The sequence below is a fragment of the Sander lucioperca genome, chromosome 16 (genome assembly GCF_008315115.2).
Source record: "Sander lucioperca isolate FBNREF2018 chromosome 16, SLUC_FBN_1.2, whole genome shotgun sequence".
In the NCBI taxonomy this organism is placed as follows: Eukaryota; Metazoa; Chordata; class Actinopteri; order Perciformes; family Percidae; genus Sander; species Sander lucioperca.
The window spans coordinates 27,471,422-27,615,600 of NC_050188.1; the positions used below are offsets into that span (position 1 = coordinate 27,471,422).

At 40.9% G+C, this 144,179-nt stretch overlaps 4 protein-coding genes across 6 annotated transcripts in view; 3 read left to right on the forward strand and 1 right to left on the reverse strand.

The window, feature by feature from the left end:
- Positions 1-3,400: 3,400 nt before the first annotated feature.
- On the forward strand, positions 3,401-47,299 carry col28a1a (collagen, type XXVIII, alpha 1a). Of its 2 annotated transcripts, none has more exons than XM_031279328.2 (35): positions 3,401-3,672; positions 5,968-6,115; positions 8,854-9,419; positions 11,015-11,035; positions 12,813-12,872; positions 16,858-16,911; positions 17,010-17,054; positions 18,883-18,909; positions 19,372-19,416; positions 19,508-19,552; positions 22,324-22,377; positions 22,457-22,525; positions 22,642-22,710; positions 24,224-24,292; positions 25,012-25,080; positions 25,182-25,250; positions 25,347-25,415; positions 28,052-28,120; positions 28,214-28,285; positions 29,246-29,314; positions 29,666-29,737; positions 30,137-30,205; positions 33,473-33,541; positions 33,730-33,798; positions 33,908-33,976; positions 35,393-35,461; positions 35,587-35,655; positions 36,997-37,065; positions 37,317-37,397; positions 38,870-38,905; positions 39,005-39,041; positions 40,345-40,899; positions 41,959-42,107; positions 44,571-44,820; positions 46,687-47,299. In XM_031279328.2, the coding sequence occupies exons 2-35, from the start codon at positions 5,989-5,991 to the stop codon at positions 46,857-46,859; spliced, it is 3,504 nt and encodes a 1,167-aa protein (XP_031135188.1). In that variant the 5' UTR covers positions 3,401-3,672; positions 5,968-5,988; the 3' UTR covers positions 46,860-47,299. The 2 variants fall into 2 exon arrangements, with proteins under 2 accessions (XP_031135188.1, XP_035848764.1); XM_035992871.1 differs by having other exon boundaries at positions 5,977-6,115.
- Positions 47,300-51,677: 4,378 nt separating this feature from the next.
- On the reverse strand, positions 51,678-59,309 carry si:dkey-202e17.1 (uncharacterized protein LOC555344 homolog). The gene is made up of 4 exons (XM_031279322.2): positions 59,205-59,309; positions 58,847-59,020; positions 55,802-56,466; positions 51,678-52,291 (listed from the first exon to the last, which is right to left on the reverse strand). The coding sequence occupies exons 2-4, from the start codon at positions 59,010-59,012 to the stop codon at positions 52,127-52,129; spliced, it is 996 nt and encodes a 331-aa protein (XP_031135182.1). The 5' UTR covers positions 59,013-59,020; positions 59,205-59,309; the 3' UTR covers positions 51,678-52,126.
- Positions 59,310-69,166: 9,857 nt separating this feature from the next.
- On the forward strand, positions 69,167-85,849 carry sdhaf3 (succinate dehydrogenase complex assembly factor 3). 2 transcript variants are annotated; one of them, XR_004895303.1, is made up of 3 exons: positions 69,168-69,520; positions 84,365-84,647; positions 84,713-85,849. XR_004895303.1 is itself a non-coding variant. In XM_031279325.2 (2 exons), the coding sequence occupies exons 1-2, from the start codon at positions 69,344-69,346 to the stop codon at positions 84,557-84,559; spliced, it is 372 nt and encodes a 123-aa protein (XP_031135185.1). In that variant the 5' UTR covers positions 69,167-69,343; the 3' UTR covers positions 84,560-85,849. The 2 variants fall into 2 exon arrangements, 1 of the variants encoding a protein (XP_031135185.1); XM_031279325.2 differs by having other exon boundaries at positions 69,167-69,520; positions 84,365-85,849.
- Positions 85,850-137,675: 51,826 nt separating this feature from the next.
- LOC116035926 overlaps positions 137,676-144,179 on the forward strand; it is a 7,930-nt gene continuing 1,426 nt past the window's right edge. The window contains exons 1-9 of the mRNA XM_031279320.2: positions 137,676-137,970; positions 140,533-140,581; positions 140,630-140,728; positions 140,841-141,002; positions 141,427-141,492; positions 143,111-143,132; positions 143,228-143,392; positions 143,486-143,692; positions 143,971-144,139. Coding sequence (XP_031135180.1) covers positions 137,874-137,970; positions 140,533-140,581; positions 140,630-140,728; positions 140,841-141,002; positions 141,427-141,492; positions 143,111-143,132; positions 143,228-143,392; positions 143,486-143,692; positions 143,971-144,139 — 1,036 coding nt within the window. The 5' untranslated portion in view covers positions 137,676-137,873. The remainder of the gene's footprint in view (positions 137,971-140,532; positions 140,582-140,629; positions 140,729-140,840; positions 141,003-141,426; positions 141,493-143,110; positions 143,133-143,227; positions 143,393-143,485; positions 143,693-143,970; positions 144,140-144,179) is intronic.

Here is a 144,179-nt window from a genome sequence, read left to right on the forward strand (position 1 = left end):
TGGCTTAACTTTGGAACCTTATTTTATATATCCTTATTTTACATATCCCTTTTATGGACAAGCATGACATGTATCAATGGATTCCTTAGATCGTCTAGTTTCATATGATACCAAATATATTCACTAGCTCGCTAGCATCGCTGTTCAAGCTGTACAAGAAGGTGAACGTTAGCACGCTCCAAAATGTAGCAAACTCACTGCCGCTATAACAACATAAAGCAAATTGTAAATGCACTGCAACATTGATGATGAAAACATAAATGTAATTTATTTGACGACAAAGCCCTAATAATATCAACTTATCCGGAGGAACGTCGAGTAGTTTCTGGTCTCTGAAACATTTGACAAGGCTTCTTCACCATCTTCATGTAGTTTAACAGCGGCTGGCATCCATAAGTGTTGCATTACCGCCATCTACTGGAGAGTGCTGGGATTGTCACTTGAGACACAAATTTTGTGACAATAACGGTGCAGAAAAAGTCTCAAAACGGTCTCAAAAGTACCCACACATATAGAAGGAGATTAACAAATATATTGACATTGAAAAATACTAAGTTTTACAAATGATGAAATAGGAGTTACAAATTAGACGCACGGACACAGATACGCATTTGCGGATACAAATCGCTCTGCATTCATTTCTGCATTGTGTTTCACAAGTCACAAATTAGAGGCGCAGATACAACACAGATTTACAAATACAAATCACTCTGTATTCATTTGTGAATTGTGTTTTACAAGTTGCAAATACTTATGAGACTGTTTTAGCACCATAATACTGCCCAGTAGTACTAGTCAAATGATGTTGTCTATCTAAGGTGCTGAAACGTGACTTTATGGATCTGCTGAACACAGTCAGCTCTCTGAATGCTGAGCTGTCTATCAGCAGCAGTCAGAAGAGGAGCTGAGAGATTCAGCAGACTGTTAGCACTGAACACATTCACGCTTTTCAACTGCATGTACTGTCCATTCAGTGTATTTTATTCAATTATTATAGACATTTTCAACTTCTTCTGGGACTGCAGACATCTTTTTATGACAGATGGACTTTTCCTTCAGTCAGGAACACAGCTGTTCACCAGTGGTGGAATGTAACTAAGTACATTTACTCAAGTACTGTACTGAAGTACGAATTTGAGCTACTTGTACTTTACTTGAGTCTTTTCTTTGCATGCCACTTTCTACTTCTACTCCGCTACATTTAACTGACAGCTTTAGTTACCGGTTACTTTAAAAATTAAGATTTTTGCACACAAAACACATGTAGTTTATAAGATATGAGGTTTCACTATAAATGAAACTAGCCAACAATATAAAGGCCAATAAGTCCAGCTGAAATGATAAGCCGATTAAACACACCCGCTTCCAGTGAGCATGAGTACTTATACTTTTGATACTTTAAGTACATTTTCCTGATGATACTTACACACTTTTACTGAAGTAACATTTTCAATGCAGGGCTTTTACTTGTGACAGAGTATGTTTATAGTGTGGTATTATTAGTACTTTTACTTAAGTTACTTGGATCTGAGTACTTCTGTTCACCTATAATTACAGATGACTTACTGCGTCACCTCTCTGTTCCCTCTGCCAACGACGTGAGACAGGAGGAATCTAAACAAGAGGAAGACAAAACAGCACTGCAGAGATCCCCCCCCCCCACCCAAGGACCATGGGAGACGTCAGAGCCGAGGCGAAGAATCTTAACCCCCCCCACTACCCTCCTCGCCAACACGCCTCTGGGGATCCATGTCCTTCACTGCCCCATACCTCATCCATGTCACGGTTCTCGTTCATTCACCTTTTCCCCCTCCATATCTTAGATAGACCTTAATGATTCCAAATTGGGAAATCTCAGTGCTACAGTAGCAAAATAGAAGACACAGAGCACACATACAGAATATACCAAAAAAATTAATAGTATAGAATACCAGAACAACTATTCAAAATAACAATCCAAAAAAATACAAAGAAAAGGATGTACAAACGTTTATACAAGTGGTGATTAAAAACGTACAACCTACTTAAATAGTATTTATAAAGATGTGAGTAAAACCTATGTTTGTGCAAGTTGCCGTTAGTGCAGTATTGTGATGTAGTGAAAAAAAGTCCCAGAAAACTGCAACTCTCAGTTCTTTTAAATTATAGGCTGAAGACTTTTCTGTTTGATGCTGCCTTCTATTAAATCAAGTAATTGTTCATTTCTTACACTACAGTGCACTGTAACTTTTAGACATGTCTTGTTCTATTTTAGCTTCTTCTATGCTCTTAAATGAAGCACTGTGAATTGCATGGTTGCTGAAATGTGCTGTATAAATTAAAGTCTTGCCTTGAGATGTTTTTCTCGGCAGTCGGTGGAGATCAAAACAGAGCTAATGTTGGATTTCCATTCATCAGGTGGTCAGAAACATGACTGGCTACTTATCTGCTGGATGTGTAATTAGGCAACTGTTTGCTAGCACTTGACTCACAACACAGTTCACCCAAAGTGCTTTACAGCACACACACACACACACGCACGCACGCACGCACGCACATGCACACACACACACACACACACACACGCAAAAGCACACGCACACGCAAAAGCACACGCACGCACATGCACACACACACACACACACACACGCAAAAGCACACGCACACACACGCACACGCACGCACGCACGCGCACACATACACGCGCACACACACATGCACACACACACGCGCGCGCGCGCGCGCACACACACACACACACACACACACACACACACACACACACACACACACACACACACACACACACAGAGGAAAACAGCAAAAGGAGACAATAAAAGACCATTTTACACTTTTTAGACAAACATCAGGTTTTGAATTCATTCTATAGCTAACAGGAAGCCAATGTAGCCACGTGGGAATGGGAGTAATATGATCTTTTTTTTTACCTTGCCTATAGAATATGATGTTTGACTTATTGTTGAGGACTAAAAGCTATAATTCCACCTTAAGAAGCTACAGCATTGTGTTGCTTGCACATCATTTGTTTCACAGATAATAATTTGAATAATAGCCTGTACGTTGTACAATAATAGAACACTCTGGAAAAAGGAATAGTACTTCTTTTTACTAACTCTTTTCTTCAACAGTTAGCTGATAGTTATTTTGTGAATTGTGATGCAAGGTGTATACTTATTGTTTTAATATTTTTTTTTATAAATTTCATATTCTTGCATTGGTGCTTTTTCATAAGTACAGGTTTCTGATATGTGTGGCGCATTAACAGTCACTCAATCAGAATCAGTAATAATGAAAAAATCGCTGCAGCTGCGTCAGTTTGCCAGAAGGAATTGCCTTCAAAATAAAAGCAATTGGCCCCATGCAGAGCTACAAATAGCATTTCGAAATATACTCCTAATTGCTTAGTAAAACGTGAAGTTAAATGTGAAATACAACTCCAAGTGTACAGTACTTAACAAAAATAACCATACGTTTCATTGTTTCTCAAGTCAAGTTTTATTGTGAAGGGAGCGACAGGAAGTCGTAGTTGTTGTAATGTGGGTGACTTGTCACCGGTGTGCTGGGGCCCGGGCCATCACAACTGCTGCAGGTTGGACTCAGAGCAGAGCAGAGCAGAGGCGAGGCCGCTCGCTCACTGACGGACTAACCTGGAGCTCTGATTCAAACACACAGGTACGTGTCTTGTGCTAGATAAACTTTAGACAAACTGCCATTGGCATGCTAATGTGGACACTAGTTGTTTGCCTTGTTTTAATGTATCTTCAAATACATTTTCATAATGTAGTTCAAATACTTCTTCCAAGACCGTTAGCTAAATACATCCTGAAACTAACTAGGCTAACAGTCAGTGTTGTAAGGTACTTAAGTAGAATTTTCATGTATCTGTACTTTGTTATTTATATTTCTGGAAACTTTCACTTTTACTCCACTACTTTCTTAAATAAAATGTATACTTTTACTTCACTACATTTCCCCTAAGCGTCTTCGTTACTCGTTACTTGCAAGAAATTACTCTTTGTTGATGTCAGACTTTGAATTTGATGTTTAAGAGGGTGTGGAAACTCCGAATATTACGCTTTTCTATTAGGAAGCCACAATAAAGATCATAATCAAGGTTTTTCTTTATTTTTACTTCTAAAAAATAAGTACATATAATATCAGACAATTTAAGGACAGTAAATGTCAGATACTTTAAGACTTTTACTCAAGAAATATTCTAAAAGGGGACTTTAACTTCTACCAAAGTCGTTTCTGGTAACATACTTCTTGTACTTTTACTCAAGTATTGCTTCCAAGTACTTTATACAAGACTGCTAACAGTTAATGTGGTTGCTTCAGTGTGTGAGTTAAATTATCAGGAACAATTATAGATAGCATTCACCATTGCAAGACCAGTCCATAATATAGTAGTAGTTGTAATGGTATTGGCAGTAGTAGTTTTTGTGGTAACAGTAGCAGCAGCAAAGCTGTGTGTGTGTTCTTGTTTAACTATATTCGTGGAGTCCAAAAACCAGGAGTCCAGTATACTTGTGGGGTCCCGACAGCTTTGTGGGGCCAAAATGCTGGACCCCACAAGGTTAAAGGTCTGTTTGAGGGTTAAGACTTGGTTTTAGGATTAGGGTTAGAATTAGGTTATGGTTAGGGTGAGGGTAAGGGTTAAGGTTAGTAGTGGTGATGGTTAAGGTTAGGGTAAGGGGCTAGGGAATGCATTATGTCAATGACAGGTCCCCACAAAGATAGTGCCACAAACCTGTGTGTGTGTGTGTGTGTGTGTGTGTGTGTGTGTGTGTGTGTGTGTGCGTGCATGTGTAGCACATTTCATACATAGGTTGGATTCAAAATGTAAGTACCCCTACTACACTGGTACAAGTAATCAAAGCAGGAGTAGTGGTAACGTTATGGTAATTAGAGCTGTGGTGGAAGTATTTCAATGGCTGCAGCAGAGCAGTAGTAGTATTACACCAGAGTTATTAATGATAATAGCTCTAGTAGCAGTCATTTTAATAGTAGCCCAATTGTAGTTATAGATGAGTAGGAGATATTGTAGTAATATTATCACTAGTAATTTCAGTAGCACTAGTGATTGAAGTAATAGGGGTGGGTGGTATGAATGAAATTATTTATCATGGTATATATATATAAATATATATATATATATATATATATATATATATATATATATATATATATAAATATATATATATATATATATATGTAGTTTGTTGTAATCACAAAATCAATGTACAGTATATTGTAGCATAAAATAGGGTTGTGCAATTAATTGAATATCGATTTGTCCTCGATCACAATATGTAATCGAGAAAAACGATTATTTTGCACATTACTTTTTGCAAAGTAAACTCTTATTTTGTCTGTGTGTTCTGAAGGGGAATTCAAAAAGTTTAACGGGAAAAGTATGAAGGCAAATTTCACAGTTCAAGGTGTTTTCACTGTTCGAGATCAGTATGCAACATCTTTCCAAAAGTCAATGAGCAATCGTGTTAAATAATCGTGATTTCAATATTGACCATACCCCCAGACCCCCCTAGATGACTTCTCTGGCCCGGGCTAAGCACCCAGTGTTTCCAGATCCTAACAACGCCTCTGCTTCATTACATCCATGTACAAATCCTATAGAATAGTGGTATAAATCAGTCAAACAGCAGCTGGGATTACACAGTGTGTGACCCCCCCACAGGGAGCAGATAGCTGAGTTGTGCTACCTGTAAGCCAGCTGAGGGATGGTTGCGGCTCCTGAAGGAACTCCGCTGTGAGCAGTCCTTGCAGTCCTGTCTCCCTCTTGTGTCCATGTGGAATCTCTTTGCTACTCGTGACCGAGTATGGGTTTAGGTGATGCTGCATGGCAGATGTCAAAGTGCTGATGCTGTGCATTGTTACGTCTCATACTGTAAAAGCATACTTTACCACTAATGCTTCTACTCTCTAATCTTCTCTCCATTTTCCCAGGCTGAGCAGCTGGATTGAACAATGACTATGCGGTGGCTCCTAAAGGTTTTGGTCCTCACGTTGGCCCTGTCGAGCCCGACCAGATGCCAAAACAGAAGGAGGAAAGGCCAGAGAGATGATAACCAGGTCATCATTAACGAGGCAAAAAGTACGTGTTTTAAACAGCCGGGAAATGTATCAATGCCGTATATCAGCTTGTTTAAAGATACAGCGCTAATGCATATTTTTACTCCTGGTTCACTGATTAAAACAAGTCAGATTATTGCAAGTCTTACATTATTGGAACTCAAAGCCTTATGTCTTACTGTAGGTACTAAGTGTGTTAAATGATTTAAAATGAGGGCTGCAACTTTGCAGATTATTTTCTAGGTTAATCGACTGATCGTTTGGTCTATAAAATGTCAGAATATAGTGAAAGAAATGTTCATCAAAGTTTCCCAAAGTCCAAGATGATGTGTTTAAACTAAAGCTATCAAGCGCTTAAAAATAAAAATCTAATTAATGACATGGTTTGTGATTAATTAATCGAAATTCAGCGCATTCGCATATATCAGTATTTGCCATGAGAAGCATTTAAAAATATTAAATTTCAGCTCAGTGTGACACACACACACACACACACACACACACACACACACACACACACAGACTCGGCTGCTAACTTGTTGCTCCTGCTACCACTATCAGCTGCTCTGTTTCAGCAGTGTTAGGCTGAATAAATGTGCGCTCTGGCGCGCCACTGGCTGGTGAGTCCTTCCTGAGTCATGCTCGGTGCAACGTTTTGGCATCTGCTTTTATCAATTTGACAGCTACTGCGGAGAGTTGAGCAATTACAACCCTGATACCATCAGCAGTCAGCTGTGTCTCTTTTGCCTATTTAAACTGGCTTTTGTGCATTAGCAGTTGAACAATGTAAACAAAATATTTCTATATTTGAATCCTTTGGGGAGCAAAATCCTCCAGCATTACGTTGTTGAAAATTGGAGCCCTTCCAATGCTGGCTTTTGGAGGCCAATACACGTATCGATATTTAAGAGTAAACTAAATCTAATAATCATACCTTGTATTAGGGCTGGGCAATATATCGATATTATATTGATATCGTGATATGAGAATAGATATTGTCTTAGATTTTGGATATAGTAATATGACATAAGTGTTGTCTTTTCCTGGTTTTAAAGGCTGCATTACAGTAGAGTGATGTCATTTTCTGAACTTACCAGACTGTTCTAGCTGTTCTATTATTTACCTTTTCCCCACTTAGTCATTATATTCACATTACTGATGATTATTTATCAAAAATGTAAGTGTGAAGATATTTTGTTAGAGCACCAATTGTCAACCCTAGAATATCGCCGCAATATTGATATCGAGGTATTTGGTCAAGAATATCGTGATACTTGATTTTCTCCATATCGCCCAGCCCTATGCAGTATATGATTTGTACTGCAAATTCTTGTGACTCATCTTAACTATATGAGGTGATAAGTAATGAGTTAATATAACCCGCTAAAATTAGCAGGGCCAATTTATAGGTTAGGTGCTGTTGAAAATCCACTCATTAGTTTTCAAGATGTCTTGTCTTTGACCAAGAGGGATTGTCCAGGAAAAAGTTCAACTCAATGGCAGCACAAGATGAAAGATCAGAGGTTTGGCAAAGATCCTCCTCTGTTCACCATGATCATTCATACCAAAACGCTCAGTAGTTGTCAAGATATCTGGTTCTGGACCAACGTGTCAGATGGGTGAAGTGAAGGGACCATTGCTGGTGGAACAATGGAGCCTACCGCTGTCTCAAATAAGGAGATACTCTGATAGAATACACTTCTACAAGTTTTAATATACCACTGCACCAAGTGCTTGAAACTAGTGCTGGGCAATATGGAGAAAATCAAATATGACAATATTTTTTGACTATTGGTGCTTTCACAAAATATTTACATAATGAGATTTGTGATAAATAATCATCAGTAATGTGGATATAATGACTTAGTGGGTAAAGGTAAATAATAGAACAGTTACAACAGTCTGGTAAGTTCAGAAAATGACATCACTTTACCGTAATAGAGCTTTTAGAACCAGGAAAAGACAACACTTATGCCATATTACGATATTCAAAATTTAAGACTATATCTATCCTCGTATATCGATATGGATATAATATTGATATATTACCCAGCTCTACTTGAAACCTCCCTAAATGTTTGCTGTTTGAATGTAAGGCTGGCTTCACACTGGCTGCGTGGCGTGAGCATGTCAGCTGCGTGGCGTGTCCGTTTTTATTTCGGCTACCATGTTAACATGTTAGAGCGTGGACACTGCCTGCGTGACACGCACGTCTCACGCACGGCTTGAGCCGCGCCGAAAACGCGTGCATGCTAGAAATAGAACCGAATCCTATCTTTAACGCGACACGCAAGCGTGTTGGAAGTGTTTCCAGGCAAAATAGAATAGGAAAAGATGTTTATATGTCATTTTGACACAAATACATTTAATAAATGACATTTTGATGTTTGAAAGTCTCTAGGTTTTGACATAAATGTAGATATAAATGTAATTTAAAAAAATAATTATCGATTTTCAAATATTGCACCTGTCAGTACAGAACAAAATATTCTGTAGCCTATTTTGCTGTCAATACTGCCGACGTTGTCTTTGCTGTAATCAGATCAGTACTGCTTGAGTGCAGTAAATCAATGGGAAACATCCATGTGTACAGACAAGGCTAGCAGCAGCAGCACTGCATCAGACATGTTTCTGGTGTGTAAAGACATAGAAAACGCCACGCAGCTGCCACGCAACTGATACGCAACAGAAACGCCACGCTCACGCCACCCAGCCAGTTTGAAACTGGCCTAAGTGTGCTGTGTTTTGGCTCCTGCCTAGCCCTGATCTGCCCGGTGGAGATCATGTTCATCGTGGACAGTACCGAGAAAGCCAAATCTCTGCAGTTTGAGCGCCAGAAGGACTTCATCCTGCGCTTCAGCACCAAGCTGATGCAGCTCCAGTCGGCCGGCTGGCGTCTGCGTCTGCGCCTGGCCGCTCTGCAGTACAGCAGCAGCGTGTCCGTGGAGCACAACTTCCGAGACTGGCAGGACGTGGACGTCTTCCAGAGCCGGGTGGCTGCCATGACATTCATCGGCCACGGCACCTACTCGGCCTACGCCATCTCCAACGCCACGCAGGTGTTCAACCGTGAGACGTCGCCCAGCAGCCTGAGGGTGGCGCTGCTGATGACGGATGGAACGGACCACCCGCGCAGCCCCAGCGCTGTGACGGCCGCAGCCGAGGCCAAGCAGCACAACATCAGGGTGTTCACCATCAGGCTGTCGGGCCTGCCGAGGGACGGCATCATGGGCGCAAGACTGAGATCCATCGCCAGTGCCCCCCCACAGCAGCATGTCCTCAGCCTCACCGACAGCCATCTGGATGACAGACTCTTCAAGGAACTGGTCAGTCATGTCTGTGTTCAGGGTTGCATCAGTGTTACTAGTCTTTAATAATGATGATGGTTTCGCACTCCCAAATCCAAAATCACATGTTTTATCACGATACGATATTATATTGATTCTTTGGACAACGATACAATATTTATTGATATCACAAAGTCTACGACGATACAATTTCGCTTCAATTCAGGGTCCTGCGACTGATACGAGACGATACGTAAGCCCATTTAACACAATCTGTTACATTTGTATTTATTCACTAAAAAGCAAATACAATATGATTAGACAATTTCATCACTAAGCTCTTCCAGTCATTTTAATTAAAAACAAACTACTCTTTTTAGTAAAAAGAATAAATATAAAGTGGGAATTTCAAAATAAAGGTGCATTTTAAAGATGACCGTATGTATCAATATTTTCACTTTGTATCGATAATATTGGATGGTTGAGGATTGAATCGATATATCGCCCCAGATCGATGTATCATTACACCCTTAACATCCACTAGCATTCATAAGGAGAGAACAGAATGTATCTATACTCAGACCATAAAACAAGCAATTAAAACAAATAAGATTTGGATACATAATGTAGGATTATATACACATACAGTATGCTGCTCACAGTGTACGTGTACCCCCGGGGGTACTTCTGCAGTTGCAATAACATGAAATATATGAAATAACAAAATTAGCTTTTTATATAATGAATAGTGTTATACATTTAGAACATACATTGGGAATCGATGAAGAGGAACATGAGTTCATCGGACAGGGCTGAGTGGGTAGCTCGGACCAAAAAGATTAGGAACCACTGACACAGGGGATGAAGAGAAGGAGATCAAGGTTAGGGGCATTCAAGTCTCACATTGCCAGACCTTCCTCCACAACGCTGCGGAGGAAGATCTGGCTAGTTCACACAACATTCCCGAATGGGAGATAAACATGCTCTGGTTTATTGGCATTTCTTTAAACCAATCACAATCGTCTTGGGTGGTGCTAAGCGCCAGACGGAGCCACGGTGCCTCTGCTAAATAGTCTCAGGAAGGAACTTGTTTTGGTGGAACATGTGTACGTTCAAAAGTAGTTTTAGTCGTGCAACAGAAAACTCCGATTGGACAGATAGTCTAGCTAGCTGTCTGGATTTACCCTGCAGAGATCTGAGGAGCAGTTAACCATAGTCCTCAGAAACCCACCAGAGTTTAACATTACAACATAAAGAAAGACGGACATCCGGACGAAAATTAGGGTCATCCGGCGGATCTTCTGGCGGCACCCGAACCATCCCATAAATGAATCGTCGTTGATATAGACTGGGCGCATTCAGACCATTAATAGCACTACAGCAACAACTCATTAATTTCAATGAGAGCACTACAGTATGTTGCCACTGAGGTAGAAGCTGTGGGAAAACATGCAAGGTAGTTCGAGTTCAAGTTTAAAAAACGTTTTTCTATACAGTGAAAACTCACGGTACCTGAGAATATAAATGACACATAAGTACCTCTAATGTTTGTTGTTATGTTGGTCCGAGTTTGTGATTTCTGCAGGACGGGACTATGAGTAACTGTCTAACTTCCTGTCTTTTTTTTCTTTCAGAACACAATTGTCAAAACTGGGGTAAGTACTATAAGGCAGAGATGCTCACAAGTCTTTGAACTAGGGGTCAAGTCTCAAGTCTCTGAGCTAGAGTCTGGATATATTTTGCATTAAGCACTTCATTTTTATAGGCGTTGTTGTATGAAGTTTTTAAAGCCAAAGCTTACAATGAATGGCATTGTAGCAGGTGCAGCAACATTTTTGTTGTCCTTTCTCATGTGTGGCTGCGCCGGCAGATACGTTATGTATTACGGGTTATGTAGGTAGGTTATGGGTTACGCAGGGAGGGGAATAACATTAATCAGACGTTTCCTAAACATAAAGATTGTTCACGAGTCCCGCATCTCGGGTCCGAGTCATGTCTGAAGTCACTGTGAGTGCGACTTAAATGCGACTCGAGTCCGAGTCTTGAACTCGAGTCCCCATCTCTGCTATTGGGTGTTTCAAGTCCCACTCCAGACACATTTAAAGTTTGTAAAAATACTCTGTTGTATGTAAAGATACTGTATTTTGTTTAACATGGTTTACCCACATAAAGAAAAGGGTGTGGAAGCACATCTACTTCTTGTTCCTCATTGAGAAATACTGGATCAGGCCTTGCCCACCACTGCTGCTTGGGCCAGGTTGAGACTCATTCAGTGACTGCAGACCGTTTGAAGAACAGCATGCTTTCAAGATGGCTAGAAACATCGGAGGGATTCAGACATGGCCTACATGTTTAAGCCTCACGCCGGGTTGACACAGGAGGCGGAAAGATGGCTGTCTCACGACTGCAATTATAGTTTCAGCGTCCTGTCTGAACCCGGCGTCTGCAGTGTTCCCAACTCTTTGCCAATGAAAGTAGCTAGTACTAGTTCCAAAGTGCAACTTAGTTGTTTAGTGGTTATATTGGCTGGAGAGGAGAGGGAGAGAGACCCTGTGCTGTTGGCTGAAGAGCCGTGGCCTGTGATTACTCTGAGCAGCATGCATGGAAATCACTTACAATATAATATATCTGGCTTTTGCCCTGATACTCTGAAGTTGCTAAATATGTTGCAAGTCGTCTTTAAAAAAATAATAGGTCGCAAAGAAGGTTTGAAAAGTCATTAAATCTAGGGAGAAAGTTGCCAAGTTGGCAACACTAGGCATCAGTCATACCCAGACTCAGATGAGGAGTCTGGTTTGCACTAAAATCGGCAAATAGCAGACGTATCTGAATGGTAAGTGGAGTTATCATTTTTTATTTGTGTGTGTGTTAGCTTGTATAGCTGGCAGTGGCTGACAGCTACGATGACAGTGTGTTTTCCCTCTCTGGTACTGCGCTCTGTGCTGGAGGTTTCAGGTGTCTTTGCTGGCTTAGTCAGCGATTGGTTTACGGATTAGTGACATACAGTACTAGTGCACAGACATCTCCCCCTTCAGGAGAAAAATATGAAAACACATCTCCAATGACAAACTTTGCACAGATACAAGTCAGTATAGTATATGGTCAGACATTTTAGGCGACATCAACATAAAAAAAATACATTTTTGAGCTAGTATTATACCATGTCATTATTTACTCACATGATTATTATTATTATTATTAATATTGTTATTATTATCATTTAAAACAGTGTTGTATTGTGATACTGTGTGCATTAAACACATTCAAAGTACAAAAACAGACCAAAACCCGACAAAATAATTTTGTTAACACAAAACAGAAGCCGTCATTTTTTCTTCTTACTATTTCACCTTCTTTCTTCTTGCTTTGTATCTAAAGCACATTGTTGATAGTTTTCTTTATGTATTTTTGTCTTTTCCCCCTTTATTACAGTGCCCCCAGCCAAAGAGCTGTCTGTGTGAGAGGGGGGAGAGGGGTCACCCTGGAAGCCCGGTGAGTGTATTATAGTATGCTCATTCATCTTTATGTACTAACATCTACTGTATAACACAAGCTGTGTGACAGACAGACAGACAGACAGACAGACAGACAGACAGAGACACAGACAGACAGAGACACAGACAGACAGACAGATGCAAATCTGATCATTTCTCTGCATGAGCGTGGAAATGTAATTCCTGACCTTGGAAACAGCAATTTGACAAACAATTCAAACTTTAGGTCCACCTATTAGCTTTCCCATGAGCTTTCACAACACAAAACTAGGGCTAGCTGATGCGATGTACAATTTACATCGTCACAGTTTTCAAAGCAATCCCAACTTGAGGTCCACTAACTAGCTCTTTCTGGAACTCAACCATATATAACATGGTCTTTCCTGAGTGAATGGAGATGGATCTGCTGAAATGTGAGCTTATTAGCTTTTATGACGTCATCCATAGCACTTTTAGGACTTCTCATCTACGATGGCTACTAGGGCTGCACAATGTATCGTTTTTTTTTTATCGGCATCGCAGTAAACACATCGCGAAAGGCTGTGAAATGTCGCGAAAGTCGCTCAGAGATTTTTTTTGTTATATGAAAGAAATGTCAGTAATAAACTGCACCTTAAAGGTCCCATGGCATGAAAATTTCACTTTATGAGGTTTTTTAACATTAATATGAGTTCCCCCAGCCTGCCTATGGTCCCCCAGTGGCTAGAAATGGTGATAGGTGTAAACCAAGCCCTGGGTATCCTGCTCTGCCTTTGAGAAAATGAAAGCTCAGATGGGCCGATCTGGAATCTTCCCTTTATGATGTCATAAGGGAAAAGGTTATCTCCCCTTTCTCTGCTTTACCCACCCAGAGAATTTGGCCCACCCATGAGAGAGAGACATCATGGCTTGAAAACAAGCAAAGCATGGCAGTTGGTCAAGGCCACACCCCCCCCCTCTCTCCTCCTCAATAGCATTTAAAGCTACAGACACAGAAATGGCACATCCTAAGGAAAGCTCATTGTGGGACTGGCTCTAGTGGCTGTAATTCTGCACCAAGGCTGAATTTCAGGAAAGAGACTTCAGATACAGTATTAGGGGACCACTAAGGCCTATATAAAAGAGACTTCAGATACAGTATTAGGGGACCACTAAGGTATATATAAAAGAGACTTCAGATACAGTATTAGGGGACCACTAAGGTCTATATAAAAGAGACTTCAGATACAGTATTAGGGGACCACTAAGGCCTATATAAAAGAGACTTCAGATACAGTATTAGGGGACCACTAAGGTCTATATAAAAGAGACTTCAGATACAGTATTAGGGGACCACTAAGGTCTATATAAAGAGACTTCAGATACAGTATTAGGGGACCACTAAGGTCTATATAAAAGAGACTTCAGATACAGTATTAGGGGACCACTAAGGTCTAGGGGACCACTAAGGTCTATATAAAAGAGACTTCAGATACAGTATTAGGGGACCACTGAGGCCTATACAAAAGACTTCAGATACAGTAATAGGGGACCACTAAGGTATATATAAAAGAGACTTCAGATACAGTATTAGGGGACCACTAAGGTCTATATAAAATAGACTTCAGATACAGTATTAGGGGACCACTAAGGTCTATATAAAAGAGAAATCAGATACAGTATTAGGGGACCACTAAGGTCTATATAAAAGAGACTTCAGATACAGTATTAGGGGACCACTAAGGTCTATATAAAAGAGACTTCAGATACAGTATTAGGGGACCACTGAGGCCTATATAAAAGACTTCAGATACAGTAATAGGGGACCACTAAGGTATATATAAAAGAGACTTCAGATACAGTATTAGGGGACCACTGAGGCCTATATAAAAGACTTCAGATACAGTAATAGGGGACCACTAGAGGTCTATATAAAAGAGACTTCAGATACAGTATTAGGGGACCACTAAGGTCTATATAAAGAGACTTCAGATACAGTATTAGGGGACCACTAAGGCCTATATAAAAGAGACTTCAGATACAGTATTAGGGGACCACTAAGGCCTATATAAAAGAGACTTCAGATACAGTATTAGGGGACCACTGAGGCCTATATAAAAGAGACTTCAGATACAGTATTAGGGGACCACTGAGGCCTATATAAAAGAGACTTCAGATACAGTATTAGGGGACCACTAAGGTCTATATAAAAGAGACTTCAGATACAGTATTAGGGGACCACTAAGGTCTATATAAAAGAGACTTCAGATACAGTATTAGGGGACCACTAAGGTCTATATAAAAGAGACTTCAGATACAGTATTAGGGGACCACTAAGGCCTATATAAAAGCATCCAAAAAGCAGCACGTCATTGGACCTTTAAGGGCGCTTTCACACCTGCCTCGTTTAGTTCGGTTGAATCACACTAGAGTTGGTTTGCCCTGCTGGTCCGGTTCGTTTGGGCAGGTGAGAACGCAGCAATCACACTCGGGTGGGCACCAAAAACGGACCAAACAAACGTAACGAGACATCCTTGATGAGGTGTTCTCGGTACGCTTTCAGTCCAAATCTGGAGCGGTTTGTTTATGGTGAGAACGTGATCAGACCTTGAATCGCACCAACTATATACGTACAGTATACTCCGCAGGTCTGAGCTAATGTGTCCTGTAGTCAGGTCTGCTTTGCAATCTGCCATGCAGCGGAGCAGCAAACTGTAGCAGCTTGCAGTGTTTATCTCACAGAAACAGACAGCAGTCAAGCTCGTTGTCACTCACATCTCCGTGGCAAACCAGCCGCCGCTAAAGTTGGAGACAGACGACCAGCAGGGCAGGTGTAGTAACGTCTCTCGCAAAACAACGTCTGATTATTTAAATGAAATGAGCTGGTTTGACCACGTAGATGAGAGAAATATGCACTAGTCCAGAACACAGGACCTTCTTCCTGTATTTACTTTCTTGCTCCCGCCCCCAGACACATCCGACCAATAAGAGGAGTGAATGTTGTGTTTGTAAGGACGCATTTTAGCACGCTTGGATTTTTCCAGGTGTGAAACCAAACCAAACCAAGGGGAAAGCGCTCCAAGTTTACAAGCTCATCATCTGATTCGGACCAGAGCCAACAAACTATAGGTGTGAAAACACCCTACAATGTAACTGTCATTCTTTTTTCAGTACTAAATGTGTTCAAAGCAGTCGAAATGCAGAACTGAGTACATTTTAATATCTGTTTATTTATCGCAAGAAATATAGTTATTGCGATATTCAGCAGCGCTATCACATATTTTCCTCATATCGTGCAGCACTATTAGCTACGCTCGAAATCAACCATATTGTGAAAAAGCTAGTAAGTGGACCTTGAGGTAGGATTGTTTAGTCGAACTGTGTGGACATAGATTTTGGTCATATTGTCCAGCCCTAGTATCATCTTCAATGGACCCTGAATATCTGTAGTAAATTTCATTGACGATCTTGCTAGCAGTTGCTTTGCATCAAAGTGTTAGACAGGTGGACAGAGCGATTGGCCCGTCTCACCATTACTGAGCCGTGCTGCTAGCTGCCGAGCTCACTTCCTCCGCCACACAGAGCCCAGTAAGCCTCACACAGTGGCTTGTTATCCCTGGATGGCGGGGGAGCAGCCGGGTCGGCCGCATCCGCCAGCAGGTGCATCTGGCCTGCATTCAAAGCACTGCCGGGGGAAAAAATGTGAAAGAGCAGGAAATGTTTCCCACAACGCAAGTGTAGCAGGTGGTGCAGGGGCCCGCTGAAAGGGCTGTTTTCACTGGTGTAGAGGCCCTCGGAAAGAAGCAAAGGTCAACGACGGAAGATTAAACACGGGCAAACACACGGGCTGAGAAGATCTGAGAACCTGCTGCACTGAGGTGGACCTTTATGTTGGACAGGGGTTACAGACAGGTCGCACCGAGAATGCCCCATCTCACCTTTGCCTAAAAACACACAGAGTCCAAACTGAACAAGGGGCCCAAATATTCTCATTGGGCATAATCTCTCGCTTTTCTTTCATGTAGGGGAAACCAGGCGAGCCGGGCTCTGACGGAGCTCCAGGTCCAAAGGGATCTCGTGTAAGTCTCTTATTGTCTTCATAATCCAGCGCTGGTTACAGAAAGAATCCATGAAGTGCCGTTTGATGTGTTGTTTTGTCTGGGCTCGGTCACTGTAGGGGGAGCCGGGCATTAACGGACGACCAGGAATGGAGGGCCTTGAGGTAATCATCAAATGTTTTTCCCAGCCTTCTCTTGCCTGGGTCAAGCTGTACATCGGAGTATGGTATTCTGTTTATATTCTCTATTATCTCCATGCTATTATCTAAGCATGGAGGGAGCTCCAAATGGATTCTATTGGCCCTTTCTTAACAGAGTTTGACCATTAAAACACTGTACTGTTAAATAGGGGTGTGAATCTTCACTGGTCTCACGTATTCAATTCGATTACGATTATCCTGTCAACGATTCGATACGATTCTATATCTCGATGCATCACGATGCGCCACTTTCTCAAATTTATTATATATTGCTACACATGGTTTTCATCAACAAATTCAAGCAGTCAGATATACAGTATATGAACTCCCCTTTTTATTGTATCTGCTCTTAAAAAAACACTTCCTGAATGTAGCGGAGTCTAAACACAGCAGACAACAGACAAAAGGCAGAAACTAAAAAAAGCAGCAAACGGAACATCAACAAGTAACAGGCAATAATCGATTATGGTCTGTTACTGCATTGATGCAGAATTGCCCACGTCCGCGTTGTGATGCATCGATGCAATGATTCATTTCAACACCCCTACTGTTAAATACTGCAGTCTAGAGGTGAGGTCAACAGAGAATCCATTTGCTGCGGAACATCAGCTCTTTTGGTGTGTGTGGATGGATCCTGTGGACTGTTCACCTGTCTTATATTGAGAGCTTGTTGATGTTTTCATTCATCTGTTGGTTTAACGGTTGATCTGTGAAGGACAGAAGCTGCCTGAATAATATCATTAAAGTCTGCTCCAAAATCATTGGAGCCCATCAGAGTGACTTAAACTCTTTCTGGGAAAAAAGCGTATTCTCCAAAAGGCGAAACGTGTTATTAATCATGACCATATTTTGTCCAGTGAGTTTACACTAATGCCTTCAGGACGGCGCTATCTGCCGCCTCCCAGAAACACTAACCAAATCGTTCAAGCTATCTGTATCTGTATCTGTATCTAGTAAGAAGCAATGGGCCAGTTTGCCAGAGTATTTAAGTTATTCAGACAGATTTCACCCCTCTTCATGTTTTAGGTTGTCTCTTTCAAACTTAGTGTAACATTTTGGGAAATACACTTATTCGCTTTCTTCCCAAGAACGAGATGAGAATATTAAGATTAATCTACAGGAGCCAGGAGGCAATTAGCCTAGCCTAGCTTAGCATAACGACTGGAAGCAGGGGGGAAAAGCTCGCTAGGTTTGGCCGTTCCAAAGTTCCAGAATACACCTAGCACACTCTTCTGTCCGATACACAGCAGGAATGTATGACACTATGTCTGTCTAGTCTGACATAGTGACTGTTGTTAAAGACAAAAAAAATGAGTAGTCTGATCCTGGCATAAAGTTTACTAATTATCACATTGCATCTCTTCTGTTTAAACAAGTATACACAGTAAATGTGTAAATGTGCTGGAACTATTTTGTGTACGAGGTTACAAGATTCAAGTGGGTGGTTGTTGTTCGGACAGACCTGCCCCCACTGTTAAAAGAAATCCTAAAGGAAGCACTGCAGTCTTTATGCTAAGCTAGGCTAATCCCGTCCTGATGACAGTAGACACAGACATGAGAGAGGAACGCATCTTTTTATCTATCTCTCTAGAACAATAAGTGAATTTTTGTAATATATAAAACTGTACTACAATTAGCAAAAATGTCCTTGACATCTATGAAATCTCCCATCCCATTAAGTAGAGTTGTGTTGGTTGGTTGACTTTCTTAAACAGAAGCATGATGGTTGGTGGACAGCCAACTGATACACTGAACTGATATCAAAGTTGAATTAATATGTCCCTTTCTCTAGGGTCGACCTGGCAGCAAAGGGGAAAAGGTATGTTTTATCATTATTTTTGATATAATACGTTTTGAAAATACAATTTCTATTCATGATGCTTCACCAAAGTAAAGAAAATATGTCTTAACTGTTTCTATGCATGCTTAGAGGGCTCTGTGATCCTACACACACAGACAGTTTGAATACTCCAAAGCGGGCAGAGTTTATGAGCAGTGTCAGACAGTCAGACTGGGCTCAGTGTCCAGATTAGAAAGATGTTGGCTCTGAGCTACACTCACCTGGACCTGTAAGAAGTGTTTATAGTGTACATATTACCGTTATTACTCTCTTCTTATTGTTTCTATTTCCTATTTTATTCTTTGTGTATTTTTCTATCCTATTTATATTTGATGTGTATTGTTGTTTTGTGCTGTGCTACATTGAGCTGCTGTGACAAGTTAATGTCCCCATTGTGGTATCAATTCAGTCTCTCTTATCTTATCTGGTTGTATTTTCTAGGGAGAACAGGGTGAATGTGGTGCCCCCGGTAAAAAGGGAGAACAGGTAGGTGTTATTATTTATTTATTTAATCAACATGTTTTTCTGTTGCTAAGAGCTGCTTGTAAATGTAGTGATGCTATGTTGATGTGTTTAGGGTGCAGAGGGAGCTCCTGGCCCCAGAGGACCCAGAGGAGAGCAGGTGAAGTTTTTTATTTTTTTTTATTTTGATCCCATTAACCAATAGTCTTTGTACATCATACACAGAGCCTCAGATAATTGTTTTACATTCGATTGGTCTTAGCTCAGATGTCTTCCCTCTCATCGGATGCTTTGTGATCATTGTGAACTCCAAACATAGTTTTCATATGTTGGTAACCAATCACATTAACACACAGTACTTCACAAATATGGATCCACAGTCACAGAGTATATGAGATAGATTGAAATCATAAATTCCAATTACTTATAATAGACAAGAAGTAAATCTTGATCATCTTATCCGAGTTATGACAGACGGTTGCATAGTTTTGGCACCTCAGCAGCCTGGCTGAGCTAACATTCACGTGGAGGGCATTAAAGGTAAGAATGGAAAGAGAACTGCAGTTCAGTCGTTTTGCACTGTAACCACCATGTTCTGTTTTTATTGTTACTTTTTATTGTCTATTTTATTTTATTTTGAACTTTGGACAGAGCCAGGCTAGCTGTATCCCCCTGCTTCCATTATTTATGCTAAGCTGGCATAACCACATCCTGGCTCCAGCTCTGGACTTTACACACAGACATGAGATTGATATGGATCTTCTCATCTCACTCTCAGAAAGAGTGAAAAAGGGCATTTGCCAAAATGTCATCTACCCTTTTAAGAAATGGCCAACAATGTGTGTCGTTCACATTCATTCAAAGTAGTAGACTATAATCTCAGGGTAATTTATTGTTTGAGTAGGTGTTAATGTAGGTGTTCATGTTTATGTTTGATATTACCATCATGCAGTACACCCATGGAACAGAGAAATGTTTTCATTTAAAAATTGAGGAGACTCTATGCGTATGAGTCTTCATACCTGAATGGGTGTGTGGTCAAATTGAAAGATTCCTGTGTCCCCCCACATCCGCGCTGAAACAATCAGCGCTGCAGTGAAAGCCACACACTCCGAGTCCATCTCCTGCTCTGCACTTGTGGAATGTGAGCTGTGGATTAGGTCTTATCCACCTCCTAATGTAGCCTTTCCAAAGCGGGGAATCCAAGCTCGAAATGTTTGGTTGTAGTCTTTGAGCAGACGTTGTCCCAGAGGATTAGGATTTGAGCACATGTTATCAATTCGCTCTCTTCTTAAATGCTTGTTGCCCCCTCTAGCATCGGTAGAACAACAGCGGCCATCGTCAGCGTGCCATTCGGTTTCACGTCCGTCTGTCTCCATATTCCCATGAAATGTAGCGTATTCACAAACCTGGAATACCAAAGTATACACCATCCCAGTCTCAGTATGAGACCACCGGACTCAGTGTAATTTAAATCTTATATAAGTTCACAACTTCAAATTATGAAATGATCTCAATTTAAAGAAACAGCTGGGTTTTTTTGCAAGTTTTGGCCCATTGACTATTTTCTATTTTCCATTCCATTTTCTAAAAGCATGCTTTTGCCTGGAGCTACAGTACAGAAGATCAGTTTAGCCCCTCAATACAGTACGGGATTATTATAGAAGGGGTCTAGAGTCAAGTGGCTTACTGTCTGGAGCCTACACTTCACCACCAGCGTGTGACTGGTGGCCTCTACGTTGTGTTGGTTGTTATTGCAAATATTGTGACATTAGGATCTCTTTGGCGTTGATCCCCAAAGATTTTGTTCTGAGGACAGATGATGAGTCCAATGCCATATCCCGCTCCTACACAAATGATGAGAATGTTATCTTAGCAAGGCTCTGATTGTTTTGAAATATCAACAATACTGAAACTTTGACACGTATTTAAAGCACACATGATCGGATTTATGACTTCACAAAATTCTCCCAGTGTGTGATAAATGACCCCTCATGGCTTAAAAGATTAACAAATTGGCTATCTGATAGAAGCCCTGACAGTTTTGTTTGGTTACTTTTTCCTGTCGAATTTCTGTGGATTTGTAACATTTGAGGATAGAATGTGTGTCAGAGAGCTTCCGTGTGGAGCAGACATTCACACTCCGGTCACACTCCTCTCAGCTTCCAGCAGAGGGCAGTCACAGCTCACCAACCACAGACACACGCTGGCTTCCCAATCTTTCACATATCGCTCATGGGGCGACCTCTAGCTCAGCCGGTAGAGTGTGCGCCCCATGTAGGCTGAGTCCTTGGCAGCGGCCTGGGTTCGAATCCGTCCTGTGGTCCTTTGCTGCGTTTCATCCCCCCTTCCCTGTCTATCTTCACCACGGCTGTCAAACATAACTTAACTAAAGGCCACGCTGGAAATGAGAATCACAATAAGGGCCAGACATGTGTAGTTTATGACATGCTTTTATTTAACAGAAAAAGTCAAATATCTTTGTATTATCTTCTCATATAGCTTTCTCCCATACAGTTTGGTCGACATAAAACCCTTCATAGAATTTAGCAAATCATGAAAAACAAAGATGACATTTTCAAAAGCAGGCTACCACACAGCCAACTCACACCAACCTGTTTCACAGACTCTCTGCTTGTGTGGGAATTTCTGAGGCTCAAAGTCGGCAAATCTGCCAAAATCTGCTTTGAGTGTCACATAATTACAGTGTGAAAAACAGTTTACTGACTTTTTTGGTGGGCTGCACAACTAGTCGGGCCAAAATTTGCTGTAAACCTAAATTGATATGCGGGCCGGATCAAAATTTGCGAGGGGGCCGGATTTGTTCTTCAAATTGAAAAAGGAAGAGTTTATGTTTTGCTTTAATTTTGAATTCCTTTCATGTTATTTATATGTATTTACTTGCCCTTTCCTGCTTTGTTCCTATCTCAGGGAGCCAGAGGAGCAACTGGAGACCAGGGTCCAGAGGGGACACCTGGATCTAAAGTAAGAACGCTGACAGTCATGTTTCTGTATGTATTTCTTATATATATATTTGTAAGTGTCTTTTTCCGCCCCGTAAAAGGGTGACCGAGGACTGAGAGGAGCATCTGGACCTCCAGGAGATAATGGCATTGGGTTCCCTGGTCCCAAGGTACATTTAGGTTTGGTTTAGCATTTGATTACATATTTCTTTCCTATCTGCGAGAAAGCCAATGTGTGTCTTGTATACTTTAGTTTATCTCTAATCTGTAAACTTGATTTTGACAGGGTGACAAGGGGAACCATGGAAGACCAGGTCCTCCTGGACCAATGGGTATGGGTGAACCAGGGACACCAGTGAGTTGACAAAACTAAATCCCCTTGCAGTGGGGAAGGTTACAATCGGCCCTAGGGGGTCCTCAGAGTCACTGCAGGGGGGCCTCCGAATTATACATTTTTTGAAAGTTTTTTTCAAAAACTAAAATGTCTTAACATAAATCATAGTATTAGCAAATATAAATCAGCCTATTTGTGAAAAAAACCCCACTGATGATAGTCTTACTGGCCTACAGGTAAGGTAGTCACTAAGACCATCCACAGATACCGTTAATACTAAGTAACACTGTGCCACATGTATGTTTAACATTAAAAAATGATTAATAAAACCATGCCAACTATTTTAATAGCTTAGTATTCCATGCACTAAAAAGATATGTATAAAGGCTTTGGCTGCCCTACATGTTATTGTAGGCCCAGTTTAATATGCAACTTCATTTTATACAATATATGTAGTAGGGCCCCCTGATCTGTCTGTCTTTAAGTTAAGGGGTCCTTGGCTTAAAAAACGTTGAAGCCCCCTGCTTTAGAGGCAATTTGGTCGGTGCCTAAAAAGTATTATAAAGTGTGGTGGTGATGGCACAGTGGATATGACACATGCCTTTGGTGTGTGAGTTCTGGGATTGATTCCCACTGTGATACATCAACCAATGTGTCCCTGAGCAGGACATTTAACCCCTAGTTGCTCCAGAGGCGTGCAACCTTTGATATATAGCAATTGTAAGTCACTTTGGATAATAGTAATGTAATATAATAATATTGAATTCGTTACCCAGCCCTACTCCGCAGTAGACTCGGGTATTTGTCTAATTTTCGCCCCTTTTCCGGCGCGTTGCTGTGACTTATTGTCCTCACAAATTCCGTCCGTCTTTCTGCAAGCGACACTCGGACATCGTTCCAAATAAGTGGGCACCCAGTTTGAAAGAGAGACTGAATAAGTAACCAATATAAAAAAGAAGTAACCTCCATAACATTTTCACTGGCCTCCATGCTGCTTTCTACTTTTACTGAGCCTGTTTTCCGGCGCGTTTGTGACATTGAACGTGACACACCAGAACGTGTCTTTTGGCAATGGGAAAGGTGTCTATCACCTATTTTTAGTGGGCGTGTTAAAAACCCTGCATGTACACACTAGTTTTGATGTATAAAGGAAAAACACATTATGTGGCTCTTTGTTCATTCTCTCAGACTCTCATGATGAACTGAACCTTTTTTGCGCAAAGAATAAATACTTTAAAGACTTGGTTGAATGAAGCTTAATTTCAGATATCACCTAGGTATTATAATTTCTACCACAGCTGGCAGCAGTGACATTATCTCAAAAGCTCCACATGTACAAACAGCTGTCTGCATGGCTAGATCTGGGGGGTTTGGGTTGAAGTGACCCTTTAAACCACATAAGTTACTGTTGGCAGTGCAGCTTTTTTTTACAGCAACTTTGTATTATTGTTGAATTAGTGCTTACAGTTTACAATTATAATGTCATATCTGTTAATGCAACATTTGATGTTTCTCTTTGTGTTGCTGAGTTTAGGGTCCAGCAGGGCCACCAGGGATGCAAGGATCGCCGGGGTTTTCGGGTGAGGGTCTCCCAGGGCCCAAGGTAAGTTCCAGGACAAGCTGGCTCACTACAACTAGCATGTGTCATTTTATCCACCCTTTATTTAAGATCGTCTGCAATGCACAATACATTTCCAAAAACAATGACAAAGTTCTTATAATATATATAAATATAATTCTCTCTTTCAGTCAGATTTTAAAAAGATGTATTCATGTATTACTTTTTAAAACAAATTCAAGTTTTAATTCCAGGATACATGTTTTAGTTATATCACTGTTATGTGAGCCAGATAATGTAATAACACAAATACATAGTCTGTGAGGTAAACTGCACCTCTTTATCATAAAACATGTTTTCTAACAGTGTCCCCCCCCTTGTCATTTTTGTTGCTATGAACGTGTAGTGCCAACAACTTTTAATAACAATTTAAATAATAATAAAAATATATAGTCTGACCAATAATCACTTAGGGTTAGGGTTAGGGTTATAATTACAATTTGGCATATCTAAACAAAATCAACAATTACCAGCCATACGTCTTAAGACCTAAGCTAATGTGCGGTTCAACAAAGAAACCGCGATTATTTAACAAAAATTGACAATTAGACAATTATGTTATAATTGTTACAGGCCTAGATATGTCATTATTATAATCACTCAGATTATAGTTGTATGATTTGAGTCTTAATATGCCAATATGATTTATTCTCTATGATAATATGATTACTGTTCTCCTAACCCTCCCTGTGTGTTTCTTGCAGGGCGACCGGGGGTATGAGGGTCCCAAAGGCAGCCGTGGGCCTCCAGGAATCGGCTACAAAGGTGATAAGGTACAGTTAAACACGGTTGGGATCCCAGACACGTGTATGGTAAAAACCCTGTGATGCTGTGACGGATGACCTGTCTGACCTGTATCCTGTCTGGCCCTCAGGGGAACACCGGAGCCCCAGGGCTGCCAGGCTTGGTGGGCTTTCCAGGGGCAGGCATGCAAGGAGATAAGGCAAGGCCAATAAACATGTTAGGAATCTGCTCCCCCTAATTATCCTTTCATTTGTGTAGCTATATTTTGAATTGTGATGTTTTCCTCTGTCTTTAGGGGGACCACGGGCCAGCTGGGCCTTCTGGTCCCAGAGGGCCTCCTGGACTGGGTATAGTTGGACCAAAGGTTAGTAGCAGTTTTTTTCATTTCATGTGTATATGAATAGGGACAGATGCTTCGACATAGACATTTGTGCAACACATTCCCAATGTACAGCATCACAGCTTTTATGGCTATTGCTAATTTCCAATGCCCGTCCCCAGAAGGGCTTTTTTTTTTTTTTTTTAACAAACATGAAACATTGCCACATTAAAATACATAAAGCACATACACATACAAAGCATATCCATCTGTACCCACAGGTAGGGCTGCACGATAGGACCTAAAATCAACATCTACATCAACAGGAATAAATTATCAAAAATATCGTCATGGGAAAAATACGTCAATAACAGCTTCAGAATTTCGATGTCGATACATTTTCGATTAATCGTCCAGCCCTACCCCCACGCCACCCCACTACACCCCATGCCAGCCCACCCCTAGTTGGTAGTAGAGAGGTGACACTGTGGCGTTTGTATTATCCAAAGGAATGAGTGATGCGTTAAACAGACATTAAGCAGGGCTCGACAGTAACAGTTGCCCTTGGCAACCAGATTGAGTCAATTGGCAACCGTTTGGTGGGCTCTGGTTGCCCCCTTTGGCAACCACCTGTTCAGTATTTGTGTTTTTTTATATATAAAAACAAATCAAAACTGGAAAATGTATTTCAGAAGAAGTCAATATTTTATTTGGTTGTCTCTGTAAAGTTTAAACACTACGTTCGTGCGCAACACATTTCAGCTGTTGTGCGACGGCTTTCCACACACGCGCGTTTGAAAAGATACAGGCAATGCAATTTTCTGTTAATTTTCTTGTTAAAATCCGATAATATGGCACCGGACGAAATAGCAACGCGGATTTCGGTGCCTCATTATGGTGCCACTTAAATGTCTGTGCTGCTCTCTGATGCTCCGAAACCCACGTTAGAGGCAACAGAAGCATCGCTGCATGTCACGCTAGTAAACACTAATAACACGTTACACAGCAGGTAACGTTAGCCTACCGTTAGCTCTGTAGCTGACGGTAGGCTAACGTTACCTGCTGTGTAACGTGTTATTAAACTGGATTTAACACGGTTAAAATGCTGACAGGTAAAAGGTGTAGTGTGACTGTATTTCACTGTAGAGGATTCCAACAGCGGGACATACAACAGTCTGCCGCTAAAGCTAAGAGCTAACAGACACAGACTAGCACTGGTCACTGCTGTTGTCTGAAAGACTACACAGTAAATACCCTTTTCTCATCAGTTTTTTTTCTTTTAACAGCAATTTACTGGTGAAAGAAGTAATTCTTGTTAAAAGTTATTGTTATTACATTTTCAATAATCATTTAAATTCCCCCCTTTTTTGTGCTGATCCGAAAATGTATCTGATCCGTGACTCAAAACAGTGATCCGATCCGTGAGTTTTGTGATCCGTTGCACCCCTATTTGAGAGGGATGGGAAATTATATTGCAAGCCATTGTCTCATTGTTTCATTATTAAAATGTGTGGTATAGTTACATGAGAAATTAATTGCTCCAAATATAGGCCGTTTAAAAGATGGCAACCGTATTGTCAATTTCGGCAACCAAAAGCTGATGCCTGGTTGCCAAGCCGGCAACCACTTTAAAAAGTTAGCGTTGAGCCATGTTAAGTCATTTATACTTATACATTTATCTGACATTCATGAGATAGGAGAATATACAGTATAATACATGGCTTTAAAGCAACACTGCATCATTTGAAAGAAGAAAAAAGATTCAGGCATTCTTTTACAAATATAAAGTGGAATTCATAAGCACTAACATGCACTTGATTCTCCAAATGCTTGCTCTTGGGGGGTACTGTTAGGTCTCTGTAAATTATAGAGTGTGGTCTAGACCTACTCTATCTGTAAAGTGTCCTGAGATAACTCCTGTAATGATTTGATACTATAAATAAAATTGAATTGAATTGAATTAAAAAGAACCCTTGTACAAACCAGCAGTCAGATTAACTGAATCACTTTTGAGGTGAAATTGAAATTATAAGTGCATTTAAATGTCTATAATAATCTCTAATTGCACCATACAACTGAGAGTAAGTGTGGTAGCTAAAACCAGGAAGTCACTCTGCAAACTGTGCTGGATGTGTACAGTTTAGAATCTGGGTAACAGTTTTACCACGGCATGTTATACTAGTTTCATACCTGGATTTCCTCACAGTCTCTGTGATCGTTTTCCCTTCCCTTTAAAGCTATGGTGCATAGTTTCTGTCCCCCACATGAGGAATTCTAAGTAATGACAACAACACTGTCGGCGCGTCCACATGATACAAGCCACACAGTTACTAGTAACCAAGGAGGACACGGAGGATTAAAAAACATGATGGACTCTTCAGAAGAGGTCATTATCTTCACTAGAGTTTCTGAGCGTGAAAGTCGCTGGACGCCACAATCTTCTGAACATAGTCATACTGAGAAATCCAGAGAGAGTGGTGTGGAGCTGATAGTCTTAATTAGCTTTGTAGCAACTCATTTGGCAACGGCTTGAATGTAACAGATGTTCATTAATATCAAAAAGTTTACATTAAAGCTTTAAGATGTAAAATCTTGAAATATTTAGATTTACCTAACAGCTAGGGAGCACTAAAGAATCTTTCTGTTGTTGGTCATCTGATGTGATTTATATGGTTTCCCAGGGTGACCAGGGTTTCCCTGGAGAGCCTGGACCTCAGGGAGAGAGGGGTGTTGGTGAACCAGGACCAAAGGTAGGACAACCAAACTCCCCTTTAAATAAAGCATGTTCAGTGAAAAAGCACAGTGGGACCTAGGAGTTTTGAGATAATGTGTGGTTTTTCCAGGGGGAGCCTGGGCCCAACGGGGCTGCTGGGATACCTGGCATTCCTGGGGAGGATGGAGCTGTTGGGCCTAAGGTGAGTCAGGCACTGCAGGCCAAAGGTTCACATTTTGTAAGTTTTGTAAGTTATATGGTCCAGTCTGGCTTGAGTGCAGTTCAGATATGGAACGTACCCAGTTACCAAACAGTTAGGTAGCCTACTTTCTATATTTTGAAATGGGTTGTCATAAAAAGATACAACCAAAACTGTTCCTTTCTGGAAGACAGTCGATCTATGAAATGGGCCCATTATTGTGTAACAAGATGATTATTTAAAAAGGAAATTATTATATAGTTTGAATCAGCGTCCAGAGAAACAGAGCAAAAATGACAGATTGAGTGGCCGTAATCATTTGATAACCTGCATAAATTAGCATCAGGACATTTCTCACACCAAACACAGTGAGATAGCTGAGCAAGCTGTAAGGTAGCTAATCCCCTTAGGCAGTGGTGGAAGAAATATTCAGATCCTTTACTTAAGTAAAAGTACTCTGTTACAGGAACTAAAGGTCCTGCATTAAAAATGTTACTCAAGTAAAAGTATGTAAGTATCATCATGATAATGTACTTAGAGTATTAAAAGTAAAAGTACTCAATGCAGAAAAATCCTCACATTTTAGAAAGTGTAAAGGATCCAACCAGTTGTGTGTTTAATGGTCTGATCATCTCAGCTGGACTTGTAGGCCGTTATATTGTTGGCTAGTTTAATTTGGAATAAAACATCAGATTTTATAAACTACATGTCTTTTGTGTGCAGAAATCTTAATGTGTTAATTGCTTCAGCATGATTGACATATCAAGGAAGTAAAGACACAAAGTCACGTTGTTTTTAAAGAGTAACTCCCGGTACACCCACGCTGAAGGTCCTTTGAGTTCCCAGCAGGATGCTGCTCCCTGCTCTGTCTGCACGCACACGCGTCACTAAGCAGTTTGTGTTCCACTATTTGCAAATGTTGGTTTAATGCTGTGATGCGGATCTGTCTGCTGTTTAATCTAGGGAGAGATGGGGTTGCCAGGTCTGCGAGGCCTAGAGGGAGCGCCAGGCAAAGGCTTCCCGGGAGAAAAGGTAATCCATAATCAGCCAGGTATTATATTTACAGAATCTACAAGGGTATCCTGATTGCTGTTTGTTTAACATGAACAAAGTTGCTTTGTATGAATAGCCCTTGCATGTGGGTTCCTTGAAGGTGCAAGTTGTAATAACTGGCAGGTACGCAAGTAGTTACTTGGAATTAAGTAAGTAATTACAGTACATATTTACATATCGGTATTGACAATGTCCTCATTGACTTACGCAAGTACATGCAATGTTGACTTACTGGATCACTGGTTTCCTTTTGAATTCAACATATACCTACCTATTACAGTACCAGACATGCTGGGATGTAAGACGTCACGTGCATGTGTTTTTCCACAGGGGGACAGAGGTGACCGTGGAGCGAGGGGACTTTCAGGGTCTCCAGGCCCCGTTGGACCTGCTGGAGCTAAGGTATGTGAAATACAGGTTACGCCTAAGTACTGTCAAAATAAGGATAACTACTTTATTAATCCCCTGGGCGGATATACACACCCACATAGGACACACACACACACACACACACACACACACACACAGGACCCATGCAGTTGGAGAGTTGTTAGAGTGGGTCAGGGTCCAGTAACTGCTAAGATGGTAGAAGCAGAAATCCAAAGCATGACACTGAGCAGACATCAGTAGGTGACATCACAAATGCGTTGTCGTGTTTTTTTCTGAAGCCTCTTATCGAAGCTGTTTTACTATGTCTAAAAAAAAGTCGTGGTACATGTTTGCTTTGCTTTGATTGTCTTGACACATGCATTTACCTGCTGACCGCGTGATGTCATTTATTAATGACCCCTTTGTTTTCAGGGAGAGCCCGGGAGTCCAGGGATGATGGGCCTACCTGGACCGGCCGGGCGTGGCTTACCAGGACCAAAGGTGATGGCACACACACACACACACACACACACACACCACACACACACAGCCAAAACAAACAGCCATGCTGACTAAAAAGCTTAGTCCTGTGATCGAGTGATGGGTGACATTCATATTGTTGCACAGTTAAACATGCATGGTGCTCACAATCATCTACATTTAAACATCATTTCAAACATGGACTATGTATCCTCAACCACAAACTGATGACTGATGACTTAGTCATCTCTGTGCCAAACTTGCAGCATAGGCAACTAAAGCTTTTTTCCTGCTTACTGTACTGTCACTTTTCAATTTCACGTTCACCTATTACCAGGGTGCGATTTGTGATCTTTTTCCTAAACTTAACTAGTGGTTTTGGTGCCTAAACTTAACTGTCATTGCTGCATGACGCTGACTTTTTCTGGCCCCACTGCCACTGTCCCTGAAAGGAGCGTCATCTGGCGGTACCTGTACCCGACTCACAGTCAGCTGTTGGCGGCTGAACAACAGCCGCTGGTAGCCGGCGTCCCGGAGCTCTGTAGAGGCTGAATACAACCAGCAGCTGCTGCTGGGATTTTATCGTTCAATGGCACTATGTGTTCACGTTACAGCCTTTAGTTAGTTTAATTCTTCTATTTTAGGTATATAATACATGGTCTATTGGTTAAGGAGCATTGATCACTTTCAGGGGTACATTTTGTCTCCACCGGGGATAAAAATAATTCAGCAGAGGCAGGGATATGTAGACCAGAAAGGGGGAAATCCCAGAAAATGGCACCCTGCCTATTACACACGCAAGGAACTAAATGATGTGGTCACATGGTGAGACCAACTTAAAGGTGCCCTGTGGAGTTTTCTTCAGCAACAACAAATCAGAAACAAACGAAGGGCCCTATCTTGCACCCAGCGCAATTGACTTTGTACACCGACGCATGTATCATTCCTATTTTGCATCCGACGCACAGCGGACTTTTCCCTCCACAGACGCACGTCGGTAAATTAGGGAATGAACTTGCCCTCCCGGGGGCGGTTCAGCAAAAAGAGGAGGCGTGTTCTGGCGCAAACGTTCCCTAGTGCTATTTTGCAGTTTCAGAAAACAGTTCCTCCACAGACCAGGAAAAACCTAGTCTAAAGTCAGTGGCGCGTTATTCAGATGCTATTTTAAGGGCGCATGCTTGGTCGTAATGTAGAGTGTGCACACCACGCATACACTTTGCTTCTCTCATCTCACGGACCCAGCAGTTCCCATTTTTGCAAACCATACAAGGAAAAATATGACCTTGTTTTAGACAACATTTCCATGAATCATGGACGTGTTGATGACATAAATGAGGAAATATTAGAGGACTTAAGGAGATGTGATGTTGAACTGCATGTGCCGATGCCACTTAACCCAAATGCCCCAGCAGCAGCACTGGAGAGGAGAGACAGAAGAGCTGCATCGTCTATAGTGAGGTCATCTCGGTCTAATGTTAGACTACATTGCAAAAACATCACCATGCATTCATAACCTCGTGATTCAGTGAGAGTGAGCCCAAAACATAGGAAAGTATGTTTTTGTGACGTTTCTTTATTTACATTTTGTCAAAAAGAAAAATCAATAGCAAACGTCGGTCTCCTCGGCTGTGAACCGCTCCTGGCGTGCGCCCATGGATGTATTAAGAGCATGCGCCTAGGAAATCCACCATTACAATAGCAATCCGCCATGGAACAAGCGCGCCTGCTCTTAAAGGGAATGTGAGATAACGCTCTGATTGTTTTTTTGCACGTTACGCCCAAACCACACTTATGAGTAATGTAGCTACTTCAGACCATTTTAGATTTGATACAGGCTATATCATGATTTACTGGAAACAAAACAAGCAATTCTATGCGAAATCCGACATCCAGCACCCCAATATAGGCCAAATGGAATGATCTTTTGTTTAATAACCACATTAGGGCTGCAACTAACGATTATTTTAATAATCGATTAATCTGTCGATTATTTTTTCGATTAATCGATGAATCGGATAAAAATCTAAAAAGCATTAATTTACATCAACTCAATACATACTTACATACATACTTGTTGTTTTAGTTAATAGTTGTGTAAAGGTAAGTAACCCAAAGAGCAGATACAGACAAAACACACACACACACACACACACACTTGAAGCTTATTCATTAAATTATTACCATCATTGTAGTAAGTGCAAGTTAAGTTCATTTGTACACCACATTTAAACACAGCTTAAGATGACTAAGTGCTATAAAAGAACTTTAAAATGAAATTAAAAAGTACAACACACACAAATATATACGTCAACAATAACTGATATGGGACAAAGCACAGAATATATACATGACAATAGATTGAAAAATGAATGGGCCAAAAAAGGCGAGTGAATAAAAACGTGTCTTTAGTCCTGCTTTACTCCTGTTATTAACGAGCTAACGCTAGCTTGTCATGCTAGTCAGCTGGATAACGAGTAAACACCACACCAGCACCACTGGAGGGACGTTACGTTCCTCACTTCAAAACGGAACAGAAGTAGGATTGTGTAGTGACTTTACCCTGCTGTTGAACTCCCTTCCTCCTCATCAAGGACTCCACCATGTTTACGTTTTAGGAGGTGCTGAATCATCACCGTGGTGCGCCCGTGCCATGCCATGTCGCTTTTGCTTATCTTGCAATTAACACGTTTTTGATGTATGTAGTGTGAAAGCTCCCACACGTTGGATGACTTAGGTCGAACTGATTTCTCTGCCTCCGCCGTGTGTTTCAGAACGTTACGGGTCTCTCCGGTCTCTCTCCGTATTTCCTCTACCCCCGCTCTGCTCTTTTTTTTTCCTTTCGCTCCGCGCCGCTCCGCACGGCACTCACCTGAATTGCTTTTATCTCCGCGACTGAGTGGCGTGTCGCGCGACACAACGAATCGATAATGAAATTCGTTGCCACCTTTTTTAATAATCAAATTTTATCGATTCGTTGTTGCAGCCTTAAACCACATTTTCAGACTGTGAGATTGGTCGAATCAGGCTCCTTAGATTGAATCGCCAAATAGTCGACTATTTGGATTCACGCATACAATATATATGATGAATATAAATATTTCCAAGACACATGCAATGATCATGTCATGCAACTGCTGAATGAGGGTACTGGCACATTGTATTGGTCCAATTCAGGCACTGTACATAAAACAAAACACAATTTTGAGGGGGTATATAAGTATATAGATTGTATTGCTTATATTATGAGCCATAATAGTGGGTTGTTTGTTCACTTGTCCAAAAAAACAGGGGGATCCTGGGCCTGTAGGACCAGCTGGACCTGTTGGAGAACATGGAGTAGGAATCATTGGCCCGAAGGTAGCATCTATCTATCACGCCTCATTACTTTCCCCGATACTTTAATAATGTAGGGGGTGAATGTTGGAGGTCAGTTAAATCACATTACAGTATGTTTGCAATATACCCACCTGCAGTTCAGTATATCTTTTATACTTTCTAACTGTTTGTCCCCCAGTATTTTGACTGTTCTTCTGCTCTTCCTTCAGGGCAACAAAGGAAACATTGGACCTGTGGGGCCGCCAGGAATGAAGGGAGAGGGCTTCCCAGGACCACAGGTGAGAGGAAACAGCCATCAAAAATGAGGAGCACAGTTGAATGATCCTCATATTCAATGCGTGAGAAAGACTTAGGTTTGTGGATGAACATCTTTTCCTTGATCATTAGGGGCTGCCTGGCTTACCTGGAGTGCAAGGAGAGATGGGACCTGAAGGGAAAGGACTACCGGGAGCTAAGGTGGGGCACAAGTATTCAGGGTTTCCCCCAGAAAAGTTGTTTAGCCCGGTGGCAAGTGTCTTTTTTCAACGAGGGCCCGGTGCGGGCCAGTCCCAGACTGATGGCAGCATTAATGTAGAGCCCAACAGTTTCTGTGATAACACAATCATGGAAGGAATCGCAAAATTGAGAATTTAAAAACGCTATAATCAGAATCAGAATACTGTATTGATCCCCTCAAGAGGAAATTAATTGGTTGCAGTTGCTCACAGTCAAATTCAAGGTAAAATAAGAGTAAGAAAAGAGCAAGTTAATAAGTGTATAAAGTAGCATAGCTACAGTAAGAAACAAATAAAAACGTTAAGTAGAAGTAAAGTGAGATTAGGTTACAAGTAAGATTAGGTTATAAAGATTGTTTCAAATGGAATGTTCAAATTCTGTTGTAGTGCAGTGTCAACATGAATACAGTACTAACATAAATAAGTACAGTGTGTATAATAAGTAGCAGCAGTGAATAAATAACACATTTTGCACGTTACTGATAAATTATCCCGCCAAGTAATTATTGTACATACTTGTCCAAGACTTTTGAGATGTGATGTGTGCTGTGAGTCCAGTTTTGACATGTATAACACTTAGAGGGAGGAGCCACAGGCAGGAACGACATCCTGTGGCGCTCTGTGATGCATCGTGGGTGTCTGAGTCTGTCGTTGAAGGTGCTCCTCAGACTGACCAGTGTATTGTGGAGTGGGTGGGAGGAGTTGTCCAGGATGGAGTGTATTTTGGACAGCATCCTCCTCTCTTGACACTGTCTTTAAGGAGTACAGCATTAAGACAGACGTCTACATTAAGTCATTAGTAAAAACTAACGTTACGTCAAGTTTCCAACCGAGCCGCCCCACTGTAACTGTAGTTTTAAAAAAACATCTTAAAATACATTCAAAAATAATTCTCAGTGGTTTAGGCCTGGTGGAGGTCAACTGAGGCACAGTGGGACACCAGGCTTACAATAGACTTTACTTCATGTATTTATGAAGTGTTAGGAGAGTCCTCAGAGGGACATTCACTAAGGCTCATAGGAACTGTAGTGTCATTCAACATACCAGAGTGAGAAAATAGGATTTTATTTTTTATTTTGAAATATTTCTACACAGTAGCCATAGCATACTACTGTACAAGCCTGAAGCTGATTCACAGAAGACCGTCTGACTATCAGCTTCCACACAAGTGGAGCCAAAAAAATATGACCTCCTCATAAATGTGCATATGGTTGTGAAAGTCATAGCAGGCCCAATTGAAACAGATACTGTTGACCTGTGTTTATTGTTGTTGGAAAGAGACAATAGCAGAAATGGAACAAACTAAAATGTGTGTAAGGTGCTGTATAAGATGGATAAGTAGTGGGACATATTTTTATTAAGTTTCTCTGTTTGCCAGGGTGACAGAGGCTTGCCAGGTGTGCCGGGGCCATCGGGCCCTCCTGGAGTTGGGCTTTATGGACCGAAGGTCAGTGTGTGTACATGCAGTCTGAAAGGAGTTAAACAACTTCTATTGTTCCTAGAAACCATTTCCACTGCATATCATGATTTTAGCCGTATAACTTGAGTTGCTGTGATGTGTGGTATTCCCAGGGCTCTACAGGGCAGCCTGGCCCACCAGGCATGATGGGGCCTCCAGGAGAGGGCATCCAGGGACCAAAGGTAGGCCATAAAAACACTTAACACAGGCTGGTATAATGTCATTCAAGACAATGGGATCACATCTGTATTCAAACTAGGGTTGGGTATCGTTTGGGTTTTTTTCGATACCGGTGCTAAAACGATACTTTTAAAACAGTGCCGGTGCCTAAATGGTGTCTGAAACGATACTTTAAAAAAAGATTTTAAAAAAAAGGAAGAGCACAAAACGACAGTCGGCTTGTTTATTGCTAAGGCCATATGGTCTAAATTAAATGATCGAGCCCGGCCCGGGTTCGGGCCGGGCTCGGTCACATCAGCGCGATAAGGCATTTGTTGTAAAATGGTGCTGCGGCTTCTTGACCTTGACAGCTCAGTGTGTGTGTAAAGTGGGCAGAAGAGAGATAGAGAAAGAGGAAGCAGACGTGTAGATGTGACCGGAGCAGAGTTGGTGGAATAAGTTTAAGTTTTGTACACAGTATATGCGGTGTCCGAGATAAACCCCAGACTGAAAGCCAAGTTCATTCATCTGCTCACCAGAAACAGGATTTTAATCCCAACGTTATTCGTTTTATAACGTCGGCCCTGGAGGTAACCAGTCTCTCCTGGTTTTCTGATCACGGTCAGAAACAAAGCAATCAGGAAAGGTTAACACATTGAACATTTTAAATTAAACAGCTTATTAACGTGAGCTTGTTGCCCCGTGTGCGCTGATGACCTCATCTGTTGACATTTCCGAATGCCTTCCTACAGTTGTTTAATTAAAGCGTGCTTTCCACACAAACAAACGTAGGCTACATGTGTCATTAGTATGAGAAAAAAATGAGATTATACCTGTGTCGGGCTCGGGTCGGGCTCGAACACAAATTTCTTAATGCCTGTCGGACCGTGTTTAATCCAGCTACTAGCTGTTAACGGTAGGCTAACGTAACCTGCTGTCAAGTGTAGTGTTAACTAGCGTCACATGCAGCGATGCTTCTGTTGCTTCTAACCTCTGTTTCGGAGCATCAGAGGGCAGCGGAGGCATTTGAGTTGCACCGGAATGAGGCACTGAAATCCACGTTGCTATTCGGTGCGGTAGATACCGGTAGTTTAGGCACCGGGTTTCGGTACCCAACCCAAATTCCAACTGTATCATGTTGTTCACCAAAGGTGGGTTAGGTACTTTTTTTTTTGAGGATTCAGCACCCAGCTCTGGTGGAGCTGAGCGTGTTGATAGGTTGTCCCTGTTGAGTCGTACGCCTGTGCTGTTACATCAAACCAATCAATCTGTGGTGTTTCATTCAATGGGAAGGACTTCCAGATACATCTATATGCTGATGATACTCTTGTCACACCAACAAATTCATCCATCTTTATTCTTAGGGAGAGCCTGGGTTTCAGGGGCCAATGGGCCCTCGGGGGCCACCGGGGGATGGCCTTCCAGGGGAGAAGGTAAGAACAATACAGCTACTGCATGTGCCAGTGGCTGCATGGCCTGTGACATATTGCCTCTGATTAGCAGTGCTCCAAATTTTCTGTACTAATGGCTGCTTTTACACACACACACACACATACACACACACACACACACACACACACACACACACACACGAACACGCACACACACACACGCACACGCACACACACACACACGCACACACACACACACACACACACACACACACACACACACACACACACAGGGTGACAGAGGCATTGCTGGAGACCGGGGAAGGAAAGGAGACAAGGGAGACTATGGAGAACCGGGATCTACTGGACCAATGGTAATATAACATGTCCAGTCTTGGAATAACTTTATATAGTAATCTCCTAAGCAGTTCCTCAAAAGGTCTGTGATGATCACAGTTCTCTGTGAATGATTTGTTTTTCAGCTATAATTTGTTGTGGGACTCAGTTTCTTTTTCTTCTTCTTTTTCTTTTTACACAAAAGTGGTGCGTATTTCTCCATTTATATTTTTTTTATTGTTTAATCTCTTAAACCGCAACTGTCAATATGTATGTTTTTTTTTTATTGCATAGTTTTAAAAGTAATTGCAGGAAGCTTTATAAATATGTGTGTTTCCATCCACCTGTTTGTATAGGTATTTGCACAAAATTCACAAAAATAAATTTGCATAGAAAAGTTGCTGTATCGATAGAATCAAATAACAGCGACCAAGCGCAATTGAAACAGACTTAGCGAATAACTTTTGATGTACATAAAGAATTTCAAGCATTTCTTGTCACTGAAGAGACGGAAATGAAAACATCTGCGTGGACCAATATGGAGATTGTAACCTCCCTAAATGAATACGCATATCCAACATAAATGTCATATTTCCATTTTGTTTTCCACATTGTTTTCCATTGTTTGACATTTTACAGGAGCTCTTTTAATGACATCATCTCATTGTGCTCTCTTTTTTTTAAATGGTTTAATGAATGGCACCTAGCAGGATAATTTATCTCGATGAAATAACTCCTAATATTCACGGTTTTGGATGGAAACAAACATTAATTAGCATGAGCGGTGATATCAGAGCGTCCCTTACAACCCGTTCTCACTCCCAACTCGTAAAATACTGACGCTTGGTCCGTGTCTCTCAGCTTCAGATACCGACGCAAAATTCACCCTTTAGCGTCTGTATGGGACACACCGGGCAGAGCTGCAGCTCGACCGCGGCGCTGTAAGATGATGATGATGATGATGATGATGATGATGAAGAGACACAACAGTAGAGGTGTGAAAGACCTAAAATCTGCGTAAGGACGCAGGTTTGGGGGATGGATGTGTCAAACAACACAGGACTTTCACCCAGGAGACCGGGGTTCTAGTCCCGCGTGTCACTGAAACGTACATTTTGGAACCCCACCCACCATCTTTTCCTAAACCTAACTGTCCCGTTCTTGTGTCGCATGCCAGATAAACGTACGTCCCGACCAAGCGCGTCAAAACGTGACGACAAGAGTCTCGACCCAGAGCCTCTAAATATGACGCTAAAGGGCAAGACGCCAGTCCCGAAAGTGTCAAATAGTGACGCCAAGAGTCCCGACCAAGCGCATCTACGTATGATGCTAAAGGAGACTTTTTGCGTCAATAACAAACGCCAAAAGGCACCTGACCAAGCGTCTCTTTTTGACGCGATGGGAGTGAGAATGTGTTGTCTCTTACATTAGCTCACTGTGTGCTTGTCCTATAGAGATTGGCCCACACTCTGTTATCATTCCACTTCCTAATCAGAGTTTAATGTTGCAGGGGAGGGCTGGAGAAAAGGGAGAATCGGGACTGACGGTGAGTAAAGTGACTGGCACAAATGACACTGAGCTTTCTATCTTAACATTGAAATTTAAGACCTGTTTTCTTCTTTGTCTTTTTTGTTTCTGCACACAGAGAGAAGAGGTCATCAGGATTATAAGGGAAATCTGTGGTAAATTACACGTTTTATCAAGTTTTGCAGCAGTTTAATCATCAGTCAAAAGTAATTGTTTATGTGTTGCTTAGTTTGGAGCTAATGTGTCTAATAAATGTAAATTAAGTCGACAAAACATTAGAAACATCTTTATGATATAATGCAGTCCCACTAAAAATGCTTTGAAACGTAGCATAGAAGTGAGTGAAGACAAAAGCAACTTAAGTTAAAGTTAGTGAGCATAAAGAAAAAATCCAAGGCACTGGTGAAATGCCTTTATTACATGTGGCACATTCTAAGTAGAATAAGATTAAAAACAACAATGTGTTCGGCGTCCAGCCTTTAGCAGGAAGTTATAGTAAAGGTGAAAACATAATGCATCAGGTGTGAGCAAATCAGCAGGTGCAGACATTTGGTAATCAGGGTCAACCAATCTACTTTGTAAAACAGTGTTCCCTTATAGTGCGTTCCATTTGTACTCGGAAGTCGGATTTTCCGAGGTCAAAGTTAGAAACACGCCCCCTGACCTCGGATTTCCGAACTCAGAACTCGGACGACCTCGCAGTACCCTGAGCTCAAAATCTAACATGGCTGCCCCCTGCATCAACAGTTGTGAAAGCTGTAGTAACCTACAGTTATTAGCACTTCTGTCTTTTTCTCATTAAATCAGTCCTACACACAGTCTTGTCCAACTTCTGTCTGTGGTCATGTTACGCTGTTTGTATACAAAAAAAAAATGCGTTGTTATCAACTGGTATTGCTAACAATAGCTAACCTGGCTAGAGCTAACCCCACAATGAAAATCTGACTTGTAAATGGAACGCATTTGATTCGGGTGTGACGTCATTCCCAGCTCGGGCTTCTGAGTTCCGAGATAAATGGAACGCACTATCCCAGTCCATCCCAAATTATGAATGGGGTCAGCAGGGGGGGCAACATCCCCAAAAGTAAAAATGTGACTTTTCTCTTATCAGGATTAAAAAGGCATTTTAACTTTTATCCAAAAAAAGAGTGCCTTGGATTTTTTTTTAATTCTCACTGGATTTGTTTATGCCCCCCGTCCAAAGAGCACAGTCTTATTTTCACAAAGACCAGTTCCAAGAAGCTCTCCAGTGCTTCGGTTTTTCATTTTAAGTTAAGCAAAGTCCGAACAGACATTTGTAATGTAAGTTATGTAATGATTATTCCAGGATATTGCCTATTGCTGCGTATTTTGTCAGAGATAGTACTTACAGTGTTACATAGCTTTGTTTTGCATTGGTTCATGTTTTTGTATACCTTTATAAATGTATATAATGTATCTCTGACGTCTGTTGCCCAGGCTGTGGTCTCAAGTGCCGAGCAAGCCCTCTGGAGCTGGTATTTGTGATCGACAGCTCCGAGAGCGTGGGACCAGAGAACTTTAAGCTGGTGAAGGACTTTGTGAACACCGTCATCGAGCAGCTGCCTGTGAGCCGAGACGCCGGTCGGATCGGCGTGGTGCTCTACAGCCACGTGGACATGGTGGTGGTCAGCTTGCAGCAGCAGCTCAGCCAGGACGACGTCAAGGCCGCCGTCAGGAAGATGCCGTACCTCGGCGAGGGCACCTTCACGGGCAGCGCCATTCACCGCGCCAACCAGCTGTTCCAGGCCTCGCGGCCCGGCGTGAGGAAGGTGGCGGTGGTGTTAACGGACGGCCACGCCGACGCCCGCGACGTCATGCAGTTTGAAGAAACGGCGACGGAGGCCCACACTGAGGGGATCGAGATGTTTGTGATAGGAGTCGCGAACAAGACGGACCCTCTCTATGAAGAGTTCCAGGCTCAGATGGATGTTATTGCTTCTGACCCTGATGAAGAGCACGTCTACCTCATAGATGACTTCAGGATGCTCCCCAGTAAGCACTCAATGTCACCTCACGCCTCAGACAAACCACAACCACACTGTTGACTAGGGTTAGGCATTGTTTTGATTTTAACAATTCTGATTCCAATTCCGATTCTTCCTTTCAAATCCGGTTCTTATCCATTCTGCATTCCGATTCTTTGAGGGGTGGAGTTGAAACAGGTCACATGCTTATTTCACAGAATCACAGATAAGAGAAACATTTTTTTGGATTCCATAGTTTTACCGGGCTTTTTCAATGTAAAATAAAGCCGCACAACACAACAAGCGCCTGGAAATATGGTGGTCTACGGAAACCAAAATGGCGAATAATGATCGGATTCAAAACCAAATTTTTCCAACGGTTCCATTGGAATTGTAATTTTTGAAATGATTCCAAGTTGGAACCGGATCTCGATGCCCAATCCTTCTGTTGACCAAGGGCGTAGAGGACACGGGGTACGCGGGGGACATGTCTTTCCATGTCGGTGCCCTCCATCCCCCACACTTACAACACGCCTGAGTGGATTTGAACGCACCATAAGTAGGCGAGTGTGCACGTTACTCAGGTTGCGTCAGTTGATTGAAAGACTCATATACATGTAGGCAATAATAAAATAATACATAATAAAAATACATACAAAAAGGTATAGGAAGGAAAACTCATTAAATGCAAAAATTAAGATCAGTGTATATGATATAGTATGGTATATGAATAGTGGCATTAGAATGTGCCAGAGGCCACCAAATTTGGGGTATTACGGCCAAAAACTCAAAACATGTTTATGTCAGTCAGAACAAACAGTAGAATGACAAACTCCATAAATATTATCAGTCACACCTCCGTTTGTCCAGTACAGAATCACTATGAAGGGCTGTGCATAATGTGCTGACATAACACTATTATAACTGTTGTGAAAGTGAAAATGAACAGTACTTTGACATTAGCCAAGGGGGGTATAACTTACTACTACTTTGGTGTATTATTAATCCTCCTTACTATTATAAATCTTTCCTCTGTCACTTCCTGTAAAAAATATTCTTTCTAATTATGTTGTTCATTTTGGTCCAGCTCTGGAAAGCAAAATACTGAGTCGGATTTGTGAGCAGGATGACACAATGGCTTTTCTACCAAACTCTGTCTTTCCACCGATGGAAATCCACCGGAAGGCTCCAGAAGGCCGCCGCTCCAAAGAGTTCCCAGTCGAGGAAAACATCCAAGTAATGCTGCTTTAATCTCGTTTGGAAAAATGATAGATAGACAGAGTACTTGAGAAAACTGTCTTCAGGTGATGAATGTGACAAAACACCTTGTTTTGAAGAACCACTTGACCTCACATTTGTATGTGTATGTATGTCATTATTTAGTTAGAATGCGTCCCCATGTAGGACCAGGGTGCAGTTTTCTGGGGGGGGGGGGGTCTACATATCCCTGCCTCTGCTGAATTATTTTTAATGAATAGACCATGTATTATATACCTAAAATAGAAGTATTTTAAACTAAGTAAAGCGCTGTAACGTGAACAAAACAATCCCAGCAGCAGCTGCTGGTTGTATTCAGCCTCTACAGAGCTCCGGGACGCCGGCTACCAGCGGCTGTTGTTCAGCCGCCAACAGGCGACTGTGAGTCGGGTACAGGCACCACCAGATGACGCTCCTTTCAGGGACCGTGGTAGTGGAGCCAGAAAAAGTCAGCGTCATGCAGCAATGACAGTTAAGTTTAGGCACCAAAACCACTAGTTAAGTTTAGGAAAAAGATTGTGGCTAAAACACTCCCGAGGCAAATATTTTGCTTTCGCTGCATAGTGAACTCTGCTCTCCGGCTTGAAAGCGCTGTGTTTTATGTTGACACCACATTGTGTTATTTTATTTTGAGATTATTTTCCATATTGAAGATATTGAAGTTCACAAATTAGTGTTTTGGCATGGCTGGCCGAGTGGCACTATATCCATGGTGGTATTGAAGGGGAATTTAATTCTTGCATGTTTTGAAAAATGATCGAAAAATAATTATATATATGAATATGCATAAATATGACCCCATTTCATCATTATTACAGCAATCGAGCCAGTCTGGACAGAGTCCTTTAAACAAGTCTCTGCAAGCTTCTTTTCATTGTTTATTGAAATGAACAGTGGCTGCAAAGAACAACAGACTGCATTGTAAAAAAAAAAAAAAAAAAATAGGGCTGTCAATCGATTCCAATATTTATTCACGATTAATCGCATGATTGTCCATAGTAAGTCCATAGTAAATTAATCACACATTTTTTATCTCTAAGTTTTTAATGCTGTTATCAACATGGGAGCAGACAGATATGCTTGCTTAAATCAAATGTTTATTATTATTGCAACAATCCAAAACATTGACCAATACTGTCTAGAATATTCTTCAGAATAACCCCAAGGTACTGTATGCCGTGTGTTCATGATCATGTCACTCTTATGTAGATACCTTCAAGTAAAGTGTAACCCAATTTTTTTACAAAGAAATCCAGAGAATTTCTAGTCCCTGCTGAATCATCCGCAACCAGCCAACTTGAGCTAACGTTAGCTTTGTAGAATAACCCCAAGGTACTGTATGCCGTGTGTGCTTGGCCAGCACGTGGTAGGCCTATTTGAGACTGGACTACTCCCGTGGTAACTCGGTTCACATCGACAGTACATGCAAATAACTAGTATAATATAATAATCTTGTGAAGAGAACCATCTGGATGGGCTTTGAAACTTAACCTGCCATTCAAAAGACCCTTTTCTTTATCCATTTCTGCTCAAGGAGGTTTGCTTCTGCTAGCCGTCCACAAGGTTACTGCTAGTGGTGGGCGGATCGATCCAAATATCGATAATATCGATACCAACGTTGGTATTGATATTGATCAATACCAGCATAATGAGATTGATACTTTAGTTTCAGTTTCTCTCCAGTATGCACCGCTGCGATTTCATCAAAGAGGCGACCTGGCTGTCGGTGTCTGTCCCGCTGCTTTCAAATACCGCTCCTGTCACAGCGCGGAGCAGGTACACTTTGCTCCTCCTCCCCCCTCTTCCAATTTGATGTCACGTGACTCAGCGGCGCCAGGCAAACAAGCAGCCAGGCCCGATGGCGGCCAGAAGCACACACACACATACAGGACAGAGACGGGGCAGAAGAATGGCAGAGAGGAAGAGGAGCGCTGTGTGGCTATATTTTCAGGCCGAAGATGAAACAACGGCAAGCTGTATAATTTGTAAAAAGGCTGTAACATACAGTGGTAACACAACAAATGTATTCAAGCATATGAACATTTTGTCCTGGGTTCTTATTATCAAAATGTTAAATCACTAAAACACTTAGGCTAAAGGTCATGAAAATTCATCCACCTTAATGTATCGTATCGGTATCATATCGGTATTGGTATCGTATCGGTATCGGCGATACTGGCCCTGTATTTACTTGGTATCGGATTGATACCAAATATTGCACACCACTAGTTATTGCAGCATCACTTCCTGATTTCCCAAACCACGGAGCGGCTGAGGCCCAAATCACAGCGCTTGTGCGTTAAATCGAGCGTCAAAAGAATTAGTGGCATTAAAAAGGAATTTGTGTTAAGTCGTTATTATAAGGTTAATTTTGGCAGCCCTGGAAAAAAAATCAAAGGTTTGCCCTATAAGAGTGTCTGATCTGAGCTCCTCTACTCCCAGCTTGAACTCCCGGTGGAGACAGTAACCGCCCCGACTCCACTGTCCCACGAGGCACGGCGGCCCGACGGGAACCTGCTCGATACTGAGCCCTGGAACCAGCTGCCGGACATCACGCTGGGCTCTCCTGGGAGCCCCGGGGCCATCTCCGTGGTGGGTCTTGAGACTCCCACTGACTGGCTGTACGAGGCTGAGAGCACAGAGGCTCCGGCCAGCGCTCCCCCTCCCCCGCTGACACACTCAGCGCTGCCAGGTAAACACAGGTGGACTACGCCTTCGGTACATGACACTTAAATCCGACTTCTTGTATTGCATACAAAAAGATGACAGGAACTCAAAAGTTGTGTTCACCACATGTTTAGTTTGGTTCACCACCTCCCTTTCTCATTCCCTTTGGTTAGATAAGTGAAACTAAACAGACCGGGACAGAGTTCTTCCTCACCTTTTTTCTCTTCATTTATTTTATTTTGTTTAAGTTTTGGGGTGACCATGTCCATATCTTTTGTGATTATTTGTAAATGATGAGAACAGATTCAGAAATGTATGGTGGAATGTATTTCATAACTAGTTCAATATTTAGATATTTGTTTGTTACTTCATACTTCATACATTTCAGAGGGAGATATTGTAACTTTTATTTCACTAGATTCATTTCATAGTTTCCAGTTTTAGTTACTGTAGTTACTTTTGTATATTTAGATTTAAAGCTACAGTTGGTAACTTTTATAAAGATGTACTTTTATCACATTTGCTCAAACTGTCACTATATCCTGACAGTACTACATGAATCCGATAATCTGTGGGGGGAAAACAATCCCGTCCCTCTGCCTCCCCCTGGTTCTCCTAATGGCATAAGGAAAACATAATAACTCGTCTAATGTGCTACTGTCATGATGTAGTGACAGTTTCAGCAAATACGACAGTTAGTTTTATAAAAGTTAGCTACTGAACCTTTAACATACACAGATCAACGTAATCAATTTATACGTGCGTTTGATTATGTACAAAAGTAAAAGCTCCTTACACATTAATGCATCTGAAATAATGATCCAATAATATCATACATAATAATATAACACTCAAGGGTGTACTTTTACTTTTGATACTTATATTTTACTGATAATACGCTTGTTCTACTTCAGTGCAAGTTGTAAAAAAAGTTGAAAAATTGTAGTATTTCTACTTATACTAAAGTAAAGGATCTGAATACTTCTTCCACTTTTGAATAGATTATAAGGAGCTGAGCTTTACAATTTGGAATGTGTAGGGAAAAAGTAGTTCCGCATGCTAGACCTATCTCCACAGCGCTGTGGAGCAAGGTCTGGCTACTCCACGCATACATTCTGGGATAGGAGGAAAAACGCTCTGGGTTGTTTGCATTTCTTTAAACCAATCCCAATGGTCTTCGCCGCTAAGCTCCGGACCCAGCGATGTTGGCTCTCAGGAAGGAACTTTTCTGGTGGAACATTTCTATCCTGCAAAAGAAAATGCCACATATAATATTAAATGAAGTTAACTGTTGACACAATACAGTAACGTGAGCTATTTAAATTAGCTGATACATGGTTAAATCTCATTGGCTCTTACCAGTGTATCTCCGTGTGTACTCCTCCACAGCAAGCCCACCAATCAGTCCCAAAACCTCCCAGTTAGAGAGGAAATGTCCTAAACATATTCTTTGTAAATCTTTACAATCATTATCTGAAAGAACCAAGCAGGCCTGTCTTGTTGCACCATCCACATTTACTTTAAAACTTGCCATTTTCAGCGTGTAGCTCGCCAGCTGGAGGTTGTTGTTGTTTCCCGACGTGAACAGAGTTTGAGAACGGCGACACACAGAGAGCGTACATCCTGCGCGTGGATGTCAGGCTTTATCCTGGAAATGTACTTCTGTTGATCCAGACTAGGAATGAAGTAACTAGTAAAGAGTCCACTTAGATTCAGCCAGGTTGTTTTTCTTCAGTGTCCTCTGTTTGAACTTTATCTCCATCACTCCAGGGTGTGTCGGCAGGTTATGATCTGCCACGTGACAGAACAGTGAAATGCAGTTGAAATGACGGTAGTGGTTTATTCATCTAAGCCAAACAACTCATTTATTGCACCCTTCTTGTCCTTCCAGATCGGGGGTGCAGTCAGCCTCTGGACCCAGGTCCCTGTCGGCAGTACGTAGTCCGGTGGTACTACGACCCCGAGGCCAACTCCTGCGCTCAGTTCTGGTACGGAGGTTGTCAGGGCAATGCAAACAACTTTGAGACTGAAGCCGGCTGCAAGAATTCCTGTGTCTACACGTAACAGACTGTGAGTTTGGAGAGAAGGGTGTGTGCAAAGCTAACATGCTCCATTACCACTGAGGAACGCAATAGACTGATGAAGCAGGCCAGCAGCTGCTGCTGTGCTCTCACTCTGAACCACACGGTGATGAAGTCAGACTTGGCCCTCCTCAGTGTCTCTCAGGCTACGTTCACACTGCAGGTGCTCCTGCTCAGTTTTGAACTGCTGCACATGTACTAACTGTCTGATCATTTGGACAATACTTCTATCTGCTCTTGGATTTAAACCTAAATATATAACTCAAAAATAATACAAGCTGACAGGAGTGTCACAGGGCTGGTTCAAAATGTTGTCCCCAAACTCAAATGCTTTTGTTTTTCCTTTCTTTGTTGTTGCCTCATTGTCCTCCATGCAAACACTAAGCCTAATTCCTCTTTACACTGGACTGGAAAAACCAGGGGCATCACAAAGCCACGTCAGCTTCAACAGTGGTGATCCTGGGTAACTGATATCACAAAGCTGGTTTACTTAAGCTCTTCCAGCACATTCAAATTCTTCAGTACCATGAGTAGAGAACGTACTATAACAGCCAAAACATATACATATTGCAGTGTAGCGCAGCTATTTTTATTCTGCCACCCGTATTATTCAATCTGTCCGTTCACCCTACTCGTTGCAGCGATAGTTTCGGCGTCTCCTCTATTTTTTATGCGATACACGAGTGAATGTGTCGAGCCAGGCAGGTAATCACGTACAGGAAGACCACAGTGCAGCCGGATACTTTACAAAAATATAACATCTCAATGTAAAACAGCCAGGTTCATGGTGATTTGGGCTGTCTTGACTTCTCACAGCGAGACACGCGATCAGGCACACGGAGAGAGAGACTGACGGACGGACAGAGAGAGTCACACACACACACACACACACACAGCCAAACACAGCCACATATAGCCACATACAGGCTACAATTACCACAGTTTTCCCCACTCATCATGTGTCTTTCTATCAGAGAGAGAGAGAGAGAGAGAGAGAGAGAGAGAGAGAGGATCGCTTTGTGACCAGTGCGTAGAAATACGTGTGAAAGGCCAGGCACACGATCAGGCACGTAGCTACGCTACGCGACACTTAACGCGGGCGGTGCGTTCCCAGTGTAATATCACTCATCTATCTTTAACCACTTATCCGGGGTCGGGTCGGGGGGGCAGCAGCCCCAGCAGGGGACCCCAAACCTTCCCTTCCCGAGCCACATGAACCAGCTCTGACTGGGGGATCCCGAGGCGTTCCCAGGCCAGGGTGGGTCCTGGGTCTCCCCCCTAGGCCTCCTCCCAGCTGGACCCTCCTGAGCTTCCCACCCTATCGCTAAGGGAGACGCCAGCCAAACCCATTTTGGCTTCTTGTACAATATGATCTACAATATGGCATGCGATAAACCACAAGGAGAATAACCCAATATACTGTCATCGCAGAAATTGTATAGAGTAGCTGTAGAAAAATGAGGAATATCCAAATATTAAATGGGCCGTTATAAATATTGTCGCATTAATTAGTGAGTACGGAGTAGATGATACATAGATGGATCATTTTCCCTTCATGATTAACTTAAAGACAAGATTTGAATGCCTGATACGGTCTGTCTGAGTGAAACATCAGATTTATATTCAATTTAATAAGCAGTGTGTGCCATTCATTAGTCTGTCAGTGTGGTAAAGTCCCTCGGTCTGTTTTAAACCCAGAGTCTTCTATCTCTCACATTTGATGTAGTTATATCATTATTATGGAACAGCAAAGTGATTCCACTGATGTTATTAGTCATCACTCTATTGTTATGGCAGTATGTATGTCCAGGTCGGGATAGGAATAAGGTCTTCCAGGGATCTGATTGGTCAGTAGTCAGGCTGTCAGATCTGAAGCTAACCTGCTCCTGTGCAGGTTAGCCGTGCAGCATAGGTTACCATGGTGATCTGCCCCGGTTAAAAGGGATCCAGCTTTGTGATACCAGAGTTCAAACCAAAGATAGTTGACTAACCCACTAATCTCACTTTGTGATACAGACCCCCGGACCAATCAGCTTTAACTCCCCACTGATTTCAGCGCACGGCTTTTCTAACCCAGTGGTTCTCAACTTCGGGGTCGGGACCCCCCAAGGGGGTCGTGAGATAATTTCTGGGTGTCGCCAGATGGTTGGGGAGAAAAACATGAAATACAATTCTAGACTGGGGAATGGTTTTCTATTACTGTGTGAGTTTAGTACATGTCATGTGTTGTATTCAGAGCGTCGGTTGTAAACCAGGAGGTCCTGGAACACAGTAAGGGGTCTGGAGGCGGGTCAGGGGGAGAGAAAAAGACACAAACACATCAAAAATCCACAGAGCCTGGAGCACATTGGACAAGGCTCGGTGCTTTTTGTCTGACTTCCCAATGTTTGCTCCCAGTCAGTGCCGTCAGGTTAGCAAAACCGGTTCTACTTCTTCCATGGTCTCACAGACCTACTGTTCTCTGAGATGATAAAATCACTAACGCCTGACACATTTTACATATTAGGCGTGGGACTCACCAGAGGCCTCACGATACGATATCATCACAATACTACACGATACCAATTTCAAATGATGTCCCCAAAGGAAACTTTGTCAACATCTGCTTTATCTAAAAAGATAAATGTCTCTTCAATTTTATTACTGCAAAATGGGATTGTCAAGCAGACAAACTGACCAACACATTTATAATAAAAGATCGATACTTGGCATCTGTGTATCTATACACTACGTATTACAGCGTCTCTACAAACCAGACTTCATTTCTTTACATTTTAGACCACAGAGGAAGACTGTCATGTCTGGACGTTAAGTATGAAGCTACAGCCAGCAATTCAATTTGATTTATTTGTATTTATAGGGTCAAATTATAAGTTATCTCAGGACACTTTACAGATAGAGTAGGTCTAGAGAGTATTTCCTATGAGTGTGGTTGGTCGCAGTCTGAATACCTAACCCTTCGCCAGAAAGAAAATAAGAGGATTTCCCAAAACGTCAAACTATTCCATTAAATCTAAACAGCAGAAACGATTTATGGAGGCGATGGAACCACATTTAAACCAGGAGGTGGTTTAAACAGCACCCCTGAAAGTGTCCCCACAGCGTCGTCGTGTTGGTCACTCCCGTGTGAGCAGGATTTCATGGAACAATGGTCCAAAAATAGCAACAAGGAAACAAGACAGAGTCAGCTATAGAATACCAAAGCCCCACCAGACAAAGAGATTTCATTCATCAGTTTATTCAAACATTCTGTCTATTCCAGGCAGCCTGGCAGGACTCACAGGTGTGAACAGACAACGTATAGAGCGGGGGTGGAGCATGAGAGTCACACCAAGGGCCAGACATGTAGACAGAAAAAGTCAGGCATCTTTGACTGTATTACGACATGTCACTTTTTCTGACATTTGTCACATTTTTCAGAATTTTTGTAGCTTTTCTTCAACTTTTTTGTCAACACAAAGCCCATTTTTGTCAACACAAAGCCCTACCAAAGTCAGAAAAGTTTCTTAGCCATCATAGGGTTTAGCAAATCAAGCAAAACTAGATTACATTTTTAAAAGCAGCTAGCCAACTCTCAGCAACTGGTTTCACAGCCTGGATATGAAAACTCTCTGCTTCTAAAGTCAGCAAATCTGACTACTTCTGCTCTGAGTGTCGCGTAATTACAGTTTGAAAAACAGTTTCCTGTCTGTCCTTTTGGTTTGTCCTTTGGTTTGGGGCCGGATTTGGCCCGCAGGCCTTGAGTTTGACACGTGGTAAGGAGTATATATGTTTCTGTCTATTACTATGGCAAATCATTTCTGAATTATTAACATTGTGTGTAAATCTAGTGATTTTAATGATATATTGCAGTAAGAAGTAGGTCATGACATTATTACTATATATATATAAAAAAAGAGCACAGGGGCAAAACATCAGAATTGAGGCCCTGTCACCTGCAATGTGAATATAGTTACTGTTGTTACAGATGTAGTTTATGTAAAACAACTTGTATTTCATTTTAGGGTATTGCATTCTGGGAGTTGTCTGGTTATATCTTGTTTGTGTGGGTCACTGTTTGTAGGTGTTTCTTTAAGATTTGTCCTCAAAGCAGCGATGCCTTTAAGGGCATCTTAATAACTAAACACACAGGTGTAGTATTTTTACACTATGTTGTAGCTACTTCAGTGTTCATTTCTTAAGCTCTGTAGTTGTTTTACTTCATCTTAACACAAATCTGTTAACCTCCATTATGATGAATGTTGTATGGAAAGAGACACACTTGACTGTAAAATATATTGTTTTATTGTTTAACACTGTAAAAGTGCCAGAAGGAATAGTAAACTTAGAACATGGTAGTTCAACAAAATAAACATTTTCTTTTCAGTAAATAAAATCTAATTTCTTTCATTTAGATCAGTGGATCTCAACCTGGGGGTCGGGACCCCCCAATAAAATTAAAGAGGTACATTTGGAATTGGAATTAATTACTTCTCTGCAATTTTCACACTTTGCCCAGTCAGCCAGTGGGCCTGATTGGACCCTTTGGCGGGCCGGTTATGGCTCACGGGCCCTATGTTTGACACCCTTGCCCTTGCATCTTTTCTTTTATTTAAAAAAATCATCTGTCGCAGTCAAATAGTGTGGTTTACCCTTGCTGCTGCCATACTACACAACTGGGACACTTGGTTAGCAAAATCTGGCCCGAGTTTCCCGCCTCTGATTCCCACAGGAAGGGACGTGAATGATGACGTTTTCACTCGGAAAAACGTTTTTCCGATGTCCATGAACACATGGTGACCTGCCAGAACTTACGCTACGCTTCATTCTTTTCTACACTTTCTTTCTGACAACTTAGAATATACACAGAAAACACAGACATGATTCTTAAAATACAGTAGCATTGCCACTGTAAGACCAAAATAAGGAAGACAGATTGAAGGCTCTTTTCATGTTAAAATTGGATATTTCCTTACATTTCTTTGTTTCTTATGTCATACAAAGTAACAGCTTAGTAAAACAGACCCACTCACACACCCAAACATCATGAACAAAGTTCTCACAGTTGAAATCAGACCTGGGTAGGAAAACTTGAGCAGGTGGAGGGAATCAAAACATCTTTTACAAAATCTGAAATTATAAAGTTAATGGTGGGGGAGAACTAAACATATTATGGTAAAAAAAAAAAAGTTAAGCTTGGCTCTAAAACCTGCTGATACACCTGACCCCTCTTCCAATTAGTGCAGAGGTTGTTGTGCGCACTCCAACATTTTATGTGGACATAGTTGTTGTGTTAAATTCTTCTTCACTATCCGGATTAAATCTGTACTTGTATCCATACGGCCGCAGGTGGTACGTCAGGTACTCCAAAACGTACTGCTGGACAGGATAAATGTAGTGAAAGGACACAACAAAATCTGAGCAGCAACCTGGACCCTGGAGAGAAAGAGAGAGAAACCCTTAGCAGGTAGAGTCCAGACTGCTCAAACAGCAGGAAGCCAGTGGTGACTCAGCAGGCTTGGATGTTGGATGAGTACCATGAGCTTCCATCCTCTGCACAAGTAAATGTAACAATAACACCAGTCTTTGCAACCTAAAGTATTATTAAAGTATTAAAGTACCTATATGTAACTTTTGAATGTTTCTGAAACGGTGTAATGTTCCATCTGATGATCATAACTGACCTGTAACAGCAAACGAGACTAACAGCAAAAAGGACGCTTTTTTTATACAGTTTTTTATTAATGCCTTTGCCCAGGTCCGATTTCGGCAATTAGACGGCACTACAGAGCACACATTCTGACGGGTCACAGATTTCACTGTAACACCGGAAAAGCCTGTTAGTGTATCCAGCCAGGTAAAGTGTAGCAGGAGATATATTTATATAGGCCTAATTGTATTTTAATGTTATTTTAGAAGTTATCTGCTGTAGTTATGGCTGATACTGGGGCAGGACTATCACAGGAAAAAAAGGAAATGAACTGAAGAACAACTAAAAGATAAAAGGGAGAGTGACAGACGACGGGCAAAAAACCCGAGTCAATCTCGGTTGAGATTTTAACAGCCTGAGCCAATTATGAGATTGTAAATTATTCAGAACTGACTACAAATTGGCCATCAGGTATGTAGTATTTCTATTTCATTCATAAAAATAGCCTGTACCTGTGTAAAGCGTCGGGTTTCATGAAATGCACTATATTAATCTTTAAATTATCTTTAAGTTATTATTACGTTGGTTGCTACAACAATCTCTTAATGCTTTGGCTCGTGACACAGTGACAGTGATAACGTTACCTGGTTTATCTCACCAGACATCCAAAGTAGGCTAAGTTACCGTATGCAACACTTGAAATGCAACGATGCATCTGTAACTTATTCTCTTATTGTAAATGAATGATTTTCTGTCTGAGCAAAACATTCATCACAACTATATGACCTCCCGGTAACTCTAACTCAGTAATCTACAGTGGGTAAGGCCGGTGACAGACTGGCTGCGTGGCGTGAGCGTGTCAGCTGCGTCGCGTGTCCGTTTATATTTCAGCTCCCATGGTAACAGGTTAGAGCTTACACACTGCCTGCATGACACGCACGTTTTCGGCGCGGCTCGAGCCTGCTAGAAATAGGATCGACGCCTATTTTTCACGCGACACACAAGCGTTAGGGTTAGGGTTAGGGTTTCCAGGCAACATAGAATACAAAAAGATGTTTATATGTCATTTTGACACAAATACATATTAATAAATGACATGTTGATGTTTGAAAGTCTCTAGGTTTTGACATAAATGCAGATATAAATGTAATTAAAAAAAAAAAAATTGATTTTCAAATATTGCACCTGTCAATACAGAACGAAATATTCTGTAGCCTATTTTGCATTCAATACTGCCGACGTTGTCTTTGCTGTAATCAGATCAGTATATATTTTATATTATATATTTATGTTTAACATGGTATTTCATTTTATCAATGGGAAACATGTGTCCAGACAAGGCTAGCAGCAGCAGCACCGCATCAGACACGTTTCTGGTGTGTAAAGACATAGAAATGTCCACGCAGCTGCCCCGCAACTGACACGCAACAGAAACGCCACGCTCACGCCACGTATCCAGTCTGTCGCCGGCCTAATACAGCAAAGAAAAGAGCTTTAGGACAGCAGGTGTGGTAAAAACACTACCGCTTCAGTCCAAAGGGGCCGCAAGAATCAACACAGACTGAAAGTTACATATAGACACTTTAAGTAATGCTTTAGTTGTTGGTGAAATATGGCAATAAAAGAAATCCTGATATAAATAAATGAGTTGTACTGCATATTAATATTGTCTATTAAATGTATTATTATTTTCAATGTCATAAATTGTCATGGAGGAAGTCTTAACTGGATGATAAAGACATCACAATCTCATCAAAAAAATATCGCTAAAATTCAGCATATTAATATTTACTACACTACTCGGGCATATGCATTGCCAACGCGGCAAGTGAAACATCTCAACTTCATCTCAACAACATTTTGTACGGATAATGTTTGTTTTAGTAGTTTGTCAAATACATTGGTTTATGATTGAATACCTGCAAAACTAATGACATCAGCCTCAGCAGTACTTTGTGTTTGTGCTAAACAGCAAGTATTAGCATGCTGACACACAAAACTATTGCTATTAGATCCATTTTTCATCCTGGGACTTGCCCACCCTCTGATTACCATCTTCTCTTTATTTTTTTTAATTTATTTATTTATTTATTTATTCGTAATTTCGCGTCCAGAACATAGGACCTTCTTCCTGTGTTTACTTTCTTGCTCCCGCCCCCAGACACATCCGACCGATAAATGGAGTGAACGTTCATTCATGGCTTGGAATTGATACATTTTGGTTCACTTGGATTTTTCTCCATATGAAACGAGGTCAAACCAAGGTGAAAACGCTCCAAATTTACAAACTCAACAACTGATTTGGGCCGGAGCAAACAGCTTTGAAAACGCCCTTAGTATGCCTGCTCTTGATCGTCTTCAGTTAATCCAGAATGCTGACACGTCTACTCACTAAGTCAAATAGATGGCCTCACACCTGTTAAGTTTCCTCACTGGCTCCCGGTCGCATACAGGATTCAGTTTTAAAAATTCGCACTCTTGCATATAGAGCATTGCACGGTCAGGCACCTGCATATGTGGCTGAACTACTTCATTCATTTATATATTCATATCTTGAAAGTAGGATAGCTCATTCTGTCAAGTAGGAAATATCTATCAGAATGGCCTCCCTCCTCTATTAATGTGGTTAAAGGTAGGGTAGCTCATTATTTCAGGTAGGAAATATCTATCAGAGTGGACTACTTACTCTATAAATGTACTTAAAAGTAGGATAGCTCATTCTGTCAGGTAGGAAATATCTATCAGAGTGGACTACTTACTCTATAAATGTACTTAAAAGTAGGATCGCTCATTCTGTCAGGTAGGAAATATCTATCAGAATGGCCTCCCTCCTCTATTAATGTGGTTACAGTTACTGCCTGTTCCATGCACCCGGCTTCGAACCCTCTGCCCCCACCCTTACAGTCTGCTGTTTCTGTGGACTCTCTAGTTAAAATCAGATACAGACCTACCTTTTTAGATAGGGGTTTGGTTGACCCGTCAACCATTTGTTTTATTATGTAATTTTGTGTGCAATTGTGTTTTTTTATATGTATTATGATTCTGTTCTCTTGTATGTTTTTTATGTCTCGTAAAGCACTTTGTGATTGCGTCCATAAAATGTGCTTCATAAATACATTTTACTTGATTACTTGCTTGCGCGCTTAAATTGTGGGGTGCAGAATTGTCCGATATGGATTAATTTTAATGCAGGAATGATAGGCTTCTTACTGGCATCTTGAGACACTGAGCTCGTACTATGGGATTTCTGTCTAAATCCAGATTCTCAACAGGAACTTGTGTATTGTGTTGCATACCTCTACTGGAGTATAGTGGTCGTAAATCAGATACCAAGGCCGTGGTCTTGGGGGCTGTCTGACCAGGTAATGGTCTGGAGGATAAGGATGAAATGTTTGTCTCCCCTTCACATCTCTGGAGTCAGCGGGCTTCACCTCCATCGTCTCCATACATTTGCCCAGAGCCATGTCCTCTAAGGTGGAGAAGTGGGTGCATTGCCCAGTATTAAACCCTGTGACAAATCTCCTCAGTGCTTCCTTACTGAGGACATAACCTGCTCCTCCACTCATGTAGCCTTGCCTGATGAAGGGGGTAAACCTTCTGCCCAGGTATAACGGCTTTTCTGGATCATATTTGGACAAGATGTAGCGTAGATTCTCCATGACCACGAAGGTGTCATCATCTGCCTTCAGGAACCAGTCTGCTTGGTCCAGGTGGTGCTGGTGGACATACTGAAAGGCTCGGATGGTCTTCCAGTACAGGTTGTCCCTCCCCTCGCTCACGTTCAGCTCCACAGTGGGGAAGTCAGTCTTGACGGAGCTCATGTACAGCACTTTGTTGCAGCGCTTGGCCCATGTTTCCTTGATGTGCTTGGTGCGAGATTCCAAGTTGTTGGGGCCCGTCATGATCCAGCACAAGATCCGTGTTGTGTGAGGGGAATTATCTGCCGAGCTCTTGTTCTTAACTGGAAACATGTCAGAACAAAGTATCAGAAATGTGTGAGTAAATTGTAACATTTTCCTCCTTGTGTTTGAGAGTAAACCATGCATTTTCTGTTTGGGTTGCAGAGATGACCGCTACACCATTTAATAGCAGACCAATCTAGTGCGCTGAAGCACACAAGGGAGGGAACGGGATGAGGAGGAGGGAGGAGCGAGCTAGTCTTCGTTTTGTTTGAAAATACTTTGAATGTCAACAAGAAGTAACGTCACCCAACATCGCTTAGAGCACCTTTAACAGAGCTCCAAGATACAGACACAAATGTCAAAAATGGTACATCTATCCCCGGTCTCCGCTAGTGATATGCTGGTATACCAGTTTCACTACTGTGATGAAACATTCTTATGGTAACAATACTGCCAACCATTTCTAATAAGTCACTCAGTTTGTTTATTTGCACACTGCACAGCAGTAACCGGGGTAAGACCATAAGTGAGTAACCAGGCTTATCCAGTTCTCACATACTCATACATGAGCGGGGAAGAATGAGAAGAATGACAGGAGTAACTCTACCTCTGGTACAGTAGGTGGCGCTGTTCCAATGTACAACTGGTCGGAATAAGCTTTTTCTTCAAAAACAACAACTTGCAAAGCGGGGAGAACATGGACGACTTTTCAGACGACTTTGTGCTTGATAGTTCTTGCCATGGCGAAGTCCACAGTGGGTTTAAAGGTTTAAAGCTTGCGTTGTTTTTGGTGCTGTTGCTTCCAACTGCCCTCTTCTATTTTGGGGTCAAAAACCACTGCAGCGTAGTATATAACCCCAGATTACCCCGATTAAGGTATATACATGCACAACACGGTCTCACGGCAGTTTGTGTAATTGTCACGTTATTTTTAATCTATTGATTCGTGTACAACAACACGTTTATCTTGTTTTTTTCGTGGTAGCCAGCGCGAAATGGGAACCATCTATACAGAGGTTGGGTTTTGGAAAAAAACAACGGGGAAAGGACGCCTCACACGCCGGGAGACGGCCGCGGGGGACGCGCGACAATAACGGGATGGCAGAGGTTGGGTTTAGGGAAAACACAACGGGGAAAGGACGCCACACACGCCGGGAGGCGGCGAAGGGAGACGCGCGACAATAACGGGACAGTTGTGATTAGGAAAACAACGGGGAAAGGACGCCTCACGGTACAGATCCATTTGACCGACACGACTGAAGCGTGGTGTCGCGACGTCATACATCCATGGTTGATGCTCCACGCCCCTGACCGGCAGCTGATTGGACGAATGCGTGACATGGGTCTGGTTTCTAGAGAATTTTAACAAGAGTGTCATGATGGCTCGTTGAGAATACCATCTAGTATTTTACGAAAATAGTTCACCGAAACGTGTTTCTGAAAACATTTTAAGAGAGAAATAGGCCGTGCAGTTGCTGAATCTGTCTTCATTTCAGATTGACAAAGGTCAGTTTAAAAGATTTTCGTCTACTTCTACTGGATAGTCGCGTCGCGTTCAACGGATTCATTTGCATAAAGATGGGCATCGGCCAACTTTTTGACGCGCAGCATTTTTTCAAATGCAGCGCCACCTTCCCAGAGTGGAGAGATTCTATTATCACTGGACAAAAATCCTCAAGCAACAGTCCTCTGTGTCCTATAAGACAGTATTTTTCCCCCACTGTTGACCTGGACATATACATCAGTTCACATTCAGTCCACATACATGGTGTTTCCATCCGGTCTACAAAATGCCTAGTTCCTGTCACCAGAGATAATAAAACGACATGGGCCTCTGACTACATTTCCATATCACAGCTCAGTGACCATTTGAGCATTTTTGAACATGATGCATACATAAAATGTTCAAATGATTAACAAAACTCAAAGAATCATAATTCCTTTAACAATAACATCCTAATACCGCAGCAGTTTAACCAACATAACTCGAGAAAGACAGAAAAGAAGAACTGTAAATGGATTCATAATCAATCTGGATTTATTTTTCCTGTTGAATTTGCTCCCCTCCTCCTTTAAAAAAAAAGAAAAAAAGCCTTGCCATTGTTCAAAAGATTTTGTAAGAAGGTTGGGAGTCACCTGTCCTGTTTGGCATTACAGTACCTGAAGTGATTACAGTAACTGATTTTTGGCATTCAAGGAAAGCAGTCCACATTTGAAAGGAAATGTCCATTTTAAATAAATCAACACAACATAACATGTATTTAACAATATTTGATACAGATATTATGCATTGATTTCACCTTTTAGGGAAATTGTTTTTAACGGACAATTTCGACACCAAGAACTACTGCTTTAATTGAAAAGGAAAAACAAAGACATCAGCCATAAGACATGCATAAATAAAAACACAATTAAATAAACTCTTAAGACAATGCCTACCTGTATGTACATGCTGTAAACCGTGTTTGACCTCATGCTTTACAGCCCTCATGAAATATGACCCTACTTCTGTTGAAAAGTTTGGGTCCGACAGAAAGCGAATGGAAAGAAATCCCATCATCATTCCAGCGGTGAAGAATAATAATTTAGACACAGTGCGACTCATCCTCCTGATTTACCGGTCAGACACAATGTGGAATTAGTCAAATTGTGCAGTTCATTCACTAACTGAAAGATTTAGTCATTTGGACAGCTGCCATGGGCAGAAGCTAAACTGATAACTTACTACAATAGAACCTTAAATAATGGAAGGGCAGTAAATAATTAAGCTATGTGAATAATAACCATCAGAAATGATTTTACCTGGTCTAGGATGAGCCCCAACCCTTTCTGTCTTCCCTTCAGACAAGAGATGCAGCGTGCACACAACAAATACAGTCAGAGCCGCTGCTCCCACACAGCTGCTTCCGCTATGTGTCTGATTCATGACAGGCGGAGCTAATATAAACACATCCTGACGTCATCAAGGGGGGGTAGACATCAATCAAGCGTCACCTACCTAATGATAATGGCTCAAACTATTTCAGAGATTACTATATAACCTTTTTTACTTTGCTTAAAGTAATAATACTTTAAGCATTAAAACAAAGTGCTGTGTTGGAATTTGTAACATTCCAAAATCTTACGCTGGGCAGAGGGATCTGCATCCTCTCGGTGGCCGAGGCAAAAAGGCCGGGAAGGTCATCGAGGGGGTAGCGGTGGTCCGACAGAACGATATCTTCCTGAAAGAGGGTGGTCGGGTCGTCCTCCTCATAACAACGCTTGTCATCCTCCTCATCGTAATCCGCCCAGGCTTTGGGCCGAGCCGCCTCGTCCTCCTTCGCTAGCTCCGGGCTAGCGACGGGGAGATGGACGGTCCCGGCTAAATTGGAGGATCGCGATGCAAGAGGGGCAGGTGTCTGCCGCCAGTTGATGCCGCTGCCCGAGGCATAAAAAACAATCATCGTGGAGGTTGCGCGGCATCGGAGCAGAAGAGCAAGAAGCGCAGTTCTTAGTCGAAGCCATAACTATGTGACACCCGATGGTGACAACAAATATGATCGCAGATATAACTCAAGGTGGCTGAGTAAAAAACGGAGGCGAGCAACACATGTACTGGGGCTTTATAGGGGGCGGATGCCTTAGGGTGCTACCCCCTGATTAGGCGGTGAGTGCAGAAATCTTTTTCAGGGTGCCTCGAGAGGGTAAACCAATAGCGAAGTAGTGTTCATTTTGTCACCTATTTTTAATTTAGTCTTAGTATTAGTCAAGGGAGTAAGCCTCTCTCCACAACGCGTAGCTCCTATGGCGCCATTTTGATGCTAACAAGCCATCACCTCCCGTTAGCATCCCATTGACTGCCATTCATTCTGACGTCACTTTGACAGAGAATAACTTTACATCTGAAGAGTTTAAAGACTCTATTTGTCCATTGTTTATTTCTAAAGAAACACGACAATGTATAAAAGGCTCCATTACCTTGTACCTCACGTTATGGCTCCGTAGCAGACGTTTTTATAAAAATAGGCTAACGATTGGGTCATAACCACGAGACTTACTGTCTCATAGTAGAGGAATTACCGTATAGTACAGGAGAAGCTCTCAGGCAGTTTGGACTTCCATTAGCTGTTTAAGTTTAATTACTAATGTTAACTATCATTTTAGTGATCAATAATTAGCCTGTGTCTATGTTATCTCCTTACATATACCTACGCTCTCCGTCTCTGCTAGATTGGGAATGATTGAGATTTCTCTTGGCACAGCTACCAGAAGACTTCCAACTTTCAGACAGGTTGCTCACGTCACATTTACGTCGTCTCTCTTAGTTGGAGGCTGCTCAGTAACGCTCAGCGCTCACCGGAAAAGTGCTTCTAATATCCTTCACTGGTCTCCGTCCAGAGACACGGGATCTGGTGGACCATGTCTTCAACTGTCTATGGTCTTAGTCTTGTGCCAAATGTCCTTTAGTCATATTTAGTCATTCACATATCTTATTTTGTTAGTCAATTTTAGTCGACTAAAAGTCTCGTCATTTTAGTCTAGTTTTAGACAAAAGAGAACTCAGTATATCTTAGTCAAGTTTTAGTCAAACATTTGGCTTTTTTTAAATAACAAATTATTGAGATTGAGATTATTTCTGATAACCATTTCAGTCAAATAGTATTTTACACATCTCAGATATTGGTTAAATGTCATAATTACCTGACAAAATACACTTGTTCAATGATTTTGATTTTGTTAAACGCGTCTGGTTTTCTGATTTAAGAGACACATTCACAAATGATGAACTTGTTCTGAAGAGTATTTTATTTTGAACCAACACAATTCAAAAGCTGGGGCCCAACAGACTCCGACTGACAAGTTACAAAGGTTTTTAAAACTGTTTGTGGTTGCCTTGTGTCTCATTTTTCTGTTCAGAGCAGAAATAAAATAAGTATACCCAGAAAAACTGAGTTTTGTGTTGCAGCCACAGGCTGGCAGCAACAGCCCGAACTCATTCGGAATATTTTGAAGGCATAACAGCAGAATATTCTGTCTCATGATGAAGAAGTAGAGACGACTGCAGACGAAAATGAAGAGAGATTTTATCTTAGTTTTTATTTTATGCAAGACATTTTAGTCTTGACTTTTTTCGTCAACAATAATGCATGTTAATTTAGTCGTAGGCTACGTTAAGACTACAGGCAAAAGTGGCCCAAATCCGATTTTTTGGGGGTCAAGTGACCAGGTCAGACTTCTTCAGAAGTAGTGTACACAACACTACTTCACAACACTCAAATCTAGCCCAGATCTGATTTCTTTCAATGCGGCCGCAGTGTGAACAACCAAGGCGGATTTGATGCGACTTTTACCTCAATAACCCTCTCCCCGCGGCAGGGGCGGGGCCCCTTGCTCCTGGTGCAGCTGTCAACCGGCGGACTGTCCTCAGTGTGCCCCAACCGCGTCGCGTCGCCAGGGCGGGGATCGGCTGACGTAAAAAAGGCGAGGACCAAGGAGTTTTAACGCGCGTGCGCGAGTTATGGTGCAGATCCACCTGGCCGTGCGACGCTTCTGTCGCGCCGCGCTCCACTCTATTCCTATGGGAGACGTCAAGCGACTTCAACGTGCACGCAAAGCATTCCGGGAAGGCGGCGCTGCATTTGAGAAAATGTTGCGCGTCAAGAAGCTCGCCGATGCCCATCTTTATGCAAATGAATCCGTTGAACGCGAGGCGACTATCCAGTAGAAGTAGACGTAAATCTTTTAAACTGACCTTTGTCGATCTTCGTCAGAGGGTCGCCCCGTGGCGCAATGAAAGTGAGGGCCGGCGCGCGCCGGCTGAGGTGGGATCCCAGTCCCTCGGGGTCGGGCGCACCGCCGGGCCGTCTCGCCCGCACCGTCGGGGAGGTGGAGCGTGAACGCGTGCGAGGGCGAAGCCAGAGGAAACTGTGGTGGGGGCCCGTAGTGGTCCTGACTGACGTGCTAATCGGTCGTCCGGTCACACAGACCTCTGTGGTGAAGTTGCAGCCATAACCCCACAAAAGGCCAAAATAGCCAATTTGTCTCTCCTTCTCTTCATTCTTCTCCTCCTCAGCACCTGCTCATTAATGTTATGGCTGCCATTACACAAACATTTTGAAATAAAAGAGAAAATGCTTACTTCCTCCATAACCTCCCTATCTTTTTATTTATTTATTTATTTTTTTATTTTTTTTTATTGACAAAATGCAGTACAGAGAATCAGGTAATCGATAACAGCACATGAACATCAAGTGCACAAACTTATGAAGATAAAAACATATGAGGCAATACAAACGAGAAATAACAAAGACATTACAAACAAAACAAAAAGTACAAGAAGACATAAATGTACAGTTAGTCAGAGGTTTCAGGGGAAAAAGCTCTACAGTTACACAAATGTAATACTTTTTTTGTTATCCAACGTTCTAAGTGACTTCAATAGAGATTTAAATTCTATGAGAAAAGGTACAAAATTAGGAAATGACTGCTTGTGAATATATTTCTGCTTGTGAATATAGAATTTTGCATACAGAATAACAAAATTAATTAGATACTCAAGAGCACCATTACCTGAATTATTGTAGAAACAGATGATATATTTAAGGTTAAAGGAGTAGATAAAGTTGGTGGGTTCAAAAAAGTAAGACTCCAAATCTGTCCAAAATCTTTTGGAAATGTCACAATCAAAAAAAGGTGAGAAATTGTTTCAATATTCTGTTTACAAAATGTACAGGAAGAGTCAATGTCGGTAAATCTAGCAACAAGGTGATTAGTAGGGTATATGTTATGTAACATGTTGAGGTGTACTTCCTTAGCTTGGTTAGAAACACAGTACTTATACGCTAGAAGCCTTTCTCCAGTTTATCTTCTCAATGTTGGATCTCCACACAAACTTGCCCCTTGGCACAACTGTATTCTTTCTCTGAAAAATTTGGCGAATATGCTTATTGTTATACTTTATATGCTTTATTTCAATTCCATCCAATGATAGTAAAGGCTGTGATATAATGTGTGCATCATAGGTTACGTAATTCTTTATAATTTATTTTCTTTATATATTCTTTATAATTTATTTTCTTTATATATTTAAATCTCTTTGGAACCAGTTATGAAAAAATAAGGATTTGTTCCTAATAAGTATGTTACAATTGTTCCATAGGAAAGTCTTGTGCGGTGAAAAATTGTGGACAAAGGCTAGCTTCCAAGCTAGAAGGGCTTGCTGATGGAATTTTGATAAATTAATTGGCAATTTATTTGGCAGAAAATTACATTTTAAAAATAACCTCTCTAACTTTAGTGCAGCAGCGTGCTGCGTCTGATGTCATTGTTATTCTTCTTTTGCGCATGTGGGTCATTTCAAAACCGCAAACAGTTCATACTTGAATCTGATATAGGCCACATTTTAAAAGGTAATGTGAACAGCCATAACAAAAAATCAGATCTGAGCAAAAAATCAGAATTAGGCATTAAGACTTGCGGTGTTAATGTAGCCTTAGTCAGCATTTTTGGACATTGGTGCAGTCTCGTCATCGTCTCGTCTTAGTCATCGAAAAAAAAGTCGTTGATGAACATATTTAGTCTCGTCTTGTCTGACGAAATTAACACTATAGTGAATCCTGTTAGAGGGCGGAGCCCATACGAAATAGAACGTGCTCTGGTTTATTGGCATTTCTTTAAACCAATCACAATCGTCTTGGGCGGCGCTAAGCACCAGGCAAAGACATGGTGCCTCTGCTAAATAGCCTCTGGAAGGAACTTCAAAGGTTGTTTTAGTCGTTCAACAGAAAACTCAGATTGGACAGATAGTCTAGCTAGCTGTCTGGATTTACCCTGCAGAGATCTGAGGAGTTTAAAATTACAACACAAAGGAAGCGGAAGGAAACGGACATCCGGCTGAAAAGAATGAAATTGGGCGGAATTTCTGGCGTCAACGGAGCAATCCGAGAAGTGGAACCTGTTGGATATAGACTAGTGCTTATACACAGAATTTGATTTTATTCGCTGAATTTGAGCTACTGCAGTGGCTAACTTAATGTCTCACTCCCGTCCAGCTACCACTATCAAGTCTAATATTGCAAAATAGAAATATAATATAGCATATGATGTTGTAAGATACTATAACAAATTTACATAGTATGATATGATTTAGTACAGTATAGGTATAAGCAGGTCAAAAATTATTTTTCTCGTCCACCAGCCAAATAGCTAGTGAATGAATGAAATTTTAGGAGCTTGGGCTGGTGAGTGAAGCAAATCTACCAGCCACTTGTATATTTCACCAGCATTTGGCTATATGTAGATGGTGCTAATGTTGGACCCTGGTATAAGATATAGTATAAAGGTCAATGTAATAGTAGTGATAGTAATTTATGCAAAATGTGTGGCAAAAATACTAGGCTATTATGAAACAAGAAGACACTGAACAATGGCTGTAACCCTATTACTTCAAACCTCTAATATTGACTATTGATTTGTGTCTATCCTACAGCATATTTAATGCTGGTCTCTGGACTTTATCCTTGCACTATTGGACTTATTTGCACTACCACCATGACACACACTCTCATAAAGCACCTTACCATGCAGACTGAAGCACAGGGTCAGTCCCTGCCCTGTCACTGCAGGCTTCTCATGCTTATACATCCCTTAGTACATTCATGTGTATCTTTTCTTTTATTGTCCATATTATTCATATGGGTTTGTTATTTTATCATCCTGTTTATGATGTATGTGTATGTTGTGTGTGATGTCTGTAAGCTACTGGGACCTTGAGTTTCCCCTTGGAGATCAATAAAGTGTTATGGTTGTAGGTTTTTTCTGTTACCTATTTGTTCATTTCTGTTGTCTTTATTGTTTATTTGTTCATGTTCCCTGTGTTTGTGTTTTCTGTAGATTTCTGTTCAGTTATCTCCTGGTTTATTGTATATGTTTTGGTTCATTCATGTATTGTGTTCTGTGTGTCTAGTCTCTGTGTTTAGGTTGTTTCATGTTTCCTGTATGTTGTTCTGGTTTCCTGTTTTATTTTGATAGTCTGGTTTTCTGTCTTGTCATGTCTAGTTTTACTTTCTGTGTTTTCCCGCCTTTGTTAATTACCCTGTCTCTCCTAATCTGTTTCACCTGCTGTGTCACCTGCCCCTCATTACCTCATTACCCAGTGTATTTAGCCCTTGTGTTTCCCTTGTCTCTTGTCAGATCGTTTTGTGTCTTCGCCTTGTCAGTTTGTGTCCTGTGCTGTCTTCAGTTGTGCCTCCCGGATTCCTTGTTCTAGTTTTTCCTTGGAAGTTTTTGCCCGCCTCTTGAGGACTCCTTTTGTTGCTGTGGTTTTTTTGTTTTTGCTAAAATAAATCCTACTCGATCTCCTCCTGCCTGATCTCTCTGCATTTGGGTCCATTATTTCCTGAACACACGACATAAAGTGTCTCTCTCTCTCTCTCTCTCTCTCTCTCTCTCTCTCTCTCTCTCTCTCTCTCTCTCTCTCTCTTCTCTCTCTCTCTCTCTCTCTCTCTCTCTCTCTCTCTCTCTCTCTCTCTCTCTCTCTCTCTCTCTCTCTCTCTCTCTCTCTCTCTCTCTCTCTCTCTCTCTCTCTCTCTCTCATTTTAAGGTTTTGTTGAGAAACGAAGGAAAAAACTGTATGGGAGGTCATTACGGAAATTATATAGATACTTAGTTTTTCCCAGTCGCTTTGGTGCATTTCTCACATCACTATTTCCATTTGCACAACAGTTAATGCAGTTCTCAAAACAATTAGTACAAACTGCAAAACCTAGTTGATAACCTGCAAAAGCGTGTCACTTGCTCAAAATGGATAGCTCATTCCTCAAAAGCAAGTATTCATGTCAATGAAAGTGTCAGTGTCATCAAGACGAAAAGTCCTGACACCATTGTTTATGAACAAGATAGTCAAATGGCTTTGTCATGTTTTCATTATGACAGTTTACTCTGTAAATGTTTTCCAATGCAAAAAAGTCAGATCTTGGTGACACTACCTGAAAATGCTCAAGACAGCACTATATACTACAACCCCAAATCAGAAAGAGTTGGGGCAGTATGGAAAACACATAAAAGAAAGTAGTGATTTCTAAATGTACTTTGACTTGTATTTCATTGCAGACAATACAACAGCACATAATGTAATGTGTTCATGATTCTTTTTTTTTTTTCAAAAAAACAAAATTCCTATTTTGGTTCTTGCAACACATTTCAAAAAAAGTTGGAACAGTAAAGCATTTACCACTTTGTAATGTTGCCATTCCTTTTCACAACACTTAAAAGACGTTTAGGGACTGAAGACACCAAGTGATGAAGTGTTTCAGGTGTAATTTTGTCCCATTCTTGCTGCAAACAAGTCTTAAGGTGGGCAACAGTACGGGGTCTTCGTTGTCGCATTTTGCGCTTCAAAATGTGCCACACATTCTCTACTGGAGACAGGTCGGGACTGCAGGCAGGCCAGTCAAGTACCCGTATCCTCTTCCTCCGCAGCCAGGACTTTGTAATGTGTGCAGAATGTGGTTTTGCATTATCTTGTTGAAATATGCATGGACGTCCCAGGAAAAGATGTCTTCTTGAAGGCAGCATATTGTGCTCCAAAATCTCTATGTACTTTTCAGCATTAATGGTGCCATCACAAAAGTGCAAGTTACCTTTGCCAAGGGCACTGACACAACCCCATACCATGACAGACCCTGGCTTTTGGACTTGTTGCTGGTAACAGTCTGGATGATCCTTTTCTTCTTTGGTCCGGAGCACACGGCGTCCATTTCTCCCAAAAAATACCTGAAATACTGATTCATCTGACCACAGTACACGTTTCCACTGTGTGATGGTCCATCCCAGATGCCTCCGATACCAGAGAAGTCGACGGCGCTTCTGGACACTGTTAACATAGGGCTTCCTTTTGGCACAGTACAGTTTTAACTGCCATTTGTGGATGTAACTACGTATTGTGGTACTTGACAAAGGTTAGCCAAAGTAGTCCTGAGCCCATGTGGTGATATGGCTTATAGATGAATGACGATTCTTGATGCAGTGCCGCCTGAGGGATCGGAGATCACGGTTGTTCAGCTTAGGCTTGCGCCCTTGTCCTTTACGCACTGAAATTCCTCCACATTCCTTGAATCTTTTAATTATGTTATGCACTGTTGAAGGTGAAATAAGCAAATGTCTTCCTATCTTTCTTTGAGGAACGTTGTTTTTAAACCTTTCAATAATTTTCTCATGTATTTGTTGGCAAACTGGCGATCCTCGGCCCATCTTTGCTCCTAAAGGACTAGACTTTTCTTGGATGCTGCTTTTGTACCAAATCATAATTACAATCACCTGTTGACATCACCTGTTTCAAATCACATCATTATTTAACCAATTTCCCTGATTACTAGCCCTAAATTGCTCCTGTCCCAACCTTTTTTGGAATGTGTTGCAGGTCTGAATGACAGGAAAGGATGTATATTTACAAATGAAATTAAGTTGACCAGACAAAACATGAAATATTTTGTGTTCACATTGTCTGCAATGAAATACAAGTCAAAGTACATTTAGAAATCACTACTTTCTTTTTTATTTGTGTTTTCCATACTGTCCCAACTTTTTCTGATTTGGGGTTGTATTTGCACAGCAATTTGAAAAATACAGTAAAGTTACACATTACTGTATGCAATTGTGTCTTGCAATCCTGTGTGTTGCAGAGTAAAATTACAGTAAATATGGCAAATCTTTACTGTAACACCACTGTACACTACAATACACTAAATGTGTGATGCAGTAAAGCTGTACGTCTAAATGTAAAATGTACAGTGACAAGTTATTGTCCCACTGCAAGCTTCATGTATGACACAATGACAGTAGTGCGGTGCAGATTGTTTAGTGCTGAATTACTGTCCATTTATACACACCTGTTCTCCCGACGAAATGTTTGAATAATTGAATTTACAGTGGTTCTCCCAACATTTGGCTGCACCCTACGACCAGCCTCAGCCATTGTGAGGCCGTGATTGACAACATGAGCCACAATTGTAGCCCTGATTTCATCAGGGATCCGCCTATGTACTTGGCCTCTTCTTCCTCTTCCCCTGTTTTGTCCCCTTCCCCTTCCTCCCCACACCCTCACCCCTCTTCCACGAGGCTGACCTTCCATTTCTGTGTCACAGTATTGTAGAAATGGTACACACTATGTCCTGCTTGGTTCATATATGCTTGTAAAGTGGGGGTTTATGGGATTCAGCTCTGACAGTGATAGAGAAGTGGCTTATCATTGGTTGCAACTAATGCTTCACACACCCCTTCTCATCAGTGAAAGCTGAGATTCACCTGAGAGAAATTGTTCAATTTAGGAGACATTTTCAGGAAAAAAAAGATGTAAAAAGAGATGATGTTGACAACTAGTTCAACATTTTTGTATGGAATGACTCAAGCAATGAAATGAGGACTATTAGTTTAATATGGAATGACTATTCAGCATTCACAAGTATAGTTAATTTTGACTGACATGACATAAGCAAATGATAATGTTATAAAACAGCAGAGAGTTGTATGAAAGCAATTGATGCATGTCCAAAAGCATTTGCAATTTGTTGGAAGGAATGAGAAACTGCTACTATGATGTGCACAAATGACTAAATGTTGTGGAGGTTGAACTAACTGTTGTGCAAATGTAAATAGTGATGTGAGAAATGCACCAAAGCGACTGAGAAAAACTGTAATTAACTCCTGAGAAGAAGAATGTATTTGTGCTTTCCTTGCGGAGTTACTGCTCCAGGCCAGCAGGTGGAGCTGATGTTTGCCAACCAGAATAAGAAGGTCCATTTCCGGGAGAAACAAGGACATGTGTTGAGTAACTCTCCTTGGGAATGTCGCTTTCTAACGCCGTTATGTCTCTCACTGTTTTTGGAATACAGGACAGCTGTTAAAAGTTGTATTTAAACGTTCACTGATAGTAACTGTTAGTTTGCGGTACTTGACTTCATGGCAGCTTCTGCTCATGTCTCCAGAGTCCGGTCATTGTACAAGAGGATTCTGGTCCTGCATCGGTTCCTGCCGATAGATTTAAGAGCCCTCGGGGACCAGTATGTCAAAGACGAGTTCAGAAGAAACAAACGGGCGTCGTCCGAAGAGGTGACGAGCTTCATGACAGAGTGGGAGGTAAACCATTTCATCCCTATAAAGTCGCACTAACCAAACCCCATTCATAAATCTCTCAATTTAAAGTTTACATGATTGTAGATAGTCTCACTGTTATACTCTACACTCAAACCCAAATTCTCATCCTTTTTACACCGAATTTACTAAACGCCACCTCTTACTTACAACACAATGTAATAATGTCTTCATTAGTTATCATTAGCCTGCTCGTATCCAACATGGTGGACAGAGGTATTAAACTAAGTGTTGCCTGTGGATTTCTATCCCGAATTAGATAGATAGATAGATAGAGAAGGAAATTAAGGTGTCCAATAGCTTATACACAACATATACATAGGCACACAGACATATGACATATGACATCCACGCACACATACTATAAAAATACAAAGAAAGATATATTAATAGTGTGCCCTTACATTAAAGTTTGGTTGTAGCATGTTTAACAGAGCGGTGTGGAAAAAAATGCAGAAAGGTGCAATGGTATCATAGTGCCAGTGCAAATTCTATATCTGTTCAAGTACAACAGGCTACACAATATATCAAAAATAGAATAATCATTACTTAACTATACATAGACATTAGTAAAAGACTTGAAGAAGAGTTTAAGTTAAAGTTGAAAACTGTCCATACAGACAAAAAAACAGCATGGTGTATTGACCATACAGGCAAGCTAGCAAAATGGGCAGATGGCTAATATAGCCAGTAAGGGAGTCAAACAGTGCCAATCAGTCCAGTCCAGGGTAGTTTTCTTTAAATGTATCAAGTCGGTTTTTGTTTTTTTTTACATTTGCAGATTAAGAATTGGAATTTGCATTAAATTGGAAGATTTTAAAGGACGTTTGAAAACCTTGTTCTCAGTGGGTGTTAAAATAACCCCCTTCATTAGAATTATTCATCATATGTTCTGCCACACTAAGTCAACTCAAACTAAACTTAACTTTTGTCTCTGTTTCCCTGTATTAGGTAACGTTACCAGATCACATATAGCCTATATGACACGCCTAGAATTGTGACAGTATTCCCTTGATGTCTGTGGGCGGGGTGCTGAACCAGAGAACGCAGCGATTAATGCATTAAGACGTCTGATAATTCCATGTAGCCTGGGTGTCTCTGTGTAGTCTTGCTAAATATTCAGTCTCAGATGCCATGTATTTGCCAGGAGATGAGGTGGAATAACAATATTTGGTGCTGAAGGAGACGGAGCTGAGCTCCGGCAGGGTGTGTTGTGGACCTGAGGAGGCGGAGCTGCGCTCTGGTGCGCTCTGGCCCAATTTAACCTCTGCATATAGGCCTAGGGAATAATTAGTAAATTGCAAACCTGTTAAATAAAGCATTAATAAATTAATCAAATATGGGTGCTATATGCTGTTTCAAAGCCCTCCGTGCACTGTTGGGAATAGTTCTAAAAAGTTCTGGTGGATAAATGATTGAGCCTAAAAGTGGTGGTCAAATTTGAAACATATTGAGTCTAAATCAGCCTATAAAATACCCACCATATGTAAGGTGTCCATTGTAGAATGTAAGGTCCACCTGAGTTGCCAAAACCCCCACATTTCCCTGAAAATGACTGGGCACATGACCTCGGTGTTGTCAGTGATGGCTGTTAAAGAATATGTTTACCGTATTTCCTCTCTAACTGGGACGTTTTGGTAGGGCTGGGCGATATGGAGAAAATCAGATATCACGATATTCTTGACCAAATATTATAATATTGCGGCGATATTCTAGGGTTGACAATTGGGGCTTTAACAAACTATCTTCACACTTAGATTTTAGATAAATCATCATCAGTCATGTGGATATAATGACTAAGTGGGGAAAAGGCAAATAATAGAACAGCTAGAACAGTCTGGTAAGGTCAGAAAAATACATCACTTCACTGTAATGCAGCCTTTAAAACCAGGAAAAGACAACACTTATGTCATATCACGATATCCAAAATCTAAGACGATATCTAGTCTCATATCACGATATCAATATAATATCGATATATTGCCCAGCCCTACGTTTTGGGACCGATTAGTGGGATTGCTGTGGACGAAGTACACACGGCGAGTATTTGAAATTCGGTTACAGCACCCAACGGTACCTTTTTTTTCGGTACTTTCCCTCTGTAGTAAAACATTTTTTTCATTTCAGTTGTAAAAATAATTCCAAACTTATTTACTTACATTTTACACACCACACAAAATGAAACCCCTCCCTCTCCCCTCCCAAACCCGTCCCTACAACCTATTCAATCAAATAATTATTCATTTCTCACACTGCACTGTAACTTTTAGTCTTGTTTAGATTTGTACGTTATTGATGCTCTTTAACTTCACCTGTCATAATGTGATCTTTGATGGCCTATGCGTAGCCAGTGTTATGTCAGCCCTTCACCACATGATGGCAGAGCAGCTTCACTAAACAGTACAACACTAAGGGACTGTTGGAGGTAAAAGTGTAATGCATGTTCATAGTTGGGTTATAGTTTTCACCTACAGTGTAAATCTGGTTACTGCTGAACATTTGTTATTGTTGGTAGTTTATTATTTTGGGATCTTCAGAATGTCAGGGAAGGTCTGTGGGGAAGTCTGTTTTCACACAGCTTTCACTGCACGCTTTAGGAATGTTGAGCCGATTCCACCCCCCTATTAAATATATCATATTTCAGAGATAATCAGATCATCTTGGCCAATATTATCTTATTATGTAAACAGTGAAATAATGAGCTGTCAATGACTGTCACGTTATAGTCCTGTTAAGTAAAAAGTACTTTTAACAAACTTTTTGGGGGTCAATTCTAAATGCAAACATTAACCTGGTGCATTCAAAAACATATTTGAGGGTTGCTTCTTGCGTGTACAATTTACGGCATACGTTCTCATAAGCATAAGAATGCAAAATTGGTATTGTAACTTAAATGTCCATAACGTAATTGATATTGATTCAAACATGTAATCAAATTGGGACCTCGTGAATCAGAATGGAATAGATTTGGGAAATCATTGTTGCTACACAGCCCTAGCATATTGAAAAATAATTGGCGATCTGCGATTTGCCACAGGGTTGTGTGGCGTGGGAGTGTTGTTAAACGGCCCATTTGTGTGACGTCCTGTTGTGTTCTTTAACCCCCCAATGTAGCACAAGGAGACTTTGTTTTCCGTCAGATCGTTTATACGTCTCTGCGTTTCCGACCGCACTTGAAGGCAGCTTTATTTCCCGGAGAAAGAGAGAAAGAGACGAGAGAGACAGATCGACTGTGCTTTGTTGTTTGGCAGTCAGCTGTTCTAAAAACTCCTGGGCAGTTCAATGCTTGTGTTTGGTGTTTTAGAACTTTCTCGTGGCACCCCCGCCGCAGCCTAAACACACTCCCCGCGTGATTTATGCTTCTGCGTTAAATCAACGCTGTGACCACGTACGTAGGTACGTGGAGACACAGACCATACGCCGTAGCCTGGTGTGCACCTCCTGAAAAATGTAACTACAAGTCTTGGCGACGTACGTAGCTCGGCCGTGGCTTGGTAGCTTTGCATTTCCCCCGACTCATTTCCTGGTTCTCCTTCTCCATAAACAACATAACATCAAGGAGAGGGTTAACTTCTCCTGCTCCAGATTTACCACCAGGTCAGAAAGAACAGGGGAGACACTTTGTTTCTCTCACTATGACTCTAGAGTCACTACTCACTTGCCAGCCCTGCTATTCTCTTAAAGAGATCGATGCACACACCAACGCACAAGTATAAACATCAGGCCGTTTATGTAGGCTACGGAGAAAGCTCGCCGTGGAGCCTCCGCAGAACCATAAATCAGACTTTATAGCACAGAGCCTGACCCCAGCCTCAGACGACCTACCTAGATTCATGTGGTGATGGGGGATCAGTATATTTGCAACTCATCCTCTAGTTCCCAAAATAATCATCCGACTATGCCAGGTCCTTTTTGTATGTCACCAAGGGGGAGTGCCAGTGTTTTCCAGCACAATTACGCACCGCTGGGGGATGGTAAAGCACCCATCTGCAGCCAATCTGCCTAATGAAGTAGATGGTGATTGCAGCTGGAATCCTGAGAGCTCCCTTTGTCAATGCAGTAGCTGTGAAGCCACCGGGGAGGAGGTAGACACTTTCATTATGACTCACTCTATCAGTATGCAAACTCAGAGTCCATTTGCATTGGTCCCAATCAGGGGACGAAAACGTGGCTTTTGTTTATATACGCGCTCCTTTGGCTGTGTTTTTTAAAATGGAAACATTTCTACGCAAAACTTAGTGTGACTAAAACCACTGTGTGGCATTCATGTCTGGATTTGCAACAAAAAAAATCCAACAAAAAGCCAAAGTTGTCCACGATAAATCTGTGAGTAAAACACCTGAGCTGGTGTGTGTGTGTGTGTGTGTGTGTGTGTGTGTGTGTGTGTGTGTGTGTGTGTGTGTCCGTCCGAACATACAGTTTTTTTCCTCTCCCCTTGTCATTCTTTAAATGTGCGTTTAGAAGTAGTAACTACTAGTCAAGGAAGATTTGACACAAGCCGACAAAATAATAGAAACGAGCTCCGGCCACTTGTGGAAGCAGCCAGAAAGCAAGGAAAACATGCCGGTTTTTCGAGGTCCAGAAGCTTAAACTGAAGGAAAAAAGATGAGCCGCTAAGTTTATACTGGGTTCTGGACTCTTAGCGTTGTGTTAAATCAGTCACAGTGGTACATACTGGCATTTAGTAATACTAAATAGATTCAAATGCAAAGATTAGACAATAGCAAGCACAGCCATGCTGATTGAATATCCCTACACTGAAGCATCTAAGAAACAGAGTGTGCAAATATTTTAGGTTCGGAGTTTTGCTGACCGGATACGGCAAAAGTTTAATCTCTGGTTGGCTATGAGTGCAGAGGGAATTTGAAAGACAACTGTTTCTCCCGCCCCTTGGATTGAGCCCTGCCAATGATGTGTTCCTAGACCCAACATCTTGATGTTGGTCTGGCTTGTCAGGCTAGTAAACAGCATATTCTGGTTGGATATTACGTATAAGGCCTTTTTCCGAGTATAGCATTTTCCGATTAGGACATGTGGGATATTTAGGTATTATTCAGGTTTTAGAGGCATTCTTTTGACATGTATACAGCGCATTCGGAATATGCGTCTCAATCTGGGTTTTTACTGCAGTTTACGCCCAGTTTACAGTCTCTTGCCTGTTTACGGCTTATGGTCGGCTCTGTGCGTTGCTATGGTTACTGTACACAAACCAACCAGCCAAAAGTTTGCAAGGCTGCAGACCTGATAAGAAGGAGAAACACAGCTACTTTTAAACATTATCAAAGACTTCGATATCAACAGGTTTTTGGATATGCGCACACATTGCTACGCCGACCTTTTCAAGAAGCAGCTACATGTAAACGGGTATATTACTGGAATATTCCCTTTCATTATCCATGGAAACAGCTTAGTCAGAATATCGTCTTTTTCGGAATAAGGGCAAAACCCGGAATATTAAGTGCATGTAAACGTAGTCAGTGATAAAATAGCAAGATTTAGATGCAAGAATATATTGGCAGTGTTTTGGGAAAATGTTTTCAGAATAATGAGAGAACTGCACATACAGTCACAATCTCAAGCTACACAATGCAGTTGTTGGACTCGCTCTCTCTCTCTCTCAAAAACTCCCAAATTTTAGAGCAAGTTCAACTTACCAGATCAATTTTATAATCAAACTTAGTCAAAGTTGATGGACAATGTTTCCCTGAAAAGTATAGGAAACGATTTAGAATTGATTACATGTAAATATACATAGAGGCTATATGTGGATATTAGGGCTGTCAATTAAATTATTCACAATTAGTCCCATGATTGTCCATAGTTAACTCGCGAGGAATTGCAAATTAATCACACATTGTTTATCTGTTCTAAATGTACTTTAAAAGCGATATTTTTTAAGTTTTTAACGCTCAAGTGGTATTTGAGACTTGACTACTCCGGTGGTAACTCAGTTCACATCGACAGTACATGCAGATAACTTTAGTCTTGTGGAGAGAACCTTCTGGAAGGGCTTTAAAACTCAACTTGCCCTTCAAAAATGCTCTTAATTTATTTTTCTTTATCCCTTTCTGCTCAGTGTTTGCTTCTGCTAGCCTACCACAACGTTACTGCTCCATCCCTTCCTGATTTCCCAAACTACAGAGCGGCCCGAGGCCCGAATCACAGAACGCTTGTGCGTTAACTCGTTCTTATTGCGTTCATTTTGACAGCCCCAGTAGATATACATGTGATGTACTGTGAAAAGCATTTAAGTTACAAAAAAACATGGAATTTATTCAGACTTTATTCTTTATTCGCAGGGTTTCCGCAGGGTCTTAAAAAGTCAAAAATTTAAAAATCACAATTTTAGGCCTTAAAAAGTCTTAAAGCAGCCATATTATGCTCATTTTCAGGTTCATAATTGTATTTTAAGGTTGTACCAGAATAGGTTTACATGGTTTAATTTTCAAAAAACACCATATTTGTGTTGTACTGCACCGCTCTATCTCACTGCTGCAGATCCTCTTTTCAGCTGGTCTCTGTTTTAGCTACAGAGTGAGACCTCTTTTCTTCTTCTTCTTCTGTACTATCTTTGATTGCACTGCACATGCCCAGTAGCTCAGATGTAGATCATGTCAGCTAGCTAGCTCCATAGACAGTAAAAGAAAGGCTGTTTCTACAACTTCGGTCAGTTACAAGGCAGGATTAGCTGGGAGACTTCTAAATGAGGGCGCACATGGAAGTAGTTCTTTTGTAGATTATGGTGAACTTGTGTGTGTTGTAGCAGTGCTTTGCTATTGAGAACGAGGTAGCATGCTAGCGTTAGCCATAGCGTTAGCATGCTAACGCTACGAGCTAATGGTTGCGGTTAGCCTGCTCGTTTCGGCTTGTGACGTCACAAGCCGTGCCGATTTTGAACAGCTCACCCAGAGACTGAAGGCAGGACACATTCAGAAACCGTATCTCACTATAAACAGCATGGATGGATTTATTTCAAAGTTTGTATGTGTGTGGAAGCACCAGAGACACAACATAACACCCCAAATCCCAGAAAAAGTGATTTTTTCATAATATGGGCACTTTAAGTATAGTGTTCTAGGTCTTAAATAATTTTAAACGGGTCTTAATTTTACTACGTCAATGTAACGCTACCGCTAATTCTCACTGAAATGTTCCCACAGTGCTTTAGAATGTTTTTAAATTTTTTTATTCTGTGCTGTTGTAGTTCTTTCTGTCGCTAGTCCAAATATAATTGGCTGTATTAGGACTACAAATGAGACCAACATGCAACTTATATTGCAGCCGATCTAGACACCAGTCCTGTAATGCCAATGAGGAAATTTTTGCCCTCATTACGAAAAAGACAATATTCTGACTAAGCTGTTTACATGGCTAATGAAAGTGAATATTCCAGTAATATTCCCGTTTACATGTAGCCGTGCAAAATACAATTTTTTTCTAAGTTTACCAGCGGTGGAGGACTTGTTGGACCGTGCCAACACGGAAAGCGTCCCCTTTCATTCCTTCAACTAGCTTCTTGAAAAGGTCGGTGTAGAGATGTGTGCACATATCCAAAAACCTGCTGATATCCAAGTCTTTGATAATGTTTAAAAGTAGCTGTGCTTATCCGCTCAATGGTGTTTTAAGCCCAAAATGTCTCCTTCCAGGCAGCGCTGTGATCGTTGACTTCGAGGCACCTAACCCTAACCCCAACCATAACCCTAAACATAACCATTGCCTAATCCTAGTGCAATCCTAATGACAAGGGGAATTGTTTCAGACAATGTTTCTGGACTCTGACATCTGACTTTGTTTTTGATGTCGTGATAACGGTCTTAAATTTCATTCATAATGGTCTCAAAAAGGTCTTAAAAAGTCTTAAATTGAACTTGGTGAAACCTGTAGAAACCCTGATGCGGATCCCCTCTGGCTGCTAACAATGTAGCAGCTCCTCTCCTGGGGTTCACATAAAACAATCACAACATATACATACAAATATCAAACGTACAATTGTACATACATTTGAAACAAGAGATATAGCGCAAGTAAAAGAATATCACTGTGTAGATGTTTCGTACATTTGTGTCAAATTGAATAACATCACATTCCGACAACAATAGCCCATCATAGTAAGATTAAATAATTTTTAGTTAATGTTTAAGTGTTTCCTAATTAGTCTTTTAAAACTGGCCTTACTCGGTGCCTCCGCTATGATAGTTGGCAAGCTATTCCACATTGTGATTCCACTTTTGTCATCAAAGTCCAGAGGCCAGGCTGGTAGGTAGTAGCGTTTCATTTTGATGCAAATAACATCATTTTATTTATTAGGATCCCTATAAGCTTCAACTGAACCAATGTTATTCTTTGTGTGGTCCAATCACACACCACATTAATAGACAACATGGAAATCTAATTCCCATACATACTAGTTTGCACCATTTGCTGTATTTGACAGCTATTAAGAACACACCAATTTGCATTATGTAATGAATATAGCAGAGGTCTACCAACACAGACTCTCACTTAACTTTCTCCCTAGTCCTTTTTTTCCCCCCTCTCTGTCTATTCTTTCAAAAGCAGGCGAATTTCCGCTGTATCTCGGCGTCCTCGGAAAAATACCGAGGAGTGGGAACAGACGACGAGCAGGACTAATCCATTTATTTCAGAGGCACCCATGGGAATTTTCTGCTCCTAATAAATTGGCTCCATTGGGCCAAACAAGCTTTCCCCAAAGAGAAATGTGTTTGTAGGGAACAAAGGAAAAGATGAGGGAGTATTGTAAAAATGCAATGAAGAGATGTCGAGATCCTTGCAGTAAAAACACCTGTAGAGTATGTGATGCACTGAGCCAAAGCCCAAATGTATAAATAGCATAAAGTAGCGATATAGAACACTGATCATCAGCTGAGTCATCCTGAGCATTTAACAGTTTGATAATATGAGAGATATCAAATATTGTATTTACCCGGTTAGACCTGGCCTTTTGTTCTCTGAAGCTCAAACTGTCCATACAGAGGATGAAGAGGATACTCTAAAATGCCTCAATGGTAGGGTTTGGCAATTTTTGGCAAATATATTGTGATATTTCTTCAGGCAGGATCAAGATCCTCAATCTTATTACGATTCTTTATCATGTTGTTTTTAAGACAATTTGCAAATTACTGAACATTACAACCAAAGTAATTTCCCTTTTCAAAAATATAGCAGGGCTGTGCAATTAATCAAAATTGTATTCATGATTTTGGCTTTTAAAGATCACATAATCCGATTAATCGGAAAAAAACAATTATTTTGCACATCACGTTTTGCAAGTAAACTCTTATTTTGTCTTGTGTTCTGAATGAAAAAAAAAATGCTCAAATGGCAAAAGTATGAAGTGAAAGTTCACAGTTCAAGGTGTTTTCACTGTTGATATGTTGAAATGTTTCACAGTTTTTTTAAATCCAATAATTGCAACATCGTTTCGAAAGACAATGAGTACGTTTACATGCACACCAATATTCCACTATTTTTATGAATATGACAATATTCAAGTAAGTCAAAATGTCAAGGAGTTGTTGCGTGGTTAATTGTACAAACAGAGCCAGTGATGGGTGCCTGATGTTTAACATACCTAGGGGGAAGCATGGTTTTGGCAAAAACCAGCGGAGGTTATGGCTTCAAGCCATAAGAAGGGCAGATTGGGGTCATATGTAAGAGTCAGGCTCCCATTGGATCAATCAGAAAAGCTGCAGCTTGTTCAGTTGTTCAGCTAATATCTACCTGTCAGGGCTGTAGTACTCGAGTCCGGACCGTAGATAGTTAAAGGTCCGTACTCGAGACAAGTTTAGACTGCTAGCTAAAGCTACAGCGTTAGCGCAACAGCGTTAGCCACGCCCACGTTGTCAACATAAGACCTGTGGCGTTAGTGCTCGTTTTGTACCATAATGTTATTGAATAAAATATTAAGCTTCGCTCCTACGAGATGGGTGGGTTTTTATTACGTTACACACAAAGCTAACTGGCTATAGTTAGCCTATATGCTAGCGGACATTAGCTAACGTTGCCGAGGCAGCGGCAGTAGAGTTTCGGCGAGCTAACCACGACAGTGTTGTCGCCCTCTCGCCCACAATCAACCTCTGCTGCTAAAAACAGTCAACCTGCAGTGATGTTTGAAATGGAGACACACATATCGTACCTTTCTCCCGGGAATCCTGGCCATTATTTTAAGGCATAAACCAACCATAGGGGTACACTCAGGGGTAACCCTGCTGCTAACATTGGCTATTACATTAGCCTAAAACGATAATTATAGCCATACATATATATCACAGTAACACTGCAAAATTAAAGACAGACAAACAGATCCAACTAAAATCACTTTTTATTGAGTCAGCAGTTATATACAAACAAGGTTCAGGTACTTTTGCAAGGTTGTTGCAATAGTGGACCAGGCAGCGCTGCCTGGAAGGCACTAGGATTAGGCAATGGTTATGTTTAGGGTTATGGTTGGGGTTAGGGTTAGGTGCCTCGAAGTCAACGATCACAGCGCTGCCTGGAAGGAGACATTTTGGGCTTAAAACACCATTGAGCGGATAAGCACAGCTACTTTTAAACATTATCAAAGACTTGGATATCAGCAGGTTTTTGGATATGTGCACACATCTCTACACCGACCTTTTCAAGAAGCTAGTTGAAGGAATGAAAGGGGACGCTTTCCGTGTTGGCACGGTCCAACAAGTCCTCCACCGCTGGTAAACTTAGAAAAAAATTGTATTTTGCACGGCTACATGTAAACGGGAATATTACTGGAATATTCACTTTCATTAGCCATGTAAACAGCTTAGTCAGAATATTGTCTTTTTCGTAATGAGGGCAAAAAACTGATTATGTGCATGTAAACGTAGTCAATGAGAATTTGTGTTAATTAATCATGATTGTGATATTAACCAACAAATTTGTGATTATGATATTTCCATAATCGAACAGCAAAGTAACACCATCTAAAATAATAGGTGATTTAGGCCAAAGTACCTTTTCAAGAAGAGTTTTTAAAAAGTCTGCAATCCTGCAAAGTATGAACTTTCAACAAGAATTTAGTCACGGTTTAGATTTGTATTCATGTACAATCAGAGACTTTATCATAACTCCCAAAATAAACATTGATTTCAAAAGGTGAACAACACTCAAGTAAAGTGCACTCTTCCTACACAACAATGTAACAGTCAGGTCGCTCTATTGCAAAGTCTATTCACTTCCTGGTTTTTTTGAGGTAGTATGTAACATTCTAATAAACGGAACAAAAAGAAATCAAAGAGGACAAGTCCGTTTCAAATAATAAAGGTTAAATAAAAATGTGAACATATTCTTGTAATCTCTGAAGTAAATTGCAGTGTGATTAAAAACCCATTGTTTTTGTTAGTTCAGTGTCGTCGTCGAGATCTTGACTTTCAGTCAACAGGCAACAAGTCTGACAGGCGATACGCAGTTATTATTGCCAAGCAGCCAAAAGATCACATTTCAGTAGCGGTGGGAGGGGGAATTGTGTTTGTTTACTAGAATGATCACGTTTCGGGTTGACGAGACGATGTATGGCAGAGTTACTGCACCGCCAATATGACAACAATTTGGATTTGAGGGCGCCGAAAGAGCAGAGCCAAAGAAAAAGACAAAAGCATGACAAAAAAGTCATGACTTCGAGGTGCTTTACCGCCACCAAGTGGTCTGAAGTTGTCTCATTAGTTGCACTCGGGAGCGGCTGCTGAGTAAAGTATGGCACCTAGTGGTAAAGATATACCGGCCCGTTCTTTAGCATAATACAAAACCGGTTTGAAAATGGAACACTGGCCCAAGCCTAGTGGCAGAGCCCTGTGTAGTTTGTCTCCCCCATGAGGAATTCTAAGTAATGACACTGTCAGCGCGTCCACATGATACAAGCCTTCTGTGGTCGTGCATGCTAATTAACGAGTGTCAAAGGGAAATAATGGAGGTCATGTTAAACAATTACTGAACGCACCACCTCACTCATTATCTCTCAATCAATTACAGCCCGGGCCTTTCACAGCTGATATTAATCACTGATTTCAGTAAAGCTATAGTGCGTAGTTTCTGTCGCCCCCATGAGTTCTAAGTAATGATAACATTAATTGTTGCATCCACATGAAACAAGCCTTCCGTGATCGCACACGCGCCCCCACCCCTCCTCCATGCTAGTAACCAAGGAGGACACGGAGGATTAAAAAAACATGATGGACTCTTCAGAAGAGGACATTATCTTCACTCGAGTTTCTGTGCAAAAGTTCTCGGACGCCACAATCTTCTGAACATAGTCATACTGAGAAATCCAGAGAGAGTTGTGTGGAGCTGATAGTCTTAATTAGCTTTGTAGCAACTCATTTGACAATGGCTTGAATGTAACAGATGTTCATTAATATCAAAAAGTTACGCAGTAAAGCTTTAATGTTACGAATCCAGATACAAAAAGAACACATTACTCATACATACATTAACTCATCTAGACTTTTCCAAAAAAAGTCTTTGAATGACGAAGTAAAAAGTATGAGCACTGTGTCACACTGTTGTTGTATTCCTTTTAAGATGCCTCTGGAGGATATTTCCCCTTGGCAAATGTTCAACATAATTACATTATGCGCAGGAAAAGAAACCCATCTCTGAGATAAAATGGCTTTATTGCTTAACAGTGAAAGTGTCCAAAAACCCAAGATGCTTTCAGAATGGACAAACCTGAGACATTCACTGTGCGCTCTTTGTCCAAGTGATAGATAGCTATTCAGAAGTGAAACAGATGGAGGTGGCTGTGGTCCTGCTCAGGATGATTCATACGCAGCACTGACAGCGTTGACTCATCACACATGGGCTGAGGTTAACTAGACAGTGAGGAGATCTGTGTACGCACAGATTTGGCCTGAACAATATCAATGCTGTAAATAAAAAAAACATAACCTTGAGTTTACTATACAGTGAACATTCATATTTAAAATTCTGTTTCCACTCAGAGACTATGTGATAGACTAGACTCAGAAAACAGTATGAGACCGTATCAGAAAAGCCTTAGCCTTGGTGGGTTGTTTGACAGACCTGATGAAACACATTAGTGCAATGTTGCTTAGTCATGAATTGTTTATATTTTTAGAAAAATACGTAAGATTTGAAGCCATGTTTTAAAGGGCTGTAATAAAAAATATCAATGCATGAAAACAGAGCCCCCTGCTTAAGCCCACATACTGTCGCAAAACACACCAGATAATGCACTTGAACACCTCAGTTTGAAATTTAAAAACCAACAGCATCAAATTGAGAATTTACCCACCACTACACTGTACAAATGGTGATTGTAGAAAAAAAGAATGTATCACATGTATCTATGCTTTCATTCCTACAGAGATGCTAAATAGTTATGGGACGTAACTCGCTTGAAGGAGTGTCTGAACTTCACATTTATTCAAATGATAACACAGGTGTTATTCTATATTTCTCTTACTGTCAACAAAAGCCCAAACCAACAATGTGTTATACTTGCTGACTTCACTAGCCTGTCTGTGGCACTCAAGTTCATTGGTTTCTGCTGAAGTAATATCAAACGTTAGTCAAACAGGAGGAAGTATTTTTAGTATTTTGTGTGTGTGTGTGTGTGTGTGTGTGTGTGTGTGGCACAGAGGAATACGCCATATCAGGCTTTGCATACACAATACTTTTTTGGAGGAGACATTCATTGTTGATTTGACTCTGCACATGGGGTTAGGTTACAAAAAAAGAATATCTTGTCCTCCAACAGGTGTTGACTAAACACACTATTGTTGTGATATTTTATTGCATAACCATTAGGGCTGGGTATCATTTGATTCCGATTCACAGGGTCCCGATTCAATTAACTTTTTCGATTCGAGAATGGATTATTTTAACCCGGCCCTAATATCCATCTTGAACTAGTGGTGTTAACGGACCGTAGTTGATCCGTGGTCCATACGGATCAACACTCACAGTTTGGAATGCATGTGAACCACGGATCAATTGCAAAGTCTAAGCATAAGAACAGTGTGTGTGATTTTTTTTCTTTTTTTTTTTTTTTTTTTTTACATTTTTACTGTTGCTGTTACTTAAAGTAAGCTGATAAATCTCTATGAAGGGTTGCCGTGACAAGATAGATAACGGAATTTTCTCTTTATATGGCACTTTAACGAGCGGTATCTAACGCAGATTTCGGTGCCTCATTACGGTGCCACCTAAATGTCTGTGCTGCCCTCTGATGCTCCGAAACAGACGTTACAGGCAACAGAAGCATCGCTGCATGTCACGCTAGTAAACACTATTGTTACACTTGGCATTGGGTAACGTTAGCCTACCGTTAGCTAGTAGCTGAATTAAACACGGTTAAAATGCACAGCTAAACGGTGTAGTGTGACTGTATTTCACTGTAGAGGATTCCAACAGCGGGACATACAACAGTCTGCCGCTAAAGCTAAGAGCTAACAGACACAGACTAGCACTGGTCACTGCTGTTGTCACTCACGTGGTGCATTCAAAGTTATTGTAAAATACCCTTTTCTCATCTGTTTTTGTCGTTTAACCGCAATTTACTGGGGAAATAAGTAATTATTGTTGAAAGTTAATGTTATTACATTTTTAATAAATCATTTAAATTCCCCCTTTTTTGTGCTGATCTGAAAATTGATCCGATCCATGACTTAAAACCATGATCCGAACCGTGAGTTTTGTGATCCGTTCCATCCCTATCTTTAACCATATGTTGCACGTCACAATGCGTGATGTGTTTAATGAATGTGAAAGTGGAGATGGGGTGGAAGACCAGGTGCTAAACAACGCTGCTATTCCTGTCTTGTGCCCCCGCAGAAATACAAGGACACCCTGCAGACTCAGGTACTGCAGTCAGCGGGGAAGCCACTCAGCTCAGTCAAGTTTGGGGCCGATCTGTCGGAGGGGAAACTCAGCAACTTCCAGGACGACCAGATAGGCCAACTGTACGAACTCATGCTGGAATCCACCAAGTCCAGCAGACAGTTTGACATCCAGGAGGACAGCAAGTGAAGCAGCGGGACACAGAACTTTACCCAGACAAACAGAAAACCATATATTACCTCTGAGTGCTTAACCCTTGTGTTGTCTTCCCGTCCACCGGGCAACTTGTTGTTCTCCTGGGTAAAAATGAAAATGAAAATTAATCCTTTTACGCTCCTCATGTGAAGGACAACGCTCCACGATTAAACGCCAGGCGATCAATGTGTGGTAACCATGGGGATTCTGTGCACTACTGTATCTCTGCCTTACAACTGAATGAGATTAGCTGACTGTGGTATCATATATCTCTAATCACAGGCTGCTTTATAATAAATAGTGGCAATCCTAGTCTTTCCTAACCACGGACTGTTATTGTTGATAGCTAAAGTTAGCTAAATTAGCATAGTCATAATTACGGATGTTACCCAGTAAATCCAGTCTTGTGCCGATGCTCTGACAAGCAGAAGCCCCGCTGTCTATGTCCTGATATCTGTTTAGAAAACTGTTTGATATTTTAGTGAACTCACAAACAGCAACAATCAGTCTCTTGTTCATCCATTTGGACGGCGCGTCGCTCGTGTAGGGAAAAGTTCAACACAGTTCAAGTCTTGCGGCGGGCGTGTGCGTGTGACGAGCACCAACGCGACAGTTTCACGGGATTGCACCCACTTGTTGTGCCCCCCCCCATCCCCCCTGCTCACTTGCCTCGCATTGAAAATGAATTACGAGCGCAACAATCGCTCCCCGTATGAAAAGCCCTTTTTTCACTACCACCGGATACACCACTAACATCACGTTATTATCACTAGTTTTACACTTTTTTGGGGAATTCATGGGCAATTAATCTAATTTATATGAAATTATAGCCTACCTCATTTTCAGCTGGAAAAAAAAATTGATTTCTTTTCGACAAATAGTTATGATTGAGTGAAAAATCACATACTGTCAAAGTTTAGTCAGGATACTGTTTTTTTTTTTTTCTCAAATGCTATAAAATGTAATAATAAAACATCTGGAATTCAATTAAAGTAGAGATCTTGAGCGTTGTATGGAACCATTTATGTTATTTTTGGGCTATTTGCTTGAAAGAAACCCATATTTCTCATAATGAAACTTTCAAAACGGGTCAAATTTGACCTAAAGACAACAGGAGAGTTAAGATGATGGTGCTCAAAGGCCGAGTAGAGGCTTTTAAGAATATTTGATTGTATTAAAGTGCTGCTGTGTAATAGCCCTGTGTTCATGTGCTTGTCTTTTTTTTTTTTACTGTGATATTAAAAGAGGTTCCTCCGCAGGTGCATTAAGGTGGCACTAATTGGTTCTCTTTGTCAACTTTATGTGCATAAATACAATTGTCGTGAAGAAAAGGCACCAAGGTGTGTCTACTCACCAGGTGCTTTCAGCCTCAGTGATGATGTCGAAGCTGTTAAAAAGCCAACTCATGGTTGTTGATGCACAGATTGCCTCAGAGAGAGAGAGAGTGATTGATTGATTGATTGATTGATTGATTGATTGATTAACAGGGTAATGTGTTGTTATCAACTTGTATTGCTAATAATGGCTAACCTGGCTAGAGCTAACCCCACAATGAAAAATCTGACTTGTAAATGGAACGTGTTCAACTCGGGCGTGATGTCATTCCCAGCTCCGGCTTTCGAGTTTCCGAGGTAAATGGAACTTTGGAATTCGCGCCACCCAAGATGATTGTGATTGCTTTAAAGAAAGACGAACAACCCCGAGTGTTTAAGCAGTGTAGCCATACCACGCTCCAGCGCTGACACAGCTCTGTGGAGATTGTCCAGCAGTGATACACTCCCTCTGGTGCACCCAGTGCCAAGTATTGGGTGAGAATTGTGACTCTTCCTGTAACCGTCCGATCATGTCTCGATAAAGCCATACCGAATATTCACGTAACAGACGCCTACTGTGTGTCTGAATGTCAGAGAGCCATCAGATAATCAAGCCGATATTGTGACATATTGTTTGTCAAAACAAGTTGTCTTATGTCTACCATTAGCACGAGGTGGGGGACAGATTGCCAGTCCATCAGCATGGACACAGAAGGCCATCACACATACAGCTGACACACATGCTTTTGGAATGTGGGAGGAATTCTGACATCAAACTCTAGAGATTCAAGTGGTTTTAAAGCACACTAGCCATGTTTCCATCCACACACTTTTATGCAAATGATGTAATATCGAATGAAAAATGCCTTATGGAAACAGTAAAATTTGATTGAATTTCATGAATATCGACACAAAGTTTGTACGTTCAATCTCATCGGATTTTCTTGTAATTGGTAAACGGCTTATGCAATAAAGGCTGATGGAAACGTTATTTGCCGTATAAATAATGAATGGTTGCAACGGGCCATAAAGGGAAGAAGTTTTATTCATTTCCGCCACGTATTTCCACTTTCTTAGAAGACATGGCGGGTGTCAACAAAGACAGATGTAAGTGGGCGAACAAGAGACTTTTTAAATTAAATTTACAGGCGAAATATAACGGCTATTTTAGATGGCAAAAATCGTTGTGGTCTGGCATTTAGGCGCTTTTGCATCATCATAGCGATGTTTTGATAGCGTTGTTTTCTTATTATAGCTTGATATATCGCTATCAGCTGACACATAAGCACTATTACAACTTGCAAAAACGTTGTTCCCAAATGTTTGCTTGAATGTTGTACAATTCAGAGAGAAAAATGGAATGGAAACACCTTCAAATGTCTCAAATCAATTCATCATTCCAATTTGAGTGCATACCAGCATGTGACGTCATTACACACAGGTTGTTGTTCACTTAAAAGCCGTTTGGATGGAAACACACGTTTACCGGCTTTATTCGCATGAATGTTTTTAGCGAACTTTAGATAATTTGATTGACAAGTGGATGGAACCATTGCTATTGAGGCAATGTTTTTACCCATAAGCTAAGTTTTACTTAAAAGGAACACACCGACTTATTGGGACTTTAGCCTATTCACCGTATCCCCCAGAGCAAGATAAGTCCATACATACCCTTCTCATCTCCGTGCGTGTTGTAACGCTATCTGACGCACCCACCGCTAGCCTAGCTTAGCACAGATCCTGGAAGTAACTGACTCCATCTAGCCTACTGCTCCCAATAAGTGACAAAATAACACCAACATGTTCCTATTTACATGTTGTGATTTGTAGAGTCACAGCGTGTACAAATAACAAGGTCACATGAGACACAGCCATCTTCTGACCGTATATAAACTGGGAACTATATTCTCAGAAGGAGAAGCTCTGCTACTTGGGCGGCATGATTAGCACAACACCTGAAAAGCCCCGTTGTTACTCTGCTCCTCACCACGGGGCTTCTCAGGTGCTGCGAGCAAATCACTCCACCCAAGTAGCAGAAGTAGCAGTGCTTCGCCTTCTGAGAATATAGTTCCCAGTTTGTTTACTGTTGGAAGATGGCTGTGTCTCATGTGACCTTGTTATTTGTACACGCTGTGACTATACAAATCACAACATGTAAATAGGAACATGTTGGCGTTATTTTGTCACTTATTGGGAGCTGTAGGCTAAATGGAGCCGGTTACCTCCAGGATCTGTGCTAAGCTAGGCTAGCGGTGGGTGCGTCAGACAGAGTTACAACACGCACAGAGATGAGAAGGGTATGTATGGACTTCTCTAACTCTGGGGGATACGGTGAATAAGCTAAAGTCCCAATAAGTCGGTGTGTTCCTTTAAGTCCAACAACCTTCATCAAAACTTGTTGACTTAACCGGAACTCAAAAGTAACAAACGTATCTTCAGCTCCAGTGCAGAAATACTAATGGACCAACTTTTAATTCGTGTTTGTGATTTACTGTATGTCATGTTATGATAAATCCCCTTCCAACAATCACTCAGTACGTCTTATTCAATCTCTTAAAGCTTTAGTGCGTAATCTTTTGATATTAATGAACATCCATTAACATTCAAGCCATTGCCAAATGAGTTGCTACAAAGCTAATTAAGACTATCAGCTCCACACAACTCTCTCTGGATTTCTCAGTATGACTATGTTCAGAAGATTGTGGCGTCCGGTGACTTTCCCGTGCAGAAACTCGAGTGAAGATAATGACCTCTTCTGAAGAGTCCATGTTTTTTTAATCCTCCGTGTCCTCCTTGGCTACTAGCATGGAGGAGGGGTGGGGGTGCGTGTGCGATCACGGAAGGCTTGTTTCATGTGGATGCAACAATTGGTGTTATCATTACTTAGAACTCCTCATAGGGGAGATAGAAACTACGCACTATAGCTTTAATGAAATCAGTGATTAATATCAGCTGTGAAAGGCCCGGGCTGTAATTGATTGAGAGATAATGAGTGAGGTGGTGCGTTCAGTAATTGTTTAACATGACCTCCATTACTTCCCTTTGACACTCGGTAATTAGCAGCACCATATGTCACCGAGTGGTCTGCAGAGAGCAGTGGATGAAAAAGGGACACCCTTGACCTGCAAACAATGTGATGATTGTTAAAACTGATTACCAACACTAATGTGTTGATTTGCCGCTGTGCACTGTTCAGAGCAAATTAGGAACGATGGTCATTACATCCCTCGATGCTAAAGAGATGGAAAGAACAAACAAAACAATTTACCACAAGGTCTGCTCTGAGTATACTCAATCTGCTGATGAAGACTGAAAGAAAGCTCCAGAAAAAGCTAGTAAGTGGACCGTGTGTTGGACGATGGCCGTGGCTCTGGGATGGGAATGTTGGTCATTCGGGCTAGTCTCACATTGCCAGACTCTCCTCCACAGATCTGTGGAGGAAGGTCTGGCTAGTCCACACAGCATTCCTGGATGGGAGAGTAACGTGCTCTGATTTATTGGCATTTCTTTAAACCAATCACAATCGTCTTGGGCGGTGCTAAGCACCGCACGGAGCCATGGAGCCGCTGCAGAATAGCCTCGGGAAGGAACTTGTTTTGGTGGAACATGTGTATGTTCAAAAGTAGTTTTAGTCGTGCGAGAGAAAACTCAGATTGGACAGATAGTCTAGCTAGCTGTCTGGATTTACCCTGCAGAGATCTGAGGAGCAGTTAACCATAGTCCTCATAAACCCACCGGAGTTTAAAATGCCAACACAAAGAAAGAGGAAGGGGACGGACACCCGGCCAAAATGAGGGACATCTGGTGGAATTTCCGGCGGCACCTGAACAATCCCTGAAGTGGAAGGTTTTGGATATAGACTACATTCGGTCCAACACTTTGGTCCAGACTAAAATATCTCAACAACGACTGGATGGATTACCACAACATTTTGTACAGACATTCATGTTCCCTACAGGAGGAATTCTAATGACTTTGGTGATCCTTCAGACTTTTCACGTTGCAATCATCAGGTCAAAATATCCGCCTGTCCAATGCTTTACTTTATGAACAAATATCTGCAAAACTGACATTCCCATCAGCCTCAGCTGTCCTTTGTGTTCAGTGCTACTTAGCTAACATGCTAAACTTAGACCCCAAATCATGTCTTGAGTAGTGAGAATGAGCTGATGCCGTCAGGCAGAAGGTACAGGTTACCATTCCGCAAGCTGAACAGGTATGAATTCTTGTTTATGCCATTTTCAATGAAACTACTGAATAATAAGATATACGATTTGTGTGTGCATTAGGGGGTGGGACTTGAATATAATGAGTTTAAGCCCAGGTAATACCACTCATCAATGTGGTTGTAGGATGTGCAATATCTACAATTGATAGAGATATATAGATGAGATCATGTATGCTTATGTTTTATGTATGTTTACTATATGTTTATTGTGTTTATGTGCGATGCATCACCATTTATTTGAATGTCAAATTTCTAACCGTTGCATTTGTTCCACCCTCATAAATATAATTTCTATTCACATTTCTTTTTTTCTCCCTGGAAAATGGAGCTTATGGTGGGACCGTTTTCACAATATAGGATGGGCATAATGCTGGAAAACATCTGCTGGGGTCCAATAAATATGTTCTGGCATCAGACTTTAAAAACCCATATTAGAGAAATATATCTAGCCTTTTTTCATTGTTGTGCAAATCTAAATGTCCCTCTTAAAGGTAAATTCTGGTTTATTACAAATAGGGTCTCCCCCCCGAAATATGATGTATGATCTACATGAGACAAAACTCACAGCTTAAAAGAGCAATGCCCTTAAATGAGACTGAACCCCACACAAACGGGTCGATGCCCACCCAGACAAAGGTTATCACCTGTGAGGTATCAGTGTGACAGGCGAGAAGAAAGCTTGTGTTTTCCGCAGGGACGAGCACAGGCTCTGCACTGCTCAATTACCATCACCCCTCCTTCCCCAAAAAACACGGTAGTGTCCAGAAGTGTGTGTAACAAATCAATACTTCACAACAGCTTCACTTGCAGCATTGTGTGAGCTGAATTCACTCCGAGGGATTATCCCAAAGCGTTTACTTGCTAATCAATTGGAATCAATTTGGAAACACAGTCTTATTGTTTGCAGTCGTGAACAACCAGTGCGTAGTGCTGAGAGGCAGACGCAGAGGGAATCTGTGTCGAGGTCAGGATAACGTAAGGCCGTCTGAGGGTAAACTGTCAGATGACTGAACATGCATGAGAGCATGCACCGGAATCCATTCTGTGCAGATAAAGAGGGCATCCAGTAGTTGTGGAGAGATTTTTAATATGGGCCTATAAACCGCTGCCAGCATTGTTAACATCCAAATACAGAGATGGGACGTAACAAAGTACAAATACTTCGTTACTGTACTCAAGTAGATTTTCAGATATTTTACTATTTATTTTTGTGCCGACTTTTTACTTTTACTCCTTACATTTTTAACACGAATATCGATACTTTCTACTTCTTACATTTTACAAAATTGGCTCGCTACTTTAGTTTCAAATAATTTCAGTGGAGTTGCTGTTATTATTTTTTATTAGATTCGGCAGACAAGCAGCAAGACATTCTCAATCATCCTTGGCCTTATCTGAGAGAGATGTTTGAGATAGTAGGCATCAAGAATGACTCCTGGCGAATGTGCTGCGTAACTCTAAAATTATGGGGAACTTCTTAATGAATGTCTGTTTAATAACTCATATTTTATCCTTTATTTTCTTTCCAGAAGCCATATTTGAGCACACACACATACATGTAGATTCCTTTAAATGTTAAGGGGAAGATTAAAAAAGAGAAACTGCATCTGTGAATTTTCACAGAATCACAACTGAATTCATATCTTTCTACTCAGTCAGAATCTTATTAACCTGGAGTCCCAGTCTCTGTCACAATAATCATATATGTGATGTTTTAGGCATATTGGCAGACATCCATTTTAAGTGTAGGCAATGGCATATGAAGAGCCTTTTTTCCATGTCCACTGAAGTTTCTTAGCTTGCACTCTAGTATCTAGAAAGTATTTGTGTGGTCCAGTTCTTTCTTTTGTAGTCCAAATATAATTCACTGTATTACGACTACAAATGAGACCAACATGCAACTTATATTGCAGCCAATCAGCTTTCCTGTTTCGCCGGACTCTTTCAAATTGGGCATAAAGGGAAAACTGAATTTATGGCTTAGTTGATGTTGTGATAAATGTCTTAATTTTCATTCATAATGATCATAAAAGGTCTTAAATTGGATTTGGTAAAACCTGCAGAAACTCTGTAATAACTGAGACAGTATTGATTGATTTTTGCAAGCTGTAAACACAACATTGACATATTTATCACCTTATAGACATCTTGCATTGCCAGACCTATCTCCACAGCACTGTGGAGTAAGGTCTGCCTACACCACACAGATGCATTCTGGGATAGAAGAAAGAAATGCTCTGGGTTGTTTACATTTCTTTAAATCACAATCGTCTTGGCCGGACGGACGCAGCGACGGTGGCTCTGCAAAATAGTCTCACGAAGAACTTGTTCTGGTGGAACATTTGCACCCGGTGAAAGAAAATGCCACATCCAATATTAAATGAAGTTTGAACAGTTGACACAATACAGTAACGTGAGCTATTTCGATTAGCTGATACATGGTTAAATCTCATTAGCTCTTACCAGTTTATCTCCATGTGTACTCCACAGTAATCCCACCAATCCCCAAAACCTTCCAGTTAGAGAGGAAATTTCCTAAACATATTCTTTGTAAATCTTTACAGTCATTCCCCGAAAGAACCAAGCAGGCCTGACTTGTTATACAATTCAAATGTTCTTCAAAACTTGCCATTTTCAGCGTGTAGCTCGCTAGCTCGAAGTTTGTTGCTGTTTCCCGAAGCGAACAGCAACAGACAGAGAGCGGACATCCTGCGCAAGGCTTTTTATCCTGGAAATGAACTTCCGTTGATCCAGACTAGCTTACAGACAGCTGAGGTAATGATGTCCCTTCTGCAATAGCTGCTGTTCCTCTAGCGTTTCTGATGCAACTTTATCTCTTAAAGGGACAGCTCACCCCAAAATTAAAAAAAATAAAAACATTTTTTTTCCCTCTTACCTGTAGTGCTATTTATTAATCTAGATAGTTTTGGTGTGAGTTGCCCAGTGTTGGAGATATCGGCCGTAGAGATGACTAAACTAAACTGCTTTTTCTTGAATATAAGGAAATAGATGGCATTTGGCTTGTAGGGTGTTTAAACTGCCAGAAATAGACATTTGAAAAACTCAACAGCCATGTCTCTTTTCAGAAGTCAGAAGCCAGTTACTCAAATTTAATCTAAAATAAAATGAAAGTATCATATGGGCCTTTGATGTAGAGTTATAGGTGCCATCCAGAAGCTAGCAGGATTATCTAAAAAGGACCAGAGCCACAGCGCAGAGCTGCTGATTAATCAATTATTAATGGCTAACACTGTGTGTTATTAGTGTGAAATTAGAGTATTGGAGAACAAACGACTTTAACGATTTATCTCATAATAAAATGTTGCATATGGTTTGTGCTGTTGTACTCATCCATGTCCACTGTGTGCTGTACAGGTAGAATAGAAGCCCTTCTTGCAAAATGGTCCCATGTCATTTTTTTCATGTTAATTTAGTTTTTCTGTTCTTTGTTTCTTTGGTTTCTTTTTTGTTCATCATTTATAGCTTGGAAACTATTAATGCTTCGTACAGTATACTGTTCATATAGTGATTCATACACAATTTTGGGGAAGGATTCAAATGACGGCCCACAAGGTACAGCCACGTTCTTTCCAACTTTCTCATACAGTACATACATGCAGTGGTTGAAAAAGTATTCAGATCCTTTACTTAAGTACTCTGATTAGATAGTTCATCATTCAGACTTTATGGTGTTACATTTTTCTTCTTTTCCACAAACAAATAATGAACTCTCCTTACCAGATGGTGTACACGTGATGATAGCAGAGCAGAAAAGTCAAACTTTCTCAAACTCAAGCAACTTAAATTCCCGGTCGCTGAGCAGTATTCAGCGGTCAGAAACCCTGTGGCTACAAACCAAAGAACAAAAGCTGGATGACAGCTCAACTCTTATATACCAGCTGATACAATTACTGCCTCAATCAGCTGATTGTCAAAAGGGTGTGACGATAGACACTCCACTAGTTTATGAGTCTAGTTTGACTCTCAATACCAAAATATTTATGCACAATTCAACAAAATTAAAGTTGATATCAAAATTATAATTTTGGCTCCAGCACATAGTTTATCTGGTGCATTTTTTTTTTTTACAATCGCTAACATCCTTTTCTCCAATCTGTAGTCACATTTAGCCCAACATCGGTCTGTTCAGGCCATACCTTTAACACTATTCATGTTGTTTCCACAACATATGCTGTCAATTAACGCATTTCTAAAATGTTAGTTTTATCTTTACATACAAGCCTGCCCAATACCACATTATTTACCAATGGTTGCACACACCATGTCAGAATTGAAGACATAATGTTCAAAACCTTAAATACTTTGAAAGGAATAGTGAGTGGTTCAAGGAGCTCAGGCACCAATACGTCCAGGTAAAGTATGTTGTCTATCCAATGTCTTGTTCTATAGTGACTTTTATAACTTGTTACTCTACATGTAAACATGAGTTAAAGTACTGATACTGTGTTGGATATCTCTCAGAGAGGAATGGAGTTTGAGGCTAATCCAACCCTACATTAAACCATTTACAGTATGTATGGATAAGGCTTGCCAAGCGTTTCTATCCAAGGTGTAACGCGAGAGACAACATACTTTAAGATGTGATGTGGATGACACATGGATCAACATGTGGCCAAATGCTGAAAATTGCATAGATTAGAACAGGACTGTGCATTTTTATTTATTTTTCCCCTTCTGCTTCTACTCCTCTTCATACTATTCATCCTGCACATACACTTATTCTTACTACTCTTATAATGTTACCACACTGCACATAGCTGTACATATCTGTCTATATGGTTCATTCAGTATATCCATATTTATTCTGTTTTTCTTATTACATATTCTGCTAATACACTGCATATATCTATATTACTCTTACTACTAGTATAATGTCACTGCTACTACATTGCACATATCTGTACATGTTGTTCATACATTGTTCATATTACATAGCCATATTTATCCTGCTCTTATAACACTGCAATATATTTCTTGTCCTACCTATGCACCACCTGTCCATACTTATATATATCGCATTGTACTTTTCTGCTTTTTTTGCACTTTTGGTATGACGCAAACTGCATTTCGCTGTTTTTGTACTTGTACACTGCACAATGACAATAAAGCTGAATCTAATCTAATCTATTTAAAGAATAAAATGTGGTTTTGAGCAAAATTGTGTGAGGTAGGTGGGTTGCTGTGTTGAGAGTTTTGAAAAAGTATCTTAAGTATAGGTAAACGCTTGTTAGCAATTGAAAAAAACTATCATTAAACACATTTGCTTCGCTTCGCTGAGGTTGAAAGAAGATTCTGTGGAGCGATGTGATGGCTTTGACAGCCCGACAGCCTCCGGCTCTCAGGCCTGGGTGGATTCTTGGTACGTCACTTTGAAAAGCCGACGTTGAATAAATCGAGTGTTCCAATTACCTGTAATAACTCATTTTGCTGAAGCACAGGCCAATACTATTTGTGATGCACTTCATGTTGACTCGAAGGATCACAGGTCCATATGGTCAGCAGTGACTCACTCTGCCTCCCTGTTCACAAAAAACAAAAATGATGTAGGCTCAACAGCTGCGCTGTACATGTGTGTGTATGTGTGTGTGTGTGTGTGTGTTTCACCTCCCCCTCAACAACCCCTACGACTCAGCCCACAGTCTTCAGTACTGTACATTTTGCCTCGATGCCGGTGCATTTACTGCTATTTTCCTCTATACTGCATCGTGACGTGTCAAAAATGAATGTTATCAACCTGCGGGACGTTTTTATATTTCATTTTGAAAAATAATTACCTTGATTTTTACTGCAAAAATACCTATGACTTACTGTATTTCAGAGTGAGAGCTGCAGAGAATCGCTTCCATTTAACTGATGGTTGTGGATCATAGCAGCTAGCGACATTAGATTTTTAGCCTGGAAACCAGACAAATCTGCAAGCTCATGTTTCATTCGTTCGGGCAGATAGATCTGGCCCCCCTCCCATGCAGACAGAGAGATATTTCTAGCCGGCCAGGCCCTGAGTGGACCAATCACAACCGTTTATCTCACATGTGGCGAGTTTAACACGATGACTGACAGGAATGTACCTATCATAGAATCAATGAATCCATCAATATTTTATTTGTCACATGAAATCATACAAGCACAATTCCAGTGAAATGTTATCCTATCATCTCCTTCAACTTGTGCATGTTTCATCATGAAGCAGAATGTGGTCATCAGATCGGCCCACAGACAATAAATAGAAAAGAATAGAAAGTCGTTGGTCTATGATTGACTGTCTGATCCTCTTTTATCAGATACAGCATAGAAAATCTTCTTAGAAATATAGGAAATATTGGATAGGATAGAACAACACAGTGTAATTCTGCTAAATAAAACACATCACATTCATTATTAATTTCACTTGTTTTCATTTTAAAGAAATTGTGTATCCAAATACATTACACATTTTCTAAGGGCTCTTAAGGCAGCAATTTGGGAAGATTCTTTTCACAGAAGCATATAAAAATAAAGTGCAATACACTTATTACACAATACACTTGCCTTCTACGAAGAAAACCTTGCTGTACACAGTTTTAGGCTATGTTTATACGGAAACAATCTGAAGAGAAAACGCAAAAGTGGCGTTGCGTTCTCACTTCTTATTCCGCATTTAGACGAGAGTTTTGGGGGGGGAAATCTGCGTGCATATGGTGATGCAAAAGTGCACTGCACATCAGGCGGCTAGGTGGCACTGCCACACAACACCACCAAGGCCACGCGCCTACGTAGAACCTTCCTTCTACTTCTCTCCTTAGTAGCGCCAAACCAAAACAGTCGAAGCGAACAACAAAAGCTGACAATTGTGTCTGAAAAGACGAGGAGGTGGAGTTACATGTTTGTCTGATGATGACCGGCACAGTCGACCGTGATGAGCCACAGCACAGCACCCACGGGAGCACTACCAATATCCTGAGCCTCGCAGCTCTTCAGCCCTGCTGAGAGCGAGAGGCAGCGGGCAGAGCAGGGTGAAGAAGACTCTCCTCTGCCCGCTGGCCGCTGTCACTCGCCCTCTCTCTTTCTCTTCATCCGTAATGTTGTAGCCTACTCTGGCTCAAATGAATAGCCTACATATGGTCATCGAACTATAACAACCTTATCCACATTGTCGAAATCATTTAAATATTGAGCCATTACACTGAAAATCTTTTAGATAACAGGAGCCTATAATTTCTGTAGCCTACTCTGTAACAACAGACTACCTGGACGCCTTTTTCTCGTCTCTCTCCACACTGTTGTCTTCAGACTTTTGCGTTTTTACCCTTTAGACACACACACACACACACACACACACACACACAGTGTGTTTTTACCCTTTAGACAGGAACGCGATGGTGGAGGGTGGTTTCACTTTTTTGCATTTTTAAACCCCAAAAATGCCGTCGACATATAAGCGAAAGGCACATCCGATAAAATATTTTTACATTTTCACCCGCGAGCATCATTGTGTAAACAGGGCCGTAAGATAATAGGTAACAACAGAAATAAAGTGCAACACACATTTCGGGGGGGTGGGTACCCCTCTGATGTAGAGAAAGAGATGGACGCAGAGACTGGCTTGCTTGTCCACCTACTGTACACTCAAAAAATGATTCTTGGTCCTCATAATCATGAAGCAATATTTTAATTAAATGTAACTGAAATATATAAAATCAAAAGTTTTTGTATTCAAATAATTAAACATAATGTAGATAGGCTTGGTTTTGGCACGACTTGGTCACAAACTTTCTCATTTTACAGCTAAACACTAAAATATGTTTGTTTTTTTAAAGATTATTTCTTGGGGCTTTTCCCTTTATTTGATAGTGACAGTGGATAGACAGGAAAGAGAGAGGGGATGATACGCAGCAAAGGGCCGCAGGTTGGATTTGAACCCGGGCCGCTGCCAAGGACTCAGCCTACATGGGGCGCACGCTCTACTGGGTGAGCTAGAGGGCGCCGCACTAAAATATGTTTCTGAAAACATTTAAGGCGAGAAAAAGGCAATGCAGAAACAGAATCTTGATTTATATTTGCGCAGATTCGATCACTGGCGATCGCCGCCCAATGCATGCTGGGTAGATTTGTGTCCGACTTGATTCCAACTTGCTCTGACATCATGCACACGTGGGCAACGATAACCTCACGAGATCAAGGCAGTCGCAGGTTTTAGAGCCAGGCGCGCAGTTGGTTTCCACCGACTGCAAGACCCAGGGCATGCTGGGAAATGCCTGGCTCTCAGCTGATCTAACAGCTGATTGGTTCAGAATCGACTAAACATGATGACAGTTTATATAAACTTTTTATTGTTTTTGAATCGGAGGGATTTTAATTGCTATTTGTCTGATTTACCAGTCCTTCCAGAAAAAAGTATTTTTTTTGTGATTGTTGCGGGCAGATTATGCGGCACGTTTTCTTAAAAAATGTGATGGAATATGTGGGATATTTATGCAATTTTATGCGATGAAATTGCGGGAACTTGCAAAAACTGCGGTTTCATCATGGCTTCATCGCGGGGTTTGCAGCTTTTCGATGATGTTCACGTCGCGTAATTATGTCACTTTATAACGTTCCATGGCAACAGGGGAAAATGGCTGCTCTTGTGTGAAGTAAACGCAACATTTTTCAACTTTCTGCTAAGATATGTGTGACTTTTTTGCAACGAAAATGCGGGGATTATGAAATCATGCAAGCCCTGCATATTTTGCGCGGAAATCTGCAATTTATGCGGCAAAAGTGCGGCGTATTTGAAAAAATGCGACCCCTGCATAAATATGCAGACTTTGGTTGATTAAGCATTGAATTATGGGAACGCATAATCACGTTTTTCTGGAGGGACTGGTTTACAGGCTTATTCTTTACAGAACAGATGTTGCGTGGCTAATAGTGACGTTTAGAAATCAGAGAGACTAAATCTGTTCAGATTACAGATCATCTACAGTCTATTTATTAACATTAGCAACAGATCACATGTAGAGCATTTTAACAGCTGTCATAATTATTATTAATAATTACAGAGTTTGGTCTAGACCTACTCTATCTGTAAAGTGTCTCGAGATAACTCTTGTTATGATTTGATACTATAAATAAAATTGAATTGAATAATAAAAACAACCGAAGACTATGTACAAGCTGATACATGGGTCTGATAACATTTTAATAAATCCGAATCCGACCTAACAGGATGCGAGTGTTTCTGTGACTTCCTGTTCAGCCTGTAGGCTGCTGGAATCGGCTCGAAACTGTCCGACTTTACAGCTTTTAGTCACCGCCCACTGCTGCTGCCGCCGCCTGCTCTCTTGAATTTTAATCTTGAATGCCACAGCGCGGTGACAAATGTCATTAGGAGCAATAGATGAACTTTTTTTTTTTTTTACAGATTATCTGTCTAATGTGCTACTGATATTGTGACAGTTTCAGCAAATATGACAAAAAGTTAATTTTATAAAATGTATCTACTGAACCTTTAGGGGGGAGGTAGTCTATATCCACGACCTTCCACTTCCAGGATTGCTCCGTTGCCACTGGAAATTCCGCCGTATGTCCTTCTTTTCGTCCGGATATCCGTCCCCTTCCTCTGTCTCTATGTTGGCGTTCTAACCTCTGGTGGATTTGTGAGGACTATGGTTAACTGCTCCTCAGATCTCTGCAGGGTAAATCCAGACAGCTAGCTAGACTATCTGTCCAATCTGAGTTTTCTGTTGCACGACTAAAACTACTTTTGAACGTACACATGTTCCATCAAAACAAGTTCCTTCCTGAGACTATTTTGCAGCAGCACCATGGCTCCGTGCAGCGTTTAATGCCGCCCAAAACGATTGTGATTGGTTTAAAGAATTGCCAATAAACCAGAGCACGTTTTTCTCCCATCCCAGAATGCTATGTGGACTTAGTCTAGGTCCTGGGTAAGATATGTATGCACTTCATTTAGTGGAGAATATCTCAACTGTTTTAGACTAATATGACCCCATTGAACAATGTGGGATGTGTGCCAGAGTCCTGAAAATGACCACAACAGGTGACATTATTATCACACTACAGGTGAATGGGACTTTTTCTTCCCTTTATAGATATCCTGATAAATGTCCACCAGTTTAATCTTCATATTAAGAGAAATACTTTTTGTATTACACTTTGTCTTAAAAATTAAATAAAATATGCAAATTAGGCAATATCTCATTAAATATGCGTACATATAAACCCTTGAAGCTACAGATTTTCTGAGGTGATCACAATGTTTACAATGACCATGTAGTGTAAGTGTACGAATTGTGGTTTGATATTTTGAATTGTGTTTCTGTAGATGTTCAGTGTGGATGTTGTGTGTGTGGGGGGGATGTCATGTTTTGTCCTGTATTGAATGGAAAATTATAAATACAATTGTATACAAACAGGGGACTTTTTTAAAAGAAAGAAAACAAGCATTTGATTAATATACAGACATTTTATATCCAACCTTGCTATTATCATTGGAACGTTAACTTAAAGTGAAAATTACAAAACAGGTTTATTCTCTGTGTTGCAAGGTAAAACTTTCACAACAGAGTCCAGGTATGGGGATGATGATGAGAGCTCATTCAGTGATAGGATTTTTACAACTATTGCCTCCATTGCATTTGCAGTACTTGCAACAACGGATACCAGCTACCCGACAGGGACACCCATTCTGCTGAGATGGCTCAGGTTGTTCTAATGGTTGGGTTGTGCGATTAGCCTTAGCCATATCCCTTTGAAATGTTCTGTAGCAGGATTTGGTGTGGTATTTTATGATATCTTGCTCTTGCACTGTCAGTTGAAGAACCCTAGCAGTTTGAGTGTCATTGATCTTCCGAAACAATAACACCCCTGCCAATTTCACCACTAGAGAGGTACTCAGATTGCTTCTTCTTATGGCATAGGATGCACTCGTCGAGATTGATCGGTTTAGGTGTAGCACAAGGAGCAGTGAGAGGTACCTCATCCTGAAAATAAACAATTATACTACTAGGTTGTGTTAAGTTGCTCAAAAAAACTAGATTACATTTTTTCTACCATAAACTATTTCCCACTTCAAACAAAAGTTGCCTTAAGCATGGCATGTCACGTTTCTATTTTTTAACCCCCATAATCCACCGATAAATTGAAATTAATTAATTAAAGCTTATCTTACCATGTTTCCCGCTGTAGCCCAGTCCAATGAAGTATTATCTATGTGACACTGGATGGATAAGTTGTTCTCTCACTCTCTCCATATCTTTTGGAATTTTGTAAAATAAGGTTTCAAATATGAGTAATTGGTATGTACCAACTTATCTGTTCTTTGTGAGGAATAACTTCATGACATGAAGACACTGTAACTTCATCAACTTGTCTGAGACTATGTGATCACAAGTTGTGATGTACTGGTGATGACATTTTCCCCATTTTGCAAAAAAACAAAAACACTAGCAGCTAGCTAGCTAACAAACTGTAGTTAGCTAGCTACAATACACACCAAATTAAATATAACACTGATACAAATTCATTATAATTATTGAAATACACAAAATTACAACTCATATGATAATGACACGTAATAAGTGTACACGGCAACACAAAGAATGAAGAGTAGATTTCCTTACTTTTCTTGATCTCACAAGTCATCTTGCTTGACAGCCATGTGCTCTGCTATGACCTCAGGTCACTATGGCTGCCAAGTAAACTTTTGTTGAAAAAAAAAAGTTGGAGGTGATGACAGCAATATTTAGAACAGGTAGGAAATGTAAGCTTTTAAAGTTTAGGTTAATAAATTAGTGGCAATTCCTGTATGTTGCTAGTTGTATGTATTACGTTGACTGTTTGTTAGCCATTTTCTTTATATCAAATCAGAATGCTTACACTCTTCTATGACCTTATAATCATGGTCATTGTGAACATTATGATCACCTCAGAAAATCTGTAGCTTCAAGGGTTTATATGTACGCATATTTAATGAGATATTGCCTCATTTGCATATTTTATTTTTTTTTTTTAGACAAAATGTAATACAAAAAGTATTTCTCTTAATATGAAGATTAATCTGGTAGAAATGTATGAGGATATCTATAAAGGGAAGAAAAAGTCCCATTCACCTGTAGTGTGATAATAGTGTCACCTGTTGTGGTCATTTTCAGGACTTCTGGCACACATCCCACGTTGTTCAATGGGGTCATATTAGTCTAAAACAGTTGAGATATTCTCTGCTAAATAAAGCACATACATATCTTACCCAGGATCTTGAACGCCCTGGAACAGTGGTACCAGGGCAACCCCCTCTCCCCGAATGTCTCCAAGACCAAGGAGGTCATTCTAGACTAAAGGAACGGGCGTGGCACCCACCCCCGAGTCAAATCCCCCTTTAGCGTTTGTATGGAACGCACTGGGCAGAGCAGCAGCTCAGCCGCGGCGCTGTAAGATGAACAGAGTTTCTGCAGGTTTCACCAAGTCAAATTTAAGACTTTTTAAGACCTTTATTAATGACATTTAAGACCTTTATCACAACATCAACTAAGCCCTAAATTCAACTGTTTTTCAAGCCAAGTATTGTTTGCACTTCCCCATAGCTGAAGAATAAAATCTGTTTTATGTCTGTGGTACAATCTGAAAGAGACTCACACTAATAATACCAAAGCTGATTGGCTGCATTATAAGTTGCATGTTGGTCTCATTTGTAGTCATAATACAGCAAATTATATTTGGACTAGCGAAAGAAAGAACTACAACACCACAGAATAAAAAAGAAAGAGCATTAGAGGTAGCGTTGCATGGACGTAAGACTGTTTAAAATGATTTAAGAGAACACTATACTTCAGCGAATTTTTGACTTTTTAAGACCCCGCAGAAACCCTGATGAAGTAGCGAGTAGTATGAAAGACCGAAAATCGGCGTAGGGAGGTTGGTTGGGGTGGATGGGTCAATGTCCCGTATAATTCAACTTTCTGTGTAATATTCACTGTGTGCAATAGTCACTGTTCTGTAAATATTTTATTTTATTCAAGGTTTTCCTTCGTTGCCTGTTAGATTTTTATTATATTGTCATTTACTTATTTTATTATATTTTAATATGTCCCTTAGATTTTCTACTTACTGCTTTTTCTCTAACTGAGTATGAGGCAATCACTGAATGAGTTTGGGCCAAGCTCCTCAGTGACATGTTTTCTCTCCTCTATAGTCTTAGTCAATTCTCACCACTCACCTCAATCTCTTAGTCTATTCATTGACTAAGTGTCAGAGATGATTAAAGGTATATTTTGATGACGTCCACTCCTTCTACTTAACAATTCTTTCCTCCCTGTCATCCTGGTTTTAAAATAACATGAAGTGTATTCTACGTTACCTTTCAGAGCTGCTCTGCCACCAAATGCTGGGAAATTGAATCCATTTTGCAGATGAATCGTCATAATCACCATCATGTTACTTCCTTAGACTGAACAGTGTTAAAACCGTCCTCTCCTCCTAATGTCTTCCCTCCTGAACATTCCACTCAGCCTTCATGGAAATGAATGGGGAGCCGGGGAGAGCATCCATTATTCAAAGTCAATTACTCAGCAGGGTTTTTATTCTATAAGACAGAATGGATGATGTCTGCAGCTTGCTGCAAAGCTATTTTTTTTAGGATTGTATTATGCAGGAGTCTGCGCCTCATTAATTGATGGAAACACGACACATTTGGAGTATTTTTTAACCTCTAACATTTCTTGTGCTGCGTGAGACAACCCCTTTTTGTTTTGTAGAAAGCACTGTGTACTTGGTTTAATCTTCATTTAAAGTAAAACACGCTGTTACAACATAGCCTTTAATAGTATCTGGCAAGAGAAGTACCGAATACTCTCAAAGCTCCCATCTTAGCTTTAGTATTTGAGGCCTCAAGGACCAGAATCATTTTTTATCACAGATGGCATCTGTTCAGTGAAAAAAAGCATATTTTCAAACTAACATTTTTATTATTTTGACACATCTGAAAATGTCCCCTGCATGTCCCTCCAGGGACATTCATACATCTGAGTAACAACCAGGCTTAAATAGAAGCACCAGAGACACACTCACTCTGAAAACTTTAAATTATCCCTTCCCAATGTAAAGTCAGAAATATGCCTATTTGTGCCTAATATCAGTTCTTAATTAATATTTAATTTAATTTAATATTTAGTTTAATGTGATGATAGATCAGCTCAGATTCATCCCAGGAAATGGAATACAGCATTTGAATTTGCGCAATGTGCATATACTAGGATATGTACACATGTGCTTATATAATCAGCCTGATCTGAGTCTGTTGCAGGTGGTCATGGCGCGGTGGATATGACACATGCCTTTGGTGTGGGAGATCAGGGTTCGATTCCCACTGTGATACATCAGTCAATGTGTCCCTGAGCAAGACTTAACCCCTAGTTGCTCCAGAGGCGTGCAACCTCTGATATATGCAGCAATTGTAAGTCGCTTTGGATAAAAGTGTCAGCTAAATGTAATGTAATGATAAGCTATTTTCTGTTTAACACTGTTCATAAATGTATTGCATCAAGAACTCTGTGTTGAACCGCAATGTTTAAATGATATGACAATGTATACTTTCTCCATTGTGATCTGTCCCATAGTGTGATGCAACAGGCTTACCATCAGGGCCTAATGTGCTGGGTGATGCTGCTGCAATGATGCTGTCAACGCTTTGATGTCTGACTGAATAGATGTCAGCTTTAGGCGTAGATCGGATCCACACCCAACGTGTTCTGTACTTGGTCACAAGCCTCGAAAATCACACTTCACAGACATATGTTGTGGCAAATGGCATCAGAAACATAGTCACCTTGTTCCAGACCTCTGGGTATTCGGTAGCTAGCTAGTTAATGTAAAATGATTAGTTATTTTGATATATTTATATTGCCTTATCAGGCATGCTAATGTTGCCAGCAGCTGGGACGGCCAGTGTTTTAATATTTATACTTGCAGTTGACATATAAAATAGACCTTGATGTCTTGCCCATCTCATCATGTTAAAGCTATAGTGTGTATAGTGTCTGTCGTCCCTATGACAACATCACTGTCGTTGCATCCACATCAATCAGAAACTAGCAATTTGCTACAACCTGGCACAAGACATCTATTAATGTTTTTTTGTGCACTGTCCCTGTTCAAATTAATAAATTACAATTACAATCAATCAGACTTTATTTATTTAGCACTTTTCATACATGTAAATGTAGCACAAAGTGCTTCATACGACCCCCCCCCCCCCACACACACACACACACACACACAAATATACACACATAACCCAATATCCCTCCCCCCGCAGCCCCATTTACCCCCCACCCCTAAATCAACAAAAATGAATTCATTAAAAACAGGAACCAAGCTGATCTGAGCTGAGGAAAGACACTTAAAAGCCAAAATATACTTAAATATATAAATAAATGAAAAAATAAATAAATAAACGTTTTAAACAGTGGCTACTACTGTAAGTACATAACCTGTAGATTGTTAAAAATAATCCATAAAATACATACAGTATACATAAATGAATAGAATAAATACAACTAATAAAAAACTAAAAATGACCAAGCCTTCTGTGATGAAAAAGTACACGGAGGATTAAAAAAACATGATGGATTCTTTAGAAGAGGTAATTATCTTCGCTTGAGTTTCTGCCAGACGGCACCATTTAGTAAACATAGTCATACTGAGAAATCCAGAGAGAGTTGTGTGGCGCTGATATCTTAATTAGCTTTGTATCAACTTATTTGGCAATGGCTTAAATGTAACGGTTGATTGATATTAAAAAACGTTACGCACTAAAGCTTGATGGAGAGGCTGGATAATTCACATGAACCAGGGGCGGCTGGATGGCTCAGCTGGTAGAGCGTGCGCCCCATGTACAAAGGCTCAGTCCTTGTAGTCTCAGCTGTCCTGAAGGCCTAAAATGCCCAAAAAATATAAAAACGAATTCTGCTAAACCAAACAAATACGAGCTAATTTTGAGCAGAAAAAACACACAATGCGTGTTTTTTCGTTGGACAAATCACCTGTATAAACATCATATGAATCTATGTGATATAGTACAATGTATAAAAATAATCTAGTGTAGAGTTCTTTAAATTCTAAATTAGTCATATTAAAATTAAATGTAGGTCATAGGGGTTGTTTTGGAAAGGTTCTGGCACTCAACCTGTTGTTTAGGTTGGAAGACTTATGGGTAAAGTCAATAAACCCTAAGTAACATATGATTATTATAGGAATGCAGAGGGATACAAATCAGGATGTAAATTATTTCTGAAGTGTAAATCAGTTTGTTACCACATTCAGAACATTAATATAGCAGTATACTTTATTTGCTACGTGAAGATATAGTAGAAGTAGAAGTAATGGCATCCTGAGTGAATAATTAAGTCACACTTCACTCTGTGTGTGGGTATACAGCCCCTTTAAACACCTCTGTACAATGATGGATTGATGCTGTCCAAATAACTGATCAATAATGATTTCCTATGCCTTAGAAAATGTGAACGAGTCAATCTGACCTATTCTTATTTTTATCATCATTATGCTCTTTGTATTTCCCTTTAGATTACAAGAGCTGCATGCTCAGGCAACTGTGATTTGTCTTATCTAGACAATGCTGATGGAAACTAGTTTGAAATAACTATATGATTAGCCCTGATGGAGGTTACAGCTCAGTATTTTATTTATAGCACCTCAGACTCAGCAACAATCTGTGCTGCCGTCAAACCAGAGGCCTTATAAAGGAATACCTCTGACCAGGTTATCCTAATTGTAAGATTAGACAACATTGCCAAGTTACTAAGACCGGAAGTCTCATTGCTATTGATTTGATGGATCCTGATCACTGAAGTGAGAGACAAAGAGGAGCTTTGATGTTGTATTTGTTTTACTCGATTGCACAGAGATTGTGGAGGGTCATTAATCAGGAGCCTAATGTGAAGAGGCAGCAGAGAGAATAGAGTCAGCACTCTGAGTGACACCTTCTTGAAAAGGCATGACATTTCATCTGGGCATGTTTCCGCCAGAGCGTCCGGCAGCAACACACTCAATACCAGCTCACATACTCACACACACACACACACACACACACACACACACACACACACACATCACACCGCTCTCAAGCTTCGGAGCCGCACAATGATGTGACATAACGTGTTAGCTTTGGCTTTTTTCTCCGTCCAGTTAGAATGACGGCTCTGGTTTTGTGTTACCACACATCTCTTACTCACTCACACCATTCACTGGTCAGAGCTTAGAAATGAGTACGGAGAGTTTGATACAAATGATCACCGGAAGGATCTTCAAGACATCATGTTGTCACGCAGCAAACATTAGACAAAGGACAGTCAGAGGACAGTCTGTTGGTTTGGCTATTGAAGGAGGTAGCAGTGGTGAAAAGGCCACTGTTCAATTCAATTCAATTTTATTTATAGTGTCAAATCATAACAAGAGTTATCTCGAGACACTTTACAAGATAGAGTAGGTCTAGACCACACTCATAATATACAAAGACCCAACAATTCCAAGAATTCCCCCAAGAGCAAGCATTTAGTGCGACAGTGGCGAGGAAAAAGTTCCTTTTAGGGAGAAACCTGGGACAGACCCTGACTATGACTTTCTCCATAACTGCCAGTGCCGGTTGGGACACAGAAACACTGATACAGATATACAGAAATACAGAAATATGATCCATAATCATTATAGCATTGGTATGATGAACAGTGGCTGTTATAGTAACAATAACGATAGTGGAACTATGACTAGAAATAATAGTTGTAGCAGTTCAGGGCATAGCAGGGCATAGCAGGGCGTGCTAGAGTGTAGCAGGGCGCCGAGCAGGACCACAGTGGCAGCTGAACCTGTTCAGACCAAACAAAATCGTTTTAGAATGTTGCAGGTAAAAACTTGCATCGGTCTGAACCGCCCCGTCTCAGCTCAACTCAAGCCAGTGGCTGGTTTTAGAACGTAAGGGACCCCACCTGTTTCAACAGCCACTAGAGAAGTCAGCTGGTCAAGTCAGCTACAAACTATAGAAATAAAACAATAAATGATATATCCAGCTACAAAAAGCCTAAAAGTCGGAAGTTAGAACAGAAGTACAGAGAGTTGTTCCATTGGAGATGATATGCATCTCGTTGCATTGGTGAAACTGGCAGGTTTTAGAACGCTGCAGACTGGCGCGTTTCAAGTAGTTGCAAGTAGTTTTAACTGGTCTCGTCATGAATCTTTGGTCTGGACTGAGCTTCAGAGAACGGAATCATGTTTTTTTTATCGTGCTAGTTGAGCAGTTTGAGTTTTATAGTTTTGTAGTTTTGGGATTAGTTTACTGATATTATAGATAGACAGCCTATGCACACATGAATGTACGATGGACTGTACAAAAATGATTGATTTGGGGAGGAGGGCTGAATCGTGAAACACAAGATTGGTGGTTGGATCCCAGGCTTCTCGGGCCACATGTCAAAGTGTCCCTGCGCAAGACACTGAACCCAAAGTCGCTCCCCGCACGCTGCCTGTGGCTGTCCCCTGCTCCCAATGCTTAGGATGGGTTAAAGGCAGAAATTGATTTTAACTACATTATACCATACAAGAAGAATCACTTCGGAGCATTCCCTTGACCAAACATAAAAATGCATACCATTGTTTTGATGTAACTATTCAATTTAAAAAAAAACAATTCAAAAAACATTATTTTTTACAGTAAATGGCCAAAGAGAAGAAGTAATTCTGAATGAGAAAGAGTTCAGAAACCCTCCCCAGTTCTCCCAAAACATTCTGAAAACCCTCCCTACAGCAAAAATAAATACATACGAAACCCTCCCCCCCCATTCTCTGACCCCTCTCAACTCTTAATCATTTTCATACAATCCCTAAACCTCTTCAAACTTGATACTGGGAGTCTTCAAACTCCCTGTATGAACTTGTGGTAAGATTAATTCTACTTTGGTTCTTGTATGTACCAGTGGTATAGTCACAGTCCTCTCAGGTTGTCTGGGATTATCAGGACAGAGTTTGAAGTGGCACCTCTGCTCCTCTGTGCTGACAGGAGCTAGTTGTGGTGGTTAGGGAGGCTAGGAACTATTCTGGGCATGCAGCTGGGAGGAGACCCGGAGGCAGACACAAAACACACTGGAGGGTTATATTTATCTCAGTGAACTGGGAACCCCTCAGGATCCCCATGAAGAGCTGAAGCTACTAGCTCTAGAGAAGGATGTGGATGGATGTATGGATGATGGACAGACCTGGCCTTTTCCTTGCAAATTTTCACTAAAAGCAAGACTTTTGATATATGGCAGTCGGTGTAGCCAGAAGTGACAATTAGGGGGAAAAAAAGGATAATAATAAATGCTAAAATCTCTAACAATAGTAGTTGGTAACTGACTTAATAATATAAATAAAACAATAAAAAAACAATATCTATTTAGCTAATGTTAGCTACAGCCTTACCCTTACCGTTATCCTTCTGTAAAGCCTGACACATCAAAAAATAGCCAGAAAATTCTATTTTTTTGGAACTGAGATGTTTATTAAACCTTTTAACAAAATCCCCCCCAAAAAATTGCCATATCATTTTGTTTATGATATATTTTTTGTATCGCATTTGATACATTGGGCGTTTTGGGCAACTTTTTGCTCACAACAGTGTTAATTTTAGGTACAAAAACACATTTTGCCCATAACATACTGAAAATATAGAACATTTCAGGCAGTTTTTGTCTATGTTGTTTTTTTAATGAGCGCTGAGCGAGCAGGTACGAGTAGTGAGTTGTCGTCTATGGAAAAAGATGGATAAAGCAAAAAAAGCTGTCGGGGGCTAAAAATAGAAAAAGAAAGAGGGAAAAGGAGATGGCATGTCAAGGGATGTGACAGCAGTTAAATAAGTGGATGGTAAAAGGCAACAGGTAGGATTTAAAGTGTGACGTCTGTGCTTGGAGGCTTACAAATATTCATGTTAACAGACAGTTCTCAGACTAACTAGTGTTTGCTAACACTAGCAGCTAAAGTGGGGTTTACGACTAGCTTAATGCAAACCAATGTTGCTGATAGCTACATTTAGATTTTGGTTAAACCCGATGGTACTGTACCAATCCCATGTATGACACATCTCAATTTTATTAAGGTAAAATAACTTATAATATACTGGTAAATATAAGGTAGCATGCACAATAAATGACAAGAAGCTGGAAAACAGAACTTATGCAATAACTCTGGTTTACCATGGAATCATTAATAGATTTAGTTTTACCATTAGCTGTTCATGTTAGCTGTGCTGTCAGACATACAGGCTATAGGTACATCTGTTGGGTGACATGGACGCTGTAATTACAGCGTCACATCTCATCTATCTCTCTCTTTAAAGGTCTGTGCTAAGTGGCTCTCCATATTTGTACTTTTTAAAATCCAAAATGTGAATGTAATTTCAACAGCAGCACAACCTTACTGCATAATAGTTGTCTTATCTGATGCCATCACTAGGCTGATTTAAGAATTGAATTTAGGCTGCTATATTTAACAGTGAGGTAATTTCATTCAGGTGTGAGGATGGTGGATCAGGAAAGACAGGGGAAGGCAACAGGTAGGTCTAACATTAGGTGGAAGTGTAAGGGGAGCCACGTAATACCAACAGATTAATTTCTTAATATTATTAATATGGAAAAACTAATATGTAAAATCTATTACATAAAGTTTGTTTGACAAGATGTCTTAGTGGAGAAGAACACAGGCAAGGAGTGAATGAGACAGACATGAGGTTGGCGATGGCATCAAGTAGAGATGAGACCAGTGATGACATCAGGTAGAGATGAGACCAGTGATGACATCAGGTAGAGATGAGACCAGTGATGACATCACGTAGAGATGAGACCAGTGATGACATCATGTAGAGATGAGACCAGTGATGACATCATGTAGAGATGAGACCAGTGATGACATCAGGTAGAGATGAGACCAGTGATGACATCATGTAGAGATGAGACCAGTGATGACATCAGGTAGAGATGAGACCAGTGATGACATCATGTAGAGATGAGACCAGTGATGACATCATGTAGAGATGAGACCAGTGATGACATCAGGTAGAGATGAGACCAGTGATGACATCATGTAGAGATGAGACCAGTGATGACATCACGTAGAGATGAGACCAGTGGACATCAGGTAGAGATGAGACCAGTGATGACATCAGGTAGAGATGAGACCAGTGGACATCAGGTAGAGATGAGACCAGTGATGACATCATGTAGAGATGAGACCAGTGATGACATCACGTAGAGATGAGACCAGTGATGACATCAGGTAGAGATGAGACCAGTGATGACATCAGGTAGGAGTTCTATTAGTTAGACCACACAAAACTAAATGTCTAGTATGATTTGAAGTTCTGTTGACCAACCTATTCACTGTGTCCTTTTTGGGGAAAAAATAGTGCAGACAGAGATGGAAAGCCACTCATCACTGAGGAGGAATTGAAGGAGAATGTGGATGTGTGTGGAACATGTTATGTTATATAAATATAACAATAAGCAATTATGTCTGACAGCAGGACGTAGTAAACAAATCAGAACGCAAATTTAAACATCCACAACGCATATGCTCGAATGCCATCAATGATGATTTATTTATTGTAATGAAAATAAAGTACAAGAAAAAAGTGGGCTACAATAATGTGGTTGCCAAGGGCAACCGGGCAACCGTTAATGTTGAGCCCTATATATATATATATATATATATATATATATATCCATCCATCCATCCATCTTCGTCCGCTTATCCGGTGTCGGGTCGCGGGGGTAGCAGCTCCAGCAGGGGACCCCAAACTTCCCTTTCCCGAGCCACATTAACCAGCTCCGACTGGGGGATCCCGAGGCGTTCCCAGGCCAGGTTGGAGCTATAATCCCTCCACCTAGTCCTGGGTCTTCCCCGAGGCCTCCTCCCAGCTGGACGTGCCTGGAACACCTCCCTAGGGAGGCGCCCAGGGGGCATCCTTACCAGATGCCCAAACCACCTCAACTGGCTCCTTTCGACGTGAAGGAGCAGCGGCTCTACTCCGAGCTCCTCACGGATGACTGAGCTTCTCACCCTATCTCTAAGGGAGACGCCAGCCACCCTCCTGAGGAAACCCATCTCGGCCGCTTGTACCCTGGATCTCGTTCTTTCGGTCATGACCCAGCCTTCATGACCATAGGTGAGGGTAGGAACGAAAACTGACCGGTAGATTGAGAGCTTTGCCTTCTGGCTCAGCTCTCTTTTCGTCACAACGGTGCGATAAATTGAATGTAATACCGCACCCGCTGCGCCGATTCTCCGACCAATGTCCCGCTCCATTGTCCCCTCACTCGCGAACAAGACACCAAGGTACTTGAACTCCTTCACTTGGGGTAAGGACTCATTCCCTACCTGGAGAAGGCACTCCATCGGTTTCCTGCTGAGAACCATGGCCTTCAGTTCTTTTCATCCATCATGGTGCAGTCTCTCACCCTGTTCATCCGGACCGTGCCAATGTAGTGGACTCCTCTCTCTTTTAGGTGTTGTACCAGGGGCACTGATGTAAAGTAGTTGTCCGCAAAGACCTGGAAAGTTTGATGTCATTTTCAGCACAACTTCTCCTGTAACACCAACATCAGACTTTTCTCTGTCTGGATTTTCTGCACCTTGACAAACATCAAAGTCATAAAGACGTCCCCACATCTTGAAATCCAGTGATGGGAATAATACTCAATAATGTGTAATAACAATAATATACTCATATTCAGTAACGAGTAATCTAATTGTTTACTCTTCCCATCTTAATAACATTGTTACCGTTACTGCCAAAAAATGCGGCGCGTTACTATATTTGAAGCTGTTTTTTTCATCAGACCAACTAGATCTCTGAGTCTGAGCCGAGAGGCAAAGACTTTTTTTTACTGTTCTTCCTTGGTTAGTGGGCAGTGCACGACGCATGCGCATACATGCTGATGATTGGCTGAGGTTGAGTAAAATGTCATGGTTAGCCAATCAGAGGTAGAGATGGGCGGGTGTTCGAAAGCACGCATAGTCGGACACACAACAAACAACACAAGCGAGTCAGTCAACGAGAGAGAGACAGGTATGGCGTTATGAAATCAAGGAGAGGGTTAACTTTTCCTGCTACAGATTTTCCACCGTGGTCAGAAAGAACAGGGGAGACACTTTGTTTCTCTCACTATGACTCTAGAGTCGCTACTCACTCTGAAGCTAATCACCGTCACTCTCTCACTTCTCCCTCGCTCTATCACCTACTCCCCACCAAGGTTATAATCGTTAACGAAAATGAATGAAATAACGAAAACTAGGTGGGAAAAAACATTGTCGTTAACTGAAATAAAAATAAAAACGAGGCATTACAAAAAAACGATAACTAAACTAAAACTGTAATGTCTGTTTGCAAAACTAACTAAAATAAAATAAAATTATTGAGTAAATGTCCTTAGTTTTCGTCTTTGTCGATCTTTCATAGAGCAAATAACGTTATATCTTTCCGACCATGACATTTCCCATAGACCTGTATAGTTTCCGACTGGGAATCCAGAAATTCCGACATTCCACGTCAAATTGAACACAACATGCCCGTGGCTCCGTGCCTCTGGCCTGGCATCATAGCGCTACCGAAAGTCAGAAGAAAGCAGCGGCTATTTGATTATGACTGTGTCAGATAAAGCGCCTTGCAGTGGAAGGTGGTAAAATATGTTGACAATTTATTACAGGGAAAAATCACACGAATTTGAAAGTACATTTGAGAAGCGCACACAAGCTAGGAGGCTAACCTAGCTTAACAAGGTAAAGGAGAACGCAAAGGCCCCTTTACCCAAAAGAGAAGCTAACCCCGGTACAGGGCATGGATGTATGGGTACAGGGCATGGATGTATGGGTACAGGGCATGGATGTATGGGTACAGGGCATGGATGTATGGGTACAGGGTATTGATGTATGGGTACAGGGCATGGATGTATGGGTACAGGGTAATGATGTATGGGTACAGGGCATGGATGTATGGATACAGGGCATGGATGTATGGGTACAGGGCATGGATGTATGGGTACAGGGTATTGATGTATGGGTACAGGGCATGGATGTATGGGTACAGGGCATGGATGTATGGGTACAGGGTATTGATGTATGGGTACAGGGCATGGATGTATGGATACAGGACGGAGACAACAGCATGACAGAGAACACTACAGGAGGGCTTTCACCGGCGACCCGATGGCTGCTGGTTAGTAAATACGCAGGAACACTAAAAGCGGGAGGAAGCGTGGGTTAATATGTGAATTATTCTGGGATGTCTACACAACTGTGTGACTCGATTGACTTCAAAAAGTTCGCCACTTTACTCGAAGCAAAGTTGAAAACACCTGTTGATGTCTTCTTTAGTCTGTTGGCTATTTAGGTTTTTTTCCTGGAACACGTCACTTACACATTTTGCTCTTACTGCGGCGTCTTGTGTAGACTGTTTACATATTTATGACCATATGTAGGCTACATTTTATGTACTGGTGTTATTGTTGAATACATTGTGAATACATATTTCTAAAATTGTATGATGTTTTTGTTGAGTTATTATTACACAATGCTTTTTCTGATCTTTTTGAATCCCCTGACAAATAACCCATATTACAAAAACACTAAAACTAAGACTAAAATAAAAACTAAACTAAAACTAAGCATTTTCAAAAAATAAAAACTAAACTAAACTAGCATATCCGCTTTAAAAACTAATTAAAACTAAACTGAATTTGAAAACAAAAAGTCAAAACGAAATAAAAATAAAAACTAATGAAAAATGCAAAACTATAATAACCTTGCTCCCCACACACACACACACACACACACACACACACACACACACACACACACACACACACACACACACACACATACACACATACACACACATGCCGGTTCGACGCACACACCAGCGCACAAGTATAAAGATCAGGTCACTTACGTTATTTGCACTACAAAGAGTGTATATATTTGTTATTTATTTTTGGTATTGTGCTTAACAAGCATAATTTAATTTTGCCCAGTTGTGGCCTGTTGAGGTGTTGTGTTATTTGTATGGATCCACTATATAAAATAATATCTACTACATTTGATTGGAGGTTAGTCTCACTTTGTCCCACAGCAACATTAAAATAGTTTAGATTTGTGTACATTGCTTCTGTTAATAATGTATTGTATTAAGTGTCCATTTCATTATAATATTCAGATTTATCATAAATAATTGAACATGCACATGTATTTTAAGTTCCATTAAAGAGGGGTAGGTGGAGGTGGGGTCACATTTGAGCATTTAAAAATGTACTTGAAAGTAACGCAATAGTTACTTTCTGAAGTAACTAGTTTCTTTCATAATTTGTAACTGAATAACTAATTTAGTTACTTTTTGGAAGAAGTAACTGTAACTAATTAATTTTTAAAAGTAACTTGCCCAACACTGTTGAAACCCCATTTGTGAGGTTTTGCAGCCATGTAGACACATAGATGAGATTTTCCCTTGAATGGAACCATAATTGCATCAACGGGATGGCATTCTTCAGGTGATATGCAGAGAAACTGTTCTCGCAGTTTTTTTCAACCATGGTCTGAGCTTCCACAGTTTATCTTTCTTTGCATCATCAGACACACTGAGGTTGTCCTGAAAGTGAATCAGTGTCAGCAATTTCAGAAACTGATCTCGAGACATGACATCACAAACTGCAGAGAGGATTGCATCTCCCAATAGGCTTTAACACAGGACATCTGTACTAACCCCATATGCATGGACATGGCTAGAACCTGCTCTATCCCCTTGGCAGTTGTGTTTACTGACTTGCCTGTTTTTTGTACACTGTACAGGTTTGTTTGTTCTGCAGTTTCCTGTAACATTTCATCATTGACAAACAGTTTGAAATACATGTATGGTGTCCACTCACACCTGTCCTCTGTGTCTTCCTTAACACATGCAATGAAATCGACAGATGAAGTTTGATATTTTATTTTTCTCTATCTGTATTCTTTCCTTTTTGCATTGCCCTTTACTGACTCCTTTCTGATTGTGTCCTGAGCCGTTGTTGGGACCTCAACTTCCATGCTTGTCTGGGCTACACTTTCATCTTGATAGTCTTCCTCATCACTGCTATCTGAACTTCCATCATCATGCATGGCCTTAGGAGTCCATTCCTCCTGCTCCTCCTCATCATCTTCCCCTAACTGCTCCATGTCACTTGAATTGCCATCTACTATCATGCTGATGACATGTACTTTCTTTTTCTATCTTCTTCTTCTAGTCTTTTTGACATCTAAAAATACACACATAACAAATTGGTCAATATAGCATAGCGATTATGATTTCAGGGGGAATTGTTATTGTGAAAACACCCCAAATGTATTTTAAGATTTAAGTTTAAGCATTTCAGTCATTAATTACATTAATTAAGTCATCAAAATAGTGTGTGTTTGTATTGTGGTAGGCATGATGTAGATTACATTACAAAAATGTGACATGACCGTTCAGAGATAAAGCACTTTAAATACCTACAGTATCAAATTTGAGACGCAAATTTTTAACACGATTCAACTGTATTATAAATAATGAATTGTTAAGTAATTAGGCATTGTTTCAATAAAGAAGATATTTATTAAAAAAATATATATTAATAATATAAATGTTATTCTTACCGTCACTTCATGAAAATTAGCAAAGATTTTCCTGCCAAAAGTGTGTGGATGATTTAATGACAGCAGCCATTTTGTAAAGGCAAAAAAACACCTTTCCACTGCTTGCAGTGGAAGGATAATCCACTAGAGGGCAGAATACATGTATCAGATCATATACAACAGGTGTTTAAAGGAACACGCCGACTTATTGGGACTGTAGCTTATTCACCGTAACCCCCAGAGTTAGATAAGTCCATACATACTCTTCTCGTCTCCGTGCGTGTTGTACCTCTGTCTGACGGCTCCACTGCTAGCTTAGCCTAGCACAGATCCCGGAGGTAACCAGTTCCAACTAGCCTACTGCTCCCAATAAGTGACAAAATAACGCCAACATTTTCCTATTTACATGTTGTGATTTGTAGAGTCACAGCGTGTACAAAAAACAAGGTCACATGAGACACAGCCATCTTCTAACCATATATAAACTGGGAACTATATTCTCAGAAGGCGAAGCTTCTGCTACTTCTGCTACTTGGTCTAGACCCACTCTATCTGTAAAGGTAACGTGTCTTGAGATAACTCTTGTTATGATTTGATACTATAAATAAAATTGAATTGAATTGATACCACCAAAAGTACACAATACTCAAATACCAAAGTCGGTACAGTACAGCAATCCCCGCTAATAGGCCCCTAAACTTCCCAGTTACATATTCTTTGTAAATCTTTACAATCATTCCCCGATAGAACCAAGCAGGCCTGACTTGTTGCACGATCCAAATTTACTCCAAAACTTGCCATTTTCAGCGTGTACCTTGCAAGCTCGAAGTTTGTTACTGTTTCCTGAAGTGAAGGGATTTTGAGAACGGCAACACACAGAGAGTGGAAGCAGAGGGGCAAAGCCTGACTGAATGTGAATGGGTGAATGAGACACATATTGTAGAACACTTTGTCCTGTAAGTCAGAAAGGTGCTATATAAAATGCAGTCCATTTACCATCTAGTCCAGGGGTGGCGAACCTGTGGCTCTTGAGCCGTATGCGGCTCTTTGTCTGCTCCTGTGAGGCTCTTACTGTGTGGCGGGGGGCTGTGTCATTGGTTGATTGTTGTTTTTAACTTTTCTGAAACATACAGTATTTCAGATAAGTAAAAAAAAAAACACATTTGAATACATCTGCCAATACTGCCAATACATTTGCCAATTATTTTAAAATGGAGAATAATGCAGCAGAGTTTTGAGGACAGATTCTGCAACCTGAGGAAAAACAGCGGCCGCAGAGCACCTTCCTCGTTAACCCTTTCACTGCTGAATCCGATTGTTTGAAAGCCCCTTTAGTGACAAATGAGTGAGAGAGTTGCTTCGAGTGGCCACAACCGAGTTCAAGCAAGACCTGAAAAGGACTGTGGATAACAAAGACTGTCAGGTTTCCCACTGAGTCAATCTAAGTGAGAAAAAAAACTATGAAAACTGCTATGTATTATGACTGTCATCAGATCTGGAAGACACTGTTGCTGTTGTAGTGTGGACGTGCATGTGTTGTGTGGCTTTTTGCTATGGTGCGTTTTTTTTTGTGGCTCTTTATACCTAACTGGTTGGCCACCCCTGATCTAGTCTATCTCCGGGCAATGTTTTTGAGGTGAAAAAAGGCAGTTCTGATTATTTGGTTGATGTGGTTTTCAAAAGTGAGGTTGCTGTCGAAGATGACTCCCAGGTTACAGATGTGTGGGGGTGGAGGCAGGGTGGTGTTGGTGACAGTGAGACCATAACTTCGGTCTCACTGTCAACAACAACCCCCGTAACCTCCGCTCCTCTGACGCAAAACCTCCTCTCCCCACCACTCAGGACCAAGCACCGTACCTGGGGTGACAGAGCTTTCACCATCGCAGCCCCCTCCCTCTGGAACTCCCTATCCATACATATTCATGACTGTACTGACCTGGACACATTCAAAACACTCATCAAAACATACCTCTTCAGATTAGCTTTCCACATACAATAGTCTTACATTTCTCACCTGATAGTTACTGGTTTTATTGTTTTTAATTGCTTTTAATATGCATGTTTTATGTGTTGGTTTTATTGCTTATCTGTTTTTAATGTGCTATATGTGCTGTTGTTTTTACTGTAAAGTGTCTTTGAGTATCATGAAAAGCACTATATAAATAAAATGTATTATTATTATTATTATTATTATTATTAGTCAGATTTTTTCATGGATACAGCTGATATACCTGGAAATGAAACTGGTATTTAACATCACAATGTAAAAATTCACTATTCCCCTCATCAAAGGACAATGAACAGCATGCTCTGAAGAATAATTGTAATGTAGACTGAAGGCGAGTCAAAGGTCAGGTCTCAGTAGGACCTGAGCCCATCAAAGAGGCTCGCCCTGGTATCTGAGCAGCCACTGAAAACCCATGGAGACTAATTAAGTCATAGACACCAGGAAGCTTTCTGATCCCTCTATAGTTTAACAAATGCCACGGGAGTAACCCATTCACAACCACCTGCCACAGAAATATTACAGGATATGAATAAGTGAAAGTATCATGTGATAACTTATCATAAAGAGAGAATACTGTGAAAAATCACATGACCATCATTCATATACTCAGAGTAATCTCTGAAGCGGTGTCCAGAAATACCCAACATTTTATCTGCACAGTGGGAGTCATTCTGTAAGTACTTTGAAGGAGCTGATTATTATCAGTGAAGTGATTGCTTTTCTTTCAATCTATTTGATTTATGAAGAACTCAGTGGGGGGGGGGTTGGGGGTGGGGGGGGGGGCACAGACTTCAGACGTGAGCAGCGCCCACTCATTGCAGGCAAAAATTGACTGGCAAAAGCATTCGTGATGGCTTTCAGTCAAGTTGACAGGCAGCATGTCAAACAGCAGCTTGTTTCTCTAAGATGATACAAAGCTCTATTGAGATTAGAACATTCGATTGAAAAATTAAACCTGAGTGAATCAAAATGGGACGAGAGAATAAACTGGGACTGGAGGCGCACAGTGCCTGCTGTCAGCTAGGAGGAGGTTAGAACTCGTCCACCAAGTGCTGTCACAACTGTATCTTACGACAATAATTAGGTTAATTTTGAAAATAAAATAAATTTGAAAGAAAGAATCAATGAAACATTTAATTCATAGACAATAATACATGCACTCGATTAATTCAACACACTCAGTGGTTAGGCTATCACATCAATCCTAAAGCAACCCGTGGCCCCCCCCCTCTGAGCCAATTTTGCCCCTTTCTGCCATCAGCACGCGTCTGGGGAGCAGGCTGGACGATGACTTCAATATTGCACTCAGACCTTCACACATGTATTTTTTTTTTTGTGGGCTTTTCCACCTTTATTTGATAGGACAGCTAGGTGAGAAAGGGGAGAGAGAGAAGGGGAAGACATGCAAGAAATCGTCACAGGTTGGATTCGAACCCTGGACATCTGCGTCGAGGCATAACCCTCTCAGTATATGTGTGCCTGCTCTAACCACTGAGCCAACCCAGCCACCACGCATGCATTTACTGTTAAGCTACTTATCATTTTAAAAAGAAGCCCCTTGTATATGGTTAACCCTCTGGGGTTGACAGCTCCGTCTCTCCTCTCTACCACATGGATGCATAGTAAGAACTGGATACAGCGTTCGAGGCAGAGCCCCGTTCATTCCTTTGACAGTTACTCAGCGGCACATGAAGCCATCATGGAGCCAAAAACTACCCAGATGAGGGATAAATGATTTAATCGTGCGGGTCTACTAGACTTCACTTTCCAAATGTTATGGGATGGAATGGATATAATTCTGATAATAAAATGACTCATTTCACAGGGATTGTGATGCTCAAAACAATGTCACTTTTGCTATATAAGTCTCTGGGGAAAAATCTCTTTGGTTCAGAGGGCATTACGTGATGGGCCGGGAGTTGCAATTCCACTGTTTGGCCACTATGTTCAATTTGCTTCAAAGCCAGACGCCCTTCTTGGGGGCCTGCTCTACAAGCAGTAAATCCACATGGCTAATTATTATGCAATGGTACCTCAAGTGGTAAGGTAATGTTTTTTCACAAATGACAAAATTCCAGCACACTACAAATACTACTTTTTACAACTTGTTTATTTACCAGTAATTAAAAAAAGTACATTGATGAAATACATTCTACTTAGATCTTATTGCAAAGGCGCGGGAAGGGGGGTGCTGACGGTGCTGCAGCACCCCTGCTGGCAGGAGCTGGATTTAAATTTTTTTTATAATTACTAATTCACTGTCTGACATTATTTATATTTTTGTATATCAAATAATGAGGCAAATAGCAAAAAAGGGTTATTGATAGGTTTGAAAAAAAATGAACTGTTATAGCTGCTATAGAGGTCCAAGTGAAAGTGAGTCAAGTGATGTGACTCGCTGAGAGGCGAGCAGGCTGAGTCTAGTTGACAGGAACGTTGCATGGGCGTTAATCTCATCTAACAGTTGGGGGGGACAATAAACATAAAATTTCTGAAGAGCAATTTTTGAAGGGGACACAAATAATACAGCCACAATTATACTTGTAGAAGACATGTGTACACAGAGGAAATCCTTAATACTATCATTAGTGTAGCATGGAGACTGTACCATTATCCTTCTTTTCAGTGTTTCTCTTGATTCAATGAAAAAGCTGACTAAATTGACCAAAATAGTTTTCTTTAGTTTACAATCAAGCCACAAAAATACCTTAAAACATAATGACTTATTTTGAAAAAGTGTCCCCATATAAAAAAACATACAATGCTTTTGTACACTTGTTAAATTAGCTGATCATAATGTTAATTAGTGAGCCACTGGTAAAGCTCATCTGCTAACCCTGACAGCACACACCTCCAAAAATATGAACTAAGCTCAACACACTTACCTGAGAGACTATACCAGACTGTCCCTGGTCTCTCCGAGACTCTCCACCTGACTGTCCCTGGTCCCCCTGAGGCTCTCCACCTGACTGTCCCTGGTCTCCCTGAGACTCTCCACCTGACTGTCCCTGGTCTCCCTGAGACTCTCCACCTGACTGTCCCTGGTCTCCCTGAGACTCTCCACCTGACTGTCCCTGGTCTCCCTGAGACTCTCCACCTGACTGTCAATGGTCTCCCTGAGACTCTCCACCTGACTGTCCCTGGTCTCCCTGAGACTCTCCACCTGACTGTCACTGGTCTACCTGAGACTCTCCACCTGACTGTCAATGGTCTACCTGAGACTCTCCACCTGACTGTCCCTGGTCTCCCTGAGACTCTCCACCTGACTGTCCCTGGTCTCCCTGAGACTCTCCACCTGACTGTCCCTGGTCTCCCTGAGACTCTCCACCTGACTGTCAATGGTCTACCTGAGACTCTCCACCTGACTGTCCCTGGTCTACCTGAGACTCTCCATCTGACTGTTCTTGGTCTCCCTGAGACTCTCCACCTGACTGTCCCTGGTCTCCCTGAGACTCTCCACCTGACTGTCCCTGGTCTCCCTGAGACACTCCACCTGACTGTCCCTGGTCTCCCTGAGACTCTACACCTGACTGTCCCTGGTCTCCCTGTTCCTCAGTTCTTTCTGTCTCCTTTGCCTGTGACATAGTGACGTTAGTATTTCCATAAGCACCCATTCTTATAAAGATGTTACCAAATTGTCTTGATATGAGGACTTATTGTACTTACAGTGCTCAGCATAAATAGTACACCCATGCTAAATTTGACTAAAAAGAGGAATAAAAAAATCATCTTTTGGAAATTGATCTTAATGCCTTAATTAAAAAAAATGAGGAAAAATCCAACCTTTAAGGACACCAATTGTCTTTGTGAATTAATAATGTATCGTGAATAAATAAATGTTCTTCCTTAAAATACAGGGGGCATAAGTCAGTACACCCCTATGTTAAATTCCCATAGAGGCAGGCAGGTTTTTATTTTTAAAGGCCAGTTATTTCATGGATCCAGGATACTATGCATCCTGATAAAGTTCCCTTGGCCTTTGGAATTAAAATAGCTGATGTGGGGCTATTGCTCACATTTGTTCAAATCGGACAATATCAGAGGATGCCAAAATCATGTGTGTGTCTGAAAATACCCTCAGACCCCAGAGGGTCAAGGTCTGACATCTGTCTCTACCCATAGCTGACCCCAGTCAATTCATATGCTGCAGCAAGGGGATACTTTTTCTAATGAACAAGGCAATATAATTTACAATTTTACAACCATAAACAGCTACCACATTTTGCTGTTATCAAGCTGTGACGATATCACTGAGTTGTACGAATTAAAATGTACAGCCTAATGTGGGCCAAAGGTCATTGACATACGGTATGTATAAAACAAAACAAAATGAATATGAAGATTGAAAAATATGTATTCTTTTCATGTTTTTTTTCATTACTATGCATTGTTTAAAGGCAGGACCCCCCTGTTTTACGTTGTTAATTCTGGCTATAGTTTGTACAAGTTGTGCTCCTTGTCTAAGGTAGAATAGGTATGGTCTTCAAAAACCTTTCTGTTTGATTAATGAAAACTAATACAGGATTCAAAGCAGCATCTCCCTATTGATCCCTTGTGTTCCATATATTAGCAGAGTTAACACATTCAGACCTGTGACAGGGAGGAAACCTGCTTGCGATTGCCGTGGTAATTGCTCAATTCCCACTGGCGCTGTGGTTTCACACAATAGATTAGTGCAAGAACCAGGATGAGATTGATGCAAAGGTCAGATTCGATCCTCTATCCCACAAGGCGCCAATAAAGGTTTGAAATGTAGATAAGAAGCCCTGTGTAACTCCTTTGGCACTCCAATGAAGATCTGTAAATCTGAATCTTGTGTCAGCGATATGTGTGTTTATCTGTCTGACCAAAGATTAGACAGGAAGATGTGGCTGCTTAAAATGATCGATGTTGTACAACAATTCCCCCAAAGAGCTCAATGACCTGAAGTCTGACCTAAATTGAAAGATTGATTACATTTTTTATTTATTTTATTTAACCTTTATTTAACCAGGTTAGTCTCATTAAGATATAAAATCTCTTTTTCAAGAGAGACCTGGCCAAGATAGCAGAACAAGTTAGTTACATATAAAAACAATTTACAATCACAAAACAATCACAAAAGAGGCAAAGACATCTCAAGTGCATTTCAATTAAATAAAAGTACCATTAGTTAAAACATTTTGCACGTGTGGATGGACTCATGTTCTATGGTTTTAACATAACCTTTAAAGTCATTTAAGGAAATTAGACTGTGTAGTTTGAGTGTTTTCTGTAGGTCATTCCAAGTAGAAGGTGCAGCAAACATGAAATCCTTTTTTAACTACTCTGTCCGGGCTTGAGGTACATTCAATGAAATAGTGTTCTGGGACCGTAAACCATAAGTACTCTGTGTAAAAGAAAGAAATTCAGATATGTAACATGGGAGCCTGCCTATAATGCCCTTATATATGAAGATATAAAGGTGAGTAAGCCGGCGATTTGACAGAGAGGGCAAATTTACTGTGGAGTAAAGTGTACAGTGATGAGTGAGGGGTCTGCAATTTGAAATGAACCTTAAAGCTCCATGATACACAGCATCCAACATCTGAAGACACTTTGATGGGGCGATGACAACAGATCACCATAATCAATAATAGAGAGAAATGTGGCATCGACTAGCCTTTTTCTGGCAGAAAAAGTAAAGATTTGTTCCTAAAGAAAAAACCTAGCTTCAATTTCAACTTTTTTACTAGGTTCTGTATATGAAGCTTAAAAAAAGGTGATCATTAATTAAAAATCCTAAATATTTATAAGATGAAACAACCTCAATTGTTTTACCCTGATCAGTAACAATATTCAGGTCTAACTCTTTTTTCCTTGAGTTTGAAAAGACCATTACTTTGGTCTTCTCAGCATTAAGCACAACCTTTAATTGATAAAGCTGTGCTTGCACTCTGTCGAAAGCAGTTTGCATTCATACGCCTTCTTAATGGTAGCTGCACAACAATAAATAACAGTGTCATCTGCATAAAAATGGAAAAATGCATGTTGGACATTTTCCCCCAGACAGTTTAAATGTGGAGTCTTCCATTCTAATCGACTACATTTTTTATCAAATGTAACGAATATCTCCTCACGATCCCCTAGCTGTCTGTTCTATGTTCGTGCTGAACAAAAAGTCCAGCGTTCATACACAGTCCTGGCCATGAGCGCCAGAGAGAGGGGGCCAAGGTCCCCCCCACTTTTCAAGCGAAGAAAGGGCACAAGAGCACAGGGCAGAGGAAGTATAAAGAGAAAGGCAGGCGTAGTGGAAGGGATGGTAAATCTGCCACATGCTAACATTCTGATGTAGCACTAATCGGAGGGGTGTATTTGTTACACTTATCAACAGTCTTTCTCCAGAATGGCAGACTCCACCTTTAAGTAACAGCTAGTTAAGAGGGTTGATGGATGAGTGGAGTGGAGGATGCAACTGCCACTTCACCTCACTATTTGTATAGTCTGCATTAACGCATGTACATTGCCTTGTGACAGCAGTGCCACTGGAGCGCCACAAAGATGTGTTCTTTCCTCTTGTTGTACTATACATCCTCTATACTATACGGTCACCTACCAATCAGATGGTTGGTGGTTCTATCCCTGGCCCTGCAGTCCCATGCCGAGGTGTCCTTGGGCAAGACTGAACCCCAAATGTGTGTCTTAATATTTATATGTTAAGTCAACCCTTCCCTGCAATCTACTAAAACAGCCCAAAATCAATTGGAGCACACAAAATCGGTTGGAGCATGCAGACTTCTTTACAAACATTATGTCATCACATGACATTTTTTTGCCCCACCCAATGTTTAAGCCAGGGACGATTGTAGGATCAGACCTTTAGGGGGCTCCGCCCCTAATCAATCAATCAAACTTTATTTCTATAGCACATTTCATACAAGTTAATGTAACACAATGTGCGTCGTACAAAAGCGACATAAAATAGTACTTTGTTCAGTTATACAGAATAAAATATAAAAAACATGTATCAAACACACACGCACGCATGCATGCGCACATGCACACACACACACACACACACACACACATACACACACACACACAAAACAAAGATCAACATTGAATAGCGACAAACTATTAAAACAAAGTTATTCATAGACTTTTGTAAAAAGCAAGGTTTTTATTCTTTTTTTAAAATGTTCAGTGTGGAGGCCTCTCTCAGTTCCACTGGCAGGGTGTTCCATATCTTAGGGGCATAGACACAAAAAGCAGCCTCCCCTGCTCTCGAGTTACAGCGAGGGATGGATGGTATATCACTAATGAGAATATGACATGGATACATTGCCTTGCAAAAGTGTTAAACCTCTTTCAAGCCCATTGAACCTGTAATAGTTTGTCCTCTGTCACTAACAGACAAGTTCACAAACTCTAACTTGAAGCACTAAAATTAATTAAATAATTTTTAGGGGGGCTGAGATAAAATTTAGGAGGGCTTGAGCCCCCCTTAAAAGGGTCTAAAATCGTCAATGGTTTAAGACAAGCGAGCTCGCGAAACTCTGCAAGCAGGCTGCCTGCCAGTGGAGATTCGTGATGGGCTGCCTGGGCTTGGGCTGGCCAATGTTTCTAGCCATCTTGATTCATGCTGCTCTTTCACTTGTCAACCTAAGGTAGATGGTAGAATGCAGTCACTGCACGAGTCTCAACCTGGTAAAAGCAGCAGTGGTGGGCCAGGCCACATCCAGAATTTCTCAATGAGGGAGAAAGGGTAGATTTGCTTCCAGCCGCTTTTCAGAGTTTTTCTTTTACTCTTTATGTGGGACAAACATGTTAAACAAAATATTAATCACAACAGAGTATTTTTACATATACTTTAATACCTGTCTGGAGAAGGAATTTAACTTGACCGTTTTTCCCATTTCCACTTGCAGTTTAAGTGATTAAGGGGCCATTTGCTTGCACAATATTTTTATTAAGAAAGCTTGTTTTTTGCCATAACTTGATCTGCATACAGGCATTCTGTATTCTGCAACTGAGAAGCAAGAGTCTGAGATGCAAATGTGTGCCTTTGGAAGCAAGCATGAGCAAATCTGGACCTTGCTATACTAAGCAACCATCTTGCATTCCCACTGGGTTTTCCATCTGCACAGACATTTCTGTCTGGAAATGGCTTTTATTTGTGCTTTGGCTCACTTCGACAGCCTCTCGACAGACTGAGCTGAGCTAAAGGCTGTTGAAGGATGGGTGAGGAGTATTTCCAGCATCAAAGCAGGGGATCATGATACACCAGTATGGTGCTCACAGCATCTTTCATTGGCTCAATTCATTTCAGCAGTGAGCGGGCTAAATGCATGCTTTGACACACAGGAAAAAAATACTTTCTAAGCATTTGCCCACTCAGTGCCATGTATCTGTAATTATACTGTTCTAGATTCTCTCAGTGTGATACAATGTGACTAAACAACGGAGTGAGCATCATGTGCATCCTGTGCATCAGGGGGTCTTGATCCTAAAGACATCCTCAGACCTGGAGTGTCAGGATTGCAAAACAATAAGGCTGTGGTTGGAAGAATGGGAAGGTCAAGATGGAATTGAAGAATGGATAGGGTGTGTTGCTGGGAGATGACACCAAAGCTTTTTGACGCTAATGCAAATGCGAGATTCACGTGCACCACAGTGAGCTCCAAAACCACAGCAGAACTGTTAACACATTCTAAATGCTGCAGCCTGCTCTAGCTGTGGAGTGCGTACATAGGCAGTGGCGTGACCACCGTGAGAATTGACATATCTGTCAAGGTAGTCAAGCTTTAAATTGCGGCGCATATTGCTTGCCATTCAAGCATTTTGAAGGTGGATTACCTGGGAGAGCTTGTCAGCCAATCAGAAACAGCAAATTGTGTCTACTTTTGCTAGTATCATAAGTTAGACGGTGGAGATGCCAATTCAATATGTTACGGCCCCTCCTATGCATTGCAGGGGAGGTTCCTCCTGCAGGCATAGGAGGGTCGTTAGTGATTGGAGCCACCTGGGCTCAGGGTATTTAAACTGCTTCTAACCACTCTTCTCTCAATATATATACAATAACGCAGCATTTCATGCACAACCCTTTTGAACCATGCGCCCGGCGCACGGACCCTTTTTTCCGACGTCAAACTAGCAAAAGTGGATTTGGACACGCCCTAAACGCACCTGCGCCATGCGCTTCACACCATGCACTTAAATCGTTAAAATAGGAATGACTTTGTGAAAATGTGAAGGATCTGTTTGATATAAACTGGAACCACTTCCATCTCATTATTTGAAGTATTGGTCCTTGTTTAGTGTGGTCCCGCAGGTTGGTGTTGGTGATGGTGTCTGGCCAGTAGATTCCCAGGAGGTAATGGAGGCAGCAGTTGATGAATGTCTGTAGTTTGTTGAGTATGTTGTGGTAATTTCCCATGGTTCTTATCCGTACAACAGAATGGATTTCCTTCCCTGGTATATAAAGCTGTATACCTCCTCCAGTTGGTTATCATTTGTGATTTTTTCTGCATTGTTCTTGTTATTGATTCTCATGACTTTTGTTTTTAATGTGTTGACCCTGAGCCCAACTGTAGCAGCAGTTCTTTTTAGTTTGTGTAATTTGTCTTGCATCTGTTGGTGAGTGCTATGTCGTCAGAAAAAAAATGATTTTTAGGACATTAGATTACTGTATATCATGTACATATTTTTATATTTTATAATTTTTTGGGCATTTTTTAGGCATTTTTTAGGCATTTATTAGATAGGCCAGCTGCAGACAGGAAAGGGGGGGAGGGCGGAATGACATGCAGCAAAGGGCCGCAAGTTGGAACCAAACCTGAAAAACGTGTTCTTTATTTAAATTTCAAAACGGACAATAAATCATAAATGTGTGTTTCTGGATAGTCCTCGCTTGCTTATAGAGCTGGTTCATTTTCTGGCTGCTAGGGTTAGCCTGGCTAACCCTAGCAGCCTGGTTACCCCTAGCAACCTGGCTACTGTCAAACAAGAAACCACAGTAAGAATCCCAACTTGAGCTAGAAACCCCAGTAGTAATAATAACTTGGCAGGTTTTGTTACTTACTGACAGAAAGAATGCCAACTGAACTGCCAACTCTCAAGCTCTCTCCGTCGAGTGAATGCCTGTTTGAGGTTAATTCTTGTTTTACCTTGGTTTTTATCACTCTCCCCATTCGCCTTCCTTGCATCCTCCAACAACAAGTGTTAGGAAACAATCTAATCACAATTGTTTAGTGGTTCGTATCCTAATATCTACTGGCTTTACATATGTGATTTGACTCTGAAAGCAGTTACAAGATATTGTAGAACAAAGTGACATTAAGCGGTTCAACAATGTTCTAAATGATTAATGAGACACACAAGAATATATACATTTTCTAACAATTGCTTGATTTATTTCGATGACGTGAGAGTAAATAGAGGAGGAAAGGAGGACTGGTTCAAGGTAAGTACACGCAGATAAATCTTCAGGAAGGAAAATTGTCAAATGAGAGAGGCTTTGTTCAGAGTTTTCACAGAATGGAATGTAACAGATTCTCAACAATGGGGTTCTTTTTGTTTTGCCGAGTAGAGTTTCCACAGTTACTCCAACAGCTTAATGGAGTTCAGCCATCAGTAAATTTTAATTTTCACCTGTGCTTTTCCTGTTACAAAATGTTTTCAGTAAAAAAGTTCTATTAACTCTCATGAGAAAATACTCATCTCGAGACATCAATTTAAAGTAATAATCCTTAAAATATCAGTCCTAGGGGTGGGCGATATAAACGGTATGGAAAGTACACCGCTATGAATTTGCCCTATCATAGAAATTCTGGCTAAACCACGCTGACGAAACGTTGAAAAGGGCTCAGCCAGCCAGTGCCAACTTCTGCTCATGGCTTAATCCCGCAAGAACAATACTGTGAACTTCAGCCTGCATGCACTTTTTTTCAACCTAACATTATTAAAACCTATACTGTAGATAAAGATGGACGACGCGTCTCGACTTCCTTCCCCTGTATAAAAGTGACGCCAAAGTATCCCGGATATGGGCACTGCCATCTTGTATTTTCTCATCCTCTGGACTAAAAGAAAAAAGAAAATATACATGTAAAAATGTGTCAAAATGTCCTTCCTCTTCATTCCAGTGGGCTTGTCATCCTCATATTAACACACGCAGACACATACAGACGTCCAAGCTTTTGATTTGAGACACTCTTTATCCCTCTGCTAACATTACCAGCTAATTTGATGGTATCAGCAACTGTTTTCAGGAAACACAGGACGAGATGTAATGCATCCTTTAAGTGTGCGTACCAAGAGAATGTACGTGACCTTGGCAGTGTTGTTGACACAGTCAGAGTTTTCAAGTTGGTACCCTCCCTTGATGGGTGATCCGAGGGATACATCATCAGTAGTACACCTCAGGCTTCATTGGATGTTTTGGCCATTATAACTAGACATCCTTGGCTGAGGAAGGCCCTACGGGGGTGATCAAGTCCCCGTGGTGTATCTCCCCAATCACCCAATCAAGCCAGAGCCCAGCAGGAGTCTTGTCTCTTTATCCACAGCCACTGGCTGCTTCTCTCAGCTGCCTCAGACATTGCTTTGATGGTTTGGCACAGGCTCTGGCCTCTGATTCCCAGGTCTCTAAGCAGTCTGGTGGTAGACACTGCCACGAAAATGTGTTGTGCAATGGATTTAAATAAATGTCACAAAGTAAGCATTTTAGGTCCTTTAAAATCCCCAGGCATGTCACACACACACACAGAGACACGTTGGTTTTAGTTTTAAAATTGTCTTTATATGGATGAATTTGACTAGCAGCAGCAAAAGTACACATTTTATTTTTGACAGTTAAAACAGCTATACAAAAGTCTGTTGTTTTTAGAGGGACTACAGTCTTTACCCTGTCGCGTGGGGAGGGGGGACAGTGGCACCCATATTGTCCAGCTGACTCTTCGGATTCCCAGGCGCGGAGGACACTGAATACACTCACCGGAGGGCAGCTAGCAGCTAACAGCTACCACCACACTACTGTTTTTTTAGGGGGGGAATAAACTTCAAGACGTGACATGACCTATCCTCTGGAGGACATAGCCACACCACCGCCGCTCTGTGGATTGTTATTGGGATGATTATCACAGAAGCCTGGCTGAATACACTCACCGGACGGCAGCTAGCAGCTAACGGCTATCAGCTAGCAGGGCAAGCTAGCTACCGGCAGGATCGAGACCAGGGACCAGGGTAGGTGAATTTAAACAATGTCTGAGTTGAAAACACATCTTGTTGACACGTAAGGTAAGGTGACGAGATTTCTGAGACAAAATCCAGGGACATTTTCAGCTCAGAAGTGTAAATACCTCCAAAACAGGTAATTTTTTTTTATCTTTGTAAACTTAAAATGGGGACACTGCCCCAGGGGCGTCACTAGACCTAGAGCTGCACTGGGGCACAAGCTCCCCTAGGGGGGGTCCATGGGCATGCTCCCCTGTAAGAAGATTTTAACGTTTAAATGCATCAATCTGGTGCACTTTGAAAAGAAAGAATATTTGTGCTGTAGCCTTAACTATTTTGCACTTTAGAATTTTAACCATGCACACACAGGTGGAATAGTTTTTTTCTTCATATTTTTGCATTAATGTCACTAGGAAGCATACCAATAGAAATATATATTCATATAGCACCCTAGCGGCAGCAAATGTAATTTGCCATTAGTCATCTTGTTTTTACTCTTGGTCTTAATATTGACTCTGTTTGCTCTGAGGAACTGCATATCACTGACCATGATTGTGTTTTGTTTAATTTGTCTTTCAATCCAGACGTATTGCCCCATAAAAATGTAAGATGTTCTCGCATGTTAAATCACTCCTCAGCTGAGAAGTTTACTGCAGCTTTTGTCCAAAGCGCAGCGCTGTCCTCTCATGCTGACATTAACGATCTGGTCCATTCATTCAACACAAATTGCATATCAGTGTTGGATAAAGTGGCTCCATGTCAAATGCGTCGTGTTTCCACCGTCAACTCATCCCCATGGCTTAGTGACTCCATACGCTGTTTCAGGCGTACATGTCGGAGGGCGGAACGACAGTGGAAATCCTCCAAGCTTCACGTTCACCAGCTATATTACAAGGACCTTTTAACTGAATACAACATCATGGTCAAGGAGGCGAGAACAACTTATTTTGCTAATCTTATTTCTTCCAGTAAACAAAACCCTAAAGTCCTTTTTGAAACCATCAACAACATTGTCAATCCTGCCCCCCCTGAAGTGCCAATTTTTTCAAATAAGGACTGCAGTGACTTTCTCAACTTCTTTGTAAAGAAAATTAATGATGTCAGAAATGGCATTATCCCTTCGACTACTCCACTTTTGGCTCACTCAATCCGGCCACCAATCATGAACCATTTTGCTCCAATCTCGCTACAAGAACTTACTGATCTGGTTAGCAGCATGAAATCTTCCTCGAGCCCAGGAGATATTATACCAACTTCATTATTTAAAAATGTTATTGGGTCTGTGAGTAGTTGGGTTCTCGCTATACTCAACAGCTCTCTGCAATCTGGTTGTGTCCTTTCATATTTTAAACATGCAAGTGTTCAGCCACTTCTAAAGAAAACCAACCTGGATACATCACTTCCGGCAAATTACAGGCCCATTTCAAAATTGCCTTTCATCTCCAAAATTTTAGAAAAAGTTGTTGCTAAACAGCTCACTGCTGTCCTGAATGCACACAACATTTTGGACAAATTTCAATCTGGTTTCCGTCAGAAACACTCAACGGAAACCACTCGTCTTAGAGTGTCCAACGACTTATTAATGTCCTCTGACAAGGGTCAATGCTCTGTTTTGGTGTTGCTGGATCTTAGTGCCGCTTTCGATACAGTGGATCACAACATCATGCTTGACAGACTGAAGAATTGGGTTGGTATCTCAGGAAGCGCCCTGGATTGGTTCACCTCCTATCTATGAGATAGAAGTTTTTCTGTGTGTTTTGGTCCCCATTCCTCAGAAACTGCGGCCCTTTCCTGTGGGGTGCCACAGGGTTCTGTGTTAGGTCTGCTTTTATTTGCATTGTACATGCTCCCCCTGGGAAATATAATAAGCCAAGTTGGAGATATTTCTTATCACTTCTATGCAGATGACATCCAGCTGTATGTCTTTTTTGAGCCAGAAGAGACTGATAAAGTGTTGAAATTGCTTAAATGTTTCAATTCGATCAAGGTTTGGCTCGCAAACAACTTCCTACAGCTTAATGAAAATAAGACCGAAGTCCTTATTGTTGCTCCGGACACTTTAGCTTTCAAGATTAGTCAGCTGCTGGGCTCCTTGTCCTCAGCTGTTCAGTCCAAACTGAAAAATCTTGGTGTTATATTTGATAATACTATGTACTTGGATCAACATATTAAATCTCTGACCCGCACATGCTTCTTTCAATTAAGAAATATTGCCAAACTTAGAGGAGCTGTTTCACATTCTGAGCTTGAGATGATCATTCATGCTTTTATTTCATCTCGGCTTGATTACTGCAACTCTATTTTCACCTGTCTCAGCAAATCGTCCCAGGACCGTCTACAAATAGTCCAGAATTCTGCTGCAAGGCTGCTGACCAGGTCTAGCAGGATGTCGCACATCACTCCGATTTTATACTCATTACATTGGCTTCCGATTAACTTCAGGATCAAATTTAAAGTTTTGGTTCTGACTTATAAAGCTTTGCATGGTCAGGCTCCAGTGTATATCTCGGACCTGCTCCATTCGTACACTACGAACAGGCCCCTCAGGTCTTCTAACCAGGGATTACTGGTTGTCCCACGCACCCGTTTAAAAACTAGAGGTGACCGTTCCTTTGAAGCGGTGGCTCCAAACCTGTGGAATGCTCTTCCAATTGTCTTACATTCTGCAGTCTCTGTTGAAGCTTTTAAAAAGCAGCTGAAGACGCACTTGTTTAAATTTGCTTTTGATTTGTGTATATAAAAATGATGATTTTTTAATGATTGTTTTTAGTCTTTTAGTCTTTTTAGTTTTATAACTTACTATGTTTTGTACAAATTTTTATCATGTGAAGCACTTTGTGACTTTGTCTGTGAAAGGTGCTATATCAAATAAACTTATTATTATTATTATTATATATTTGTAAGTGGGATACATATAAGTAAGTGGGATTGTCTGGAATCTGGCAATATAATAACCATTATGGTGGAATACACTGGTTAAGCAATTTACAAAAAATATCTGTGCTGACATAAATAGTTTACATGAGAATACATTATAAAGTTGGAGACCATGTAGAAATTTTGTTGCAATTTCAAAACCGTATTACTCAGGGACCGCTTGTTGTACTGATGCATGTGTTGAGTGAAGAGTTTGTGAGATATTTCACAGAGAGTAATGGGTGTGCAGAGATTTATGCAGAATGCAAATATGATAAAATTTCATGTAAGTTAAATGTTAATTTTCTTGCAATTTGTCACAGCAATGGGGTTAACACTTTTGCATGCGCCATGTCACATTCTCATTAGGGGCTGAGCCCCCCTAAAGGTCTGATCCTAGAATCGCCCCTGCTGCTACTTCATACTTGTACTCCACTACACCTCAGAGGGAAATGTTGTAATGTTTACTGCACTACATTTATCTGACAGCTTTTGCTTTATTGCTTCAGGCTGGGCTTGTTTCTGCAACAGCTCATTGAGTATCAGATACAATTAAAACTATTGAAGAAATATTTTCCTTTGACATTGGTCCAGTATTAAATGAGATCACTGCAGTCGGCAACGGCGAAACAAGCTACAATGTAAGTTAATAAGACGTCAATTGTCCAGCTTGTTTTTACGTTCATAAAAGTGCCTGTTTTGCCACTGACAGGCTCAGATTAATAATAAGTGTCTGACAACATTATGGAAAGTATTTCTAAGGAGGTCGACCTTTCTGTTAAAGAGTAAGATCCTTTTTTTAAAACGTAAAAAGTCCGCGAAATTGCGTTCGCTAAACCCACCAGACTCCATGTAAATAAACAGTAATTTTAGCATTGTAAAATGGGCATTCTAGAACATCTCTGAGCTCTGAGGCTTGCTCTGGCTGTCTTGAGCCTTTGCGTCTAGGGTGCACGACTATTTCATTCCAATTTCGGGTCTGTTAGTCACAGTGAAAACCGGGGACATTTCCGGGGACAGCTCCAGCCGGGGACAGGTGACCGAAACCGGGGACTGTCCCCAGAAACCGGGGACGTCTGGTCACCCTAACGTAAGGGCCCTGTTCATGTGGCACAGGCATATTAATTGCATTTTGTATCTGTTAAGAGGCACAAAGGCACTCTAAAACTTGCCCCGACAACTGCCGTTTTAGCTCAGTGGATGCTTGTAGTACGTAGCTGCAGCTACTTCGTGTTGCCTGCACTGATTCGGGTCGGGGGGTTTTCTATCGAAAGTACTCTCGTAGCTATAGCGATCAAGATTAACGTAAAAATTGGCCGGAATTCTCCTTTAATCTGCCTTTATCTCAATAAAAATGCTCTTCCATCTTTCAAACAGTAACTAAACCCCTAAACTACTTTTTTTTACCTGAAAACCAAGCTATGGCAGTATCAAGTAATTATTATTGATGATATTGAACTAGCTAACTGTAACCTATCATCAGACAAATCAGAACCACCTCAACTGGCTCCTTTCAACTCAAAGGAGCAGCGGCTCTACCCCGAATTCCTCACTGATGAGCTTCTCACCCTATCTTAAAGACGCCAGCCACCCTCCTGAGAAAACCCATGTCGGCCGCTTGTATCCCTTCACGTGACTTGTTACCCGGGGGCGGTTCAGCAAAAAGAGGAGGCGTGTTCCGGCGCAAACGTTCCCTAGTGCTATTTTGCAGTTTCAGAAAACAGTTCCGCCACAGAACAGGAAAAACCTAGTCTAAAGTCAGTGGCACGTTATTCAGATGCTATTTTAAGGGCCCATGCTTGGCCGTAATGTGCACACCGCGCATACACTTTGCTTCTCTCATCACACGGACCCAGCAGTTCCCATTTTTCCCATTTTTGCAAACCATACAAGGAAAAATATGACCTTGTTTTAGACAACATTTCCATGAATCATGGACGTGTTGATGACATAAATGAGGAAATATTAGAGGACTTAAGGAGATGTGATGTTGAACTGCATGTGCCGATGCCACTTAACCCAAATGCCCCAGCAGCAGCACGGGAGAGGAGAGACAGAAAAGCTGCATCGTCTATAGTGAGGTCATCTCGGTCTAATGTTAGACTACATTGCAAAAACATCACCATGCATTCATAACCTCGTGATTCAGTGAGAGTGAGCCCAAAACATAGGAAAGTATGTTTTTGTGACGTTTCTTTATTTACATTTTGTCAAAAAGAAAAATCAATAGCAAACGCCGGTCTCCTCGGCTGTGAACCGCTCCTGGCGTGCGCCCATGGATGTATTAAGAGCATGCGCCTAGGAAATCCACCATTACAATAGCAATCCGCCATGGAACAAGCGCGCCTGCTCTTAAAAGGAATGTGAGATAACACTCTGATTGGTTTATTGCACATTACTCCCAAACCACACTTATGAGTAATGTAGCTACTTCAGACCATTTTAGATTTGCGTCGGGCGCAAGAGTCATTTATCCCGCCGGTATAATAGCAACAGCGCCCGAGATCTGCCCATGGAAATTTCTCAACTCAACATTAACAACTAAGAACAACAACTTCTTCTGGAAAGTGAGTATGTCACATTGTCTCCATTTAACTAAGCCATTTTCCCCAATATTGGGTTTGCCTGGTTTCTTTGTGTAATGATGCTGATACAACCTCAACCCTTTAATGCACAATCAAGTCTTAGACATCATTTTTTCAGGATAACCTGGGCTATCAGTATATGTATGCTGCAGGGATGTCACATGAATGTATGCTTTGTAAAATGACTATAAAGACAAAAGAAAACTAAACGGAAATTATTTTTGGCGTTTGAATATTTTCTCCCAAGTCTTGGCAATCAGGGGGAACAAAAATAAATACTGTAACTAACAAATACTAAACTATTTAGATTTTTTTTTACCAAAATATGCTTTTATCCAAAAGTTAGTTGTGCCATCTCCAATGCATTTTGCTATGTGACATCAGAAGGCCAAAGCACTCATTTACACATCCAGCACACACAAAAATAGAGGTACGAGAGAAGAACAATTTTGTAGTTACGGGTACACTTTTGAAGAATGTTCCCTCAAAAGTACAATATTGGTCTTTAAGAGGTCAAAAGTGTACCTTTTGACTAACACAAAGGGCACAAATTGACTTAAAGCAAAAGAAAGATCAAATTTGTACCATTTCAAGGGGTACCTGCAGCATTGAAGTAGTTGTAGTATTATAGGCCTATTAGTAGTTATAGTTGAGGCATTTAGAACTATTATTATTATTATTATTATTATTATTGTTTGATGTTGTTAGCCTCTTATTATAGGCATCATTTCTACAAAGCCTACATTTATGCTAAGTTTTAGCTCAATGTGAAAGATGAGACTACTTTGTTCTACAAATCTGTTGAATTCTCAGCTTTTTTGGATTTACAGCCTCATTTGAACGTGGTGTTTTGTTTTGAGCTCAGTCAGTTTGGAAAAGCCTGCCTCATACAAGTATGTGGAGGAAAAAGGAAGGAGAAGTTTTAAGGCCGTATAAGGATATTCCGTCATCAGTGCCACCCAGAAGATCACAAGAGAACAAGTGGCAAAAAGATGCTTCAACCTGCCATCACTTTCAGCTCAATAAATTGTCCCTGCATTTCTGAAGACAGACAGATAATTTCCTGTGCAGATAAATGGGTCCCTTTACCCACCTGAACTAGTCCTCCATAGAGCTGTTCTAAAATCACGGTTCAGTCAGCTTTTATTAAACGGTTGCTGAAACGGTTACTGTAGACAACCTAGTAATACTTAAGAAAATAAACACACAGTAACATAAAATGTGATTATTTACTGAAAACAAATCCTAATTCTTCCGCCGAAATATAGTTCCCCAAGATAGCACAATGTTTGCCAAGCAACAGCGGCGCACTAATACCAGAGACGTCAAACTAATGCTGAGCAGGACACAGACAGGCGTCAGTTCATGATTCAACTGTTCACTCAGTATGTCACTCAGGGGTCTGTCCACAGAGGAACTTTTACAAAAGTTGGTGATGGAAGGAGGAATCGAAATTTCAGAGGAGGAAGCTCAGAAATTTAGAGGTAAGTAAAGTTTGAACTTCATAACTATCACCAAAGACGAAAATGTAGCTAACATCAGAGCTATCATTAGCATTGGTATCAGTAGCTAGCTAGCTAAGTTTGTTCTGATATTACAGTCACTAATGTTCATTTACTTACTGTAAGCTATGCAATACTGTCTCTTGAACTGCCAAAAGCGTAGTAAGTAAAGAAAGTTATCGAAAATATTAGTTAGCTCACATAATTAAGTCAGCTAGCTAGCTAACGTTATTAGCCATGCTAATGTCAAGCTAGCAAAGGTACACGGTCTCCCGCTCAAAGCTCCAACAAACAAAAGAAATCACCAAAGCCCACGAAAACTCTCTGAATTTTAAGTGTACAAGTTATTATTTGGTATTTATCTTATTCACTAGTGTTTATCTTACTTGGTGTTTATTTATTCATGTTTCCATTTTTATTACAACAAAACATGAACATCACAGTTTAATACTGTGGTAAAAACAAATGTAAAAGGAAAAAAAACAACTTTTGTCACATTTAATCTTTTGGATTGGCTTAATTAATTTTCTCTCCAAGTAGCAGCCTTTTATCTGCCGCTTAACGCAAGACGCAGCAGAAAATGTGCGGGGATATTAGTGCTGAGTGGGTTAAGATAGTTCACGCAATACCTCCTGGTTTTTACTGTGCACTTTTATTTACAGTTAAAAACATTTTACTTCTGTCAAACTAACGGAGCTGCGGCGGCTTCCGGCTTCCCACTGGCACTTGAACTCAGCTCCGTAATACGCAATACGCCCCCAGCGGATGTCGTACTACACCGTTGAAAAGCTTCGGAAGCGACTCACAAAAATGGCGGAGAGACTAGAAGGACTGATTAGTGTCTGAATGTACGATTCTCTATGACCTCTCTTATACAGATATAAACAGAAAGGCTGCTGCGTGGAGAAAAGTTGCCCAGGACGTTGACCTGTCAGGTCGGTTAAATGTGATATAGCGGTATAATGTCAATAGTTCGATGTCTGTTGCTAGCTAACTAATTAGCATTAGCAGGTTTGTTTATCAGTACCATAGCAACGCTGGAGTTGTTGGATAGGTGTCACTGCCTGATGTCGAGTGCAGATGTGAGTTGCGCATGCGTCACTTTGCAACAAGTAGCCTACAAGATGCTAACGGCTTTTTGAGCTAACGCATAGTCTATGAGCTAACGTTAGCAATCAAACAATCATAGATAGCTAAAACGTTTTTGAAATGACTGCTGCTGCTGGCTACAAGTTAGCAATCAAACACAATAAAGGCTGTCACTTAATGGCGTTTTGAGCTAACGTTAGCAATCAAACAGTCATAGATAGCCAAAACGTTTTTGAAATGACTGCTAGCTAAAAGTTAGCAATCAAACACAACAAAGGCTGTCACTTGAATGGCATTTTGAGCTAACGTTAGCAACCAAACAGTCATAGATAGCTACAACCTTTTTGAAATGATTATCATCTTCTGTTATTGTATGTAAAGAGAAACGTTTATTATTTTATAGATTTCACAAATTTCAGTATGACACGTTATGCCGTAAACAGTTTAAATCTGAGCATGCGCGACTCACATCTGCACTCGACTCACATCGGGCAGTGACAATAGGAACTGTCCGTAGCCTTTCGCAAGAGTTACATTTTTTGAACGCATCCGGATGACCAACTGACACGATTTTTTTCGCACCGCACTCGTTCGGACCCAGTTCGGACCCATTCGCATGCAGTCTGCGAATCTCCAGAGGAAATGAATGACTTCCGGTCGTTTCGAAGCCGTATCGGAGCTGATTTCAACTGCCAGTGTGACGCCGCCTTAAACACGGAGCGGCGCTAATGTTTAACTGCTTAGCTAGCAAGGACTCGTCGCGCTGCTACGTTATCAATTAGTTTTTGACTTTAGTCAACACGTGAGAACTCGTCTGACACGGAGTCTCCTGTTGTGTGCTACATGTGTGAAATAACAACTATAGTCTGGACTTTGTCTGTGTAAACGGCTTCATTCAGCGTCTCTCCCTCCCCTCTGGCACCTTGAGTTACCATGGTTACAGGAACGTCCTGAAACTTTATGATAATCAATAAGAAGTTTTTGGTTAGTTTGACTGAACAAAATCATGAATGTAGCCTGATTGTAGCTTGATGCGGAAATCTTGTATTCTAACATATAGAACAAATGCGAACAGTACGTTAGTGATGACAGAAAGGTGATAACTCGCCACCAGACTGACAAGGCTGCAAAAGTTGCTGTTTGTGTGATGTATTTTTCTGTTAAACGATAAGAGGCTCACTTAAACAATATTATTAATAATAATTAATGATGATGATGAGAAGAAGTAGAAAAAGAACGTACTAAAAAGTTCTGTAGATGGTTGATTATTTGAAAGAGTAAAACAGTTGCTGGAGATATAACGTTAATAACAAGACAGCTGCTGAGATATGATGTGAGTTTTTTTTAAACTTTATTTACAAACCACATCACAGCAAGTTGCAAATTGTGTCAGTCACTATCTGTATGTCCAGAGTTTCAGTGCTTCTTTTAATAGCTTTTTCATTTACATTTCAGACAATGATGTGGATGGAGAGACAGTAGACTGCGGACTCACAGAAAATATGATTGCATATCTCTTTGACAAGTCTTTCAAAAAGCAGCTAAAATTCAGAGACTTCACAAACCGCTACAAGGAGGTCACCCTTACTTTGGAAGTGGTCAACCCAGAACAGCAGACATGTGAAGCTCCTGTGTCCCCAGCAAACCAGAGGTAATAATGTATTAATTATGCTATTTGTTTCACCATTTCTCTTTCTCTTTTTATCTTGCATTGAGGTGTTGTTGTCCTAATCTGATAATGCTGTTCTTCTGCTGCATTGCAGTTTGGAATCTACTTGCCACAGACTGCCTGCAGTCATTTCCATTCCACAATTCCCACAAGATGTCCAGAGCCGCTTAGATGCTAAAGAACCGGTCCACAAGAAACAAAAGTACCGTAACAAAATAATTGGGACTCTGTATGACATGGTGTCACGGTGTACAATGTAAGTGTTCCTTTCCAAATATCATACCGTAATATCATAAATCGTTTTTTAAAGATAAAAACACAAAATGTAATATGTTTTATATACTGGTATTTTACCAGTTTATTGTAGTTTTTATAATTTTCCACCAGATGTACGCATGCAAACTTGTCACATTGTCACACACACACACAGACAATAACACATGCACGGAGTGAAGTCAGTGAACCAGGTGCAGTGAAGATAACATTTTACTTGATGACAACTACACTTGTTACTGTAAATGCAAGTAAACCTTTGCGAGTAAATACCAATACTTTATCCATACACCTGTTCAACACGCATAAATTTAAACAAGTAGAACATTGATATTTCAATTTTCTCCTGCAGTCTCTTATCCACCGCAATATGGTAATGTGGTTTGTTTTGTCACTGTTTGAGACAGGTATCCAACCAACTCGGACTACGTTCAGGTCGTTAAGGCGTTGATTGTGAAGTACCCTTTCTTAAGGCTAAGGGTGCTCCGATTGATCGGGAACCGACCGTTATCGGCCGATAAAGGCTTTAAATAGTTTGATCGGTGGCCTCCATAAAGGCCGATCAGATAGGCCGATCAGATGACGCACTACTCGTGAGAAAATGTTCTATACGCAGCTAAGTTACACACCAACCAGACGGCCGACCGTTGGCAGAAAAAGCAGTTGGACTGATCAGTCTCCCCGAGTTGGTCAAAAAAAGTGCCTCGGAACCAGGGTGGGAAATTAGCCTTGTATCCTTGTAATGGATTGGACAGTTTTTGTCAAAGAATGCTGTTGCTAAGTAACAATGCACAATGCTTATTAGGAATCGCGTTACATTACTGCTAATGAATCCCTAACATTTCCGGATTTTGCTGCTTCGTAATAAAAACATTCAAATACCAAAATAACGGAGGACTTTTATTGTGAAGAACTTACAGGACATGAAACCGTTCACAGCTTTAAAGCTTTGGCCACGCATAGTCGAGTAGCTAGTTTTCAGCGCTAGTCCGGGACGCCGTGTAACTAGCTAGCTAGCTAGCTAGCTGAGCTGAGGTACAGACGAAAGGAAAATTATCTGTTAAAAAATGTGGCGACATATCCCCGGTGTTAAGAGGCCCGCCGCGGAGTCAGCAGTAGCTATGGACGTACAAGCTGTTGAGGGCGAAGTAAAGAAAAAGAGAAGATACTTTTCAAACAAGTGGCGCATTGACAAAACGTACAGCGAAAGACCGTGCAAAACATTTCAGACCGTCCTGCCAACCTGTTTACATTTTAACGTCAATGTAGACTGGAACGATGTTTAAGTCGCTTGAAAGCTGCTGCCGTTTTAATCCTGTTGGCTCTCTGCTGCTCAGTTCTACCCCGCGACTGACGACACACACACACACACACACACACACACACACACACACACACACACACACACGGTGGATGCAGGAAAAACCGGAGATGAGACGTACAGGATGACCTAAATTGAGGACAGCTACACTTAATACATCCATGAGCTACACTCATTGTAAAATCAATGATAAGTTAAAGTCCAATAAGTCCTTTATCAAACCGTATGAATGTGTGTCCCAGGCCAGGATAGGAAATTAACTTACAATGTAAAGATCAACAAGCTACTGACACATAATAAATACATTATATTAATAAAATATGTATTAATAATAAAACATAATTTAATAAAGCAATTCAAAATATGATAGTGCACTCTCTTTTATAAATTTGAATTCCGTGTGTTCTGCTCAGAACACACTAAAGACACACTGAAGAACACACTGACAGTTTTTTTGTAATTTATTCTGAATAAGGCTTTAGCTCTATGTTAAGCTCTAAGCTGTTTAAGGTGTGTTTCTAACAGAGGAAGTGGAATGTTGAACTTTTCCTGTCAATAAAAGTAAACCGTTGACAATTCACAATACATTATCTTCTGTTAATTTTAATACTTATGCATTGTTGTTAAGAATATTAAAATTAATATATGATAAATACATGACATGATAAATACAAGGTTTCAAATAGACCCGGTGATCGGCATCGGTCGACATGGCTCACAGCAATCGGTGATCAGCCCCAAAAATCCTGATCGGAGCACCCTTACTTAAGGGATGTACACGGGAATGGTTATGTAAGTACCTCTACTTTGGTCTCTAATTTTAACAGATTTTAGATTAACAGAAGTATGCATAATTAACTTTCATGATATCTGTTTGGAACAACCAGCATACCTGGCACAGCCAACTCAAGAGAAAATTCAAAACAGAACGGGCTCCACTAATCAACAATGAGGAAGTAAAACGGGTCAAAGAGAAGTTTCGGCAAGCAAGATCACTGAAGACCCCAGAAGAATCTACATCCACATGTCCAAAACGACTGAAGCCATCTCTAGTAAGTCCCCTCAATCTCACAAAAGCTAAGGCAAGATATCTAGTCATATTGTGTGCACATGATCTGTAACCAGTGATATCTGCTTTGATAAAGGAATCATGCATTGTGGGGGAGGATGCAACCTCTGTTGAGGCTCATATCAAGGTACTTATTGAGCAATACAGAAAGTTGCATCCAGACATGAATCTGGTGAAAGACCACATGATGAAAACCTTTGCATGGAGACGCCGAGAAATAGCAGAAGGAATGTCAACTGAAGATCTCTTGAGGAGATATCCATTCCTAAGAACATCCGCAGGGGTAAGAACAATTAAGCTGATGCCAACTTCAGCTACAGTCAGTGCTTTAAATTGCTCCCAGTCTATATATTAACACTTAACAGAAATTCTGAAAAAGGTTCATATAGACTTCTCCTACAGTTGTAATTCATTTCTGTTTGTAAGATTTTACTGCAACTGTCTTGGCTGCCACTACAGCGTTCCTCAGAAACATCAAAGTGTTGATAAAGGTTGTTTATATACTTAATACTTAAATAAAATATGCCTTTCTTTCCCCTATTTTTATTTTTAAAATCTCAGTTGTGCGATGAGGTTGATGCCATGCACCCCTCTCCAGTCAACGTATGCCACCGCATCAGTGAGAACTTCACATCTATTCTCCCAAATATGCTGAAACTTGTCAAGGATTCGCCACTGAAAATTCTCTACATGGAAGCAAGAGAGGATGCCTTGGCTGAGGATATTAAAGGTACTGATTTGAGCACATACAACTAGTTAATTTTGCTCCA

Excerpts from the sequence above, each read along its gene's own strand:
- col28a1a (XM_031279328.2), top strand. The coding sequence starts at position 5,989 with ATGACTATGCGGTGGCTCCTAAAGGTTTTGGTCCTCACGTTGGCCCTG. Across the intron at positions 19,417-19,507 it reads CCGGTAAAAAGGGAGAACAG|GGTGCAGAGGGAGCTCCTGG; the intron begins GTAGGTGTTATT and ends TGATGTGTTTAG. Across the intron at positions 28,121-28,213 it reads TTGGTGAACCAGGACCAAAG|GGGGAGCCTGGGCCCAACGG; the intron begins GTAGGACAACCA and ends TGGTTTTTCCAG.
- si:dkey-202e17.1 (XM_031279322.2), bottom strand. The coding sequence starts at position 59,012 with ATGAGTCGCACTGTGTCTAAATTATTATTCTTCACCGCTGGAATGATG. Across the intron at positions 56,467-58,846 it reads TTTACAGCATGTACATACAG|TTAAGAACAAGAGCTCGGCA; the intron begins GTAGGCATTGTC and ends ACATGTTTCCAG. Across the intron at positions 52,292-55,801 it reads ACCACTATACTCCAGTAGAG|GGTCCAGGTTGCTGCTCAGA; the intron begins GTATGCAACACA and ends CTTTCTCTCCAG.
- sdhaf3 (XM_031279325.2), top strand. The coding sequence starts at position 69,344 with ATGGCAGCTTCTGCTCATGTCTCCAGAGTCCGGTCATTGTACAAGAGG. Across the intron at positions 69,521-84,364 it reads GCTTCATGACAGAGTGGGAG|AAATACAAGGACACCCTGCA; the intron begins GTAAACCATTTC and ends GTGCCCCCGCAG.